This window comes from Trachinotus anak, unplaced genomic scaffold (genome assembly GCF_046630095.1).
Source record: "Trachinotus anak isolate AG129_WGS33_773 ecotype Australia unplaced genomic scaffold, CSIRO_AGI_Tana_v1 ptg000033l, whole genome shotgun sequence".
Classification (NCBI taxonomy): domain Eukaryota; kingdom Metazoa; phylum Chordata; class Actinopteri; order Carangiformes; family Carangidae; genus Trachinotus; species Trachinotus anak.
Window position 1 is genome coordinate 5,716,109 of NW_027273884.1, and position 140,131 is coordinate 5,856,239.

General features: G+C 41.2%; 1 protein-coding gene and 62 non-coding genes across 64 annotated transcripts; 1 reads left to right on the top strand and 62 right to left on the bottom strand.

Annotated features, from left to right (window-relative positions):
- Positions 1-16,721: 16,721 nt before the first annotated feature.
- LOC139614282 (U4 spliceosomal RNA) lies at positions 16,722-16,862 on the bottom strand. The gene has a single exon (XR_011686972.1). It is a non-coding gene; the product is annotated as a U4 spliceosomal RNA (small nuclear RNA).
- Positions 16,863-17,773: 911 nt separating this feature from the next.
- On the bottom strand, positions 17,774-17,914 carry LOC139614288 (U4 spliceosomal RNA). Its single transcript, XR_011686978.1, has one exon. It is a non-coding gene; the product is annotated as a U4 spliceosomal RNA (small nuclear RNA).
- A 911-nt stretch (positions 17,915-18,825) lies between these two features.
- On the bottom strand, positions 18,826-18,966 carry LOC139614269 (U4 spliceosomal RNA). The gene has a single exon (XR_011686959.1). It is a non-coding gene; the product is annotated as a U4 spliceosomal RNA (small nuclear RNA).
- A 912-nt stretch (positions 18,967-19,878) lies between these two features.
- On the bottom strand, positions 19,879-20,019 carry LOC139614293 (U4 spliceosomal RNA). The gene has a single exon (XR_011686982.1). It is a non-coding gene; the product is annotated as a U4 spliceosomal RNA (small nuclear RNA).
- Positions 20,020-20,930: 911 nt separating this feature from the next.
- LOC139614304 (U4 spliceosomal RNA) lies at positions 20,931-21,071 on the bottom strand. The gene has a single exon (XR_011686993.1). It is a non-coding gene; the product is annotated as a U4 spliceosomal RNA (small nuclear RNA).
- Positions 21,072-21,982: 911 nt separating this feature from the next.
- LOC139614289 (U4 spliceosomal RNA) lies at positions 21,983-22,123 on the bottom strand. Its single transcript, XR_011686979.1, has one exon. It is a non-coding gene; the product is annotated as a U4 spliceosomal RNA (small nuclear RNA).
- Positions 22,124-23,034: 911 nt separating this feature from the next.
- On the bottom strand, positions 23,035-23,175 carry LOC139614280 (U4 spliceosomal RNA). The gene has a single exon (XR_011686970.1). It is a non-coding gene; the product is annotated as a U4 spliceosomal RNA (small nuclear RNA).
- Positions 23,176-24,087: 912 nt separating this feature from the next.
- Positions 24,088-24,228, bottom strand: LOC139614277 (U4 spliceosomal RNA). The gene has a single exon (XR_011686967.1). It is a non-coding gene; the product is annotated as a U4 spliceosomal RNA (small nuclear RNA).
- A 911-nt stretch (positions 24,229-25,139) lies between these two features.
- On the bottom strand, positions 25,140-25,280 carry LOC139614278 (U4 spliceosomal RNA). The gene has a single exon (XR_011686968.1). It is a non-coding gene; the product is annotated as a U4 spliceosomal RNA (small nuclear RNA).
- A 911-nt stretch (positions 25,281-26,191) lies between these two features.
- LOC139614313 (U4 spliceosomal RNA) lies at positions 26,192-26,332 on the bottom strand. The gene has a single exon (XR_011687002.1). It is a non-coding gene; the product is annotated as a U4 spliceosomal RNA (small nuclear RNA).
- A 912-nt stretch (positions 26,333-27,244) lies between these two features.
- LOC139614314 (U4 spliceosomal RNA) lies at positions 27,245-27,385 on the bottom strand. Its single transcript, XR_011687003.1, has one exon. It is a non-coding gene; the product is annotated as a U4 spliceosomal RNA (small nuclear RNA).
- Positions 27,386-28,297: 912 nt separating this feature from the next.
- Positions 28,298-28,438, bottom strand: LOC139614316 (U4 spliceosomal RNA). Its single transcript, XR_011687005.1, has one exon. It is a non-coding gene; the product is annotated as a U4 spliceosomal RNA (small nuclear RNA).
- A 912-nt stretch (positions 28,439-29,350) lies between these two features.
- LOC139614317 (U4 spliceosomal RNA) lies at positions 29,351-29,491 on the bottom strand. Its single transcript, XR_011687006.1, has one exon. It is a non-coding gene; the product is annotated as a U4 spliceosomal RNA (small nuclear RNA).
- A 912-nt stretch (positions 29,492-30,403) lies between these two features.
- LOC139614318 (U4 spliceosomal RNA) lies at positions 30,404-30,544 on the bottom strand. Its single transcript, XR_011687007.1, has one exon. It is a non-coding gene; the product is annotated as a U4 spliceosomal RNA (small nuclear RNA).
- A 912-nt stretch (positions 30,545-31,456) lies between these two features.
- LOC139614270 (U4 spliceosomal RNA) lies at positions 31,457-31,597 on the bottom strand. Its single transcript, XR_011686960.1, has one exon. It is a non-coding gene; the product is annotated as a U4 spliceosomal RNA (small nuclear RNA).
- A 912-nt stretch (positions 31,598-32,509) lies between these two features.
- On the bottom strand, positions 32,510-32,650 carry LOC139614319 (U4 spliceosomal RNA). Its single transcript, XR_011687008.1, has one exon. It is a non-coding gene; the product is annotated as a U4 spliceosomal RNA (small nuclear RNA).
- A 912-nt stretch (positions 32,651-33,562) lies between these two features.
- Positions 33,563-33,703, bottom strand: LOC139614315 (U4 spliceosomal RNA). The gene has a single exon (XR_011687004.1). It is a non-coding gene; the product is annotated as a U4 spliceosomal RNA (small nuclear RNA).
- A 911-nt stretch (positions 33,704-34,614) lies between these two features.
- Positions 34,615-34,755, bottom strand: LOC139614302 (U4 spliceosomal RNA). Its single transcript, XR_011686991.1, has one exon. It is a non-coding gene; the product is annotated as a U4 spliceosomal RNA (small nuclear RNA).
- Positions 34,756-35,666: 911 nt separating this feature from the next.
- Positions 35,667-35,807, bottom strand: LOC139614320 (U4 spliceosomal RNA). The gene has a single exon (XR_011687009.1). It is a non-coding gene; the product is annotated as a U4 spliceosomal RNA (small nuclear RNA).
- A 911-nt stretch (positions 35,808-36,718) lies between these two features.
- Positions 36,719-36,859, bottom strand: LOC139614279 (U4 spliceosomal RNA). The gene has a single exon (XR_011686969.1). It is a non-coding gene; the product is annotated as a U4 spliceosomal RNA (small nuclear RNA).
- Positions 36,860-37,770: 911 nt separating this feature from the next.
- Positions 37,771-37,911, bottom strand: LOC139614323 (U4 spliceosomal RNA). Its single transcript, XR_011687012.1, has one exon. It is a non-coding gene; the product is annotated as a U4 spliceosomal RNA (small nuclear RNA).
- A 912-nt stretch (positions 37,912-38,823) lies between these two features.
- On the bottom strand, positions 38,824-38,964 carry LOC139614330 (U4 spliceosomal RNA). The gene has a single exon (XR_011687019.1). It is a non-coding gene; the product is annotated as a U4 spliceosomal RNA (small nuclear RNA).
- A 912-nt stretch (positions 38,965-39,876) lies between these two features.
- Positions 39,877-40,017, bottom strand: LOC139614291 (U4 spliceosomal RNA). Its single transcript, XR_011686980.1, has one exon. It is a non-coding gene; the product is annotated as a U4 spliceosomal RNA (small nuclear RNA).
- Positions 40,018-40,928: 911 nt separating this feature from the next.
- Positions 40,929-41,069, bottom strand: LOC139614292 (U4 spliceosomal RNA). Its single transcript, XR_011686981.1, has one exon. It is a non-coding gene; the product is annotated as a U4 spliceosomal RNA (small nuclear RNA).
- Positions 41,070-41,980: 911 nt separating this feature from the next.
- On the bottom strand, positions 41,981-42,121 carry LOC139614271 (U4 spliceosomal RNA). The gene has a single exon (XR_011686961.1). It is a non-coding gene; the product is annotated as a U4 spliceosomal RNA (small nuclear RNA).
- A 911-nt stretch (positions 42,122-43,032) lies between these two features.
- LOC139614307 (U4 spliceosomal RNA) lies at positions 43,033-43,173 on the bottom strand. The gene has a single exon (XR_011686996.1). It is a non-coding gene; the product is annotated as a U4 spliceosomal RNA (small nuclear RNA).
- A 911-nt stretch (positions 43,174-44,084) lies between these two features.
- LOC139614272 (U4 spliceosomal RNA) lies at positions 44,085-44,225 on the bottom strand. The gene has a single exon (XR_011686962.1). It is a non-coding gene; the product is annotated as a U4 spliceosomal RNA (small nuclear RNA).
- Positions 44,226-45,136: 911 nt separating this feature from the next.
- LOC139614308 (U4 spliceosomal RNA) lies at positions 45,137-45,277 on the bottom strand. Its single transcript, XR_011686997.1, has one exon. It is a non-coding gene; the product is annotated as a U4 spliceosomal RNA (small nuclear RNA).
- Positions 45,278-46,188: 911 nt separating this feature from the next.
- LOC139614285 (U4 spliceosomal RNA) lies at positions 46,189-46,329 on the bottom strand. Its single transcript, XR_011686975.1, has one exon. It is a non-coding gene; the product is annotated as a U4 spliceosomal RNA (small nuclear RNA).
- A 912-nt stretch (positions 46,330-47,241) lies between these two features.
- Positions 47,242-47,382, bottom strand: LOC139614294 (U4 spliceosomal RNA). Its single transcript, XR_011686983.1, has one exon. It is a non-coding gene; the product is annotated as a U4 spliceosomal RNA (small nuclear RNA).
- Positions 47,383-48,293: 911 nt separating this feature from the next.
- Positions 48,294-48,434, bottom strand: LOC139614321 (U4 spliceosomal RNA). Its single transcript, XR_011687010.1, has one exon. It is a non-coding gene; the product is annotated as a U4 spliceosomal RNA (small nuclear RNA).
- A 912-nt stretch (positions 48,435-49,346) lies between these two features.
- Positions 49,347-49,487, bottom strand: LOC139614327 (U4 spliceosomal RNA). The gene has a single exon (XR_011687016.1). It is a non-coding gene; the product is annotated as a U4 spliceosomal RNA (small nuclear RNA).
- A 911-nt stretch (positions 49,488-50,398) lies between these two features.
- On the bottom strand, positions 50,399-50,539 carry LOC139614326 (U4 spliceosomal RNA). Its single transcript, XR_011687015.1, has one exon. It is a non-coding gene; the product is annotated as a U4 spliceosomal RNA (small nuclear RNA).
- A 912-nt stretch (positions 50,540-51,451) lies between these two features.
- LOC139614305 (U4 spliceosomal RNA) lies at positions 51,452-51,592 on the bottom strand. Its single transcript, XR_011686994.1, has one exon. It is a non-coding gene; the product is annotated as a U4 spliceosomal RNA (small nuclear RNA).
- Positions 51,593-52,503: 911 nt separating this feature from the next.
- On the bottom strand, positions 52,504-52,644 carry LOC139614295 (U4 spliceosomal RNA). Its single transcript, XR_011686984.1, has one exon. It is a non-coding gene; the product is annotated as a U4 spliceosomal RNA (small nuclear RNA).
- A 911-nt stretch (positions 52,645-53,555) lies between these two features.
- LOC139614331 (U4 spliceosomal RNA) lies at positions 53,556-53,696 on the bottom strand. Its single transcript, XR_011687020.1, has one exon. It is a non-coding gene; the product is annotated as a U4 spliceosomal RNA (small nuclear RNA).
- A 912-nt stretch (positions 53,697-54,608) lies between these two features.
- On the bottom strand, positions 54,609-54,749 carry LOC139614296 (U4 spliceosomal RNA). The gene has a single exon (XR_011686985.1). It is a non-coding gene; the product is annotated as a U4 spliceosomal RNA (small nuclear RNA).
- A 911-nt stretch (positions 54,750-55,660) lies between these two features.
- LOC139614297 (U4 spliceosomal RNA) lies at positions 55,661-55,801 on the bottom strand. Its single transcript, XR_011686986.1, has one exon. It is a non-coding gene; the product is annotated as a U4 spliceosomal RNA (small nuclear RNA).
- A 911-nt stretch (positions 55,802-56,712) lies between these two features.
- Positions 56,713-56,853, bottom strand: LOC139614273 (U4 spliceosomal RNA). The gene has a single exon (XR_011686963.1). It is a non-coding gene; the product is annotated as a U4 spliceosomal RNA (small nuclear RNA).
- A 911-nt stretch (positions 56,854-57,764) lies between these two features.
- LOC139614309 (U4 spliceosomal RNA) lies at positions 57,765-57,905 on the bottom strand. The gene has a single exon (XR_011686998.1). It is a non-coding gene; the product is annotated as a U4 spliceosomal RNA (small nuclear RNA).
- Positions 57,906-58,816: 911 nt separating this feature from the next.
- On the bottom strand, positions 58,817-58,957 carry LOC139614281 (U4 spliceosomal RNA). The gene has a single exon (XR_011686971.1). It is a non-coding gene; the product is annotated as a U4 spliceosomal RNA (small nuclear RNA).
- Positions 58,958-59,868: 911 nt separating this feature from the next.
- Positions 59,869-60,009, bottom strand: LOC139614310 (U4 spliceosomal RNA). The gene has a single exon (XR_011686999.1). It is a non-coding gene; the product is annotated as a U4 spliceosomal RNA (small nuclear RNA).
- A 911-nt stretch (positions 60,010-60,920) lies between these two features.
- LOC139614286 (U4 spliceosomal RNA) lies at positions 60,921-61,061 on the bottom strand. The gene has a single exon (XR_011686976.1). It is a non-coding gene; the product is annotated as a U4 spliceosomal RNA (small nuclear RNA).
- Positions 61,062-61,972: 911 nt separating this feature from the next.
- On the bottom strand, positions 61,973-62,113 carry LOC139614324 (U4 spliceosomal RNA). The gene has a single exon (XR_011687013.1). It is a non-coding gene; the product is annotated as a U4 spliceosomal RNA (small nuclear RNA).
- A 912-nt stretch (positions 62,114-63,025) lies between these two features.
- On the bottom strand, positions 63,026-63,166 carry LOC139614298 (U4 spliceosomal RNA). The gene has a single exon (XR_011686987.1). It is a non-coding gene; the product is annotated as a U4 spliceosomal RNA (small nuclear RNA).
- Positions 63,167-64,077: 911 nt separating this feature from the next.
- On the bottom strand, positions 64,078-64,218 carry LOC139614325 (U4 spliceosomal RNA). Its single transcript, XR_011687014.1, has one exon. It is a non-coding gene; the product is annotated as a U4 spliceosomal RNA (small nuclear RNA).
- A 912-nt stretch (positions 64,219-65,130) lies between these two features.
- Positions 65,131-65,271, bottom strand: LOC139614299 (U4 spliceosomal RNA). Its single transcript, XR_011686988.1, has one exon. It is a non-coding gene; the product is annotated as a U4 spliceosomal RNA (small nuclear RNA).
- Positions 65,272-66,182: 911 nt separating this feature from the next.
- Positions 66,183-66,323, bottom strand: LOC139614274 (U4 spliceosomal RNA). The gene has a single exon (XR_011686964.1). It is a non-coding gene; the product is annotated as a U4 spliceosomal RNA (small nuclear RNA).
- A 911-nt stretch (positions 66,324-67,234) lies between these two features.
- LOC139614311 (U4 spliceosomal RNA) lies at positions 67,235-67,375 on the bottom strand. The gene has a single exon (XR_011687000.1). It is a non-coding gene; the product is annotated as a U4 spliceosomal RNA (small nuclear RNA).
- Positions 67,376-68,286: 911 nt separating this feature from the next.
- LOC139614276 (U4 spliceosomal RNA) lies at positions 68,287-68,427 on the bottom strand. The gene has a single exon (XR_011686966.1). It is a non-coding gene; the product is annotated as a U4 spliceosomal RNA (small nuclear RNA).
- A 911-nt stretch (positions 68,428-69,338) lies between these two features.
- Positions 69,339-69,479, bottom strand: LOC139614312 (U4 spliceosomal RNA). The gene has a single exon (XR_011687001.1). It is a non-coding gene; the product is annotated as a U4 spliceosomal RNA (small nuclear RNA).
- Positions 69,480-70,390: 911 nt separating this feature from the next.
- On the bottom strand, positions 70,391-70,531 carry LOC139614287 (U4 spliceosomal RNA). The gene has a single exon (XR_011686977.1). It is a non-coding gene; the product is annotated as a U4 spliceosomal RNA (small nuclear RNA).
- A 912-nt stretch (positions 70,532-71,443) lies between these two features.
- On the bottom strand, positions 71,444-71,584 carry LOC139614300 (U4 spliceosomal RNA). The gene has a single exon (XR_011686989.1). It is a non-coding gene; the product is annotated as a U4 spliceosomal RNA (small nuclear RNA).
- Positions 71,585-72,495: 911 nt separating this feature from the next.
- LOC139614322 (U4 spliceosomal RNA) lies at positions 72,496-72,636 on the bottom strand. The gene has a single exon (XR_011687011.1). It is a non-coding gene; the product is annotated as a U4 spliceosomal RNA (small nuclear RNA).
- A 912-nt stretch (positions 72,637-73,548) lies between these two features.
- LOC139614328 (U4 spliceosomal RNA) lies at positions 73,549-73,689 on the bottom strand. The gene has a single exon (XR_011687017.1). It is a non-coding gene; the product is annotated as a U4 spliceosomal RNA (small nuclear RNA).
- Positions 73,690-74,600: 911 nt separating this feature from the next.
- Positions 74,601-74,741, bottom strand: LOC139614275 (U4 spliceosomal RNA). Its single transcript, XR_011686965.1, has one exon. It is a non-coding gene; the product is annotated as a U4 spliceosomal RNA (small nuclear RNA).
- Positions 74,742-75,653: 912 nt separating this feature from the next.
- On the bottom strand, positions 75,654-75,794 carry LOC139614306 (U4 spliceosomal RNA). The gene has a single exon (XR_011686995.1). It is a non-coding gene; the product is annotated as a U4 spliceosomal RNA (small nuclear RNA).
- A 911-nt stretch (positions 75,795-76,705) lies between these two features.
- LOC139614303 (U4 spliceosomal RNA) lies at positions 76,706-76,846 on the bottom strand. Its single transcript, XR_011686992.1, has one exon. It is a non-coding gene; the product is annotated as a U4 spliceosomal RNA (small nuclear RNA).
- A 911-nt stretch (positions 76,847-77,757) lies between these two features.
- Positions 77,758-77,898, bottom strand: LOC139614329 (U4 spliceosomal RNA). The gene has a single exon (XR_011687018.1). It is a non-coding gene; the product is annotated as a U4 spliceosomal RNA (small nuclear RNA).
- A 911-nt stretch (positions 77,899-78,809) lies between these two features.
- LOC139614283 (U4 spliceosomal RNA) lies at positions 78,810-78,950 on the bottom strand. The gene has a single exon (XR_011686973.1). It is a non-coding gene; the product is annotated as a U4 spliceosomal RNA (small nuclear RNA).
- A 911-nt stretch (positions 78,951-79,861) lies between these two features.
- LOC139614301 (U4 spliceosomal RNA) lies at positions 79,862-80,002 on the bottom strand. Its single transcript, XR_011686990.1, has one exon. It is a non-coding gene; the product is annotated as a U4 spliceosomal RNA (small nuclear RNA).
- A 911-nt stretch (positions 80,003-80,913) lies between these two features.
- On the bottom strand, positions 80,914-81,054 carry LOC139614284 (U4 spliceosomal RNA). Its single transcript, XR_011686974.1, has one exon. It is a non-coding gene; the product is annotated as a U4 spliceosomal RNA (small nuclear RNA).
- Positions 81,055-95,471: 14,417 nt separating this feature from the next.
- ism2a (isthmin 2a) lies at positions 95,472-120,787 on the top strand. Of its 2 annotated transcripts, XM_071471347.1 has the most exons (7): positions 95,913-96,051; positions 103,092-103,345; positions 109,356-109,601; positions 112,964-113,264; positions 117,192-117,326; positions 118,514-118,582; positions 119,680-120,787. In XM_071471347.1, the coding sequence occupies exons 3-7, from the start codon at positions 109,575-109,577 to the stop codon at positions 120,195-120,197; spliced, it is 1,050 nt and encodes a 349-aa protein (XP_071327448.1). In that variant the 5' UTR covers positions 95,913-96,051; positions 103,092-103,345; positions 109,356-109,574; the 3' UTR covers positions 120,198-120,787. The 2 variants fall into 2 exon arrangements, with proteins under 2 accessions (XP_071327447.1, XP_071327448.1); XM_071471346.1 differs by lacking the exon at positions 103,092-103,345 and having other exon boundaries at positions 95,472-96,051.
- Positions 120,788-140,131: the final 19,344 nt, after the last annotated feature.

Here is a 140,131-nt window from a genome sequence, read left to right on the forward strand (position 1 = left end):
AGGTTTAAGGGATATACCCTACTGAACTCAGTGTTTTGTGATGGCTCAATATTTTCTCCTTTTAAGAGAAGAAGTATTGCTCAAGAAAATGAGCAATACTAGAGCTACTATGGAGCAATATGTGAGGCTACATGGGAAAGTGGTCTCAGACTGTTGGACACCACTGTATATAAACTAACCATAATGATAGGTTTTCCTAATATTTTGTCCATCCCATTTTTATGAATTATCGATCCATCCATTTTCTTCCGTTTATCCGGGGTGAAGTCGTGGTGGCAGCAGGCTAAGCAGGGAATTCCAGACATCCCTCTCTCCAGCAACACTTTCCAGCTCCTCCTGTGGGAACCCAAGGCGTTCCCAGGCCAGATGGGATATGTAATCCCTCTAGCAAGTTCTGGGTCTACCCCAGGATCTCATCCCAGTTTTATATGCCTGGAAAACCTCCAGAGGAAGGCACCACGAGGCATAGGCTTATCGGATGCCTGATCCACCTCAACTGGCTCCTTTTGATGTGAAGGAGCAGCGACTCTTCTCTGAGCTCCCTCTGGATGTCTGAGCTTCTCATCCTATCTCTAAGGCCAGCCACCCAATGGAGGAAACCCATTTCAGCCAATTGTATCTGTAATCTCATTCTTTCAGTCACTACCCAGAGCTCATGACCATAGGTGAGGGGTGGAATGAAGATTGACTAGTAAATCAAGAGCTTTTCCTTCTGGCTTGGCTCCCTCTTCACCACAACGGTCCAGTACAAGGTCTGCATTACTGCTGACACTGCACTGTCAATCCCTCACTCCATCTTACCCTCACTCATGAATAAGGCCCTGGACTACTTGAACTCCTTCACTTGGGGCAGTAACTTACCTCCAACCCGGAGGGAGCAGTCCACAGTTCTCTGGCTGAGAACCATAGCCTCAGACTTGGAGGTGGTGACTCTCATCACAGCCACTTCACACTTGGCTGAAAAACATTCCAGTGAACAGTGGAGGACACTTTTACAAATGCTAAACCAAATCAGCCCTTTATTAATATGGCCAAGTTTACCAAACACACAGCAACATTTATTAAAATGCATTCATTTTGAACAGAATCGTACTGGGGCTAAGCTTTTGACATTTTGGCAATGGTGATCTCTTCAGAAATAAGTGACTGCAGATTGCCTTCAAGTTACATTCTGTAAATGGTACTAGCTAACCTCGATAGTAATGTTTGTCAAGAGGCTATAGTGAGTCACTGAAGAGCAATAGAGCTGTGTCTCTAACAGAGAGCTGCTCTTGTAATGTATTAATATAACTGGAGGTACAGTTGTAACTAATGATCTCAATCCAGAGCTCCTCACCTCTCCTCATTAGGTGTTTATGCCTTCGATATACTTTGACTAGAAATTAGACATATACAGTCAGGTCCATAAATATTGGGACATTGACACAATTCTCATCTTTTTGGCTCTTAACACCACCACAATGGATTTGAAATGAAACAAACAAGATGTGCTTTAACTGTAGACTTTCAGCTTTAATTTGAAGGTATTTACATCCAAATCAGGTGAACAGTGTAGGAATTACAACAGTTTGTATATGTGCCCCCCACTTTTTAAGGGACCAAAAGTAATGGGACAATTGGCTGCTCAGCTGTTCCATGTCCAGGTGTGTGTTATTCCCTCATTATCCCATTTACAAGGAGCAGATAAAAGGTCTAGAGTTCATTTCAAGTGTGCTATTTGCATTTGGAATCTGTTGCTGTCAACTCTCAATATGAGATCCAAAGAGCTGTCACTATCAGTGAAGCAAGCCATCAGTAGGCTGAAAAATCAAAACAAACCCATCAGTGAGATAGCAAAAACATTAGGTGTGGCCAAATCAACTGTTCAATCAACTGAATATTCTTAAAAAGAAAGAACGCACTGGTGAGCTCAGCAACACCAAAAGACCCGGAAGACCACGGAAAACAACTGTGGTGGATGACCAAAGAATTCTTTCCCTGGTGAAGAAAGACCCCTTCACAACAGTTGGCCAGATCAAGAACACTCTCCAGGAGGTAGGTGTATGTGTGTCAAAGTCAACAATCAAGATATGAATACAGAGGGTTCACCACAAGATGTAAACCATTTGTGAGCCTCAAAAACAGGAAGGCCAGATTAGAGTTTACCAAACAACATCTAAAAAAGCCTTTACAGTTCTGGAACAACATCCTATGGACAGATGAGACAGAGATCAACTTGTACCAGAGTGATGGAAAGAGAAGAGTATGGCGAAGGAAAGGAACTGCTCATGATCCAAAACATACCACCTCATCAGTGAAGCATGGTGGTGGTAGTGTCATGGCGTGGGCATGTATGGCTGCCAATGGAACTGGTTCCCTTGTATTTATTGATAATGTTACTGCTGACAAAAGCAGCAGGATGAATTCCGAAGTGTTTCGGGCAATATTCAGCCAAATGCTTCAGAATTCATTGGATGGCGCTTCACAGTGCAGATGGACAATGACCCGAAGCATACTGCGAAAGCAACCGAAGAGTTTTTTACGGCAAAGAAGTGGAATGTTATGCAATGGCCAAGTCAATCACCTGACGTGAATCCGATTGAGCATGCATTTCACTTGCTGAAGACAAAACTGAAGGGAAAATGCCCCAAGAACAAGCAGGAACTGAAGACAGTTGCAGTAGAGGCCTGGCAGAGCATCACCAGGGATGAAACCCAGTTTCTGGTGATGTCTATGCGTTCCAGACTTCAGGCTGTAATTGACTGCAAAGGATTTGCAACCAAGTATTGGTTTGATTTATGATTGTTAATTTGTCCCATTACTTTTGGTCCCTTAAAAAGTGGGAGGCAAATATACAAACTGTTGTAATTCCTACACTGTTCACCTGATTTGGTTGTAAATACCTTCAAATTAAAACTGAAAGTCTGCAGTTAAAGCACATCTTGTTCGTTTCATTTCAAATCCATTGTGGTGGTGTTTAGATCCAAAAAGATGAGAATTGTGTCAATGTCCCAATATTTATGGACCTGACTGTAATTTTGATTGGTGAATTTTTTTCAGTGTAGTGTGGCTTCCTAATGGTTTGGAGTGTGGAATATGAGGTACTAGCTTGTTCAAATTAATCCAAATTGTACCTTTAACAAACTGACCAATTACTATAGAATATTTCAGCTACCTGGGTAATATAAGATTAAAAAATGTACAACAGTTATACCTAATCTGCTGTATTCATCATTTAGAAAATATGCATTATAAATGTATCTCTTCTCAGTAGGACTATGGTTTTACAACAGTGCCTGTAAGAGTGCAACAGCACAACAATGCACAACATTCAACAACTTACAATTACAACATTTTTGATCACTGTCTCAACAAATGTCTATCCTCTAGTGTGTCACATTTAAGAATTTATATTCTTTGTTACCCTTGTTGGGCATCGGTAGTTCTCAATTAGCTATCAAAAAATTTAATAAAATATGAACATTTAAAACATTAATATTAAATAATAACTCTAAAACTAATTAGAATTATCCTCAGGGGCACCAGTCTTAAGGGCAGAAGATCGCTAATATTGTGCAGTCTCAAGCTGATTACTGTTGATTTGAAATTTTGATTAATAATTAAATAATTTCAAACAAAATTACCACATCAAGAGTAAGTAAAGTTGAAGGATGTGAGTTCTGCTGACAAGAGGTTGGCAAGATTCTTCTTTGTGCAACATTAAAGACACCAGCAGATATACTCAAAGACATTTACTGTATTTACAGGGTTGTAAACAAGAACATTCAATGTCTAATCTATTAAGTATCTAAAGGTGTATGTGGGTGTTTCTGTGGGTGTGGGTGTCTGTGTGTGTGGACACAAACAAAGGTAAGATGGCCGAATCAAAATGGTCGCTGTGACCACACTACCTAAACAAGACAACCACAAGATGGTGGCATACAAAGAAGCTACTCAAGATGGCCGAATGGCTGCTGAGACCACATGGCATGTGGGAGAGGGAGAGTAAGGTTTTTTGTTCAAAGCCAGTTCCGGTAGTCTAAAAGCATGCCAGGTTAAAAGGAGGGTTAGCTGCATGCAAGTTCTTCTACTGAGCTAAATGTATGTGTGTGGACATACAAGTGTCAGTTAAAAGCAGATGTGGGTAGTAACGAGTTACATTTACACCGTTACATTTACTTGAGTAAGTTTTTGAAAAAAAAAATACTTCTAGGAGTACCGTATTTTCCGGACTATAAGGCGCACTTAAAAGCCTTTAATTTTCTCAAAAAACGACAGTGTGCCTTATAATCCGGAGCGCCTTATATATGGATTAATTCTGGTTGTGCTTACCGACCTCAAAGCGATTTTGTGTGGTACATGGCGCTCACAGCGCTCTGTCAAAATGTTTTAGTACGACTTTGGTAAACTACAAAGCCGCACCGCTTGCAGCATTACGGCTATCGTAGTCAGGAGCGTCGCGGAGTAATACATACTGTGCTTTACCATAATATTACAGTGTGCGTGTATAAGGACCTATAAGGAGTTATTGTGAATACGCTAACGTTTGATTTAGCAGTATCAAACTGTGTTTTTTTTTACGTGTTACAACTGAACAAGGTTGGGAGTTATTGTGAACGCGTTTAATAAAGTTTGACTTATCTGACTGTTTTGTTTCGCTTAATGCGCCTTATAGTCCGGTGCGCTTTATATATGAAAAAAGTTCGAAAATAGACCATTCATTGACAATGCGCCTTATAATCCAGTGCGCCCTATAGTGCGGAAAATACGGTAGTTTTAAATCACTATACTTTTTACTTTTACTTGAGTAGATTTATGAGGAAGAAACAGTACTCTTACTTCGCTACATTAGGATATACTGAGCTCGTTACTTTTATCAGAGATGATAAAGCTTTATCTCTACTTTTATTTTGTCAGAGACAGACTTCCGCTCAAAGATCTACTGCGTGACTGTGTTCAACCAATGAAACGTAGCCCTAGCCGTGCAGTCTTGTCACGTGACTATACTCAATATCAGTGGCGGGACGGGTTAACTTTGCGGCTACTGCAGTCGATATCCACCATGGCAAAAAAAAATGGCAGAATCAACGGTTGGCAATGCAGACGAGGACAAGGAGGAACACCCCTGGCCTCATATTGAAAGCATGTTTAGTTTACAGACAATGCGAAACAGCAGTTACATTATGCGGTGTCTTCTGTGTCTCCCAAAACAAATGTATATTTCAGCATTCAAAAACTCAACGTCTGACTTGAGGAAACATGTTCCTATAACCTAAATTGTTTTTTTTTTTTTTTTTTTTTTTTTGCTATGAATAGGCAAATGTTTGTCTTGTTAGGTTACATGAGTCTATTCTGTGCTGAGCTTGATCTGCCTGTAGCCTCATAGATATGTTTTTATCCACAGAGGGTTCACCCCAACAGACTCTCCAAGTACACAGACTTACTAGAGGCCCACAGGAAACGCAAGTCCTCCTCTTCCAGTGATACTCCTGTGAAAAATGCAAAATTAACAGCCTTCACTGCCCCACGGTGGGTAACACAAGCAACGCTTGACAAGCTGGTGCTAAATTTTGTGTGTGAGGCCAACCAACCATTTTCTGTGGTTGAGACACCATCCTTCAAGACTATGATAGAAACCTTGCAACCTCATACAGTAATGACAAGGAAAACGTTATCCACAAGAATACAGGAAGCTGCAAAACACAAGAAGAGCATAATCATCAAAAAGCTGAGTGCTGTGAACTATGTTGCTACCACAACAGACTGCTGGTCTGCCAAACAACGTAGCTACTTAGGTGTCACCTGTCACTGGATAGACAACACCTCACTAGAGAGGCACTCTGCTGCATTGGCTTGTAGACGTCTAAAAGGCTCGCACACGTTTGACATCCTCACTGCCGCATTACAGGAAATACATTCTGAGTACCACATCAGGGAAAAAGTGACCAGGACGACAACAGACAGTGGCTCAAACTTCTTGAAGGCCTTTCGATTATATGGCGAGGAGAAAGAGGAGGAGGCCACCAATGTTCAAGAGGAGAGTGACTCCACCCTTGATGATGCAACAGAAGATGAGAGTGAGTCAGAGGTGGATTCTCAGAATCAGAATCAGAATCAGTTTTATTGCCAAGTATGTTTTCACATACAAGGAATTTTTTCTGGTGATTGGTGCAATTGATCAGCAACAGTGGGGCTCTCTAGCCTTGTTGATGAGGCTAATAGCAGATGGGAAGAAGCTATTTTTGTGGCGAGAGGTTTTGGTCCTGAAGGACCGCAGCCTCCTGCCAGAGGGGAGTGTCTCAAAGAGTTTGTGTCCAGGGTGGGAGGAGTCAGCTACAATCTTCCCTGCACACCTCAGAGTCCTTGAGGCGTACAGGTCCTGGAGGGACGGAAGATTGCAGCCAATCACCTTCTCAGCAGAGTGGATGATACGCTGCAGTCTGTTATTGTCCCTCTCCGTGGCAGCAGCGTACCAGATGGTGATGGAGGAGGTGAGGATGGACTCAATGATGGAGGTGTAGAAGTTCACCATCATAGTCCTTGGCAGGTTGAACTTCTTCAATTGCCTCAGGAAATACATCCTCTGCTGAGCTTTTTTGATGAGGGAGCTGATGTTTAGCTCCCATTTGAGATCCTGTGTGATGGTGGTTCCCAAGAAGCGAAAATGCTCCACGGTAGCCACGGGGGAGTCACACAGGGAGATGGGGGTGGGTGGGGCTGGGCTCTTCCTGAAGTCCACTATCATTTCCACTGTCTTCAGAGCGTTTAGCTCTAGGTTGTTCTGCCTGCACCAGGTCACCAGACGCTCAGTCTCCCACCTGTAGGCAGACTCATCGCCATCAGAGATGAGTCCAATGAGAGTGGTGTCGTCTGCAAACTTCAGGAGCTTGACAGACTGATGGCTGGAGGTGCAGGTGTTGGTGTACAGGGAGAAGAGCAGAGGAGAAAGAACGCAGCCTTGCGGGGATCCAGTGCTGATGGTCTGGGAGTCAGACACGTGCTTTCCTAGCTTCACGTGCTGCCTCCTGTCAGACAGGAAGTCGGTGATCCACCTGCAGGTGGAGTCAGGCACGCTCAGCTGGGAGAGCTTGTCCTGCAGCAGAGCCGGGATGATGGTGTTGAAGGCAGAGCTGAAGTCCACAAACAGGATCCTGGCATAGGTCCCTGAGGAGTCCAGGTGCTGGAGGATGAAGTGGAGAGCCATGTTGACGGCGTCGTCTACAGACCTGTTGGCTCTGTAGGCGAACTGCAGGGGGTCCAGGAGTGGGTCAGTGATGGATTTGAGATGGGACAGGACAAGGCACTCAAATGATTTCATGACCACAGAGGTCAGGGCAATGGGTCTGTAGTCATTTAGTCCTGTGGGCCTTGGTTTTTTGGGGACAGGGATGATGGTGGAGGATTTTAAGCAGGCTGGCACGTGGCAGGTCTCCAGTGAGGTGTTGAAGATGTCCGTGAACACTGGAGACAGCTGATCAGCACAGTGCTTCAGGGATGATGGAGAGACAGAGTCAGGACCGGCTGCTTTGCGGGGGTTCTGCTTCTTAAAAAGCCTGTTGACATCTCTCTCCAGGATAGAGAGAGACGTTCCTTTGGTAGGGGAGGAGGAGGGGGGTTCTGATGTGGCTCTGATGTGGAGGTTAGTGTCAGGCTTGTCCCACTGTCTTTCAAAGCGGCAGTAGAACTCATTCAGATCGTTGGCCAGACGGAAGTCATTAATGGAGTGGGGGGGTTTAGGTTTGTAGTTTGTGATCTTTCTGAGCCCTTTCCAGACAGAAGCAGAGTCATTGGCTGAGAACTGGAGCTGAAGTTTCTCAGAGTACAGTCGTTTAGCTTCTCTCACCGCCTTGCTAAACCTGTACTTGGACTCTTTAAACTTGTCCCTGTCCCCACTCCTGAAAGCTTCCTCCTTTTGCCTCCTGAGCTGACTGAGCTTAGCTGTGAACCAGGGTTTGTCATTGTTATAACTCACCCTGGTGCGTGATGGGATACAGCAGTCCTCACAGAAGCTGATGTATGACGTCACAGCCTCTGTGAACTCATCCAGACTGTTGGAAGCAGTCCTGAACACCTCCCAGTCAGTGCAGTCCAAACATGCCCGCAGATCCTCTATGGCTTCACTGCTCCACTGCTTTGATGTCTTCGCAACAGGTTTACACAGTTTTAGTTTCTGCCTGTATGTGGGAATCAGGTGGACCATGACATGGTCAGAGTGGCCCAGTGCAGCCCGGGGGACGGCGTGATAAGCACCACTGAATGTGGTGTAACAGTGGTCCAGAGTGTTCCCCAGAGTGTTTATTATTTAATTGATTTTATTTTTATTGAGATACTTGAATTTACGTATAGATTATTTTATTTTAAGGTATTATTTTATGATTTATTAATTTAATTAATTTATTTTATTTTATTATTTTATTGATGGAATAACCTTACTGTACTCTCTGTAATTTTGTCTGATTGAATGCTCATTAGCAAATAAATCAGATGTTACTCAACAGTTACCCAGTACTTGAGTAGTTTTTTCACCAAGTACTTTTTTACTCTTACTGAAGTAATTATTTGGATGACTACTTTTTACTTTTACTTGAGTAATATTATTCTGAAGTAACAGTACTTTTACTTGAGTACAATTTTTGACTACTCTACCCACCTCTGGTTAAAAGGCTAACAAACATCCTAAACAGATATAACAACAATGCTCAGATACATTTAACTAGATCAGTACATGTACATCAACAAAGTTAACAATCTTGCGCTTAGCTGTGCTGTGCTAATATAGGTTATGCATAGTAAACTTTACCTTGTCCTTGGAACTAACACAAAAGGTCCTTTCCAGTGTGGTGCTCACAGAGTCCACTGAATCTGTGTGACTTCCTGGTGGAGTGAAGTTCTGTCCGGCTGTTTGGCTTTGGTGTTGCAGAGGAGGCCGCTGGTCGCTCCTTTGTTTTTATTGCAGAGTTAGCTGTTGTGGGGCGGCTGTGGCTCAGGAGGCAGAGCAGGTTGTCCAGTCCGCATGTCGAAGTGTCCTTGGGCACCCCAAATTGCCTCTGATGGCTGTTCCATCAGTGTATGTGTGTGAATGGTAGAAGTGATTCATGTATAGATGTAAGGGCCATATGACTGTGTGTGTGAATGGGTGAATGTGGTTCTCATTGTAAAGCACTTTGAGTGGTCAATAAGACTCACACTAACTCTGCTGTTGTTCCTGTTGCTTGGGATTCCGCTGGTAGACCTTGTGTCGTAGCAGGTGGCACTGAATTACTTGTTCACTCTTGGTTTCTTAAGCAGGCACTCGTGTCACTGCTGTTCAGAAAGATTGAAATGGAGCAGTCTGCTGTGAACAGGCCTGCAGGAGAGCTATTGTTCAAGGTAGTAGTCTTGTGCTAATCTGGTGCTGGGAGCTTTGTTGCTCCTGGAAGGAGGTCCAAGAGGAGAGAGGCTTGTGGCCTCTTGGAAAGAAGAGAGGAGAAAAGAGAGAAAAAAGGGCAACAGCTGGTTTTATTGACTGGTGATACCTTGGGTCACATGTCACACAGTGACCAACACTTACTGACCAGTAGGAGTTTGTAGGGGAGGTCCTCCACAGGTGAGAAAAGTGGAGAATTTTGGTGTATGACGTTCACAGGGCCCTTCTTTTGTCTGTAGAACAAAGGAACATGTGGTTTCACCCTACCTGAATGATCTGACTCCCAACCTCATGCAGCATGTTTTTATTGACTTAGTTTTCTCATCCAGTGTCAATACATCCAGTGCACCGCAGCACATGATGTAAACTGCAAGACTAAAAGAAAGCAGAAATTGCTTACTTAATTGCAACTAAATTCTTCCATATAGTAACAGTGTTACGCCTGCTGGAAACGATTAAAATTTTTACCAGGGAAACAGTCAATGTTCAGTCTTTACACTGCACTCATTTTAACTTTCAATCTAGCTGTTGTAGAGGTGCGTGTTTTCTGACTACTACATGATGCTGATAGCACACAAAGCCACTCCTCCTCCCCTTTCCGTATACCAGTAAATCACTTGTGGAAACAGAGAATTTTGAAAAAAACAGTGTTTTTTGTTGGAAATTATGGAAACATTTTAGCCTGGCAATACTGCTGTTTGATTATATTGTCTCTGAACTTCATATCCAAACTATGAGGAAATTGCAGGCTCTTGGCAACAAGGTTATGTTTGAAGTAACTGTTGCTGCCACGACATTGCTAACTGTGAGGCTTTTGCTTGTCTATTCACTGGTGTGATTGATCTTAAATGTTTATTTGAAAAACCTGCAGTTTCAAGGAAGCTTTGGATGAAGTTGATATAGATGAGATATAGATTTCCACAAGAATAGGATGGATTGATGGACGGTCAGACAGACAGACAGACAGACAGATAGCCAAACTGAAAACAGAATGCCTCTGGCCCCGGGTATTGCTGGCGGGGAGGCATAAACAAGAATACTTTTGATAAAGATAATGAATTATTCTGGTTCCTTCTATCTCAATGTACACTGTAAAAATCAAGACGTGCTCACAATTGTATTTCTAATAAACTCAAAGCATATCCGCCCTCTACAAATCATGATGCAGCAACAAATCAGTCAATCAACAACCAACCAGAAAAAAACTACAAAGTAATTCGAATATGCCTACAAAACACCCCTATGGAATAGAGCTACAACTAAACATATTCTAACTGGTTGGATCGTAGCCACATATCACATAAGCCTGTTCTCATGTTTGTTCTATGACTGTTACTCGTGTAATTTTTTCCACACTTTCATCACAATTAAATGCAGGAACAAACTTGAGATTTATGTCCGTGAATACATATCCCCCAAGGTACACAGGACAAGTTCCCAACACAACTATTCACCTCAGTTCTACCCTCCACTAGCACTTTTTCCTCACTAGAGGTCAATGATGCTACAGAGTCTCTCTGCTCTGATTTGAGCTCATGTCTGGATACTTTGTTTCCTGTATCCACCAAACCTGCCCACTCTAGCCTGCCTCACCCATGGCTAACTTGTACCATTTGAAAACTGCGTACCAATCTCAGAGCTGATGAAAGAAAATGGTGCAAAACCAGTGACCCTGCTGACCTTATGAGCTATCATTCACTACTATTCTCTTTCTTATTCAACATCAGAGCTGCCAAAACTGCCTTCTACAATGATAAGATCAGCAGTACCACAGACACATTGAAACTATTTTCCACCTTTCAAACATTACTCAAACCTCCACCACCCCCACCAGACACAAAGGTTTCAGCCGATATCTTTGCATCCTTCTTCACTGAAAAGGTGGCAGCCATCAGTACCCAGTTCTCTGAACTTCCCCAAGACAACCAGCTTCTGCTGATTAAGTGCATATCACTCTCCTCATTGCTCTCATGCCCTTCTTTGCCTCCTCCGGTCAGTACCTCACCACCCTCCTAACTCAGCCATCTAACAGCGTGCAAGACTCCAAAAAGTGCATTATGTAGTAGTCCCACTACGTATCCATCCAGGTCTCCTCAGGCAAAAGACTCATTCATTCCTCTGTCTCCCTTGATCTGTCCACATTCTGCAGGTATCTCTGTTTCTGGAGCAGTGGGATCCAGATATACCACTACTCATCATAACTATTTATTGCTGTGCACAAGTAGGGACAATTTGGTTCAATTCAATTCAATTTTATTTGTATAGCGCCAAATCATAATATACATTATCTCAAGGCACTTTACAGGGTAAGGTCAAGACCTTACTTTGTTAAAGAGAAAAACCCAACAGTTCCCACAAAGAGCAAGCACTTGGCGACAGGGGGGAGGAAAAACTCCCTTTTAACAGGAAGAAATCTCCAACAGAACCGGGCTCAGGGTGGGCAGCCGTCTGCCTCGACTGGTTGGGTTTAGGAGAAGATAAAAAGAGGGGGTGGGGGGAGGAGAGAGGAGAGAAAGAGAGAGAGAGACCAGGAACAGCTGTGTAGGTAATGGTGTTATCAATAATAATGACAGGTAACTGGTTAATAGTAAAGATGAGTAGTGGTGGATCTGGATCCTGCTGCTCCCGAGGCAGAGATACCTGCAGAATGAGGACAGAGAGAGGAGAAGCACAAACTACGGGAGAGAAAAAAGATACAAAGTTAATGGCATGAAGTCATCAAGAGAGAGAGAGGGAGAGAGACAGAAATAGAGAGAGAGCGCCCAGTGAATCATGGGAATCCCCCAGCAGTCTAGCTCTATAGCAGCATAACTAAGGGATGGGTCAGGACATACCTGAGCCAGCCCTAACTATAAGCTTTACTAAACAGGACAGTTTTAAGCCTGATCTTAAAGGTGTTGATAGCTGAAGGCTCTGCTGAAGGTTCTGCCCCCCATTCTACTCTTACAAACTCTGGGAACCACAAGTTGACCTGCATTTAGAGAGCAAAGTGTTTTATTGGGAAAATAGGGAACTATAAGCTCTCCAAGGTACAATGGTGCCTGACCATTAATGACTTTGTAGGTGAGGAGGAGGATTTTAAATTCTATCCTGGAGTTTACAGGGAGCCATTGCAGAGAAGCTAACACATGAGAGATGTGATCTTGTTTCCTAGTTCCTGTCAGTACTCATGCTGCCGCATTTTGGATCAATTGGAGGCTTTTTACTGAATTTTTGGGACATCCTGACAATAAAGAGTTACAGTAGTCCAGTCTTGAGGTAACAAATGCATGAACTAGTTTTTCAGCATCCTTTAGACACAGAATGGGTCTGATTTTTGCAATATTGCGCAGGTGGAAGAAGGCTGTCCTAGAGACTTGCTTTATATGTGAAGTAAAGGACAAGTCCTGGTCAAAAATGACACCAAGGTTTCTGACTGTAGCACTGGAGGCCAAGGTAATGTCATCCAGAGTCAGTATATTATCACATAGTGTATCTCTGAGGTGTTTTGGGCCAATTACAATAACTTCAGTTTTGTCTGAATTTGAGAGTAAGAAATTACTGGTCATCCAGGTTTTTATGTCCTTAAGACACACCTGAAGCTTGGCTACCTGGTTAGTCTCACCTGGCTTCATGGATAAGTACAACTGGGTGTCATCTGCGTAACAATGGAAATTTATCTGGTGCCTCCTAATAATGTTTCCTAGAGGAAGCATATATAGCATATATAGAGTATTGGTCCTAGCACCGAACCTTGTGGAACTCCATGACTGACTTTTGTGATGATAGAGGAGTCATTATTAACATGAACAAACTGGAGTCTATCTGACAAATATGACTTAAACCAGCTTAGTGTGGTTCCTTTGATGCCGACCATATGTTCTAGTCTCTGTAATAAAATCTTATGATCGATGGTGTCAAATGCGGCACTAAGATCTAGTAGGACAAGTATAGAGACAAGTCCATTGTCTGAGGCTATGAGGAGATCATTGGTAACCTTAACCAGAGCTGTTTCTGTGCTATGATGGACTCTAAAACCTGACTGAAAATCTTTAAACAAACCATTTCTGTGCAAATAATCACATAACTGGTTTGCAACAACCTTCTCATGGATTTTGGAAACAAAGGGGAGGTTGGATATAGGTCTATAATTGGCTAAAACATCAGGATCAAGAGTAGGCTTTTTAAGTAGAGGTTTAATTACTGCAACTTTAAAAGCCTGCGGTACATAACCAGTTGATAAAGATAAGTTAATCAGACTTAATATAGAGTTGTCGATTAAAGGAAAAACTTCTTTGAACAGCCTTGTTGGAACGGGGTCTAGAAGACAAGTCGATGGTTTAGATGAAGAAACTGTTGAAGCGAGCTCAGAGAGATCTACAGGAGAAAAACAGTCAAAATATAAGCCAGTTACAGTGGACTCTGAGGCTGCTGAACTGGACAGTACATCTGAGCCAGCTGTGGGGAGGAGATGGTGAATTTTTTGTCTAACAGAGAAAATTTTATTTGTTATTGGCGTATAATATTAATGATTATCAGGGATAATCACCAATATATATATATATATATATATATATATATATATATATATATATATATATATATATATACACATATATGTTTACTACAAGTAGTAACCTTGGGGAACCACCCTGTCACCAGGGACCAATGACCAAATTGATAGCTCAAAATGCAGTCTCAGAAGGTTAATTGAAGGGTAAATTCAAGCACTGACTGTCCTGAATCCAGCTGTTATCACAAATATACCCACAATAATCACAGACAACGACGAGTTAAATTATAACAGGATTTATTAACAAGAGTAATAATTATTCAAAATAACATTACTTGATATCAAACACTATTATAACTCAACTATAACTAAAACAGACATTGGTTACTAACTAGATCATCACAGGCAAACACATGTAACAACCGTGTGTGTGTGTGTGTGTGTGAGAGAGAGAGAGAGAGAGAGAGAGAGAGAGAGAGAGAGAGAGAGAGAAAGGAAAGATGCCGGTGGAGTCACGTGAGTGATGTACTCACTAGAGCCAAGATGGCGGCTGGCCGCAGAGTGTGAATGGCGTGAACAACAAGAGCAAAGGGAGGGACCCTTGAGCTTTACGTGTTATGACACGATCACACCCTAGGGCAGCTTTAATGTGAGTGAGATGTGTATGTAGATAAGGTGGGAGAATAGAGGTGAAGAGAGGAAAGAGTCAACAAGAGATCGTCAGCACAGTTAATAATCACCACAATATCACTACACAATAACGGAGCCAGCGAACCGGAGTTCGTCTAGTCTAGTTGCTCCTTTAACTAGTGATGTTTAGCTTATTAAGCTGATCACGGTGAACGATACAAAATACAATACGGCATACTAATTGTGTCTCTGCTCAGACATAAGCCTCTTACTTTGAGTTACTCCGATCCTTCGGACTTAGAAAAAGAAAATCAGCTTTGATTATCCACAGCTCAGTCCTTGGCTGTGTGCTTGGCGGTTCATTATCTCACTCTTCTGGCGATGGCGATGTGATGAGTTCCTCTGTGGCAGCGGGAAGATCACAGATGAGGGACGGTGTACTTTGTTTTGTCTTTAACAAAGTCGGCACTCGTCCTCACAGAATGTAAAATCAGCTGATTGCACAGTGATCTACGTTTGATCCGAAAAAAAAAAAAAAAAAAAAAAAGGGAAACCAAATAACGGGGCAGAGTCCCTGCTGAGAGTGCCTGGCCTCGGCCAATGCCGATGCCGAGTTTACATTCAATCTCCGATTCAGACCTAGGTGTGAATTGTGGGGGGGGGTCATGGCGCCATTGTTCAAATGGTCGACCAACTCTGGCTCAGGCTTTTGGAGGGACATGTAGGCCTCTCCATTGTTCTTTTCAGAACACATGGCTTGAGATCCCAACATTATCTATCGTTATTATTGATAACACCATTACCTATACAGCTGTTCCTGGTCTCCCCCAACCCCTCTTTCTCCTCTTAAACCCAACTGGTCGAGGCAGACAGCCAACCATCCTAAGCCCAGTTCTGTTGGAGGTTTCCTCCTGTTAAAAGGGAGTTTTTCCTCTCCCCTGTAGCCAAGTGCTGCTATTTGTGGGAACTGCTGGGTTTTTCTCTATAACAAAGTAAAGTCTTGGCCTTACCCTGTAAAGTGCCTTGAGATAATGTGCTACATATGTGATAAACAAAACAACCACTGCATAAATGCATGGCCCAACACAGGAGAGCTAACTCCTCAGGCTTGGACTCTGCTGTCCATTTACATCTCAAGGAGAAAGCCCACTCCTTTGAGGACAGCAAGGTTCACATCCTGGACAGAGGACAGGTGATTTGAAAGAGTAGTGAAAGAAGCCATCTATGTAAAAATAGAGAACCCATCCCTCAACAGGGGAGGAGGTCTCAGACACCAACTATCTCCAATTTACAATGCCCTTTCATCCCTTCCCTGGAGATTCAACAACTTCACCTCTAAGAAAAACAACTGTTCACAAGTGGCATGTGACTTCAACGACTGTCGTTATAACACGATAGAGCACTAACGAAGTCGAAACCAGCTCTAGACCAAAACAGTCACTCCAACGACTGTCGTTGGCACATTAAGCACAAAGGAAACCAGTGACATCATCAGCCTTGTTAAACCACCCCAGAGGTTAAAAATACCTGGGTTTCCACACCAGATAGTTTGACCAGTCCCAGCCTGGTAAAGTGCAAGCAAAAACTGATGAAGCCTCTTGAATGAGAGATGAAATGTCTGGCGAGACAAATAACCAAGTCTAGCTGCTTTGAATTTCAAATTCCTTTGAGATACTACGACCTGGACAAATGAGAAATTTCACAAGCCCATATTATCTTGTGAAAGTGAAAATTATGTCAAAGGGTAATAAAGATTTTGAAATCACTTTTAGGCTCATCCAATACGAAATCATGATCATGTCAACATCCTTTCATAACATCTCTACCGTAGCAAGCCATTTGTATCTGAAAATGACATCTCGTATGGAATTCACTCTAAAATGTTTGCTCATGATCCCGCTAAGTGACAATCAGCTTGCTCGTTGGAAAATTTCACTTCAAGACCTTGCTGTTCTAGCAACAGCTCCAGATGAATTTTAAACCAGCGGTGAAGAACTTAACGATCCAGGCTCGTATCATGTCATCAACAATCTAGTCTGAACGGCTCATTTATCCACATATGAAAAACAGGCCGCAGCTCACATAGGCTCTTTGAATGTAGTTACAACCTTTGCTAGAAGTTTGAAGAAAGCGTGTCTGTATGTTATACTGGAAGATTAAGGAGCAATACGTTACATGTGAACTCATGATTTTTCATTGAAACATAACATACAGTCTCTCTAGAGACTAACAAAAATTGCCATATCTTACTGTATTTCAAATCATCCAGGGGGGGTATTGGGTTAAGTTTTCAACCAGCAATAATCACGTCTCAACTGTACTTCACAGACTATGAAATCGCCTCTGCGAAAGAATGCGGAAAGTAACTACAACTTTACAGTGGACTTGGTGCAACATTCACGAAGCACACGGTGCCATTCAAATCCCTTCCTGAATGTACACTCCTGTCAGCACAACGATATGATGATCTTGCATGTGATTGGCTTGTTGACAACAAACCCCGCCTTTTCCGGGCAACAGTCATCATGGGTGGAGCCTTGTGAGAACCTACGATGTGAGACAAGTAACCCATTGCTACACTGGTTAGACTCATTCATTCCAGGGCCTTGTCCTTCATGTTTAGCTTCAACAATTGAGGCCAACATGTTGATATCAGGCTCAAATAAGCCTGTTAATTCTGATCCATAAAATCTGGTTTAGGACATTTTGAACGCAGATTGATCAGTACGTTTTTGGGGTCTAAACTTTCATTTAGCTTGATATATTATCTTGTGAAAGTGAAAATTACGTCAAAGGGTCATCAAGATTTTGAAATCACTTTTAGGCTCATCCAATACGAAATCATGATCATGTCAACATCCTTTCATAACATCTCTACCGTAGCAAGCCATTTGTATCTGAAAATGACATCTCGTATGGAATTCACTCTAAAATGTTTGCTCATGATCCCGCTAAGTGACAATCAGCTTGCTCGTTGGAAAATTTCACTTCAAGACCTTGCTGTTCTAGCAACAGCTCCAGATGAATTTTAAACCAGCGGTGAAGAACTTAACGATCCAGGCTCGTATCATGTCATCAACAATCTAGTCTGAGCGGCTCATTTATCCACATATGAAAAACAGGCCGCAGCTCACATAGGCTCTTTGAATGTAGTTACAACCTTTGCTGGAAGTTTGAAGAAAGCGTGTCTGTATGTTATACTGGAAGATCAAGGAGCAATACGTTACATGTGAACTCATGATTTTTCATTGAAACATAACATACAGTCTCTCTAGAGACTAACAAAAATTGCCATAGCTGACTGTATTTCAAATCATCCTGGCGGGGTATTGGGTTAAGTTTTCAACCAGCAATAATCACGTCTCAGCTGTACTTCACAGACTATGAAATTGCCTCTGCGAAAGAATGCAGAAAGTAACTACAACTTTACAGTGGACTTGGTGCAACATTCACGAAGCACACGGTGCCATTCAAATCCCTTCCTGAATGTACACTTCTGTCAGTACAACGATATGATGATCTTGCATGTGATTAGCTTGTTGACAACAAACCCCGCCTTTTCCGGGCAACAGTCATCATGGGTGGAGCCTTGTGAGAACCTACGATGTGAGACAAGTAACCCATTGCTACACTGGTTAGACTCATTCATTCCAGGGCCTTGTCCTTCATGTTTAGCTTCAACAATTGAGGCCAACATGTTGATATCAGGCTCAAATAAGCCTGTTAATTCTGATCCATAAAATCTGGTTTAGGACATTTTGAACGCAGATTGATCAGTACGTTTTTGGGGTCTAAACTTTCATTTAGCTTGATATATTATCTTGTGAAAGTGAAAATTACGTCAAAGGGTCATCAAGATTTTGAAATCACTTTTAGGCTCATCCAATACGAAATCATGATCATGTCAACATCCTTTCATAACATCTCTACCGTAGCAAGCCATTTGTATCTGAAAATGACATCTCGTATGGAATTCAATCTAAAATGTTTGCTCATGATCCCGCTAAGTGACAATCAGCTTGCTCGTTGGAAAATTTCACTTCAAGACCTTGCTGTTCTAGCAACAGCTCCAGATGAATTTTAAACCAGCGGTGAAGAACTTAACGATCCAGGCTCGTATCATGTCATCAACAATCTAGTCTGAACGGCTCATTTATCCACATATGAAAAACAGGCCGCAGCTCACATAGGCTCTTTGAATGTAGTTACAACCTTTGCTGGAAGTTTGAAGAAAGCGTGTCTGTATGTTATACTGGAAGACCAAGGAGCAATACGTTACATGTGAACTTATTATTTTTCATTGAAACATAACATACAGTCTCTCTAGAGACTAACAAAAATTGCCATAGCTGACTGTATTTCAAGTCATCCTGGCGGGGTATTGGGTTAAGTTTTCAACCAGCAATAATCACGTCTCAGCTGTACTTCACAGACTATGAAATTGCCTCTGCGAAAGAATGCAGAAAAGTAACTACAACTTTACAGTGGACTTGGTGCAACATTCACGAAGAACACGGTGCCATTCAAATCCCTTCCTGAATGTACACTCCTGTCAGTACAACGATATGATGATCTTGCATGTGATTGGCTTGTTTACAACAAACCCCGCCTTTTCCGGGCAACAGTCATCATGGGTGGAGCCTTGTGAGAACCTACGATGTGAGACAAGTAACCCATTGCTACACTGGTTAGACTCATTCATTCCAGGGCCTTGTCCTTCATGTTTAGCTTCAACAATTGAGGCCAACATGTTGATATCAGGCTCAAATAAGCCTGTTAATTCTGATCCATAAAATCTGGTTTAGGACATTTTGAACGCAGATTGATCAGTACGTTTTTGGGGTCTAAACTTTCATTTAGCTTGATATATTATCTTGTGAAAGTGAAAATTACGTCAAAGGGTCATCAAGATTTTGAAATCACTTTTAGGCTCATCCAATACGAAATCATGATCATGTCAACATCCTTTCATAACATCTCTACCGTAGCAAGCCATTTGTATCTGAAAATGACATCTCGTATGGAATTCACTCTAAAATGTTTGCTCATGATCCCGCTAAGTGACAATCAGCTTGCTCGTTGGAAAATTTCACTTCAAGACCTTGCTGTTCTAGCAACAGCTCCAGATGAATTTTAAACCAGCGGTGAAGAACTTAACGATCCAGGCTCGTATCATGTCATCAACAATCTAGCCTGAGCGGCTCATTTATCCACATATGAAAAACAGGCCGCAGCTCACATAGGCTCTTTGAATGTAGTTACAACCTTTGCTGGAAGTTTGAAGAAAGCGTGTCTGTATGTTATACTGGAAGACCAAGGAGCAATACGTTACATGGGAACTCATGATTTTTCATTGAAACATAACATACAGTCTCTCTAGAGACTAACAAAAATTGCCATAGCTGACTGTATTTCAAGTCATCCTGGCGGGGTATTGGGTTAAGTTTTCAACCAGCAATAATCACGTCTCAGCTGTACTTCACAGACTATGAAATTGCCTCTGCGAAAGAATGCAGAAAGTAACTACAACTTTACAGTGGACTTGGTGCAACATTCACGAAGAACACGGTGCCATTCAAATCCCTTCCTGAATGTACACTCCTGTCAGTACAACGATATGATGATCTTGCATGTGATTGGCTTGTTGACAACAAACCCCGCCTTTTCCGGGCAACAGTCATCATGGGTGGAGCCTTGTGAGAACCTACGATGTGAGACAAGTAACCCATTGCTACACTGGTTAGACTCATTCATTCCAGGGCCTTGTCCTTCATGTTTAGCTTCAACAATTGAGGCCAACATGTTGATATCAGGCTCAAATAAGCCTGTTAATTCTGATCCATAAAATCTGGTTTAGGACATTTTGAACGCAGATTGATCAGTACGTTTTTGGGGTCTAAACTTTCATTTAGCTTGATATATTATCTTGTGAAAGTGAAAATTACGTCAAAGGGTCATAAAGATTTTGAAATCACTTTTAGGCTCATCCAATACGAAATCATGATCATGTCAACATCCTTTCATAACATCTCTACCGTAGCAAGCCATTTGTATCTGAAAATGACATCTCGTATGGAATTCACTCTAAAATGTTTGCTCATGATCCCGCTAAGTGACAATCAGCTTGCTCGTTGGAAAATTTCACTTCAAGACCTTGCTGTTCTAGCAACAGCTCCAGATGAATTTTAAACCAGCGGTGAAGAACTTAACGATCCAGGCTCGTATCATGTCATCAACAATCTAGTCTGAGCGGCTCATTTATCCACATATGAAAAACAGGCCGCAGCTCACATAGGCTCTTTGAATGTAGTTACAACCTTTGCTGGAAGTTTGAAGAAAGCGTGTCTGTATGTTATACTGGAAGATCAAGGAGCAATACGTTACATGTGAACTCATGATTTTTCATTGAAACATAACATACAGTCTCTCTAGAGACTAACAAAAATTGCCATAGCTGACTGTATTTCAAGTCATCCTGGCGGGGTATTGGGTTAAGTTTTCAACCAGCAATAATCACGTCTCAGCTGTACTTCACAGACTATGAAATTGCCTCTGCGAAAGAATGCAGAAAGTAACTACAACTTTACAGTGGACTTGGTGCAACATTCACGAAGAACACGGTGCCATTCAAATCCCTTCCTGAATGTACACTCCTGTCAGTACAACGATATGATGATTTTGCATGTGATTGGCTTGTTTACAACAAACCCCGCCTTTTCCGGGCAACAGTCATCATGGGTGGAGCCTTGTGAGAACCTTCGATGTGAGACAAGTAACCCATTGCTACACTGGTTAGACTCATTCATTCCAGGGCCTTGTCCTTCATGTTTAGCTTCAACAATTGAGGCCAACATGTTGATATCAGGCTCAAATAAGCCTGTTAATTCTGATCCATAAAATCTGGTTTAGGACATTTTGAACGCAGATTGATCAGTACGTTTTTGGGGTCTAAACTTTCATTTAGCTTGATATATTATCTTGTGAAAGTGAAAATTACGTCAAAGGGTCATCAAGATTTTGAAATCACTTTTAGGCTCATCCAATACGAAATCATGATCATGTCAACATCCTTTCATAACATCTCTACCGTAGCAAGCCATTTGTATCTGAAAATGACATCTCGTATGGAATTCACTCTAAAATGTTTGCTCATGATCCCGCTAAGTGACAATCAGCTTGCTCGTTGGAAAATTTCACTTCAAGACCTTGCTGTTCTAGCAACAGCTCCAGATGAATTTTAAACCAGCGGTGAAGAACTTAACGATCCAGGCTCGTATCATGTCATCAACAATCTAGTCTGAACGGCTCATTTATCCACATATGAAAAACAGGGCGCAGCTCACATAGGCTCTTTGAATGTAGTTACAACCTTTGCTGGAAGTTTGAAGAAAGCGTGTCTGTATGTTATACTGGAAGATCAAGGAGCAATACGTTACATGTGAACTCATGATTTTTCATTGAAACATAACATACAGTCTCTCTAGAGACTAACAAAAATTGCCATAGCTGACTGTATTTCAAATCATCCTGGCGGGGTATTGGGTTAAGTTTTCAACCAGCAATAATCACGTCTCAGCTGTACTTCACAGACTATGAAATTGCCTCTGCGAAAGAATGCAGAAAGTAACTACAACTTTACAGTGGACTTGGTGCAACATTCACGAAGCACACGGTGCCATTCAAATCCCTTCCTGAATGTACACTCCTGTCAGTACAACGATATGATGATCTTGCATGTGATTGGCTTGTTTACAACAAACCCCGCCTTTTCCGGGCAACAGTCATCATGGGTGGAGCCTTGTGAGAACCTACGATGTGAGACAAGTAACCCATTGCTACACTGGTTAGACTCATTCATTCCAGGGCCTTGTCCTTCATGTTTAGCTTCAACAATTGAGGCCAACATGTTGATATCAGGCTCAAATAAGCCTGTTAATTCTGATCCATAAAATCTGGTTTAGGACATTTTGAACGCAGATTGATCAGTACGTTTTTGGGGTCTAAACTTTCATTTAGCTTGATATATTATCTTGTGAAAGTGAAAATTACGTCAAAGGGTCATCAAGATTTTGAAATCACTTTTAGGCTCATCCAATACGAAATCATGATCATGTCAACATCCTTTCATAACATCTCTACCGTAGCAAGCCATTTGTATCTGAAAATGACATCTCGTATGGAATTCACTCTAAAATGTTTGCTCATGATCCCGCTAAGTGACAATCAGCTTGCTCGTTGGAAAATTTCACTTCAAGACCTTGCTGTTCTAGCAACAGCTCCAGATGAATTTTAAACCAGCGGTGAAGAACTTAACGATCCAGGCTCGTATCATGTCATCAACAATCTAGTCTGAGCGGCTCATTTATCCACATATGAAAAACAGGCCGCAGCTCACATAGGCTCTTTGAATGTAGTTACAACCTTTGCTGGAAGTTTGAAGAAAGCGTGTCTGTATGTTATACTGGAAGATCAAGGAGCAATACGTTACATGTGAACTCATTATTTTTCATTGAAACATAACATACAGTCTCTCTAGAGACTAACAAAAATTGCCATAGCTGACTGTATTTCAAGTCATCCTGGCGGGGTATTGGGTTAAGTTTTCAACCAGCAATAATTACGTCTCACCTGTACTTCACAGACTATGAAATTGCCCCTGCGAAAGAATGCGGAAAAGTAACTACAACTTTACAGTGGACTTGGTGCAACATTCACGAAGAACACGGTGCCATTCAAATCCCTTCCTGAATGTACACTCCTGTCAGTACAACGATATGATGATCTTGCATGTGATTGGCTTGTTTACAACAAACCCCGCCTTTTCCGGGCAACAGTCATCATGGGTGGAGCCTTGTGAGAACCTACGATGTGAGACAAGTAACCCATTGCTACACTGGTTAGACTCATTCATTCCAGGGCCTTGTCCTTCATGTTTAGCTTCAACAATTGAGGCCAACATGTTGATATCAGGCTCAAATAAGCCTGTTAATTCTGATCCATAAAATCTGGTTTAGGACATTTTGAACGCAGATTGATCAGTACGTTTTTGGGGTCTAAACTTTCATTTAGCTTGATATATTATCTTGTGAAAGTGAAAATTACGTCAAAGGGTCATCAAGATTTTGAAATCACTTTTAGGCTCATCCAATACGAAATCATGATCATGTCAACATCCTTTCATAACATCTCTACCGTAGCAAGCCATTTGTATCTGAAAATGACATCTCGTATGGAATTCACTCTAAAATGTTTGCTCATGATCCCGCTAAGTGACAATCAGCTTGCTCGTTGGAAAATTTCACTTCAAGACCTTGCTGTTCTAGCAACAGCTCCAGATGAATTTTAAACCAGCGGTGAAGAACTTAACGATCCAGGCTCGTATCATGTCATCAACAATCTAGTCTGAACGGCTCATTTATCCACATATGAAAAACAGGCCGCAGCTCACATAGGCTCTTTGAATGTAGTTACAACCTTTGCTTGAAGTTTGAAGAAAGCGTGTCTGTATGTTATACTGGAAGATCAAGGAGCAATACGTTACATGTGAACTCATGATTTTTCATTGAAACATAACATACAGTCTCTCTAGAGACTAACAAAAATTGCCATAGCTGACTGTATTTCAAATCATCCTGGCGGGGTATTGGGTTAAGTTTTCAACCAGCAATAATCACGTCTCACCTGTACTTCACAGACTATGAAATTGCCTCTGCGAAAGAATGCAGAAAGTAACTACAACTTTACAGTGGACTTGGTGCAACATTCACGAAGCACACGGTGCCATTCAAATCCCTTCCTGAATGTACACTCCTGTCAGTACAACGATATGATGATCTTGCATGTGATTGGCTTGTTTACAACAAACCCCGCCTTTTCCGGGCAACAGTCATCATGGGTGGAGCCTTGTGAGAACCTACGATGTGAGACAAGTAACCCATTGCTACACTGGTTAGACTCATTCATTCCAGGGCCTTGTCCTTCATGTTTAGCTTCAACAATTGAGGCCAACATGTTGATATCAGGCTCAAATAAGCCTGTTAATTCTGATCCATAAAATCTGGTTTAGGACATTTTGAACGCAGATTGATCAGTACGTTTTTGGGGTCTAAACTTTCATTTAGCTTGATATATTATCTTGTGAAAGTGAAAATTACGTCAAAGGGTCATCAAGATTTTGAAATCACTTTTAGGCTCATCCAATACGAAATCATGATCATGTCAACATCCTTTCATAACATCTCTACCGTAGCAAGCCATTTGTATCTGAAAATGACATCTCGTATGGAATTCACTCTAAAATGTTTGCTCATGATCCCGCTAAGTGACAATCAGCTTGCTCGTTGGAAAATTTCACTTCAAGACCTTGCTGTTCTAGCAACAGTTCCAGATGAATTTTAAACCAGCGGTGAAGAACTTAACGATCCAGGCTCGTATCATGTCATCAACAATCTAGTCTGAACGGCTCATTTATCCACATATGAAAAACAGGCCGCAGCTCACATAGGCTCTTTGAATGTAGTTACAACCTTTGCTGGAAGTTTGAAGAAAGCGTGTCTGTATGTTATACTGGAAGATCAAGGAGCAATACGTTACATGTGAACTCATGATTTTTCATTGAAACATAACATACAGTCTCTCTAGAGACTAACAAAAATTGCCATAGCTGACTGTATTTCAAATCGTCCTGGCGGGGTATTGGGTTAAGTTTTCAACCAGCAATAATCACGTCGCAGCTGTACTTCACAGACTATGAAATTGCCTCTGCGAAAGAATGCAGAAAGTAACTACAACTTTACAGTGGACTTGGTGCAACATTCACGAAGCACACGGTGCCATTCAAATCCCTTCCTGAATGTACACTCCTGTCAGTACAACGATATGATGATCTTGCATGTGATTGGCTTGTTGACAACAAACCCCGCCTTTTCCGGGCAACAGTCATCATGGGTGGAGCCTTGTGAGAATCTACGATGTGAGACAAGTAACCCATTGCTACACTGGTTAGACTCATTCATTCCAGGGCCTTGTCCTTCATGTTTAGCTTCAACAATTGAGGCCAACATGTTGATATCAGGCTCAAATAAGCCTGTTAATTCTGATCCATAAAATCTGGTTTAGGACATTTTGAACGCAGATTGATCAGTACGTTTTTGGGGTCTAAACTTTCATTTAGCTTGATATATTATCTTGTGAAAGTGAAAATTACGTCAAAGGGTCATAAAGATTTTGAAATCACTTTTAGGCTCATCCAATACGAAATCATGATCATGTCAACATCCTTTCATAACATCTCTACCGTAGCAAGCCATTTGTATCTGAAAATGACATCTCGTATGGAATTCACTCTAAAATGTTTGCTCATGATCCCGCTAAGTGACAATCAGCTTGCTCGTTGGAAAATTTCACTTCAAGACCTTGCTGTTCTAGCAACAGCTCCAGATGAATTTTAAACCAGCGGTGAAGAACTTAACGATACAGGCTCGTATCATGTCATCAACAATCTAGCCTGAGCGGCTCATTTATCCACATATGAAAAACAGGCCGCAGCTCACATAGGCTCTTTGAATGTAGTTACAAACTTTGCTGGAAGTTTGAAGAAAGCGTGTCTGTATGTTATACTGGAAGACCAAGGAGCAATACGTTACATGGGAACTCATGATTTTTCATTGAAACATAACATACAGTCTCTCTAGAGACTAACAAAAATTGCCATAGCTGACTGTATTTCAAATCGTCCTGGCGGGGTATTGGGTTAAGTTTTCAACCAGCAATAATCACGTCTCAGCTGTACTTCACAGACTATGAAATTGCCTCTGCGAAAGAATGCGGAAAAGTAACTACAACTTTACAGTGGACTTGGTGCAACATTCACGAAGAACACGGTGCCATTCAAATCCCTTCCTGAATGTACACTCCTGTCAGTACAACGATATGATGATCTTGCATGTGATTGGCTTGTTTACAACAAACCCCGCCTTTTCCGGGCAACAGTCATCATGGGTGGAGCCTTGTGAGAACCTACGATGTGAGACAAGTAACCCATTGCTACACTGGTTAGACTCATTCATTCCAGGGCCTTGTCCTTCATGTTTAGCTTCAACAATTGAGGCCAACATGTTGATATCAGGCTCAAATAAGCCTGTTAATTCTGATCCATAAAATCTGGTTTAGGACATTTTGAACGCAGATTGATCAGTACGTTTTTGGGGTCTAAACTTTCATTTAGCTTGATATATTATCTTGTGAAAGTGAAAATTACGTCAAAGGGTCATCAAGATTTTGAAATCACTTTTAGGCTCATCCAATACGAAATCATGATCATGTCAATATCCTTTCATAACATCTCTACCGTAGCAAGCCATTTGTATCTGAAAATGACATCTCGTATGGAATTCACTCTAAAATGTTTGCTCATGATCCCGCTAAGTGACAATCAGCTTGCTCGTTGGAAAATTTCACTTCAAGACCTTGCTGTTCTAGCAACAGCTCCAGATGAATTTTAAACCAGCGGTGAAGAACTTAACGATCCAGGCTCGTATCATGTCATCAACAATCTAGTCTGAGCGGCTCATTTATCCACATATGAAAAACAGGCCGCAGCTCACATAGGCTCTTTGAATGTAGTTACAACCTTTGCTGGAAGTTTGAAGAAAGCGTGTCTGTATGTTATACTGGAAGACCAAGGAGCAATACGTTACACGTGAACTCATGATTTTTCATTGAAACATAACATACAGTCTCTCTAGAGACTAACAAAAATTGCCATAGCTGACTGTATTTCAAATCGTCCTGGCGGGGTATTGGGTTAAGTTTTCAACCAGCAATAATCACGTCTCAGCTGTACTTCACAGACTATGAAATTGCCTCTGCGAAAGAATGCGGAAAAGTAACTACAACTTTACAGTGGACTTGGTGCAACATTCACGAAGAACACGGTGCCATTCAAATCCCTTCCTGAATGTACACTCCTGTCAGTACAACGATATGATGATCTTGCATGTGATTGGCTTGTTTACAACAAACCCCGCCTTTTCCGGGCAACAGTCATCATGGGTGGAGCCTTGTGAGAACCTACGATGTGAGACAAGTAACCCATTGCTACACTGGTTAGACTCATTCATTCCAGGGCCTTGTCCTTCATGTTTAGCTTCAACAATTGAGGCCAACATGTTGATATCAGGCTCAAATAAGCCTGTTAATTCTGATCCATAAAATCTGGTTTAGGACATTTTGAACGCAGATTGATCAGTACGTTTTTGGGGTCTAAACTTTCATTTAGCTTGATATATTATCTTGTGAAAGTGAAAATTACGTCAAAGGGTCATCAAGATTTTGAAATCACTTTTAGGCTCATCCAATACGAAATCATGATCATGTCAATATCCTTTCATAACATCTCTACCGTAGCAAGCCATTTGTATCTGAAAATGACATCTCGTATGGAATTCACTCTAAAATGTTTGCTCATGATCCCGCTAAGTGACAATCAGCTTGCTCGTTGGAAAATTTCACTTCAAGACCTTGCTGTTCTAGCAACAGCTCCAGATGAATTTTAAACCAGCGGTGAAGAACTTAACGATCCAGGCTCGTATCATGTCATCAACAATCTAGTCTGAGCGGCTCATTTATCCACATATGAAAAACAGGCCGCAGCTCACATAGGCTCTTTGAATGTAGTTACAACCTTTGCTGGAAGTTTGAAGAAAGCGTGTCTGTATGTTATACTGGAAGACCAAGGAGCAATACGTTACACGTGAACTCATGATTTTTCATTGAAACATAACATACAGTCTCTCTAGAGACTAACAAAAATTGCCATAGCTGACTGTATTTCAAATCGTCCTGGCGGGGTATTGGGTTAAGTTTTCAACCAGCAATAATCACGTCTCAGCTGTACTTCACAGACTATGAAATTGCCTCTGCGAAAGAATGCGGAAAAGTAACTACAACTTTACAGTGGACTTGGTGCAACATTCACGAAGAACACGGTGCCATTCAAATCCCTTCCTGAATGTACACTCCTGTCAGTACAACGATATGATGATCTTGCATGTGATTGGCTTGTTTACAACAAACCCCGCCTTTTCCGGGCAACAGTCATCATGGGTGGAGCCTTGTGAGAACCTACGATGTGAGACAAGTAACCCATTGCTACACTGGTTAGACTCATTCATTCCAGGGCCTTGTCCTTCATGTTTAGCTTCAACAATTGAGGCCAACATGTTGATATCAGGCTCAAATAAGCCTGTTAATTCTGATCCATAAAATCTGGTTTAGGACATTTTGAACGCAGATTGATCAGTACGTTTTTGGGGTCTAAACTTTCATTTAGCTTGATATATTATCTTGTGAAAGTGAAAATTACGTCAAAGGGTCATCAAGATTTTGAAATCACTTTTAGGCTCATCCAATACGAAATCATGATCATGTCAATATCCTTTCATAACATCTCTACCGTAGCAAGCCATTTGTATCTGAAAATGACATCTCGTATGGAATTCACTCTAAAATGTTTGCTCATGATCCCGCTAAGTGACAATCAGCTTGCTCGTTGGAAAATTTCACTTCAAGACCTTGCTGTTCTAGCAACAGCTCCAGATGAATTTTAAACCAGCGGTGAAGAACTTAACGATCCAGGCTCGTATCATGTCATCAACAATCTAGTCTGAGCGGCTCATTTATCCACATATGAAAAACAGGCCGCAGCTCACATAGGCTCTTTGAATGTAGTTACAACCTTTGCTGGAAGTTTGAAGAAAGCGTGTCTGTATGTTATACTGGAAGACCAAGGAGCAATACGTTACACGTGAACTCATGATTTTTCATTGAAACATAACATACAGTCTCTCTAGAGACTAACAAAAATTGCCATAGCTGACTGTATTTCAAATCGTCCTGGCGGGGTATTGGGTTAAGTTTTCAACCAGCAATAATCACGTCTCAGCTGTACTTCACAGACTATGAAATTGCCTCTGCGAAAGAATGCGGAAAAGTAACTACAACTTTACAGTGGACTTGGTGCAACATTCACGAAGAACACGGTGCCATTCAAATCCCTTCCTGAATGTACACTCCTGTCAGTACAACGATATGATGATCTTGCATGTGATTGGCTTGTTTACAACAAACCCCGCCTTTTCCGGGCAACAGTCATCATGGGTGGAGCCTTGTGAGAACCTACGATGTGAGACAAGTAACCCATTGCTACACTGGTTAGACTCATTCATTCCAGGGCCTTGTCCTTCATGTTTAGCTTCAACAATTGAGGCCAACATGTTGATATCAGGCTCAAATAAGCCTGTTAATTCTGATCCATAAAATCTGGTTTAGGACATTTTGAACGCAGATTGATCAGTACGTTTTTGGGGTCTAAACTTTCATTTAGCTTGATATATTATCTTGTGAAAGTGAAAATTACGTCAAAGGGTCATCAAGATTTTGAAATCACTTTTAGGCTCATCCAATACGAAATCATGATCATGTCAATATCCTTTCATAACATCTCTACCGTAGCAAGCCATTTGTATCTGAAAATGACATCTCGTATGGAATTCACTCTAAAATGTTTGCTCATGATCCCGCTAAGTGACAATCAGCTTGCTCGTTGGAAAATTTCACTTCAAGACCTTGCTGTTCTAGCAACAGCTCCAGATGAATTTTAAACCAGCGGTGAAGAACTTAACGATCCAGGCTCGTATCATGTCATCAACAATCTAGTCTGAGCGGCTCATTTATCCACATATGAAAAACAGGCCGCAGCTCACATAGGCTCTTTGAATGTAGTTACAACCTTTGCTGGAAGTTTGAAGAAAGCGTGTCTGTATGTTATACTGGAAGACCAAGGAGCAACACGTTACACGTGAACTCATGATTTTTCATTGAAACATAACATACAGTCTCTCTAGAGACTAACAAAAATTGCCATAGCTGACTGTATTTCAAATCGTCCTGGCGGGGTATTGGGTTAAGTTTTCAACCAGCAATAATCACGTCTCAGCTGTACTTCACAGACTATGAAATTGCCTCTGCGAAAGAATGCGGAAAAGTAACTACAACTTTACAGTGGACTTGGTGCAACATTCACGAAGAACACGGTGCCATTCAAATCCCTTCCTGAATGTACACTCCTGTCAGTACAACGATATGATGATCTTGCATGTGATTGGCTTGTTTACAACAAACCCCGCCTTTTCCGGGCAACAGTCATCATGGGTGGAGCCTTGTGAGAACCTACGATGTGAGACAAGTAACCCATTGCTACACTGGTTAGACTCATTCATTCCAGGGCCTTGTCCTTCATGTTTAGCTTCAACAATTGAGGCCAACATGTTGATATCAGGCTCAAATAAGCCTGTTAATTCTGATCCATAAAATCTGGTTTAGGACATTTTGAACGCAGATTGATCAGTACGTTTTTGGGGTCTAAACTTTCATTTAGCTTGATATATTATCTTGTGAAAGTGAAAATTACGTCAAAGGGTCATCAAGATTTTGAAATCACTTTTAGGCTCATCCAATACGAAATCATGATCATGTCAATATCCTTTCATAACATCTCTACCGTAGCAAGCCATTTGTATCTGAAAATGACATCTCGTATGGAATTCACTCTAAAATGTTTGCTCATGATCCCGCTAAGTGACAATCAGCTTGCTCGTTGGAAAATTTCACTTCAAGACCTTGCTGTTCTAGCAACAGCTCCAGATGAATTTTAAACCAGCGGTGAAGAACTTAACGATCCAGGCTCGTATCATGTCATCAACAATCTAGTCTGAGCGGCTCATTTATCCACATATGAAAAACAGGCCGCAGCTCACATAGGCTCTTTGAATGTAGTTACAACCTTTGCTGGAAGTTTGAAGAAAGCGTGTCTGTATGTTATACTGGAAGACCAAGGAGCAATACGTTACACGTGAACTCATGATTTTTCATTGAAACATAACATACAGTCTCTCTAGAGACTAACAAAAATTGCCATAGCTGACTGTATTTCAAATCGTCCTGGCAGGGTATTGGGTTAAGTTTTCAACCAGCAATAATCACGTCTCAGCTGTACTTCACAGACTATGAAATTGCCTCTGCGAAAGAATGCGGAAAAGTAACTACAACTTTACAGTGGACTTGGTGCAACATTCACGAAGAACACGGTGCCATTCAAATCCCTTCCTGAATGTACACTCCTGTCAGTACAACGATATGATGATCTTGCATGTGATTGGCTTGTTTACAACAAACCCCGCCTTTTCCGGGCAACAGTCATCATGGGTGGAGCCTTGTGAGAACCTACGATGTGAGACAAGTAACCCATTGCTACACTGGTTAGACTCATTCATTCCAGGGCCTTGTCCTTCATGTTTAGCTTCAACAATTGAGGCCAACATGTTGATATCAGGCTCAAATAAGCCTGTTAATTCTGATCCATAAAATCTGGTTTAGGACATTTTGAACGCAGATTGATCAGTACGTTTTTGGGGTCTAAACTTTCATTTAGCTTGATATATTATCTTGTGAAAGTGAAAATTACGTCAAAGGGTCATCAAGATTTTGAAATCACTTTTAGGCTCATCCAATACGAAATCATGATCATGTCAATATCCTTTCATAACATCTCTACCGTAGCAAGCCATTTGTATCTGAAAATGACATCTCGTATGGAATTCACTCTAAAATGTTTGCTCATGATCCCGCTAAGTGACAATCAGCTTGCTCGTTGGAAAATTTCACTTCAAGACCTTGCTGTTCTAGCAACAGCTCCAGATGAATTTTAAACCAGCGGTGAAGAACTTAACGATCCAGGCTCGTATCATGTCATCAACAATCTAGTCTGAGCGGCTCATTTATCCACATATGAAAAACAGGCCGCAGCTCACATAGGCTCTTTGAATGTAGTTACAACCTTTGCTGGAAGTTTGAAGAAAGCGTGTCTGTATGTTATACTGGAAGACCAAGGAGCAACACGTTACACGTGAACTCATGATTTTTCATTGAAACATAACATACAGTCTCTCTAGAGACTAACAAAAATTGCCATAGCTGACTGTATTTCAAATCGTCCTGGCGGGGTATTGGGTTAAGTTTTCAACCAGCAATAATCACGTCTCAGCTGTACTTCACAGACTATGAAATTGCCTCTGCGAAAGAATGCGGAAAAGTAACTACAACTTTACAGTGGACTTGGTGCAACATTCACGAAGAACACGGTGCCATTCAAATCCCTTCCTGAATGTACACTCCTGTCAGTACAACGATATGATGATCTTGCATGTGATTGGCTTGTTTACAACAAACCCCGCCTTTTCCGGGCAACAGTCATCATGGGTGGAGCCTTGTGAGAACCTACGATGTGAGACAAGTAACCCATTGCTACACTGGTTAGACTCATTCATTCCAGGGCCTTGTCCTTCATGTTTAGCTTCAACAATTGAGGCCAACATGTTGATATCAGGCTCAAATAAGCCTGTTAATTCTGATCCATAAAATCTGGTTTAGGACATTTTGAACGCAGATTGATCAGTACGTTTTTGGGGTCTAAACTTTCATTTAGCTTGATATATTATCTTGTGAAAGTGAAAATTACGTCAAAGGGTCATCAAGATTTTGAAATCACTTTTAGGCTCATCCAATACGAAATCATGATCATGTCAATATCCTTTCATAACATCTCTACCGTAGCAAGCCATTTGTATCTGAAAATGACATCTCGTATGGAATTCACTCTAAAATGTTTGCTCATGATCCCGCTAAGTGACAATCAGCTTGCTCGTTGGAAAATTTCACTTCAAGACCTTGCTGTTCTAGCAACAGCTCCAGATGAATTTTAAACCAGCGGTGAAGAACTTAACGATCCAGGCTCGTATCATGTCATCAACAATCTAGCCTGAGCGGCTCATTTATCCACATATGAAAAACAGGCCGCAGCTCACATAGGCTCTTTGAATGTAGTTACAACCTTTGCTGGAAGTTTGAAGAAAGCGTGTCTGTATGTTATACTGGAAGACCAAGGAGCAATACGTTACATGTGAACTCATGATTTTTCATTGAAACATAACATACAGTCTCTCTAGAGACTAACAAAAATTGCCATAGCTGACTGTATTTCAAGTCATCCTGGCGGGGTATTGGGTTAAGTTTTCAACCAGCAATAATCACGTCTCAGCTGTACTTCACAGACTATGAAATTGCCTCTGCGAAAGAATGCAGAAAGTAACTACAACTTTACAGTGGACTTGGTGCAACATTCACGAAGAACACGGTGCCATTCAAATCCCTTCCTGAATGTACACTCCTGTCAGTACAACGATATGATGATCTTGCATGTGATTGGCTTGTTTACAACAAACCCCGCCTTTTCCGGGCAACAGTCATCATGGGTGGAGCCTTGTGAGAACCTTCGATGTGAGACAAGTAACCCATTGCTACACTGGTTAGACTCATTCATTCCAGGGCCTTGTCCTTCATGTTTAGCTTCAACAATTGAGGCCAACATGTTGATATCAGGCTCAAATAAGCCTGTTAATTCTGATCCATAAATTCTGGTTTAGGACATTTTGAACGCAGATTGATCAGTACGTTTTTGGGGTCTAAACTTTCATTTAGCTTGATATATTATCTTGTGAAAGTGAAAATTACGTCAAAGGGTCATCAAGATTTTGAAATCACTTTTAGGCTCATCCAATACGAAATCATGATCATGTCAACATCCTTTCATAACATCTCTACCGTAGCAAGCCATTTGTATCTGAAAATGACATCTCGTATGGAATTCACTCTAAAATGTTTGCTCATGATCCCGCTAAGTGACAATCAGCTTGCTCGTTGGAAAATTTCACTTCAAGACCTTGCTGTTCTAGCAACAGCTCCAGATGAATTTTAAACCAGCGGTGAAGAACTTAACGATCCAGGCTCGTATCATGTCATCAACAATCTAGCCTGAGCGGCTCATTTATCCACATATGAAAAACAGGCCGCAGCTCACATAGGCTCTTTGAATGTAGTTACAAACTTTGCTAGAAGTTTGAAGAAAGCGTGTCTGTATGTTATACTGGAAGACCAAGGAGCAATACGTTACATGTGAACTCATGATTTTTCATTGAAACATAACATACAGTCTCTCTAGAGACTAACAAAAATTGCCATAGCTGACTGTATTTCAAGTCATCCTGGCAGGGTATTGGGTTAAGTTTTCAACCAGCAATAATCACGTCTCAGCTGTACTTCACAGACTATGAAATTGCCTCTGCGAAAGAATGCAGAAAGTAACTACAACTTTACAGTGGACTTGGTGCAACATTCACAAAGCACACGGTGCCATTCAAATCCCTTCCTGAATGTACACTCCTGTCAGTACAACGATATGATGATCTTGCATGTGATTGGCTTGTTTACAACAAACCCCGCCTTTTCCGGGCAACAGTCATCATGGGTGGAGCCTTGTGAGAACCTACGATGTGAGACAAGTAACCCATTGCTACACTGGTTAGACTCATTCATTCCAGGGCCTTGTCCTTCATGTTTAGCTTCAACAATTGAGGCCAACATGTTGATATCAGGCTCAAATAAGCCTGTTAATTCTGATCCATAAAATCTGGTTTAGGACATTTTGAACGCAGATTGATCAGTACGTTTTTGGGGTCTAAACTTTCATTTAGCTTGATATATTATCTTGTGAAAGTGAAAATTACGTCAAAGGGTCATCAAGATTTTGAAATCACTTTTAGGCTCATCCAATACGAAATCATGATCATGTCAACATCCTTTCATAACATCTCTACCGTAGCAAGCCATTTGTATCTGAAAATGACATCTCGTATGGAATTCACTCTAAAATGTTTGCTCATGATCCCGCTAAGTGACAATCAGCTTGCTCGTTGGAAAATTTCACTTCAAGACCTTGCTGTTCTAGCAACAGCTCCAGATGAATTTTAAACCAGCGGTGAAGAACTTAACGATCCAGGCTCGTATCATGTCATCAACAATCTAGTCTGAGCGGCTCATTTATCCACATATGAAAAACAGGCCGCAGCTCACATAGGCTCTTTGAATGTAGTTACAACCTTTGCTTGAAGTTTGAAGAAAGCGTGTCTGTATGTTATACTGGAAGATCAAGGAGCAATACGTTACATGTGAACTCATGATTTTTCATTGAAACATAAAATACAGTCTCTCTAGAGACTAACAAAAATTGCCATAGCTGACTGTATTTCAAATCGTCCTGGCGGGGTATTGGGTTAAGTTTTCAACCAGCAATAATCACGTCTCAGCTGTACTTCACAGACTATGAAATTGCCTCTGCGAAAGAATGCAGAAAGTAACTACAACTTTACAGTGGACTTGGTGCAACATTCACGAAGCACACGGTGCCATTCAAATCCCTTCCTGAATGTACACTCCTGTCAGTACAACGATATGATGATCTTGCATGTGATTGGCTTGTTTACAACAAACCCCGCCTTTTCCGGGCAACAGTCATCATGGGTGGAGCCTTGTGAGAACCTTCGATGTGAGACAAGTAACCCATTGCTACACTGGTTAGACTCATTCATTCCAGGGCCTTGTCCTTCATGTTTAGCTTCAACAATTGAGGCCAACATGTTGATATCAGGCTCAAATAAGCCTGTTAATTCTGATCCATAAAATCTGGTTTAGGACATTTTGAACGCAGATTGATCAGTACGTTTTTGGGGTCTAAACTTTCATTTAGCTTGATATATTATCTTGTGAAAGTGAAAATTACGTCAAAGGGTCATAAAGATTTTGAAATCACTTTTAGGCTCATCCAATACGAAATCATGATCATGTCAACATCCTTTCATAACATCTCTACCGTAGCAAGCCATTTGTATCTGAAAATGACATCTCGTATGGAATTCACTCTAAAATGTTTGCTCATGATCCCGCTAAGTGACAATCAGCTTGCTCGTTGGAAAATTTCACTTCAAGACCTTGCTGTTCTAGCAACAGTTCCAGATGAATTTTAAACCAGCGGTGAAGAACTTAACGATCCAGGCTCGTATCATGTCATCAACAATCTAGTCTGAACGGCTCATTTATCCACATATGAAAAACAGGCCGCAGCTCACATAGGCTCTTTGAATGTAGTTACAACCTTTGCTGGAAGTTTGAAGAAAGCGTGTCTGTATGTTATACTGGAAGATCAAGGAGCAATACGTTACATGTGAACTCATGATTTTTCATTGAAACATAACATACAGTCTCTCTAGAGACTAACAAAAATTGCCATAGCTGACTGTATTTCAAATCGTCCTGGCGGGGTATTGGGTTAAGTTTTCAACCAGCAATAATCACGTCGCAGCTGTACTTCACAGACTATGAAATTGCCTCTGCGAAAGAATGCGGAAAGTAACTACAACTTTACAGTGGACTTGGTGCAACATTCACGAAGCACACGGTGCCATTCAAATCCCTTCCTGAATGTACACTCCTGTCAGTACAACGATATGATGATCTTGCATGTGATTGGCTTGTTGACAACAAACCCCGCGTTTTCCGGGCAACAGTCATCATGGGTGGAGCCTTGTGAGAATCTACGATGTGAGACAAGTAACCCATTGCTACACTGGTTAGACTCATTCATTCCAGGGCCTTGTCCTTCATGTTTAGCTTCAACAATTGAGGCCAACATGTTGATATCAGGCTCAAATAAGCCTGTTAATTCTGATCCATAAAATCTGGTTTAGGACATTTTGAACGCAGATTGATCAGTACGTTTTTGGGGTCTAAACTTTCATTTAGCTTGATATATTATCTTGTGAAAGTGAAAATTACGTCAAAGGGTCATCAAGATTTTGAAATCACTTTTAGGCTCATCCAATACGAAATCATGATCATGTCAACATCCTTTCATAACATCTCTACCGTAGCAAGCCATTTGTATCTGAAAATGACATCTCGTATGGAATTCACTCTAAAATGTTTGCTCATGATCCCGCTAAGTGACAATCAGCTTGCTCGTTGGAAAATTTCACTTCAAGACCTTGCTGTTCTAGCAACAGCTCCAGATGAATTTTAAACCAGCGGTGAAGAACTTAACGATCCAGGCTCGTATCATGTCATCAACAATCTAGTCTGAACGGCTCATTTATCCACATATGAAAAACAGGCCGCAGCTCACATAGGCTCTTTGAATGTAGTTACAACCTTTGCTGGAAGTTTGAAGAAAGCGTGTCTGTATGTTATACTGGAAGATCAAGGAGCAATACGTTACATGTGAACTCATGATTTTTCATTGAAACATAACATACAGTCTCTCTAGAGACTAACAAAAATTGCCATAGCTGACTGTACTTCAAATCATCCTGGCAGGGTATTGGGTTAAGTTTTCAACCAGCAATAATCACGTCTCAGCTGTACTTCACAGACTATGAAATTGCCTCTGCGAAAGAATGTGGAAAAGTAACTACAACTTTACAGTGGACTTGGTGCAACATTCACGAAGAACACGGTGCCATTCAAATCCCTTCCTGAATGTACACTCCTGTCAGTACAACGATATGATGATCTTGCATGTGATTGGCTTGTTTACAACAAACCCCGCCTTTTCCGGGCAACAGTCATCATGGGTGGAGCCTTGTGAGAACCTACGATGTGAGACAAGTAACCCATTGCTACACTGGTTAGACTCATTCATTCCAGGGCCTTGTCCTTCATGTTTAGCTTCAACAATTGAGGCCAACATGTTGATATCAGGCTCAAATAAGCCTGTTAATTCTGATCCATAAAATCTGGTTTAGGACATTTTGAACGCAGATTGATCAGTACGTTTTTGGGGTCTAAACTTTCATTTAGCTTGATATATTATCTTGTGAAAGTGAAAATTACGTCAAAGGGTCATCAAGATTTTGAAATCACTTTTAGGCTCATCCAATACGAAATCATGATCATGTCAACATCCTTTCATAACATCTCTACCGTAGCAAGCCATTTGTATCTGAAAATGACATCTCGTATGGAATTCACTCTAAAATGTTTGCTCATGATCCCGCTAAGTGACAATCAGCTTGCTCGTTGGAAAATTTCACTTCAAGACCTTGCTGTTCTAGCAACAGCTCCAGATGAATTTTAAACCAGCGGTGAAGAACTTAACGATCCAGGCTCGTATCATGTCATCAACAATCTAGCCTGAGCGGCTCATTTATCCACATATGAAAAACAGGCCGCAGCTCACATAGGCTCTTTGAATGTAGTTACAAACTTTGCTAGAAGTTTGAAGAAAGCGTGTCTGTATGTTATACTGGAAGACCAAGGAGCAATACGTTACATGTGAACTCATGATTTTTCATTGAAACATAACATTCAGTCTCTCTAGATACTAACAAAAATTGCCATAGCTGACTGTATTTCAAGTCATCCTGGCAGGGTATTGGGTTAAGTTTTCAACCAGCAATAATCACGTCTCAGCTGTACTTCACAGACTATGAAATTGCCTCTGCGAAAGAATGCAGAAAGTAACTACAACTTTACAGTGGACTTGGTGCAACATTCACGAAGCACACGGTGCCATTCAAATCCCTTCCTGAATGTACACTCCTGTCAGTACAACGATATGATGATCTTGCATGTGATTGGCTTGTTTACAACAAACCCCGCCTTTTCCGGGCAACAGTCATCATGGGTGGAGCCTTGTGAGAACCTACGATGTGAGACAAGTAACCCATTGCTACACTGGTTAGACTCATTCATTCCAGGGCCTTGTCCTTCATGTTTAGCTTCAACAATTGAGGCCAACATGTTGATATCAGGCTCAAATAAGCCTGTTAATTCTGATCCATAAAATCTGGTTTAGGACATTTTGAACGCAGATTGATCAGTACGTTTTTGGGGTCTAAACTTTCATTTAGCTTGATATATTATCTTGTGAAAGTAAAAAATTACGTCAAAGGGTCATCAAGATTTTGAAATCACTTTTAGGCTCATCCAATACGAAATCATGATCATGTCAACATCCTTTCATAACATCTCTACCGTAGCAAGCCATTTGTATCTGAAAATGACATCTCGTATGGAATTCACTCTAAAATGTTTGCTCATGATCCCGCTAAGTGACAATCAGCTTGCTCGTTGGAAAATTTCACTTCAAGACCTTGCTGTTCTAGCAACAGCTCCAGATGAATTTTAAACCAGCGGTGAAGAACTTAACGATCCAGGCTCGTATCATGTCATCAACAATCTAGTCTGAGCGGCTCATTTATCCACATATGAAAAACAGGCCGCAGCTCACATAGGCTCTTTGAATGTAGTTACAACCTTTGCTGGAAGTTTGAAGAAAGCGTGTCTGTATGTTATACTGGAAGATCAAGGAGCAATACGTTACATGTGAACTCATGATTTTTCATTGAAACATAACATACAGTCTCTCTAGAGACTAACAAAAATTGCCATAGCTGACTGTATTTCAAATCATCCTGGCGGGGTATTGGGTTAAGTTTTCAACCAGCAATAATCACGTCTCAGCTGTACTTCACAGACTATGAAATTGCCTCTGCGAAAGAATGCAGAAAGTAACTACAACTTTACAGTGGACTTGGTGCAACATTCACGAAGAACACGGTGCCATTCAAATCCCTTCCTGAATGTACACTCCTGTCAGTACAACTATATGATGATCTTGCATGTGATTGGCTTGTTTACAACAAACCCCGCCTTTTCCGGGCAACAGTCATCATGGGTGGAGCCTTGTGAGAACCTACGATGTGAGACAAGTAACCCATTGCTACACTGGTTAGACTCATTCATTCCAGGGCCTTGTCCTTCATGTTTAGCTTCAACAATTGAGGCCAACATGTTGATATCAGGCTCAAATAAGCCTGTTAATTCTGATCCATAAAATCTGGTTTAGGACATTTTGAACGCAGATTGATCAGTACGTTTTTGGGGTCTAAACTTTAATTTAGCTTGATATATTATCTTGTGAAAGTGAAAATTACGTCAAAGGGTCATAAAGATTTTGAAATCACTTTTAGGCTCATCCAATACGAAATCATGATCATGTCAACATCCTTTCATAACATCTCTACCGTAGCAAGCCATTTGTATCTGAAAATGACATCTCGTATGGAATTCACTCTAAAATGTTTGCTCATGATCCCGCTAAGTGACAATCAGCTTGCTCGTTGGAAAATTTCACTTCAAGACCTTGCTGTTCTAGCAACAGCTCCAGATGAATTTTAAACCAGCAGTGAAGAACTTAACGATCCAGGCTCGTATCATGTCATCAACAATCTAGTCTGAACGGCTCATTTATCCACATATGAAAAACAGGCCGCAGCTCACATAGGCTCTTTGAATGTAGTTACAACCTTTGCTGGAAGTTTGAAGAAAGCGTGTCTGTATGTTATACTGGAAGATCAAGGAGCAATACGTTACATGGGAACTCATGATTTTTCATTGAAACATAACATACAGTCTCTCTAGAGACTAACAAAAATTGCCATAGCTGACTGTATTTCAAATCATCCTGGCGGGGTATTGGGTTAAGTTTTCAACCAGCAATAATCACGTCTCAGCTGTACTTCACAGACTATGAAATTGCCTCTGCGAAAGAATGCAGAAAGTAACTACAACTTTACAGTGGACTTGGTGCAACATTCACGAAGAACACGGTGCCATTCAAATCCCTTCCTGAATGTACACTCCTGTCAGTACAACGATATGATGATCTTGCATGTGATTGGCTTGTTTACAACAAACCCCGCCTTTTCCGGGCAACAGTCATCATGGGTGGAGCCTTGTGAGAACCTACGATGTGAGACAAGTAACCCATTGCTACACTGGTTAGACTCATTCATTCCAGGGCCTTGTCCTTCATGTTTAGCTTCAACAATTGAGGCCAACATGTTGATATCAGGCTCAAATAAGCCTGTTAATTCTGATCCATAAAATCTGGTTTAGGACATTTTGAACGCAGATTGATCAGTACGTTTTTGGGGTCTAAACTTTCATTTAGCTTGATATATTATCTTGTGAAAGTGAAAATTACGTCAAAGGGTCATCAAGATTTTGAAATCACTTTTAGGCTCATCCAATACGAAATCATGATCATGTCAACATCCTTTCATAACATCTCTACCGTAGCAAGCCATTTGTATCTGAAAATGACATCTCGTATGGAATTCACTCTAAAATGTTTGCTCATGATCCCGCTAAGTGACAATCAGCTTGCTCGTTGGAAAATTTCACTTCAAGACCTTGCTGTTCTAGCAACAGCTCCAGATGAATTTTAAACCAGCGGTTAAGAACTTAACGATCCAGGCTCGTATCATGTCATCAACAATCTAGCCTGAGCGGCTCATTTATCCACATATGAAAAACAGGCCGCAGCTCACATAGGCTCTTTGAATGTAGTTACAAACTTTGCTAGAAGTTTGAAGAAAGCGTGTCTGTATGTTATACTGGAAGACCAAGGAGCAATACGTTACATGTGAACTCATGATTTTTCATTGAAACATAACATACAGTCTCTCTAGATACTAACAAAAATTGCCATAGCTGACTATATTTCAAGTCATCCTGGCAGGGTATTGGGTTAAGTTTTCAACCAGCAATAATCACATCTCAGCTGTACTTCACAGACTATGAAATTGCCTCTGCGAAAGAATGCAGAAAGTAACTACAACTTTACAGTGGACTTGGTGCAACATTCACGAAGCACACGGTGCCATTCAAATCCCTTCCTGAATGTACACTCCTGTCAGTACAACGATATGATGATCTTGCATGTGATTGGCTTGTTTACAACAAACCCCGCCTTTTCCGGGCAACAGTCATCATGGGTGGAGCCTTGTGAGAACCTACGATGTGAGACAAGTAACCCATTGCTACACTGGTTAGACTCATTCATTCCAGGGCCTTGTCCTTCATGTTTAGCTTCAACAATTGAGGCCAACATGTTGATATCAGGCTCAAATAAGCCTGTTAATTCTGATCCATAAAATCTGGTTTAGGACATTTTGAACGCAGATTGATCAGTACGTTTTTGGGGTCTAAACTTTCATTTAGCTTGATATATTATCTTGTGAAAGTGAAAATTACGTCAAAGGGTCATCAAGATTTTGAAATCACTTTTAGGCTCATCCAATACGAAATCATGATCATGTCAACATCCTTTCATAACATCTCTACCGTAGCAAGCCATTTGTATCTGAAAATGACATCTCGTATGGAATTCACTCTAAAATGTTTGCTCATGATCCCGCTAAGTGACAATCAGCTTGCTCGTTGGAAAATTTCACTTCAAGACCTTGCTGTTCTAGCAACAGCTCCAGATGAATTTTAAACCAGCGGTGAAGAACTTAACGATCCAGGCTCGTATCATGTCATCAACAATCTAGTCTGAGCGGCTCATTTATCCACATATGAAAAACAGGCCGCAGCTCACATAGGCTCTTTGAATGTAGTTACAACCTTTGCTTGAAGTTTGAAGAAAGCGTGTCTGTATGTTATACTGGAAGATCAAGGAGCAATACGTTACATGTGAACTCATGATTTTTTATTGAAACATAAAATACAGTCTCTCTAGAGACTAACAAAAATTGCCATAGCTGACTGTATTTCAAATCATCCTGACGGGGTATTGGGTTAAGTTTTCAACCAGCAATAATCACGTCTCAGCTGTACTTCACAGACTATGAAATTGCCTCTGCAAAAGAATGCAGAAAGTAACTACAACTTTACAGTGGACTTGGTGCAACATTCACGAAGCACACGGTGCCATTCAAATCCCTTCCTGAATGTACACTCCTGTCAGTACAACGATATGATGATCTTGCATGTGATTGGCTTGTTGACAACAAACCCCGCCTTTTCCGGGCAACAGTCATCATGGGTGGAGCCTTGTGAGAACCTTCGATGTGAGACAAGTAACCCATTGCTACACTGGTTAGACTCATTCATTCCAGGGCCTTGTCCTTCATGTTTAGCTTCAACAATTGAGGCCAACATGTTGATATCAGGCTCAAATAAGCCTGTTAATTCTGATCCATAAAATCTGGTTTAGGACATTTTGAACGCAGATTGATCAGTACGTTTTTGGGGTCTAAACTTTCATTTAGCTTGATATATTATCTTGTGAAAGTGAAAATTACGTCAAAGGGTCATAAAGATTTTGAAATCACTTTTAGGCTCATCCAATACGAAATCATGATCATGTCAACATCCTTTCATAACATCTCTACCGTAGCAAGCCATTTGTATCTGAAAATGACATCTCGTATGGAATTCACTCTAAAATGTTTGCTCATGATCCCGCTAAGTGACAATCAGCTTGCTCGTTGGAAAATTTCACTTCAAGACCTTGCTGTTCTAGCAACAGTTCCAGATGAATTTTAAACCAGCGGTTAAGAACTTAACGATCCAGGCTCGTATCATGTCATCAACAATCTAGCCTGAGCGGCTCATTTATCCACATATGAAAAACAGGCCGCAGCTCACATAGGCTCTTTGAATGTAGTTACAAACTTTGCTAGAAGTTTGAAGAAAGCGTGTCTGTATGTTATACTGGAAGACCAAGGAGCAATACGTTACATGTGAACTCATGATTTTTCATTGAAACATAACATACAGTCTCTCTAGATACTAACAAAAATTGCCATAGCTGACTATATTTCAAGTCATCCTGGCAGGGTATTGGGTTAAGTTTTCAACCAGCAATAATCACATCTCAGCTGTACTTCACAGACTATGAAATTGCCTCTGCGAAAGAATGCAGAAAGTAACTACAACTTTACAGTGGACTTGGTGCAACATTCACGAAGCACACGGTGCCATTCAAATCCCTTCCTGAATGTACACTCCTGTCAGTACAACGATATGATGATCTTGCATGTGATTGGCTTGTTTACAACAAACCCCGCCTTTTCCGGGCAACAGTCATCATGGGTGGAGCCTTGTGAGAACCTACGATGTGAGACAAGTAACCCATTGCTACACTGGTTAGACTCATTCATTCCAGGGCCTTGTCCTTCATGTTTAGCTTCAACAATTGAGGCCAACATGTTGATATCAGGCTCAAATAAGCCTGTTAATTCTGATCCATAAAATCTGGTTTAGGACATTTTGAACGCAGATTGATCAGTACGTTTTTGGGGTCTAAACTTTCATTTAGCTTGATATATTATCTTGTGAAAGTGAAAATTACGTCAAAGGGTCATCAAGATTTTGAAATCACTTTTAGGCTCATCCAATACGAAATCATGATCATGTCAACATCCTTTCATAACATCTCTACCGTAGCAAGCCATTTGTATCTGAAAATGACATCTCGTATGGAATTCACTCTAAAATGTTTGCTCATGATCCCGCTAAGTGACAATCAGCTTGCTCGTTGGAAAATTTCACTTCAAGACCTTGCTGTTCTAGCAACAGCTCCAGATGAATTTTAAACCAGCGGTGAAGAACTTAACGATCCAGGCTCGTATCATGTCATCAACAATCTAGTCTGAGCGGCTCATTTATCCACATATGAAAAACAGGCCGCAGCTCACATAGGCTCTTTGAATGTAGTTACAACCTTTGCTTGAAGTTTGAAGAAAGCGTGTCTGTATGTTATACTGGAAGATCAAGGAGCAATACGTTACATGTGAACTCATGATTTTTTATTGAAACATAAAATACAGTCTCTCTAGAGACTAACAAAAATTGCCATAGCTGACTGTATTTCAAATCATCCTGACGGGGTATTGGGTTAAGTTTTCAACCAGCAATAATCACGTCTCAGCTGTACTTCACAGACTATGAAATTGCCTCTGCAAAAGAATGCAGAAAGTAACTACAACTTTACAGTGGACTTGGTGCAACATTCACGAAGCACACGGTGCCATTCAAATCCCTTCCTGAATGTACACTCCTGTCAGTACAACGATATGATGATCTTGCATGTGATTGGCTTGTTGACAACAAACCCCGCCTTTTCCGGGCAACAGTCATCATGGGTGGAGCCTTGTGAGAACCTTCGATGTGAGACAAGTAACCCATTGCTACACTGGTTAGACTCATTCATTCCAGGGCCTTGTCCTTCATGTTTAGCTTCAACAATTGAGGCCAACATGTTGATATCAGGCTCAAATAAGCCTGTTAATTCTGATCCATAAAATCTGGTTTAGGACATTTTGAACGCAGATTGATCAGTACGTTTTTGGGGTCTAAACTTTCATTTAGCTTGATATATTATCTTGTGAAAGTGAAAATTACGTCAAAGGGTCATAAAGATTTTGAAATCACTTTTAGGCTCATCCAATACGAAATCATGATCATGTCAACATCCTTTCATAACATCTCTACCGTAGCAAGCCATTTGTATCTGAAAATGACATCTCGTATGGAATTCACTCTAAAATGTTTGCTCATGATCCCGCTAAGTGACAATCAGCTTGCTCGTTGGAAAATTTCACTTCAAGACCTTGCTGTTCTAGCAACAGTTCCAGATGAATTTTAAACCAGCGGTGAAGAACTTAACGATCCAGGCTCGTATCATGTCATCAACAATCTAGTCTGAACGGCTCATTTATCCACATATGAAAAACAGGCCGCAGCTCACATAGGCTCTTTGAATGTAGTTACAACCTTTGCTGGAAGTTTGAAGAAAGCGTGTCTATATGTTATACTGGAAGATCAAGGAGCAATACGTTACATGTGAACTCATGATTTTTCATTGAAACATAACATACAGTCTCTCTAGAGACTAACAAAAATTGCCATAGCTGACTGTATTTCCAATCATCCTGGCGGGGTATTGGGTTAAGTTTTCAACCAGCAATAATCACGTCTCAGCTGTACTTCACAGACTATGAAATTGCCTCTGCGAAAGAATGTGGAAAAGTAACTACAACTTTACAGTGGACTTGGTGCAACATTCACGAAGAACACGGTGCCATTCAAATCCCTTCCTGAATGTACACTCCTGTCAGTACAACGATATGATGATCTTGCATGTGATTGGCTTGTTTACAACAAACCCCGCCTTTTCCGGGCAACAGTCATCATGGGTGGAGCCTTGTGAGAACCTACGATGTGAGACAAGTAACCCATTGCTACACTGGTTAGACTCATTCATTCCAGGGCCTTGTCCTTCATGTTTAGCTTCAACAATTGAGGCCAACATGTTGATATCAGGCTCAAATAAGCCTGTTAATTCTGATCCATAAAATCTGGTTTAGGACATTTTGAACGCAGATTGATCAGTACGTTTTTGGGGTCTAAACTTTCATTTAGCTTGATATATTATCTTGTGAAAGTGAAAATTACGTCAAAGGGTCATCAAGATTTTGAAATCACTTTTAGGCTCATCCAATACGAAATCATGATCATGTCAACATCCTTTCATAACATCTCTACCGTAGCAAGCCATTTGTATCTGAAAATGACATCTCGTATGGAATTCACTCTAAAATGTTTGCTCATGATCCCGCTAAGTGACAATCAGCTTGCTCGTTGGAAAATTTCACTTCAAGACCTTGCTGTTCTAGCAACAGCTCCAGATGAATTTTAAACCAGCGGTGAAGAACTTAACGATCCAGGCTCGTATCATGTCATCAACAATCTAGTCTGAACGGCTCATTTATCCACATATGAAAAACAGGCCGCAGCTCACATAGGCTCTTTGAATGTAGTTACAACCTTTGCTGGAAGTTTGAAGAAAGCGTGTCTGTATGTTATACTGGAAGATCAAGGAGCAATACGTTACATGTGAACTCATGATTTTTCATTGAAACATAACATACAGTCTCTCTAGAGACTAACAAAAATTGCCATAGCTGACTGTATTTCAAATCATCCTGGCGGGGTATTGGGTTAAGTTTTCAACCAGCAATAATCACGTCTCAGCTGTACTTCACAGACTATGAAATTGCCTCTGCGAAAGAATGCAGAAAGTAACTACAACTTTACAGTGGACTTGGTGCAACATTCACGAAGAACACGGTGCCATTCAAATCCCTTCCTGAATGTACACTCCTGTCAGTACAACGATATGATGATCTTGCATGTGATTGGCTTGTTTACAACAAACCCCGCCTTTTCCGGGCAACAGTCATCATGGGTGGAGCCTTGTGAGAACCTACGATGTGAGACAAGTAACCCATTGCTACACTGGTTAGACTCATTCATTCCAGGGCCTTGTCCTTCATGTTTAGCTTCAACAATTGAGGCCAACATGTTGATATCAGGCTCAAATAAGCCTGTTAATTCTGATCCATAAAATCTGGTTTAGGACATTTTGAACGCAGATTGATCAGTACGTTTTTGGGGTCTAAACTTTCATTTAGCTTGATATATTATCTTGTGAAAGTGAAAATTACGTCAAAGGGTCATCAAGATTTTGAAATCACTTTTAGGCTCATCCAATACGAAATCATGATCATGTCAACATCCTTTCATAACATCTCTACCGTAGCAAGCCATTTGTATCTGAAAATGACATCTCGTATGGAATTCACTCTAAAATGTTTGCTCATGATCCCGCTAAGTGACAATCAGCTTGCTCGTTGGAAAATTTCACTTCAAGACCTTGCTGTTCTAGCAACAGCTCCAGATGAATTTTAAACCAGCGGTGAAGAACTTAACGATCCAGGCTCGTATCATGTCATCAACAATCTAGCCTGAGCGGCTCATTTATCCACATATGAAAAACAGGCCGCAGCTCACATAGGCTCTTTGAATGTAGTTACAAACTTTGCTGGAAGTTTGAAGAAAGCGTGTCTGTATGTTATACTGGAAGACCAAGGAGCAATACGTTACATGGGAACTCATGATTTTTCATTGAAACATAACATACAGTCTCTCTAGAGACTAACAAAAATTGCCATAGCTGACTGTATTTCAAATCGTCCTGGCGGGGTATTGGGTTAAGTTTTCAACCAGCAATAATCACGTCTCAGCTGTACTTCACAGACTATGAAATTGCCTCTGCGAAAGAATGCGGAAAAGTAACTACAACTTTACAGTGGACTTGGTGCAACATTCACGAAGAACACGGTGCCATTCAAATCCCTTCCTGAATGTACACTCCTGTCAGTACAACGATATGATGATCTTGCATGTGATTGGCTTGTTTACAACAAACCCCGCCTTTTCCGGGCAACAGTCATCATGGGTGGAGCCTTGTGAGAACCTACGATGTGAGACAAGTAACCCATTGCTACACTGGTTAGACTCATTCATTCCAGGGCCTTGTCCTTCATGTTTAGCTTCAACAATTGAGGCCAACATGTTGATATCAGGCTCAAATAAGCCTGTTAATTCTGATCCATAAAATCTGGTTTAGGACATTTTGAACGCAGATTGATCAGTACGTTTTTGGGGTCTAAACTTTCATTTAGCTTGATATATTATCTTGTGAAAGTGAAAATTACGTCAAAGGGTCATCAAGATTTTGAAATCACTTTTAGGCTCATCCAATACGAAATCATGATCATGTCAATATCCTTTCATAACATCTCTACCGTAGCAAGCCATTTGTATCTGAAAATGACATCTCGTATGGAATTCACTCTAAAATGTTTGCTCATGATCCCGCTAAGTGACAATCAGCTTGCTCGTTGGAAAATTTCACTTCAAGACCTTGCTGTTCTAGCAACAGCTCCAGATGAATTTTAAACCAGCGGTGAAGAACTTAACGATCCAGGCTCGTATCATGTCATCAACAATCTAGTCTGAGCGGCTCATTTATCCACATATGAAAAACAGGCCGCAGCTCACATAGGCTCTTTGAATGTAGTTACAACCTTTGCTGGAAGTTTGAAGAAAGCGTGTCTGTATGTTATACTGGAAGACCAAGGAGCAATACGTTACACGTGAACTCATGATTTTTCATTGAAACATAACATACAGTCTCTCTAGAGACTAACAAAAATTGCCATAGCTGACTGTATTTCAAATCGTCCTGGCGGGGTATTGGGTTAAGTTTTCAACCAGCAATAATCACGTCTCAGCTGAACTTCACAGACTATGAAATCGCCTCTGCGAAAGAATGCAGAAAGTAACTACAACTTTACAGTGGACTTGGTGCAACATTCACGAAGAACACGGTGCCATTCAAATCCCTTCCTGAATGTACACTCCTGTCAGTACAACGATATGATGATCTTGCATGTGATTGGCTTGTTTACAACAAACCCCGCCTTTTCCGGGCAACAGTCATCATGGGTGGAGCCTTGTGAGAACCTACGATGTGAGACAAGTAACCCATTGCTACACTGGTTAGACTCATTCATTCCAGGGCCTTGTCCTTCATGTTTAGCTTCAACAATTGAGGCCAACATGTTGATATCAGGCTCAAATAAGCCTGTTAATTCTGATCCATAAAATCTGGTTTAGGACATTTTGAACGCAGATTGATCAGTACGTTTTTGGGGTCTAAACTTTCATTTAGCTTGATATATTATCTTGTGAAAGTGAAAATTACGTCAAAGGGTCATCAAGATTTTGAAATCACTTTTAGGCTCATCCAATACGAAATCATGATCATGTCAATATCCTTTCATAACATCTCTACCGTAGCAAGCCATTTGTATCTGAAAATGACATCTCGTATGGAATTCACTCTAAAATGTTTGCTCATGATCCCGCTAAGTGACAATCAGCTTGCTCGTTGGAAAATTTCACTTCAAGACCTTGCTGTTCTAGCAACAGCTCCAGATGAATTTTAAACCAGCGGTGAAGAACTTAACGATCCAGGCTCGTATCATGTCATCAACAATCTAGCCTGAGCGGCTCATTTATCCACATATGAAAAACAGGCCGCAGCTCACATAGGCTCTTTGAATGTAGTTACAACCTTTGCTGGAAGTTTGAAGAAAGCGTGTCTGTATGTTATACTGGAAGACCAAGGAGCAATACGTTACATGGGAACTCATGATTTTTCATTGAAACATAACATACAGTCTCTCTAGAGACTAACAAAAATTGCCATAGCTGACTGTATTTCAAGTCATCCTGGCGGGGTATTGGGTTAAGTTTTCAACCAGCAATAATCACGTCTCAGCTGTACTTCACAGACTATGAAATTGCCTCTGCGAAAGAATGTGGAAAAGTAACTACAACTTTACAGTGGACTTGGTGCAACATTCACGAAGAACACGGTGCCATTCAAATCCCTTCCTGAATGTACACTCCTGTCAGTACAACGATATGATGATCTTGCATGTGATTGGCTTGTTTACAACAAACCCCGCCTTTTCCGGGCAACAGTCATCATGGGTGGAGCCTTGTGAGAACCTACGATGTGAGACAAGTAACCCATTGCTACACTGGTTAGACTCATTCATTCCAGGGCCTTGTCCTTCATGTTTAGCTTCAACAATTGAGGCCAACATGTTGATATCAGGCTCAAATAAGCCTGTTAATTCTGATCCATAAAATCTGGTTTAGGACATTTTGAACGCAGATTGATCAGTACGTTTTTGGGGTCTAAACTTTCATTTAGCTTGATATATTATCTTGTGAAAGTGAAAATTACGTCAAAGGGTCATCAAGATTTTGAAATCACTTTTAGGCTCATCCAATACGAAATCATGATCATGTCAACATCCTTTCATAACATCTCTACCGTAGCAAGCCATTTGTATCTGAAAATGACATCTCGTATGGAATTCACTCTAAAATGTTTGCTCATGATCCCGCTAAGTGACAATCAGCTTGCTCGTTGGAAAATTTCACTTCAAGACCTTGCTGTTCTAGCAACAGCTCCAGATGAATTTTAAACCAGCGGTGAAGAACTTAACGATCCAGGCTCGTATCATGTCATCAACAATCTAGCCTGAGCGGCTCATTTATCCACATATGAAAAACAGGCCGCAGCTCACATAGGCTCTTTGAATGTAGTTACAACCTTTGCTGGAAGTTTGAAGAAAGCGTGTCTGTATGTTATACTGGAAGACCAAGGAGCAATACGTTACATGGGAACTCATGATTTTTCATTGAAACATAACATACAGTCTCTCTAGAGACTAACAAAAATTGCCATAGCTGACTGTATTTCAAGTCATCCTGGTGGGGTATTGGGTTAAGTTTTCAACCAGCAATAATCACGTCTCAGCTGTACTTCACAGACTATGAAATTGCCTCTGCGAAAGAATGCAGAAAGTAACTACAACTTTACAGTGGACTTGGTGCAACATTCACGAAGAACACGGTGCCATTCAAATCCCTTCCTGAATGTACACTCCTGTCAGTACAACGATATGATGATCTTGCATGTGATTGGCTTGTTTACAACAAACCCCGCCTTTTCCGGGCAACAGTCATCATGGGTGGAGCCTTGTGAGAACCTACGATGTGAGACAAGTAACCCATTGCTACACTGGTTAGACTCATTCATTCCAGGGCCTTGTCCTTCATGTTTAGCTTCAACAATTGAGGCCAACATGTTGATATCAGGCTCAAATAAGCCTGTTAATTCTGATCCATAAAATCTGGTTTAGGACATTTTGAACGCAGATTGATCAGTACGTTTTTGGGGTCTAAACTTTCATTTAGCTTGATATATTATCTTGTGAAAGTGAAAATTACGTCAAAGGGTCATAAAGATTTTGAAATCACTTTTAGGCTCATCCAATACGAAATCATGATCATGTCAACATCCTTTCATAACATCTCTACCGTAGCAAGCCATTTGTATCTGAAAATGACATCTCGTATGGAATTCACTCTAAAATGTTTGCTCATGATCCCGCTAAGTGACAATCAGCTTGCTCGTTGGAAAATTTCACTTCAAGACCTTGCTGTTCTAGCAACAGCTCCAGATGAATTTTAAACCAGCGGTGAAGAACTTAACGATCCAGGCTCGTATCATGTCATCAACAATCTAGTCTGAACGGCTCATTTATCCACATATGAAAAACAGGCCGCAGCTCACATAGGCTCTTTGAATGTAGTTACAACCTTTGCTGGAAGTTTGAAGAAAGCGTGTCTGTATGTTATACTGGAAGATCAAGGAGCAATACGTTACATGGGAACTCATGATTTTTCATTGAAACATAACATACAGTCTCTCTAGAGACTAACAAAAATTGCCATAGCTGACTGTATTTCAAATCATCCTGGCGGGGTATTGGGTTAAGTTTTCAACCAGCAATAATCACGTCTCAGCTGTACTTCACAGACTATGAAATTGCCTCTGCGAAAGAATGCAGAAAGTAACTACAACTTTACAGTGGACTTGGTGCAACATTCACGAAGAACACGGTGCCATTCAAATCCCTTCCTGAATGTACACTCCTGTCAGTACAACGATATGATGATCTTGCATGTGATTGGCTTGTTTACAACAAACCCCGCCTTTTCCGGGCAACAGTCATCATGGGTGGAGCCTTGTGAGAACCTACGATGTGAGACAAGTAACCCATTGCTACACTGGTTAGACTCATTCATTCCAGGGCCTTGTCCTTCATGTTTAGCTTCAACAATTGAGGCCAACATGTTGATATCAGGCTCAAATAAGCCTGTTAATTCTGATCCATAAAATCTGGTTTAGGACATTTTGAACGCAGATTGATCAGTACGTTTTTGGGGTCTAAACTTTCATTTAGCTTGATATATTATCTTGTGAAAGTGAAAATTACGTCAAAGGGTCATCAAGATTTTGAAATCACTTTTAGGCTCATCCAATACGAAATCATGATCATGTCAACATCCTTTCATAACATCTCTACCGTAGCAAGCCATTTGTATCTGAAAATGACATCTCGTATGGAATTCACTCTAAAATGTTTGCTCATGATCCCGCTAAGTGACAATCAGCTTGCTCGTTGGAAAATTTCACTTCAAGACCTTGCTGTTCTAGCAACAGCTCCAGATGAATTTTAAACCAGCGGTGAAGAACTTAACGATCCAGGCTCGTATCATGTCATCAACAATCTAGCCTGAGCGGCTCATTTATCCACATATGAAAAACAGGCCGCAGCTCACATAGGCTCTTTGAATGTAGTTACAAACTTTGCTAGAAGTTTGAAGAAAGCGTGTCTGTATGTTATACTGGAAGACCAAGGAGCAATACGTTACATGTGAACTCATGATTTTTCATTGAAACATAACATTCAGTCTCTCTAGATACTAACAAAAATTGCCATAGCTGACTGTATTTCAAGTCATCCTGGCAGGGTATTGGGTTAAGTTTTCAACCAGCAATAATCACGTCTCAGCTGTACTTCACAGACTATGAAATTGCCTCTGCGAAAGAATGCAGAAAGTAACTACAACTTTACAGTGGACTTGGTGCAACATTCACGAAGCACACGGTGCCATTCAAATCCCTTCCTGAATGTACACTCCTGTCAGTACAACGATATGATGATCTTGCATGTGATTGGCTTGTTTACAACAAACCCCGCCTTTTCCGGGCAACAGTCATCATGGGTGGAGCCTTGTGAGAACCTACGATGTGAGACAAGTAACCCATTGCTACACTGGTTAGACTCATTCATTCCAGGGCCTTGTCCTTCATGTTTAGCTTCAACAATTGAGGCCAACATGTTGATATCAGGCTCAAATAAGCCTGTTAATTCTGATCCATAAAATCTGGTTTAGGACATTTTGAACGCAGATTGATCAGTACGTTTTTGGGGTCTAAACTTTCATTTAGCTTGATATATTATCTTGTGAAAGTAAAAAATTACGTCAAAGGGTCATCAAGATTTTGAAATCACTTTTAGGCTCATCCAATACGAAATCATGATCATGTCAACATCCTTTCATAACATCTCTACCGTAGCAAGCCATTTGTATCTGAAAATGACATCTCGTATGGAATTCACTCTAAAATGTTTGCTCATGATCCCGCTAAGTGACAATCAGCTTGCTCGTTGGAAAATTTCACTTCAAGACCTTGCTGTTCTAGCAACAGCTCCAGATGAATTTTAAACCAGCGGTGAAGAACTTAACGATCCAGGCTCGTATCATGTCATCAACAATCTAGTCTGAGCGGCTCATTTATCCACATATGAAAAACAGGCCGCAGCTCACATAGGCTCTTTGAATGTAGTTACAACCTTTGCTGGAAGTTTGAAGAAAGCGTGTCTGTATGTTATACTGGAAGATCAAGGAGCAATACGTTACATGTGAACTCATGATTTTTCATTGAAACATAACATACAGTCTCTCTAGAGACTAACAAAAATTGCCATAGCTGACTGTATTTCAAATCATCCTGGCGGGGTATTGGGTTAAGTTTTCAACCAGCAATAATCACGTCTCAGCTGTACTTCACAGACTATGAAATTGCCTCTGCGAAAGAATGCAGAAAGTAACTACAACTTTACAGTGGACTTGGTGCAACATTCACGAAGAACACGGTGCCATTCAAATCCCTTCCTGAATGTACACTCCTGTCAGTACAACTATATGATGATCTTGCATGTGATTGGCTTGTTTACAACAAACCCCGCCTTTTCCGGGCAACAGTCATCATGGGTGGAGCCTTGTGAGAACCTACGATGTGAGACAAGTAACCCATTGCTACACTGGTTAGACTCATTCATTCCAGGGCCTTGTCCTTCATGTTTAGCTTCAACAATTGAGGCCAACATGTTGATATCAGGCTCAAATAAGCCTGTTAATTCTGATCCATAAAATCTGGTTTAGGACATTTTGAACGCAGATTGATCAGTACGTTTTTGGGGTCTAAACTTTAATTTAGCTTGATATATTATCTTGTGAAAGTGAAAATTACGTCAAAGGGTCATAAAGATTTTGAAATCACTTTTAGGCTCATCCAATACGAAATCATGATCATGTCAACATCCTTTCATAACATCTCTACCGTAGCAAGCCATTTGTATCTGAAAATGACATCTCGTATGGAATTCACTCTAAAATGTTTGCTCATGATCCCGCTAAGTGACAATCAGCTTGCTCGTTGGAAAATTTCACTTCAAGACCTTGCTGTTCTAGCAACAGCTCCAGATGAATTTTAAACCAGCAGTGAAGAACTTAACGATCCAGGCTCGTATCATGTCATCAACAATCTAGTCTGAACGGCTCATTTATCCACATATGAAAAACAGGCCGCAGCTCACATAGGCTCTTTGAATGTAGTTACAACCTTTGCTGGAAGTTTGAAGAAAGCGTGTCTGTATGTTATACTGGAAGATCAAGGAGCAATACGTTACATGGGAACTCATGATTTTTCATTGAAACATAACATACAGTCTCTCTAGAGACTAACAAAAATTGCCATAGCTGACTGTATTTCAAATCATCCTGGCGGGGTATTGGGTTAAGTTTTCAACCAGCAATAATCACGTCTCAGCTGTACTTCACAGACTATGAAATTGCCTCTGCGAAAGAATGCAGAAAGTAACTACAACTTTACAGTGGACTTGGTGCAACATTCACGAAGAACACGGTGCCATTCAAATCCCTTCCTGAATGTACACTCCTGTCAGTACAACGATATGATGATCTTGCATGTGATTGGCTTGTTTACAACAAACCCCGCCTTTTCCGGGCAACAGTCATCATGGGTGGAGCCTTGTGAGAACCTACGATGTGAGACAAGTAACCCATTGCTACACTGGTTAGACTCATTCATTCCAGGGCCTTGTCCTTCATGTTTAGCTTCAACAATTGAGGCCAACATGTTGATATCAGGCTCAAATAAGCCTGTTAATTCTGATCCATAAAATCTGGTTTAGGACATTTTGAACGCAGATTGATCAGTACGTTTTTGGGGTCTAAACTTTCATTTAGCTTGATATATTATCTTGTGAAAGTGAAAATTACGTCAAAGGGTCATCAAGATTTTGAAATCACTTTTAGGCTCATCCAATACGAAATCATGATCATGTCAACATCCTTTCATAACATCTCTACCGTAGCAAGCCATTTGTATCTGAAAATGACATCTCGTATGGAATTCACTCTAAAATGTTTGCTCATGATCCCGCTAAGTGACAATCAGCTTGCTCGTTGGAAAATTTCACTTCAAGACCTTGCTGTTCTAGCAACAGCTCCAGATGAATTTTAAACCAGCGGTTAAGAACTTAACGATCCAGGCTCGTATCATGTCATCAACAATCTAGCCTGAGCGGCTCATTTATCCACATATGAAAAACAGGCCGCAGCTCACATAGGCTCTTTGAATGTAGTTACAAACTTTGCTAGAAGTTTGAAGAAAGCGTGTCTGTATGTTATACTGGAAGACCAAGGAGCAATACGTTACATGTGAACTCATGATTTTTCATTGAAACATAACATACAGTCTCTCTAGATACTAACAAAAATTGCCATAGCTGACTATATTTCAAGTCATCCTGGCAGGGTATTGGGTTAAGTTTTCAACCAGCAATAATCACATCTCAGCTGTACTTCACAGACTATGAAATTGCCTCTGCGAAAGAATGCAGAAAGTAACTACAACTTTACAGTGGACTTGGTGCAACATTCACGAAGCACACGGTGCCATTCAAATCCCTTCCTGAATGTACACTCCTGTCAGTACAACGATATGATGATCTTGCATGTGATTGGCTTGTTTACAACAAACCCCGCCTTTTCCGGGCAACAGTCATCATGGGTGGAGCCTTGTGAGAACCTACGATGTGAGACAAGTAACCCATTGCTACACTGGTTAGACTCATTCATTCCAGGGCCTTGTCCTTCATGTTTAGCTTCAACAATTGAGGCCAACATGTTGATATCAGGCTCAAATAAGCCTGTTAATTCTGATCCATAAAATCTGGTTTAGGACATTTTGAACGCAGATTGATCAGTACGTTTTTGGGGTCTAAACTTTCATTTAGCTTGATATATTATCTTGTGAAAGTGAAAATTACGTCAAAGGGTCATCAAGATTTTGAAATCACTTTTAGGCTCATCCAATACGAAATCATGATCATGTCAACATCCTTTCATAACATCTCTACCGTAGCAAGCCATTTGTATCTGAAAATGACATCTCGTATGGAATTCACTCTAAAATGTTTGCTCATGATCCCGCTAAGTGACAATCAGCTTGCTCGTTGGAAAATTTCACTTCAAGACCTTGCTGTTCTAGCAACAGCTCCAGATGAATTTTAAACCAGCGGTGAAGAACTTAACGATCCAGGCTCGTATCATGTCATCAACAATCTAGTCTGAGCGGCTCATTTATCCACATATGAAAAACAGGCCGCAGCTCACATAGGCTCTTTGAATGTAGTTACAACCTTTGCTTGAAGTTTGAAGAAAGCGTGTCTGTATGTTATACTGGAAGATCAAGGAGCAATACGTTACATGTGAACTCATGATTTTTTATTGAAACATAAAATACAGTCTCTCTAGAGACTAACAAAAATTGCCATAGCTGACTGTATTTCAAATCATCCTGACGGGGTATTGGGTTAAGTTTTCAACCAGCAATAATCACGTCTCAGCTGTACTTCACAGACTATGAAATTGCCTCTGCAAAAGAATGCAGAAAGTAACTACAACTTTACAGTGGACTTGGTGCAACATTCACGAAGCACACGGTGCCATTCAAATCCCTTCCTGAATGTACACTCCTGTCAGTACAACGATATGATGATCTTGCATGTGATTGGCTTGTTGACAACAAACCCCGCCTTTTCCGGGCAACAGTCATCATGGGTGGAGCCTTGTGAGAACCTTCGATGTGAGACAAGTAACCCATTGCTACACTGGTTAGACTCATTCATTCCAGGGCCTTGTCCTTCATGTTTAGCTTCAACAATTGAGGCCAACATGTTGATATCAGGCTCAAATAAGCCTGTTAATTCTGATCCATAAAATCTGGTTTAGGACATTTTGAACGCAGATTGATCAGTACGTTTTTGGGGTCTAAACTTTCATTTAGCTTGATATATTATCTTGTGAAAGTGAAAATTACGTCAAAGGGTCATAAAGATTTTGAAATCACTTTTAGGCTCATCCAATACGAAATCATGATCATGTCAACATCCTTTCATAACATCTCTACCGTAGCAAGCCATTTGTATCTGAAAATGACATCTCGTATGGAATTCACTCTAAAATGTTTGCTCATGATCCCGCTAAGTGACAATCAGCTTGCTCGTTGGAAAATTTCACTTCAAGACCTTGCTGTTCTAGCAACAGTTCCAGATGAATTTTAAACCAGCGGTTAAGAACTTAACGATCCAGGCTCGTATCATGTCATCAACAATCTAGCCTGAGCGGCTCATTTATCCACATATGAAAAACAGGCCGCAGCTCACATAGGCTCTTTGAATGTAGTTACAAACTTTGCTAGAAGTTTGAAGAAAGCGTGTCTGTATGTTATACTGGAAGACCAAGGAGCAATACGTTACATGTGAACTCATGATTTTTCATTGAAACATAACATACAGTCTCTCTAGATACTAACAAAAATTGCCATAGCTGACTATATTTCAAGTCATCCTGGCAGGGTATTGGGTTAAGTTTTCAACCAGCAATAATCACATCTCAGCTGTACTTCACAAACTATGAAATTGCCTCTGCGAAAGAATGCAGAAAGTAACTACAACTTTACAGTGGACTTGGTGCAACATTCACGAAGCACACGGTGCCATTCAAATCCCTTCCTGAATGTACACTCCTGTCAGTACAACGATATGATGATCTTGCATGTGATTGGCTTGTTTACAACAAACCCCGCCTTTTCCGGGCAACAGTCATCATGGGTGGAGCCTTGTGAGAACCTACGATGTGAGACAAGTAACCCATTGCTACACTGGTTAGACTCATTCATTCCAGGGCCTTGTCCTTCATGTTTAGCTTCAACAATTGAGGCCAACATGTTGATATCAGGCTCAAATAAGCCTGTTAATTCTGATCCATAAAATCTGGTTTAGGACATTTTGAACGCAGATTGATCAGTACGTTTTTGGGGTCTAAACTTTCATTTAGCTTGATATATTATCTTGTGAAAGTGAAAATTACGTCAAAGGGTCATCAAGATTTTGAAATCACTTTTAGGCTCATCCAATACGAAATCATGATCATGTCAACATCCTTTCATAACATCTCTACCGTAGCAAGCCATTTGTATCTGAAAATGACATCTCGTATGGAATTCACTCTAAAATGTTTGCTCATGATCCCGCTAAGTGACAATCAGCTTGCTCGTTGGAAAATTTCACTTCAAGACCTTGCTGTTCTAGCAACAGCTCCAGATGAATTTTAAACCAGCGGTGAAGAACTTAACGATCCAGGCTCGTATCATGTCATCAACAATCTAGTCTGAGCGGCTCATTTATCCACATATGAAAAACAGGCCGCAGCTCACATAGGCTCTTTGAATGTAGTTACAACCTTTGCTTGAAGTTTGAAGAAAGCGTGTCTGTATGTTATACTGGAAGATCAAGGAGCAATACGTTACATGTGAACTCATGATTTTTTATTGAAACATAAAATACAGTCTCTCTAGAGACTAACAAAAATTGCCATAGCTGACTGTATTTCAAATCATCCTGACGGGGTATTGGGTTAAGTTTTCAACCAGCAATAATCACGTCTCAGCTGTACTTCACAGACTATGAAATTGCCTCTGCAAAAGAATGCAGAAAGTAACTACAACTTTACAGTGGACTTGGTGCAACATTCACGAAGCACACGGTGCCATTCAAATCCCTTCCTGAATGTACACTCCTGTCAGTACAACGATATGATGATCTTGCATGTGATTGGCTTGTTGACAACAAACCCCGCCTTTTCCGGGCAACAGTCATCATGGGTGGAGCCTTGTGAGAACCTTCGATGTGAGACAAGTAACCCATTGCTACACTGGTTAGACTCATTCATTCCAGGGCCTTGTCCTTCATGTTTAGCTTCAACAATTGAGGCCAACATGTTGATATCAGGCTCAAATAAGCCTGTTAATTCTGATCCATAAAATCTGGTTTAGGACATTTTGAACGCAGATTGATCAGTACGTTTTTGGGGTCTAAACTTTCATTTAGCTTGATATATTATCTTGTGAAAGTGAAAATTACGTCAAAGGGTCATAAAGATTTTGAAATCACTTTTAGGCTCATCCAATACGAAATCATGATCATGTCAACATCCTTTCATAACATCTCTACCGTAGCAAGCCATTTGTATCTGAAAATGACATCTCGTATGGAATTCACTCTAAAATGTTTGCTCATGATCCCGCTAAGTGACAATCAGCTTGCTCGTTGGAAAATTTCACTTCAAGACCTTGCTGTTCTAGCAACAGTTCCAGATGAATTTTAAACCAGCGGTGAAGAACTTAACGATCCAGGCTCGTATCATGTCATCAACAATCTAGTCTGAACGGCTCATTTATCCACATATGAAAAACAGGCCGCAGCTCACATAGGCTCTTTGAATGTAGTTACAACCTTTGCTGGAAGTTTGAAGAAAGCGTGTCTATATGTTATACTGGAAGATCAAGGAGCAATACGTTACATGTGAACTCATGATTTTTCATTGAAACATAACATACAGTCTCTCTAGAGACTAACAAAAATTGCCATAGCTGACTGTATTTCCAATCATCCTGGCGGGGTATTGGGTTAAGTTTTCAACCAGCAATAATCACGTCTCAGCTGTACTTCACAGACTATGAAATTGCCTCTGCGAAAGAATGTGGAAAAGTAACTACAACTTTACAGTGGACTTGGTGCAACATTCACGAAGAACACGGTGCCATTCAAATCCCTTCCTGAATGTACACTCCTGTCAGTACAACGATATGATGATCTTGCATGTGATTGGCTTGTTTACAACAAACCCCGCCTTTTCCGGGCAACAGTCATCATGGGTGGAGCCTTGTGAGAACCTACGATGTGAGACAAGTAACCCATTGCTACACTGGTTAGACTCATTCATTCCAGGGCCTTGTCCTTCATGTTTAGCTTCAACAATTGAGGCCAACATGTTGATATCAGGCTCAAATAAGCCTGTTAATTCTGATCCATAAAATCTGGTTTAGGACATTTTGAACGCAGATTGATCAGTACGTTTTTGGGGTCTAAACTTTCATTTAGCTTGATATATTATCTTGTGAAAGTGAAAATTACGTCAAAGGGTCATCAAGATTTTGAAATCACTTTTAGGCTCATCCAATACGAAATCATGATCATGTCAACATCCTTTCATAACATCTCTACCGTAGCAAGCCATTTGTATCTGAAAATGACATCTCGTATGGAATTCACTCTAAAATGTTTGCTCATGATCCCGCTAAGTGACAATCAGCTTGCTCGTTGGAAAATTTCACTTCAAGACCTTGCTGTTCTAGCAACAGCTCCAGATGAATTTTAAACCAGCGGTGAAGAACTTAACGATCCAGGCTCGTATCATGTCATCAACAATCTAGTCTGAACGGCTCATTTATCCACATATGAAAAACAGGCCGCAGCTCACATAGGCTCTTTGAATGTAGTTACAACCTTTGCTGGAAGTTTGAAGAAAGCGTGTCTGTATGTTATACTGGAAGATCAAGGAGCAATACGTTTATGTGAACTCATGATTTTTCATTGAAACATAACATACAGTCTCTCTAGAGACTAACAAAAATTGCCATAGCTGACTGTACTTCAAATCATCCTGGCAGGGTATTGGGTTAAGTTTTCAACCAGCAATAATCACGTCTCAGCTGTACTTCACAGACTATGAAATTGCCTCTGCGAAAGAATGTGGAAAAGTAACTACAACTTTACAGTGGACTTGGTGCAACATTCACGAAGAACACGGTGCCATTCAAATCCCTTCCTGAATGTACACTCCTGTCAGTACAACGATATGATGATCTTGCATGTGATTGGCTTGTTTACAACAAACCCCGCCTTTTCCGGGCAACAGTCATCATGGGTGGAGCCTTGTGAGAACCTACGATGTGAGACAAGTAACCCATTGCTACACTGGTTAGACTCATTCATTCCAGGGCCTTGTCCTTCATGTTTAGCTTCAACAATTGAGGCCAACATGTTGATATCAGGCTCAAATAAGCCTGTTAATTCTGATCCATAAAATCTGGTTTAGGACATTTTGAACGCAGATTGATCAGTACGTTTTTGGGGTCTAAACTTTCATTTAGCTTGATATATTATCTTGTGAAAGTGAAAATTACGTCAAAGGGTCATAAAGATTTTGAAATCACTTTTAGGCTCATCCAATACGAAATCATGATCATGTCAACATCCTTTCATAACATCTCTACCGTAGCAAGCCATTTGTATCTGAAAATGACATCTCGTATGGAATTCACTCTAAAATGTTTGCTCATGATCCCGCTAAGTGACAATCAGCTTGCTCGTTGGAAAATTTCACTTCAAGACCTTGCTGTTCTAGCAACAGCTCCAGATGAATTTTAAACCAGCGGTGAAGAACTTAACGATCCAGGCTCGTATCATGTCATCAACAATCTAGTCTGAACGGCTCATTTATCCACATATGAAAAACAGGCCGCAGCTCACATAGGCTCTTTGAATGTAGTTACAACCTTTGCTGGAAGTTTGAAGAAAGCGTGTCTGTATGTTATACTGGAAGATCAAGGAGCAATACGTTACATGGGAACTCATGATTTTTCATTGAAACATAACATACAGTCTCTCTAGAGACTAACAAAAATTGCCATAGCTGACTGTATTTCAAATCATCCTGGCGGGGTATTGGGTTAAGTTTTCAACCAGCAATAATCACGTCTCAGCTGTACTTCACAGACTATGAAATTGCCTCTGCGAAAGAATGCAGAAAGTAACTACAACTTTACAGTGGACTTGGTGCAACATTCACGAAGAACACGGTGCCATTCAAATCCCTTCCTGAATGTACACTCCTGTCAGTACAACGATATGATGATCTTGCATGTGATTGGCTTGTTTACAACAAACCCCGCCTTTTCCGGGCAACAGTCATCATGGGTGGAGCCTTGTGAGAACCTACGATGTGAGACAAGTAACCCATTGCTACACTGGTTAGACTCATTCATTCCAGGGCCTTGTCCTTCATGTTTAGCTTCAACAATTGAGGCCAACATGTTGATATCAGGCTCAAATAAGCCTGTTAATTCTGATCCATAAAATCTGGTTTAGGACATTTTGAACGCAGATTGATCAGTACGTTTTTGGGGTCTAAACTTTCATTTAGCTTGATATATTATCTTGTGAAAGTGAAAATTACGTCAAAGGGTCATCAAGATTTTGAAATCACTTTTAGGCTCATCCAATACGAAATCATGATCATGTCAACATCCTTTCATAACATCTCTACCGTAGCAAGCCATTTGTATCTGAAAATGACATCTCGTATGGAATTCACTCTAAAATGTTTGCTCATGATCCCGCTAAGTGACAATCAGCTTGCTCGTTGGAAAATTTCACTTCAAGACCTTGCTGTTCTAGCAACAGCTCCAGATGAATTTTAAACCAGCGGTGAAGAACTTAACGATCCAGGCTCGTATCATGTCATCAACAATCTAGCCTGAGCGGCTCATTTATCCACATATGAAAAACAGGCCGCAGCTCACATAGGCTCTTTGAATGTAGTTACAACCTTTGCTGGAAGTTTGAAGAAAGCGTGTCTGTATGTTATACTGGAAGATCAAGGAGCAATACGTTACATGTGAACTCATGATTTTTCATTGAAACATAACATACAGTCTCTCTAGAGACTAACAAAAATTGCCATAGCTGACTGTACTTCAAATCATCCTGGCAGGGTATTGGGTTAAGTTTTCAACCAGCAATAATCACGTCTCAGCTGTACTTCACAGACTATGAAATTGCCTCTGCGAAAGAATGTGGAAAAGTAACTACAACTTTACAGTGGACTTGGTGCAACATTCACGAAGAACACGGTGCCATTCAAATCCCTTCCTGAATGTACACTCCTGTCAGTACAACGATATGATGATCTTGCATGTGATTGGCTTGTTTACAACAAACCCCGCCTTTTCCGGGCAACAGTCATCATGGGTGGAGCCTTGTGAGAACCTACGATGTGAGACAAGTAACCCATTGCTACACTGGTTAGACTCATTCATTCCAGGGCCTTGTCCTTCATGTTTAGCTTCAACAATTGAGGCCAACATGTTGATATCAGGCTCAAATAAGCCTGTTAATTCTGATCCATAAAATCTGGTTTAGGACATTTTGAACGCAGATTGATCAGTACGTTTTTGGGGTCTAAACTTTCATTTAGCTTGATATATTATCTTGTGAAAGTGAAAATTACGTCAAAGGGTCATAAAGATTTTGAAATCACTTTTAGGCTCATCCAATACGAAATCATGATCATGTCAACATCCTTTCATAACATCTCTACCGTAGCAAGCCATTTGTATCTGAAAATGACATCTCGTATGGAATTCACTCTAAAATGTTTGCTCATGATCCCGCTAAGTGACAATCAGCTTGCTCGTTGGAAAATTTCACTTCAAGACCTTGCTGTTCTAGCAACAGCTCCAGATGAATTTTAAACCAGCGGTGAAGAACTTAACGATCCAGGCTCGTATCATGTCATCAACAATCTAGTCTGAACGGCTCATTTATCCACATATGAAAAACAGGCCGCAGCTCACATAGGCTCTTTGAATGTAGTTACAACCTTTGCTGGAAGTTTGAAGAAAGCGTGTCTGTATGTTATACTGGAAGATCAAGGAGCAATACGTTACATGGGAACTCATGATTTTTCATTGAAACATAACATACAGTCTCTCTAGAGACTAACAAAAATTGCCATAGCTGACTGTATTTCAAATCATCCTGGCGGGGTATTGGGTTAAGTTTTCAACCAGCAATAATCACGTCTCAGCTGTACTTCACAGACTATGAAATTGCCTCTGCGAAAGAATGCAGAAAGTAACTACAACTTTACAGTGGACTTGGTGCAACATTCACGAAGAACACGGTGCCATTCAAATCCCTTCCTGAATGTACACTCCTGTCAGTACAACGATATGATGATCTTGCATGTGATTGGCTTGTTTACAACAAACCCCGCCTTTTCCGGGCAACAGTCATCATGGGTGGAGCCTTGTGAGAACCTACGATGTGAGACAAGTAACCCATTGCTACACTGGTTAGACTCATTCATTCCAGGGCCTTGTCCTTCATGTTTAGCTTCAACAATTGAGGCCAACATGTTGATATCAGGCTCAAATAAGCCTGTTAATTCTGATCCATAAAATCTGGTTTAGGACATTTTGAACGCAGATTGATCAGTACGTTTTTGGGGTCTAAACTTTCATTTAGCTTGATATATTATCTTGTGAAAGTGAAAATTACGTCAAAGGGTCATCAAGATTTTGAAATCACTTTTAGGCTCATCCAATACGAAATCATGATCATGTCAACATCCTTTCATAACATCTCTACCGTAGCAAGCCATTTGTATCTGAAAATGACATCTCGTATGGAATTCACTCTAAAATGTTTGCTCATGATCCCGCTAAGTGACAATCAGCTTGCTCGTTGGAAAATTTCACTTCAAGACCTTGCTGTTCTAGCAACAGCTCCAGATGAATTTTAAACCAGCGGTTAAGAACTTAACGATCCAGGCTCGTATCATGTCATCAACAATCTAGCCTGAGCGGCTCATTTATCCACATATGAAAAACAGGCCGCAGCTCACATAGGCTCTTTGAATGTAGTTACAAACTTTGCTAGAAGTTTGAAGAAAGCGTGTCTGTATGTTATACTGGAAGACCAAGGAGCAATACGTTACATGTGAACTCATGATTTTTCATTGAAACATAACATACAGTCTCTCTAGATACTAACAAAAATTGCCATAGCTGACTATATTTCAAGTCATCCTGGCAGGGTATTGGGTTAAGTTTTCAACCAGCAATAATCACATCTCAGCTGTACTTCACAGACTATGAAATTGCCTCTGCGAAAGAATGCAGAAAGTAACTACAACTTTACAGTGGACTTGGTGCAACATTCACGAAGCACACGGTGCCATTCAAATCCCTTCCTGAATGTACACTCCTGTCAGTACAACGATATGATGATCTTGCATGTGATTGGCTTGTTTACAACAAACCCCGCCTTTTCCGGGCAACAGTCATCATGGGTGGAGCCTTGTGAGAACCTACGATGTGAGACAAGTAACCCATTGCTACACTGGTTAGACTCATTCATTCCAGGGCCTTGTCCTTCATGTTTAGCTTCAACAATTGAGGCCAACATGTTGATATCAGGCTCAAATAAGCCTGTTAATTCTGATCCATAAAATCTGGTTTAGGACATTTTGAACGCAGATTGATCAGTACGTTTTTGGGGTCTAAACTTTCATTTAGCTTGATATATTATCTTGTGAAAGTGAAAATTACGTCAAAGGGTCATCAAGATTTTGAAATCACTTTTAGGCTCATCCAATACGAAATCATGATCATGTCAACATCCTTTCATAACATCTCTACCGTAGCAAGCCATTTGTATCTGAAAATGACATCTCGTATGGAATTCACTCTAAAATGTTTGCTCATGATCCCGCTAAGTGACAATCAGCTTGCTCGTTGGAAAATTTCACTTCAAGACCTTGCTGTTCTAGCAACAGCTCCAGATGAATTTTAAACCAGCGGTGAAGAACTTAACGATCCAGGCTCGTATCATGTCATCAACAATCTAGTCTGAGCGGCTCATTTATCCACATATGAAAAACAGGCCGCAGCTCACATAGGCTCTTTGAATGTAGTTACAACCTTTGCTTGAAGTTTGAAGAAAGCGTGTCTGTATGTTATACTGGAAGATCAAGGAGCAATACGTTACATGTGAACTCATGATTTTTTATTGAAACATAAAATACAGTCTCTCTAGAGACTAACAAAAATTGCCATAGCTGACTGTATTTCAAATCATCCTGACGGGGTATTGGGTTAAGTTTTCAACCAGCAATAATCACGTCTCAGCTGTACTTCACAGACTATGAAATTGCCTCTGCAAAAGAATGCAGAAAGTAACTACAACTTTACAGTGGACTTGGTGCAACATTCACGAAGCACACGGTGCCATTCAAATCCCTTCCTGAATGTACACTCCTGTCAGTACAACGATATGATGATCTTGCATGTGATTGGCTTGTTGACAACAAACCCCGCCTTTTCCGGGCAACAGTCATCATGGGTGGAGCCTTGTGAGAACCTTCGATGTGAGACAAGTAACCCATTGCTACACTGGTTAGACTCATTCATTCCAGGGCCTTGTCCTTCATGTTTAGCTTCAACAATTGAGGCCAACATGTTGATATCAGGCTCAAATAAGCCTGTTAATTCTGATCCATAAAATCTGGTTTAGGACATTTTGAACGCAGATTGATCAGTACGTTTTTGGGGTCTAAACTTTCATTTAGCTTGATATATTATCTTGTGAAAGTGAAAATTACGTCAAAGGGTCATAAAGATTTTGAAATCACTTTTAGGCTCATCCAATACGAAATCATGATCATGTCAACATCCTTTCATAACATCTCTACCGTAGCAAGCCATTTGTATCTGAAAATGACATCTCGTATGGAATTCACTCTAAAATGTTTGCTCATGATCCCGCTAAGTGACAATCAGCTTGCTCGTTGGAAAATTTCACTTCAAGACCTTGCTGTTCTAGCAACAGTTCCAGATGAATTTTAAACCAGCGGTTAAGAACTTAACGATCCAGGCTCGTATCATGTCATCAACAATCTAGCCTGAGCGGCTCATTTATCCACATATGAAAAACAGGCCGCAGCTCACATAGGCTCTTTGAATGTAGTTACAAACTTTGCTAGAAGTTTGAAGAAAGCGTGTCTGTATGTTATACTGGAAGACCAAGGAGCAATACGTTACATGTGAACTCATGATTTTTCATTGAAACATAACATACAGTCTCTCTAGATACTAACAAAAATTGCCATAGCTGACTATATTTCAAGTCATCCTGGCAGGGTATTGGGTTAAGTTTTCAACCAGCAATAATCACATCTCAGCTGTACTTCACAGACTATGAAATTGCCTCTGCGAAAGAATGCAGAAAGTAACTACAACTTTACAGTGGACTTGGTGCAACATTCACGAAGCACACGGTGCCATTCAAATCCCTTCCTGAATGTACACTCCTGTCAGTACAACGATATGATGATCTTGCATGTGATTGGCTTGTTTACAACAAACCCCGCCTTTTCCGGGCAACAGTCATCATGGGTGGAGCCTTGTGAGAACCTACGATGTGAGACAAGTAACCCATTGCTACACTGGTTAGACTCATTCATTCCAGGGCCTTGTCCTTCATGTTTAGCTTCAACAATTGAGGCCAACATGTTGATATCAGGCTCAAATAAGCCTGTTAATTCTGATCCATAAAATCTGGTTTAGGACATTTTGAACGCAGATTGATCAGTACGTTTTTGGGGTCTAAACTTTCATTTAGCTTGATATATTATCTTGTGAAAGTGAAAATTACGTCAAAGGGTCATCAAGATTTTGAAATCACTTTTAGGCTCATCCAATACGAAATCATGATCATGTCAACATCCTTTCATAACATCTCTACCGTAGCAAGCCATTTGTATCTGAAAATGACATCTCGTATGGAATTCACTCTAAAATGTTTGCTCATGATCCCGCTAAGTGACAATCAGCTTGCTCGTTGGAAAATTTCACTTCAAGACCTTGCTGTTCTAGCAACAGCTCCAGATGAATTTTAAACCAGCGGTGAAGAACTTAACGATCCAGGCTCGTATCATGTCATCAACAATCTAGTCTGAGCGGCTCATTTATCCACATATGAAAAACAGGCCGCAGCTCACATAGGCTCTTTGAATGTAGTTACAACCTTTGCTTGAAGTTTGAAGAAAGCGTGTCTGTATGTTATACTGGAAGATCAAGGAGCAATACGTTACATGTGAACTCATGATTTTTTATTGAAACATAAAATACAGTCTCTCTAGAGACTAACAAAAATTGCCATAGCTGACTGTATTTCAAATCATCCTGACGGGGTATTGGGTTAAGTTTTCAACCAGCAATAATCACGTCTCAGCTGTACTTCACAGACTATGAAATTGCCTCTGCAAAAGAATGCAGAAAGTAACTACAACTTTACAGTGGACTTGGTGCAACATTCACGAAGCACACGGTGCCATTCAAATCCCTTCCTGAATGTACACTCCTGTCAGTACAACGATATGATGATCTTGCATGTGATTGGCTTGTTGACAACAAACCCCGCCTTTTCCGGGCAACAGTCATCATGGGTGGAGCCTTGTGAGAACCTTCGATGTGAGACAAGTAACCCATTGCTACACTGGTTAGACTCATTCATTCCAGGGCCTTGTCCTTCATGTTTAGCTTCAACAATTGAGGCCAACATGTTGATATCAGGCTCAAATAAGCCTGTTAATTCTGATCCATAAAATCTGGTTTAGGACATTTTGAACGCAGATTGATCAGTACGTTTTTGGGGTCTAAACTTTCATTTAGCTTGATATATTATCTTGTGAAAGTGAAAATTACGTCAAAGGGTCATAAAGATTTTGAAATCACTTTTAGGCTCATCCAATACGAAATCATGATCATGTCAACATCCTTTCATAACATCTCTACCGTAGCAAGCCATTTGTATCTGAAAATGACATCTCGTATGGAATTCACTCTAAAATGTTTGCTCATGATCCCGCTAAGTGACAATCAGCTTGCTCGTTGGAAAATTTCACTTCAAGACCTTGCTGTTCTAGCAACAGTTCCAGATGAATTTTAAACCAGCGGTGAAGAACTTAACGATCCAGGCTCGTATCATGTCATCAACAATCTAGTCTGAACGGCTCATTTATCCACATATGAAAAACAGGCCGCAGCTCACATAGGCTCTTTGAATGTAGTTACAACCTTTGCTGGAAGTTTGAAGAAAGCGTGTCTATATGTTATACTGGAAGATCAAGGAGCAATACGTTACATGTGAACTCATGATTTTTCATTGAAACATAACATACAGTCTCTCTAGAGACTAACAAAAATTGCCATAGCTGACTGTATTTCCAATCATCCTGGCGGGGTATTGGGTTAAGTTTTCAACCAGCAATAATCACGTCTCAGCTGTACTTCACAGACTATGAAATTGCCTCTGCGAAAGAATGTGGAAAAGTAACTACAACTTTACAGTGGACTTGGTGCAACATTCACGAAGAACACGGTGCCATTCAAATCCCTTCCTGAATGTACACTCCTGTCAGTACAACGATATGATGATCTTGCATGTGATTGGCTTGTTTACAACAAACCCCGCCTTTTCCGGGCAACAGTCATCATGGGTGGAGCCTTGTGAGAACCTACGATGTGAGACAAGTAACCCATTGCTACACTGGTTAGACTCATTCATTCCAGGGCCTTGTCCTTCATGTTTAGCTTCAACAATTGAGGCCAACATGTTGATATCAGGCTCAAATAAGCCTGTTAATTCTGATCCATAAAATCTGGTTTAGGACATTTTGAACGCAGATTGATCAGTACGTTTTTGGGGTCTAAACTTTCATTTAGCTTGATATATTATCTTGTGAAAGTGAAAATTACGTCAAAGGGTCATCAAGATTTTGAAATCACTTTTAGGCTCATCCAATACGAAATCATGATCATGTCAACATCCTTTCATAACATCTCTACCGTAGCAAGCCATTTGTATCTGAAAATGACATCTCGTATGGAATTCACTCTAAAATGTTTGCTCATGATCCCGCTAAGTGACAATCAGCTTGCTCGTTGGAAAATTTCACTTCAAGACCTTGCTGTTCTAGCAACAGCTCCAGATGAATTTTAAACCAGCGGTGAAGAACTTAACGATCCAGGCTCGTATCATGTCATCAACAATCTAGTCTGAACGGCTCATTTATCCACATATGAAAAACAGGCCGCAGCTCACATAGGCTCTTTGAATGTAGTTACAACCTTTGCTGGAAGTTTGAAGAAAGCGTGTCTGTATGTTATACTGGAAGATCAAGGAGCAATACGTTACATGTGAACTCATGATTTTTCATTGAAACATAACATACAGTCTCTCTAGAGACTAACAAAAATTGCCATAGCTGACTGTATTTCAAATCATCCTGGCGGGGTATTGGGTTAAGTTTTCAACCAGCAATAATCACGTCTCAGCTGTACTTCACAGACTATGAAATTGCCTCTGCGAAAGAATGCAGAAAGTAACTACAACTTTACAGTGGACTTGGTGCAACATTCACGAAGAACACGGTGCCATTCAAATCCCTTCCTGAATGTACACTCCTGTCAGTACAACGATATGATGATCTTGCATGTGATTGGCTTGTTTACAACAAACCCCGCCTTTTCCGGGCAACAGTCATCATGGGTGGAGCCTTGTGAGAACCTACGATGTGAGACAAGTAACCCATTGCTACACTGGTTAGACTCATTCATTCCAGGGCCTTGTCCTTCATGTTTAGCTTCAACAATTGAGGCCAACATGTTGATATCAGGCTCAAATAAGCCTGTTAATTCTGATCCATAAAATCTGGTTTAGGACATTTTGAACGCAGATTGATCAGTACGTTTTTGGGGTCTAAACTTTCATTTAGCTTGATATATTATCTTGTGAAAGTGAAAATTACGTCAAAGGGTCATCAAGATTTTGAAATCACTTTTAGGCTCATCCAATACGAAATCATGATCATGTCAACATCCTTTCATAACATCTCTACCGTAGCAAGCCATTTGTATCTGAAAATGACATCTCGTATGGAATTCACTCTAAAATGTTTGCTCATGATCCCGCTAAGTGACAATCAGCTTGCTCGTTGGAAAATTTCACTTCAAGACCTTGCTGTTCTAGCAACAGCTCCAGATGAATTTTAAACCAGCGGTGAAGAACTTAACGATCCAGGCTCGTATCATGTCATCAACAATCTAGCCTGAGCGGCTCATTTATCCACATATGAAAAACAGGCCGCAGCTCACATAGGCTCTTTGAATGTAGTTACAAACTTTGCTGGAAGTTTGAAGAAAGCGTGTCTGTATGTTATACTGGAAGACCAAGGAGCAATACGTTACATGGGAACTCATGATTTTTCATTGAAACATAACATACAGTCTCTCTAGAGACTAACAAAAATTGCCATAGCTGACTGTATTTCAAATCGTCCTGGCGGGGTATTGGGTTAAGTTTTCAACCAGCAATAATCACGTCTCAGCTGTACTTCACAGACTATGAAATTGCCTCTGCGAAAGAATGCGGAAAAGTAACTACAACTTTACAGTGGACTTGGTGCAACATTCACGAAGAACACGGTGCCATTCAAATCCCTTCCTGAATGTACACTCCTGTCAGTACAACGATATGATGATCTTGCATGTGATTGGCTTGTTTACAACAAACCCCGCCTTTTCCGGGCAACAGTCATCATGGGTGGAGCCTTGTGAGAACCTACGATGTGAGACAAGTAACCCATTGCTACACTGGTTAGACTCATTCATTCCAGGGCCTTGTCCTTCATGTTTAGCTTCAACAATTGAGGCCAACATGTTGATATCAGGCTCAAATAAGCCTGTTAATTCTGATCCATAAAATCTGGTTTAGGACATTTTGAACGCAGATTGATCAGTACGTTTTTGGGGTCTAAACTTTCATTTAGCTTGATATATTATCTTGTGAAAGTGAAAATTACGTCAAAGGGTCATCAAGATTTTGAAATCACTTTTAGGCTCATCCAATACGAAATCATGATCATGTCAATATCCTTTCATAACATCTCTACCGTAGCAAGCCATTTGTATCTGAAAATGACATCTCGTATGGAATTCACTCTAAAATGTTTGCTCATGATCCCGCTAAGTGACAATCAGCTTGCTCGTTGGAAAATTTCACTTCAAGACCTTGCTGTTCTAGCAACAGCTCCAGATGAATTTTAAACCAGCGGTGAAGAACTTAACGATCCAGGCTCGTATCATGTCATCAACAATCTAGTCTGAGCGGCTCATTTATCCACATATGAAAAACAGGCCGCAGCTCACATAGGCTCTTTGAATGTAGTTACAACCTTTGCTGGAAGTTTGAAGAAAGCGTGTCTGTATGTTATACTGGAAGACCAAGGAGCAATACGTTACACGTGAACTCATGATTTTTCATTGAAACATAACATACAGTCTCTCTAGAGACTAACAAAAATTGCCATAGCTGACTGTATTTCAAATCGTCCTGGCGGGGTATTGGGTTAAGTTTTCAACCAGCAATAATCACGTCTCAGCTGAACTTCACAGACTATGAAATCGCCTCTGCGAAAGAATGCAGAAAGTAACTACAACTTTACAGTGGACTTGGTGCAACATTCACGAAGAACACGGTGCCATTCAAATCCCTTCCTGAATGTACACTCCTGTCAGTACAACGATATGATGATCTTGCATGTGATTGGCTTGTTTACAACAAACCCCGCCTTTTCCGGGCAACAGTCATCATGGGTGGAGCCTTGTGAGAACCTACGATGTGAGACAAGTAACCCATTGCTACACTGGTTAGACTCATTCATTCCAGGGCCTTGTCCTTCATGTTTAGCTTCAACAATTGAGGCCAACATGTTGATATCAGGCTCAAATAAGCCTGTTAATTCTGATCCATAAAATCTGGTTTAGGACATTTTGAACGCAGATTGATCAGTACGTTTTTGGGGTCTAAACTTTCATTTAGCTTGATATATTATCTTGTGAAAGTGAAAATTACGTCAAAGGGTCATCAAGATTTTGAAATCACTTTTAGGCTCATCCAATACGAAATCATGATCATGTCAATATCCTTTCATAACATCTCTACCGTAGCAAGCCATTTGTATCTGAAAATGACATCTCGTATGGAATTCACTCTAAAATGTTTGCTCATGATCCCGCTAAGTGACAATCAGCTTGCTCGTTGGAAAATTTCACTTCAAGACCTTGCTGTTCTAGCAACAGCTCCAGATGAATTTTAAACCAGCGGTGAAGAACTTAACGATCCAGGCTCGTATCATGTCATCAACAATCTAGCCTGAGCGGCTCATTTATCCACATATGAAAAACAGGCCGCAGCTCACATAGGCTCTTTGAATGTAGTTACAACCTTTGCTGGAAGTTTGAAGAAAGCGTGTCTGTATGTTATACTGGAAGACCAAGGAGCAATACGTTACATGGGAACTCATGATTTTTCATTGAAACATAACATACAGTCTCTCTAGAGACTAACAAAAATTGCCATAGCTGACTGTATTTCAAGTCATCCTGGCGGGGTATTGGGTTAAGTTTTCAACCAGCAATAATCACGTCTCAGCTGTACTTCACAGACTATGAAATTGCCTCTGCGAAAGAATGTGGAAAAGTAACTACAACTTTACAGTGGACTTGGTGCAACATTCACGAAGAACACGGTGCCATTCAAATCCCTTCCTGAATGTACACTCCTGTCAGTACAACGATATGATGATCTTGCATGTGATTGGCTTGTTTACAACAAACCCCGCCTTTTCCGGGCAACAGTCATCATGGGTGGAGCCTTGTGAGAACCTACGATGTGAGACAAGTAACCCATTGCTACACTGGTTAGACTCATTCATTCCAGGGCCTTGTCCTTCATGTTTAGCTTCAACAATTGAGGCCAACATGTTGATATCAGGCTCAAATAAGCCTGTTAATTCTGATCCATAAAATCTGGTTTAGGACATTTTGAACGCAGATTGATCAGTACGTTTTTGGGGTCTAAACTTTCATTTAGCTTGATATATTATCTTGTGAAAGTGAAAATTACGTCAAAGGGTCATCAAGATTTTGAAATCACTTTTAGGCTCATCCAATACGAAATCATGATCATGTCAACATCCTTTCATAACATCTCTACCGTAGCAAGCCATTTGTATCTGAAAATGACATCTCGTATGGAATTCACTCTAAAATGTTTGCTCATGATCCCGCTAAGTGACAATCAGCTTGCTCGTTGGAAAATTTCACTTCAAGACCTTGCTGTTCTAGCAACAGCTCCAGATGAATTTTAAACCAGCGGTGAAGAACTTAACGATCCAGGCTCGTATCATGTCATCAACAATCTAGCCTGAGCGGCTCATTTATCCACATATGAAAAACAGGCCGCAGCTCACATAGGCTCTTTGAATGTAGTTACAACCTTTGCTGGAAGTTTGAAGAAAGCGTGTCTGTATGTTATACTGGAAGACCAAGGAGCAATACGTTACATGGGAACTCATGATTTTTCATTGAAACATAACATACAGTCTCTCTAGAGACTAACAAAAATTGCCATAGCTGACTGTATTTCAAGTCATCCTGGTGGGGTATTGGGTTAAGTTTTCAACCAGCAATAATCACGTCTCAGCTGTACTTCACAGACTATGAAATTGCCTCTGCGAAAGAATGCAGAAAGTAACTACAACTTTACAGTGGACTTGGTGCAACATTCACGAAGAACACGGTGCCATTCAAATCCCTTCCTGAATGTACACTCCTGTCAGTACAACGATATGATGATCTTGCATGTGATTGGCTTGTTTACAACAAACCCCGCCTTTTCCGGGCAACAGTCATCATGGGTGGAGCCTTGTGAGAACCTACGATGTGAGACAAGTAACCCATTGCTACACTGGTTAGACTCATTCATTCCAGGGCCTTGTCCTTCATGTTTAGCTTCAACAATTGAGGCCAACATGTTGATATCAGGCTCAAATAAGCCTGTTAATTCTGATCCATAAAATCTGGTTTAGGACATTTTGAACGCAGATTGATCAGTACGTTTTTGGGGTCTAAACTTTCATTTAGCTTGATATATTATCTTGTGAAAGTGAAAATTACGTCAAAGGGTCATCAAGATTTTGAAATCACTTTTAGGCTCATCCAATACGAAATCATGATCATGTCAATATCCTTTCATAACATCTCTACCGTAGCAAGCCATTTGTATCTGAAAATGACATCTCGTATGGAATTCACTCTAAAATGTTTGCTCATGATCCCGCTAAGTGACAATCAGCTTGCTCGTTGGAAAATTTCACTTCAAGACCTTGCTGTTCTAGCAACAGCTCCAGATGAATTTTAAACCAGCGGTGAAGAACTTAACGATCCAGGCTCGTATCATGTCATCAACAATCTAGCCTGAGCGGCTCATTTATCCACATATGAAAAACAGGCCGCAGCTCACATAGGCTCTTTGAATGTAGTTACAAACTTTGCTGGAAGTTTGAAGAAAGCGTGTCTGTATGTTATACTGGAAGACCAAGGAGCAATACGTTACATGGGAACTCATGATTTTTCATTGAAACATAACATACAGTCTCTCTAGAGACTAACAAAAATTGCCATAGCTGACTGTATTTCAAGTCATTCTGGCGGGGTATTGGGTTAAGTTTTCAACCAGCAATAATCACGTCTCAGCTGTACTTCACAGACTATGAAATTGCCTCTGCGAAAGAATGCAGAAAGTAACTACAACTTTACAGTGGACTTGGTGCAACATTCACGAAGAACACGGTGCCATTCAAATCCCTTCCTGAATGTACACTCCTGTCAGTACAACGATATGATGATTTTGCATGTGATTGGCTTGTTTACAACAAACCCCGCCTTTTCCGGGCAACAGTCATCATGGGTGGAGCCTTGTGAGAACCTTCGATGTGAGACAAGTAACCCATTGCTACACTGGTTAGACTCATTCATTCCAGGGCCTTGTCCTTCATGTTTAGCTTCAACAATTGAGGCCAACATGTTGATATCAGGCTCAAATAAGCCTGTTAATTCTGATCCATAAAATCTGGTTTAGGACATTTTGAACGCAGATTGATCAGTACGTTTTTGGGGTCTAAACTTTCATTTAGCTTGATATATTATCTTGTGAAAGTGAAAATTACGTCAAAGGGTCATCAAGATTTTGAAATCACTTTTGGGCTCATCCAATACGAAATCATGATCATGTCAACATCCTTTCATAACATCTCTACCGTAGCAAGCCATTTGTATCTGAAAATGACATCTCGTATGGAATTCACTCTAAAATGTTTGCTCATGATCCCGCTAAGTGACAATCAGCTTGCCCGTTGGAAAATTTCACTTCAAGACCTTGCTGTTCTAGCAACAGCTCCAGATGAATTTTAAACCAGCGGTGAAGAACTTAACGATCCAGGCTCGTATCATGTCATCAACAATCTAGTCTGAACGGCTCATTTATCCACATATGAAAAACAGGCCGCAGCTCACATAGGCTCTTTGAATGTAGTTACAACCTTTGCTGGAAGTTTGAAGAAAGCGTGTCTGTATGTTATACTGGAAGATCAAGGAGCAATACGTTACACGTGAACTCATGATTTTTCATTGAAACATAACATACAGTCTCTCTAGAGACTAACAAAAATTGCCATAGGTGACTGTATTTCAAATCGTCCTGGCGGGGTATTGGGTTAAGTTTTCAACCAGCAATAATCACGTCTCAGCTGTACTTCACAGACTATGAAATTGCCTCTGCGAAAGAATGCAGAAAGTAACTACAACTTTACAGTGGACTTGGTGCAACATTCACGAAGCACACGGTGCCATTCAAATCCCTTCCTGAATGTACACTCCTGTCAGTACAACGATATGATGATCTTGCATGTGATTGGCTTGTTTACAACAAACCCCGCCTTTTCCGGGCAACAGTCATCATGGGTGGAGCCTTGTGAGAACCTTCGATGTGAGACAAGTAACCCATTGCTACACTGGTTAGACTCATTCATTCCAGGGCCTTGTCCTTCATGTTTAGCTTCAACAATTGAGGCCAACATGTTGATATCAGGCTCAAATAAGCCTGTTAATTCTGATCCATAAAATCTGGTTTAGGACATTTTGAACGCAGATTGATCAGTACGTTTTTGGGGTCTAAACTTTCATTTAGCTTGATATATTATCTTGTGAAAGTGAAAATTACGTCAAAGGGTCATCAAGATTTTGAAATCACTTTTAGGCTCATCCAATACGAAATCATGATCATGTCAACATCCTTTCATAACATCTCTACCGTAGCAAGCCATTTGTATCTGAAAATGACATCTCGTATGGAATTCACTCTAAAATGTTTGCTCATGATCCCGCTAAGTGACAATCAGCTTGCTCGTTGGAAAATTTCACTTCAAGACCTTGCTGTTCTAGCAACAGCTCCAGATGAATTTTAAACCAGCGGTGAAGAACTTAACGATCCAGGCTCGTATCATGTCATCAACAATCTAGTCTGAGCGGCTCATTTATCCACATATGAAAAACAGGCCGCAGCTCACATAGGCTCTTTGAATGTAGTTACAACCTTTGCTGGAAGTTTGAAGAAAGCGTGTCTGTATGTTATACTGGAAGATCAAGGAGCAATACGTTACATGTGAACTCATGATTTTTCATTGAAACATAACATACAGTCTCTCTAGAGACTAACAAAAATTGCCATAGCTGACTGTATTTCAAGTCATCCTGGCGGGGTATTGGGTTAAGTTTTCAACCAGCAATAATCACGTCTCAGCTGTACTTCACAGACTATGAAATTGCCTCTGCGAAAGAATGCAGAAAGTAACTACAACTTTACAGTGGACTTGGTGCAACATTCACGAAGCACACGGTGCCATTCAAATCCCTTCCTGAATGTACACTCCTGTCAGTACAACGATATGATGATCTTGCATGTGATTGGCTTGTTTACAACAAACCCCGCCTTTTCCGGGCAACAGTCATCATGGGTGGAGCCTTGTGAGAACCTACGATGTGAGACAAGTAACCCATTGCTACACTGGTTAGACTCATTCATTCCAGGGCCTTGTCCTTCATGTTTAGCTTCAACAATTGAGGCCAACATGTTGATATCAGGCTCAAATAAGCCTGTTAATTCTGATCCATAAAATCTGGTTTAGGACATTTTGAACGCAGATTGATCAGTACGTTTTTGGGGTCTAAACTTTCATTTAGCTTGATATATTATCTTGTGAAAGTGAAAATTACGTCAAAGGGTCATCAAGATTTTGAAATCACTTTTAGGCTCATCCAATACGAAATCATGATCATGTCAATATCCTTTCATAACATCTCTACCGTAGCAAGCCATTTGTATCTGAAAATGACATCTCGTATGGAATTCACTCTAAAATGTTTGCTCATGATCCCGCTAAGTGACAATCAGCTTGCTCGTTGGAAAATTTCACTTCAAGACCTTGCTGTTCTAGCAACAGCTCCAGATGAATTTTAAACCAGCGGTGAAGAACTTAACGATCCAGGCTCGTATCATGTCATCAACAATCTAGTCTGAGCGGCTCATTTATCCACATATGAAAAACAGGCCGCAGCTCACATAGGCTCTTTGAATGTAGTTACAACCTTTGCTTGAAGTTTGAAGAAAGCGTGTCTGTATGTTATACTGGAAGATCAAGGAGCAATACGTTACATGTGAACTCATGATTTTTCATTGAAACATAAAATACAGTCTCTCTAGAGACTAACAAAAATTGCCATAGCTGACTGTATTTCAAATCATCCTGGCGGGGTATTGGGTTAAGTTTTCAACCAGCAATAATCACGTCTCAGCTGTACTTCACAGACTATGAAATTGCCTCTGCGAAAGAATGCAGAAAGTAACTACAACTTTACAGTGGACTTGGTGCAACATTCACGAAGCACACGGTGCCATTCAAATCCCTTCCTGAATGTACACTCCTGTCAGTACAACGATATGATGATCTTGCATGTGATTGGCTTGTTGACAACAAACCCCGCCTTTTCCGGGCAACAGTCATCATGGGTGGAGCCTTGTGAGAACCTTCGATGTGAGACAAGTAACCCATTGCTACACTGGTTAGACTCATTCATTCCAGGGCCTTGTCCTTCATGTTTAGCTTCAACAATTGAGGCCAACATGTTGATATCAGGCTCAAATAAGCCTGTTAATTCTGATCCATAAAATCTGGTTTAGGACATTTTGAACGCAGATTGATCAGTACGTTTTTGGGGTCTAAACTTTCATTTAGCTTGATATATTATCTTGTGAAAGTGAAAATTACGTCAAAGGGTCATAAAGATTTTGAAATCACTTTTAGGCTCATCCAATACGAAATCATGATCATGTCAACATCCTTTCATAACATCTCTACCGTAGCAAGCCATTTGTATCTGAAAATGACATCTCGTATGGAATTCACTCTAAAATGTTTGCTCATGATCCCGCTAAGTGACAATCAGCTTGCTCGTTGGAAAATTTCACTTCAAGACCTTGCTGTTCTAGCAACAGCTCCAGATGAATTTTAAACCAGCGGTGAAGAACTTAACGATCCAGGCTCGTATCATGTCATCAACAATCTAGTCTGAGCGGCTCATTTATCCACATATGAAAAACAGGCCGCAGCTCACATAGGCTCTTTGAATGTAGTTACAACCTTTGCTGGAAGTTTGAAGAAAGCGTGTCTGTATGTTATACTGGAAGACCAAGGAGCAATACGTTACATGGGAACTCATGATTTTTCATTGAAACATAACATACAGTCTCTCTAGAGACTAACAAAAATTGCCATAGCTGACTGTATTTCAAGTCATCCTGGCGGGGTATTGGGTTAAGTTTTCAACCAGCAATAATCACGTCTCAGCTGTACTTCACAGACTATGAAATTGCCTCTGCGAAAGAATGCAGAAAGTAACTACAACTTTACAGTGGACTTGGTGCAACATTCACGAAGAACACGGTGCCATTCAAATCCCTTCCTGAATGTACACTCCTGTCAGTACAACGATATGATGATCTTGCATGTGATTGGCTTGTTTACAACAAACCCCGCCTTTTCCGGGCAACAGTCATCATGGGTGGAGCCTTGTGAGAACCTACGATGTGAGACAAGTAACCCATTGCTACACTGGTTAGACTCATTCATTCCAGGGCCTTGTCCTTCATGTTTAGCTTCAACAATTGAGGCCAACATGTTGATATCAGGCTCAAATAAGCCTGTTAATTCTGATCCATAAAATCTGGTTTAGGACATTTTGAACACAGATTGATCAGTACGTTTTTGGGGTCTAAACTTTCATTTAGCTTGATATATTATCTTGTGAAAGTGAAAATTACGTCAAAGGGTCATCAAGATTTTGAAATCACTTTTAGGCTCATCCAATACGAAATCATGATCATGTCAACATCCTTTCATAACATCTCTACCGTAGCAAGCCATTTGTATCTGAAAATGACATCTCGTATGGAATTCACTTTAAAATGTTTGCTCATGATCCCGCTAAGTGACAATCAGCTTGCTCGTTGGAAAATTTCACTTCAAGACCTTGCTGTTCTAGCAACAGTTCCAGATGAATTTTAAACCAGCGGTGAAGAACTTAATGATACAGGTTGATTCAGGCAGGGTATTGGGTCAATTACATCTTAGCTCAATTACACAGACTATTCAATTTTCTATGCACAATATTATAGCTCTTAACTACAACTTTAAAATTGACCTAATGCAACGTTCACAACACACATGGTGCAATTCAAGTCCTTTCCTCAATTTACAGTTATGTCACTTCAATTTTATTTTGATGTTGTATGTGATTGGCTTGTAAACAACAAATCCTGCCCTATCTGGGAAACAGTCTTCATGTGTGAAGGCTTTTGATCACCTCATATGTGAGATAACTAACTAATTACTACATTTTTTAGGCCCTGTTCAGATCTGATATCAGCATCTTTCCTGAGAGATCAGAAGTGGACAGTTGTAAGTACAGGTGTGAACTCACCCAGGGCACATTCAGCATGCAATTGAGATCCATTCACTCAGACCACATTCGGAGGTGGTCTGGACCACATTCGGCCACATTCTTTTTGCAGTTTGAACGCAAATGGGTCTTGGTCATATTGAAGGACCGTCTACTCTACTGATGTCCTCTGCCACAGTTTTATGAGTCCTGTCACAGGTTCATAATAAACAGAAAATATTTTACTATTTCTAATGGATAAAACCTTATTTCACTATTGATCTGTGACCAACACATATCTATAGTTTGCTGCTCAACCTTTCATTACCGCTACTCTCTTGCTCACTCTCTCTCACTTACACACGCACACACGGATGCGCAGAAGCACATTGACAACAGACTGTCTGATTGGCTAAAAGCACCACTGCATACCTGTTTATTTGTATATGAAGATGGACATGTGGAGACACATTTTAAAGACAGGTGTGAGAAGATGTATTTACAGTAGAGCTGATCATCACTCAGGACACAATACCAAGTCTGAACAGGGTCTTAGACTCATTCAATCCAGGGCCTTATTCTTCATGTATAGCTTCTATAATTGTGGCTAACATGTTGATATCAGGATCAATCACATCACAAGTGCTGTTGGACTGCAATGAACTGTGCCACCAAAAACCTAACTCTCTGCTTCTTGAGAGTGAGATGATTTTAATCTTCAAATCCCACTGTACCCTCAAAGGATTGATTCGTGTGGAGCCTCATGGTGCAAAAACCTTTTTTGGAGGACTGTGTGCCTGTGGATGTAGACTGTGTGGTCCACATTCCTGCCTTCGTCTCCAAGAAAGCACAGCTGTCTGAGCCAGAAGTCAGGGAGATGCAGTCAATTGCAAGACAGAGTCCATATGGCGCATGGAGCACAAGATATTCAGTGCAGTGATCTCTCTCTCACTCACAGACAGCATCAATCAACTTTGCACAGCAGCATGATTCTTGGTTAACTACCAAAATGGGTCCTTGGTGAAAGCCTGGGCAAACAAGTCCTAACACTGTACAGACACACCCTCACCTACTGCCAAGATACAAGAAAGAGTTCTTAAGAGATCCAAACTCCAGCAACACTTGTAATATAGTAAAACTTTGTTAGACATAACAGATTTTGAAATTTCATTTAAGTCCACAACGGTCCAGTGTAATGTGTAACCTGAATGTTAATTGTTGGGAAATATATACTTGAATGCAATCACAATCAACTGAAAAAAATAAATCAAACTATGAACAAATGAATATAAATTCATTTCCTCAGCAATGTGACTTGTCAGTTACTGGTGCATAAAGAGATACTTTGGCAGACACATATTAAAGGAAAATAAATGACACATCTGTTTCAGGGTGTTTAACACATTGTGTCTCCGTAAATGACAAACATGTCATCATGGGCACAGATAACAAAATCACACCAATCCATGCCTGTAAGCAGCAACTGCCCATGCACCTGCTAATAATAAGGATGGCTCCCCTTTAATTTGTAGGTGCCATGGTCAACTCTGGGGTACCTACAGTCAGTATAGTTTAGGGCATTTGGACATTTCATTTTAACTAAACCAAATGACCAACTGATCTCTCAAGTGGGTCATAGACCAGCCCATCAGGTGACACACCCAGCCAAGGTTAATCTGGATGAATCACTAGTCCACTGTTTTTTTTTTTGGTAGTTTCACATTCCTTGAATGCACCTGTCTTCAGATCCAAACCTCTCTTCATGAGTGGGGTTTTCTGATTAACTTGGTTTTCTGTCATTGCTTACCTCCCTGAAAGTTGAAGCTGTCACCCTCTTCTTCTACAGTGAATGCCACTCATGTGCCACACTTTTGTATCTCATTGTTTCCTCAATTTTGTGTGACTGACAAAGTCACAGATAGTGATTTCAGATGCAGCTGTTCTTGGTTTGTTAGTCTTTTCGCTTTAATTGGTAGCCCTCTAGTGGAATTTTTGGGAATGTGGGTGCATCTTTGTGGATGGCAACACTGTGAGATGTCAGGTGTGGAAGATATGAGAAAATGCTACCAGACTGTACTTTACCAAAGATGGGGACACAAGTTGTTTGTCAGGAAATGACATATTAGCAGAGTCTGGTTTGAAGCAAGCATAGGGAGCTTTAGGGTCAAGGGTTGCCAGATCTGAAAGGTCACCCCTGTAGCCTCTGTATAATCTAAATCTGCAAAGACATTATGAGGCAATAACTATTTATGAAATACAGTGTGGTCTAGTGTGCTTGGTTATACTGACTTTGCATGCCAAGTTCCACTTGCTCAAGTAGCACCTGGTTTTGGCCTCACCACCACCGCTACCTCACTCCATGTGTAATTAGATGGTATTAATACAGAGATTACAGTAATAAAACTTCATGCCAGATACTTAAATAATACAAACCATTGTTTGGGGTTTATGTAATTTTTGTTCTGTCTCAGTGCTAGACAGTACAGGAGGGACAACCAACATGCCACTGCCAGAGGAATGGGATGTCTCTTACAGCAGAGCCATCAACTGGTTGCAAACCCAACTTCGAGCCACACAGTTAACCAGCACAAATGGATCTGAATCACGTAAAGTTATCTGAAACAAACACAAAAAAATCCTGTAAATGAAATTCATAAAGTGCATCTGCTATTTAACAAGAAAACTTGAAAGATGACAGGGCAGTTATTCATGGAACAAAGGCAGTTTAAAAGATAGCTGAGTATGCTGAAATGTCACAGTTTCTGCATTTGCAAACCATCATATCTTGGGTAAAATATAATTTCATCAAAATGTATATCTTATAAATATGATGCTCACTCAGTTTGCTATTTTATTACAGTTTTGAAGACTAAAAACCATTATAGCTTCCACATTCAGCTATCCTGTCACAGCATTAACACTGTTTCTGCTGAAATTTTGTTTTAGCATTATTGATGTCCCTGATATAGGAAGCCCCGACCCCAGATCATGGAAAGAATAGCCGAGCATGGCCCAGCTAGCTGATGATAGCTAGCATTAGCGACTTTCATAATTGCAGAGATGGGAAGACACATAAAACTTGAAACCTTTTGTAAGTTTGCTCTCTGGCATTTTACTGCACATCTGGACAATTATCTGCACATTGTTGATATTTACTTTCAGCAATTCCAGCAAACAGCAAGCATTCTATTATTTTGATGTCTTCCTCTGCTATAAGTGCGGACACAGCCTTATGTCAAACCGAAGTGTTGTGTGCATAGAACAGTTGATTGAAAGCTTGGCCCTTCAAATAGTAAAAGTAATATGGTAAAAGCAAAAACAATAAAGTAAAAGCAATTAAGCAATAGGTAAAAGCAAAAGCAATGAGGTAAAAGCAAAAATAACAGGTACATGCAAAAGCAATAGGTAAGTACTTTCTACTGTTTTATTCAATCCTATTTATATTTCTACATTTATTTTCTTATTCTTTTACAGATTTATTCTTTTTTATGGCTTTTTCATTTAAATAGAAATATAACATATTCAATGATAGTGGTACATTGAGGTGTTTCATTGACCTTGGTAAAGAAAAGTGTAAAGGGCAAAGACACTTTAAAATTCTTTTTTTTTTGACAGTAAGAGACACAGGTTAATTTACTGTTCGCCCTTTTCATTTGAAGTATAATAGCTTTAAAGACAGCTGTAATGCTTGTTCAGATAATTTGTCATGGTTATTCACAAGGTGCCAGCAGGTGGCAGTGCAAGCTAATTTTAATCACTAACTCCTAAAGTGCTGTTATAGTTAACTGTTTGAAAGACACTGAATTTATATGTCAAAGATGTGTTAAATATCAAATACTTTATTTGAATCCTGTTCTTAATCCTGTTCTTGCTAAAGTGTACACTTGTTGACATTTTTTTGTAATCCTAAATTTTTTTTCCTTGCTTCTTTTTTTTATGAAGATGTGTACTGTGTGTAGATAAGTGGTTCCTTACGTTTTTGGCCTCTGACTCCTGAATATGGATCAATGTCTTTACAGGTCTAATAGTATCCTCTAATCCCGGGTTGGCTTTTGTGACATGAGTTATGAACAGGTAAACCAAAACTAAATTTTTCAATTTTCCATTTCAAACTGTTTCATTTGAAGAATTGTAAGAGACCCGTAAAGATCTTTGATGAGAGTTTTTTGTTTACGCTTTTTCTTTCTTATCTCTTCAAGGGACCCTTTCAGTAATCTCAAGCTCCAGGTTCAGTAAACTACAAACTTAGTAGCATTATGATAATACAATATGTGGAGGTGCAATCCAATGATGTGTAGTCTGTGATGAACACAATATTTTTAGGTTCAACCTCCACCACACACATACAGTTGACATAGGTCTGACCTTGAATCATCACTGTTTGATGGCTCATACTCCAGCTTTTCCAGGAAGGAAAAAATGTTAAGTAGGACATTTCTTTTCTTCCTACTCTCTCCATTTTAACCACTCACTACAGAAGAGTGATGCATTTCCTCAGACTAGCACACAGACGAGCACACGGATGAGCACACACGCACACACACACACACACACATACCAGGTACAACAGTTAACCCAGACCGCAAACATGGCAAATATGGAAGTAATTATCTAGAGGCCACAGGGATTGACTGTTTGGTGAAGTCCCCTGAACATATACACATACTATAGCTATACTTAAAGGGTGCAACAAACTCACTCTCTCTTTCTCACACACACACGCATGCACACACACGCATGCACACACAAACATACCATGGTAGTATGCATGGGGAAATTCTGGCACTGTCCAGAAAGTTATATCACTGCTGTTGTACATCCACCCTCCCAAGTGTTCATCATTCTCGTCTCTAGACTTCTGACTGATCAAAGAGCTGCTTGCTCAAAACAGAACATCACAATCCAACTACTTGAACCATTCATATCCAATATACACTCAGTGAGTACTTTAATAGGAACACAATCCTAACATTGGCTAGTTCCTCCCTTTGCTCTCAAACAGCCTCAGTTCTTCATGTCATGGATTCCACAAGATGTTGATAACTTTCCTCTGAGACTCCATATGATGCTCCATGTTGACATGACTGCATCACATCATTTCTGCAGATTTGTAAACTGCACATTCATGCTGCCAATCTTCAGTTCTGCCACATTCCAAAGGTGTTCTACTGGATTCAGATCTGGAGACTGGGGAAGCCACTGAAGTTCACTGAACTCACTGTCACATTAATCAAACCAATTTGAGATGACTTTTGCTTTGAGACATGGAGCATTATCCGTCTGGAAGTAGCCATTAGAAGATGAGAAACTGTGGCCATAAAGGGATGCAAATGGTCAGCAGCAATACTCAGACTGTGGCATTCAAACCATGATTGACTGGGATTAAGGGCCCAAATTGCATCAAGAAAATTCAAGAAAAATTGCCAAATTTTGACCCTACCATCAGCTGGTTTAGCAGAAATCAAGATTCATCAGACCATCCATCCATCTAGCCATCTATCCGAGGTCAGGTCGCGGTGGCAGCAGGCTATGCAGGGAATTCCAGACATCCCCTATTCCAGCAATGCTTACCAGCTCCTCCTGGGGCATCCCAAGGTGTTCCCAGGCAAGATGGATAGATGGGATATAATCCCTCCAGCGAGTTCTGGGTCTGCCAGAGGGCCTCTTCCCAGTTGGACATGCCAGGAAAACCCCCAAAGTAAGGTGCCCAGGAGGCAACCTTACCAGATGCCTGAACCACCTCAACTGGCTCCTTTTGATGTGACGGAGCAGTGACTCTACTCTGAGCTCCTTTCCAGATGTCTGAGCTCCTCACCTCTCTCTAAGGCTGAGCCCAGCCACCCTACAGAGGAAGCCCATTTCAGCCACTTGTGTCTGCAATCTGTTTTTTCAGTCACTACCCAGAGCTCATGACCATAGGTGAGATTTGGAATGAAGATTGACTGGTAAATCGAGAGCTTTGCCTTCTGGCTCAGCTCCCTCTTCACCACAACAGTCTGGTTGTTGTGGTCACCGATCCACCTGTTGATCTCCTGCTCCATCTTATCCCCCTCTGAGAATCGCCACCTAAATGTGCTGGATGGGTTTGTGTGTCCTGGTGAGCTCTGTTGTCAGGGGCAATAGCCCCTGCTAGGGTCTCCCAAGGCAAATTGGTCCCAAAGAAGGGGCCAAACCAAGAGCGATTCACAAAACCCTTAATGAAGATGCTATGTAAGAGCTGTAGCACCTCGCCCGATAGGTGGCAAGCAGCTGGTGGCTGGCCGAAAAAGCAACTTGGAGCTACTGCCCTGTGAAGCCATCACCTGCTGGGATAGAATTTGGGGTCAGGTGCGATGCCAACCGGGTGGTGGACGCAGGAAGGGTAGACTTAGGCATGCTGATTTGTGGTACTGTAGCCTGGTCCTAGTGACATGGAATGTCATCGGACTATGCTACATTTTTCCAGTCTTTATTCTGTCCAGTGTTGGTGTGTCTGAGCCCACTGAGGCCTCAGGTTTCTGTTCTTGGCTGACAGGAGTGGAACCTGACATGGTCTTCTGCTGTTGTAGTCCAGCCACCTCAAGGTTGGACCTGTTAATGCTTTTCTGCTCACCACAGTTGTAAAGAGTAGTTATCTGAGTGACCATAGACTTTCTGTCAGCTCCAACCAGTCTGTCCATTCTCCTCTGATGTCTCTCATCAACGAGGTGTTTCTTTCCACAGAGCTGCTGCACACTGGATGATTTTGGTTTTAGCTCCATTCTGAGACTGTTGTTTTTCTCAGAAATTCTCAGACCAACTCGTATGGCACCAACTATCATACCACAGTCAAAGTCACTGAGATCACATTTTTCCCCATTCTGATGTTTGATGTGAACATTAACGGAAACACCTGACCTGTATCTGCAGCATTTTATACACTGCACTGCTACCATGTGATTGACTGACTGGATAATGGCAATATCCTAATTGTGTCCACACCACGTGAACATGTCACTGCACTCCAAAGGAATGGTGTATTTTGTTTATTCAGATATGAAAGTTGACTTATCAACTTTCTGTTGTGTTCCCTGTTTTATTTTGAAGTACTCAAATGTCTTGTCGTTTCAGTTCTTTGATCATCCCCACCTGCTTCCAATTACTCACCTGCACCTCATTTTGCTATCAACCAATTGTATATACATCCCTGGTTTCTCTATTTGTCTGCCAGATTGTCTTGTTCATCTTTGTGTGTTTATCACTTTTCAGCATTTTCCCTAGTGTTAGTCTCTGGCTTTACTCCCTGCTTGGATTTGTTAGTTTGATTTGATCTGATTACCTTTGTATGACTCCCTGGCATTCCAGTAAAAGACTGCCCTTTTGAACTTGACATTGTGTTTGAGTCTGTGATCTGCCAGGAAATGTTAGAGAGAGAGAGACTCTATGCAGTGAGATGACTCATCATATTTTCAGAAAAAAAGCATGTCTATGTGGCATCAAAATTGTGTCCGAAGTGACCTGATAATAATCGAACTGATGTTAATGAGGGAACCGTTAAAAGCAGTTTGAAGATTTGTGCTTGAGAAACATATACACACATGCAGGTACACACACATGTTCTCAGTCAATAAAGGAAGTGAGGAGGAACTTTCATTTGAAAAAGAAACAGTCTCAACATCTGGAAGCTCTTTCACCCCTTGACCCCATTCCCTGCTCCATTCCTTCTCCCTGCCTTCTCCACCTCACCCCAGGTCTTCTAGATCTGTGTCTGGAAGGAGTTAAGTGTATACACCAGCATATGTGTATGTGCTGATGTGTGTAGGTATGCTCAGATGTGTACATGCAAATGAACACACAGACACACACAAAATAGCTCAGCACCCACATGGGCAAACTTTGGGCCGCAGTTTTGTCAAACCATGTTGGAGTTTTCTTCACAAAGTATGCAAAATATTTAACTGATGTTTACACTAAGTTTTTTTTGTCTTGGTATTGATCCTATCTTATATATTTTAAACAAATATCGTGACAGATATTTTTTCCTATCTGTTTATGGATACAGCTGTTATACGCTTCTTTACAGGACTGGCGTAGAGAGGTCCAGGTTCTGTCTGTGCACAATAACAGAGTCCAGAGTTCTTGAACAGGTAATAATGTTAATCTAAAATCTTTCTGCAATTTTACATATTTTTCAAGATATCTTCTTTAGTTGACTTGAACATTATCTACGGGATAGAAAGGAATGTCCTATTTGTTGTGGCTGTTTTCCGTCAGATGAGGTTGCTCTACATGCAAGCCTGTGCCTATATTACATTTTATTTCACAAAGGTTCAGTATTCCCCCTACATATTGTCTTCATTAAAGCTTTAATTTGATAAATTTAGCACCATAGTCATGCTTTTTTAAGGGCAACCCAGTAGTTGAATGGCTAGAGCATACATACGATGTGGGGACTAGTGCTCTGAGCAGGCAGGTACCCGGTGTGACTCCTGGCCGAGCAGATTCTTTCCTGCACATCATTCCCCTACTTGCTGTCACTCTCCACTATCCTATAAATAAAGGCTTATAAGTGCCCAAAAATAACTTACCATGTTATTTCCAATTATACAATTAGCTTAATGAGGCACTATAAATCCCTCTAAGGAGTAAATACGAATATAAATGTTTTTGGTGCAATGGACGGGAAACCTGTCCCCTGTTTCCCTGTTTTTTTATTTTGTACTTGCTAGAATAGGCTCCAGTTCCCCTTTTAAGGTCACTAGTTATTCAGTGCTCAACAAGGGTGACAGATACAAATTAAGGTTCAAATTAAACTCAAAAGTAGAATGCAAAAATAAGTAAATCAATGTCATTCAACATTTTTTCCGGTGAGCTGAAACCTAAATATTGATACATTTTACTGACAAATTGAATGTTTTAATGTTGGATCATTCTAAGTCTACAGGACGTTTTTAACTACAGTTCCAACCTCTCTCCCAATTGTGACCCTAAGAGTAGTGCACTACATGAGGATGGCATACCTAAGGCTGATATAGCTTTTTTTTTGGGGGGGGGGGGGGGGGGGGGGGGGTTCTTGTATTTTTTCATTCATTCATCTGCACAGTACATTTGTCAGGGTAAATTTTAATCACATTTAATACAATTTTACTCTGAAAAAGATAATATTTGGTCCCAGTCCAAACAGTAAATTTTACTCTCTCTATTTAGTGTTTATATATAACTCTACATGATGACCTTATGTAGTATAACATGAAAAGAACTCTACAGACATTTCACTTAATATAGAGTAATATTTCCTTCAATATAGAGCTTTATTTCACTCAATATAGAGTAGCATTTCACTTAATATAGAGTGTTATTTCACTCAATATAAATATAGTTTTGATTTCGCTCAACAGAGTAGTATTTCACTCAACACAGAGTTTTATTTCACTGAATATAGTTTTATTCATTGTACTCTCAGATTGATTTCACCATAGTTTTTAACAAAAAAAAAAAGAAAATAAAATCCATTAAAAATCAACTTACTGTGGGCGGCTATCTTTAAACTCAACAAATCAGCAATCAGTATTTAACAAAGCACACTTTATTTTTAGAATGTAATATGTGCAATACATCAGACCACAGATAACCTATCGTGTTCTGCGATTCAGTGTTTCAGAGAGATAGGAATACCCTTTGAGAACACTGGAGAAAAAAATGTTTACTATTTGAAGCAACAGCAGTAGCAAATACAAGTGTCAGTGACTTGAAGGTCCTACACACACACACACACACACACACACACACACATACTCTTACTTACTTGTATGTATGACATCCAAAACAAAAGTATTGCTGTGTAAAGGTCGCCTTCTGCAAAAGGAGGCATGTTGCATTGAACTGTGTCAAGCCAAAAATTTTCATTTGGTGCATTGGTATGATTATATTATACCATACCCATGCTCACTTGTCATATGTGCAACCAATATCTTGACCAATATCTTGACCAATATCTTGACCATATTACGTCTTCTGCTATCTTTTTGCACGCACATACTCATTTATGATCCTCTCTCCTCAAGGTTTGTTCTTCAGAATGTCTTCAATCGTCTTAGTGGGAGCAATGAAAAAATAAACAGACTGAATTGTTTAAGATAGTAGTAAAATATCAAGTATTGTATAATACACCGTGGTCCATATCACAACTTTCATTCATCTGTCATTTATCACTCCACTCAGTCAAGTTTGGCACTTTTTTTAAACCTTCTGAAAGGGTGTAAGGAAATCTGTAGCGCTTACCTGAGCTAGACAAGTAGACTCAGCTCTCTTTCTTTTTGCAGGACTGTGCTGCAATGTGATGGTGTCATCAGAGTCCCCCTCATTATCTCCACTGGAGCTTGCAAAGGAGCTGTTTGTAGAGGAGCCCTGTGAATCATGTTGACATTTAACTGGTGGGATTAACACCATATATCACTATAACACAATTTAAATGGAAACATTTAAGCAGACTTTTTGTTGATGACAAATGGAATGCGAAAATGGATTTGGCCCACATTTCAAGAAGGGGTGGGAGAGAGGAACACAGGAAAAAAAAGATAATTTAAAAATGTTAAAATGAGACTCAGCAGATGTATTTACTTTTCTCACATATTCAGTTGTTAGGCTAGCCAGGACTGTATGGATGAATATGGGGCTCTAAGATAATAAGCAACTCACTGGGATCTTGGCCCTTAAACAAAACTCCAGCACACCAATGTCTTGTTTCTTTAGAAGAAACTCAAACTCAACTTCAGTCTTCAATTCATCATAGACTTTTAAGTCCAAGGTTGGAATGTTAAATTTTTTGACAACTGTGAAGACAAAACAAGATTGCACAATGTTATTGATTAATCTGTTTGTAGAGAAAAAAAACAGAACAAGACAAAAATCACATATCACATAACCATCCTGAAGAGAATGAACACAGAGAACAGCTGATGTTTATACAGATAAGATTAATTAAAATTAGAAGGTCAAATTGTTTAAGTGGGATGTCACAGTTTCTGTACGTTTCTCAGATCAAGGTTACTTGAAGAGCTGTCTTCCACAGATGCATTATTTTCAATATTTGTACTGCAAATTCCATATTACTATTCATAGAGTCCTTTGCTAGTATATTCATATTAAATGGTCAACAAGATTGAATTGGTTGATTTATCATAACAAGGTCTTACATCTTCTGCTCAACTTGCCAATCATAATGGGATAGATAAATAAAGGATTTGAATGATGGCCAGAGAGTATCTAAGGGGCTGTTTTGAGTGCACAGATTGGAATGTACTGTTGGAGTCACAGGAAAATGATAACAGCAAGGACAGGGATCTTGATAGAATGGTTGCATGCACTGTAAGATGCAGCCATCTTAGACAACACCAACCACCCTCTCCACAACATCCTTGCAGGCCAGAGAAGCAGCTACAGCAGCAGCCAACATCTCATCTCACTGCGCTGCAGGACTGAGAGGTTCAGGAAATCCTTTGTTCTCACTGCCATCAGACTGCTATCTATCTATCTATCTATCTATCTATCTATCTATCTATCTATCTATCTATCTATCTATCTAATGTGATCTTTTTCTTTGTGAATATGAAGTACAATGTAAGTTAATATGGTCCATAGGCAAGTAGACAACTAACAGTTAATATGCTGTATCAGGGTGTCTCATTTGTTTTAAAGGTCTTTGCTTATTTGTAACACCCTATACAGCACTGCACATTTTAACATTCAAAATCAAACAAGTTCTTACTCTTCAATCAATGTATTTGTCATTCATTGAAAGGGCACGACAGAGCTGTTTTACTTGAGCATGTGTGCAGGCATGTTATTCCAAACATATTTTAGAATTAAAGTGGAGTTAATGTGCTGTCACTAAAACTGTATACTTAGAGCCCTACCCAAATTTGGGTGTGTAAGTGCAGATGCACATTATACAGCATGTTCAAATCCATATATCTTTATGTTAATTCAAATTACATATAACAGACAGATATCAGATATTATCACATTTTACAATTACAGTAAATGAATAGAATTAAAACCTTGCAACCCTTCAAGCAAAATGTAATAAACTGACAGGTTGTCAGTGATGTGTTTACTAGGACTTCTGATGCTCCATGTAGTGAAAAAAAGAAAACCACTTAATGCAACTTTAAAGTTTGGTTCCCTGTCAGTTATCAGTACACAGAGTGAGATGTGCCCCTTTACGGTAAATGATGTTTTACAAAGCATTCTTTCATAACAATAATTATTAAATTGGCAAATAGCCTGTCATTAAAATGACCACACATCAAAATTGTTTTATTCAATTGTTTTGAAAGATCATATAGGACTACTATAACAATTATTGTTTAGGTTATATTCTCTGACTCTAACGTAGGTCTGCATAATGAACTGTGTGCGCTCCAAGCAGTACAGCTAAAGCTATTGTCACATGTGCAATTCTAGCTGTTGTTGTTCTTAACTGATATAAACAATGTTATCATTAATATCAGTTTGCATATGCTGCGTGCAGATTTGCAGGTTTCTGGACATGTAGGGGAAGTTTCTGTAAAATTTAATGAAAATGCAAAATCATGCAAACGGTTCATTGTCCTACAGCAGCAATGAAATTCATCAAATATCTCATCTGCCCTGAGTCTGCTTATGTCTGATTAAACTGCATGTTTTTTTATGCTGTATTAGATGTGTTTTGGGGGGAATTAAACCACATGCTTGTTAGATTATATTCTATGTTATTATTATTAGATATTATAGTATTAGTAAATTACATGTTTTTTTAAATTAAACTACATGTTTTTTTATTAAACATGTTTTTGTTTTTTTGTTTTTTTTGTTTTTTTGTTTTTTACCTAAATTCAATGATTACAGCACATTTTGTCTTGATATTAACATGCTTTTTTGTGAATTTAACTAGGCTACATATATTTTTTTAAATTAAAATAGCCTACATTAATTACTTGAACTACATTTTCTTTGACTATATGTTTTTATTGATTTTATGCATTTTTCTTTGATTAAACTAAGCTTTTGTTGATTAAACTCCATTATTTATTTACTAACAAGCATTTTGTTGATTAAAGTAAATTTTTATTATGTGTTATTATAAACATTTTTTTACTAAGCATGTTTTTGGTTTTTTTTGTTTTATATATATGTAAACTGCATACTTTTTTTTTGAAATTGCAGTTTTCTTGGATTGAGAACTAGCGTCTACTTTCTTTCTTTCTTTTTATTGAACTACAGTCCTGTGTTTTTTTGTTTGTTTTTATTAAGCTATATGTATTTTGGATTGTTTATTTGTTTTATCTTTTTTTTTTTTTTTTGAACTAGCCCACAAGTTTGATGTTTGTTCGTTTGTTCAATTAAACCAAATGTTTGTTTTTCTTCCTCCCTCCGTTGCGTCATCCAGGGCAGAGGGGAGGGCCAGTGGGCTACTACAAACCGGAGCGCAACCACAGGAGTGACTGACTCGATGACACTTCGCGAGAGGAGGACCTGAGAACCTTGTGGACGTGGTTCTATTTTCGCTCCGCGGGTTGGAAGTTGCAAAGGACGAATGAGAATTTTTTTTTCACCCCGACATCTGAACATGAACATGAAATGAACATACTAACAGTAGGGATCGGATGCCGGGGACTTGATGTTAAGGGAGCGAGCGACGCGGCACGGAGCTGCTGCGCTGTGGAAGCGCACGTAGAAGACGCACATGTGCTGCTTTTGTGTTTTATTTTCCTCCCTGCGCGCTGGAATGGTGTGAACGCTGCTCTTGCGGTTGAGGGCACAGGCTGAAGCTCTGCATCCCGTCGCTTTGTAGATCAGCACAGAGGTCTGGTGAAGATGCAGCGGAGGGAAGTGTCGCATCTGTGGCCGCTGATCCTCACTGTGGTGTCGTTGTCGGTCAGCGGATTTCCCACCAATTTAAAGAGGACTTCAGTCAGAGGCAGAACCACTTCAGCGTCTCTTACTGAGGTAAACCGATCTACTAGCCTCCCTGCTGCCCACATTATAACAGTAAAGAGTGGCGGTTTTGTAAGCAGACACAAGTTGTGAAAATGTAGCTGTACATGTTAATTTAGATTTAATCTTGACAAATAACCAGCTTTGCTGTTATTTGGTCTTTGACGTTAAATATATCAGAACTACATTTGACTTAACATTGAACCTCATAAGCTTTCAAATTTTTTGTCTGTTCAAAGTACTAAACCTTTTCACAAACTAAACTGCGATTACATTAAACAAAATTAAAAACTCCTCTGAGGGTGGTTATCTCTCTTCTTCCAGTAATCATAGACTGTGCCATCTCATCAGATTGGTAAACTAATAATGAAACCAGTCACATCTCTTGTTTGGCATCCCATTATTCACACTCATGTCTGTCTGAAAAAACCTCTCCTCTTTCTGTCTGTCTTTGGGTCTGTTTGTCTGTCTTTCCTGCACTTACTTACATCAGTATTGTTTCAAACTTAATGTTCCTCATGAGGTGTGTGGCTAAACTTTTGGACAGCTGTGCTGTGTTGGCAGGACTTTATTTTCAGGTAAAGGGATCAAGGTTCTCACAGCTCAGAGGCTATGTGGAGTCCTGTAGATTTGTAGATTTTGACCACAATAATCCAGCATATACTGAGGGCTAAAAGTAAGCAGGACTCACTCCCCTGTGCTCCTTGATTTTGTGAATGCTCCCCACTCAAATCAATTATATGTTAACTAGAGGTCGACTGATGGTGGATTTAAAATTTTTTTGTTAATAATGAAAGTCCGGAGCTGAAAAAGCCAATGGCGGATTAATTGGCCAGTATCACCAACACCCACGCAAAATACATTTCAACACTGTTTGCACTTTACTTCCTACATTTGACATTTTCTGGTAAGTAACAAGAAAAAATTTCAATAAATTCTGTATAGCTAATAGCTTAAATATATTGAAAATATGGCTGTTAACTCTATTTTAAATTTTAACTTTTATGTATTTAATATTAAAATTGAAATGAATGATTTAATGTGCACTTTAGTATGAGGGAAATTATACCACGGTTGTTTTCTTAAAGAGGACTTTTCTGAGTTTTTCCTCTCTTATAGAGCGTTTTCACACCTAAGTTCGGTTGCGGTGGTCTGATTCATTTGATGAGTTTGTAAAGTTGTAGCATTTTCCCCTTGGTTCGATTCAATTTTACACAGAGCAAAATTCAAGTCAACCAAAATGCATCACTACAAACCATGAGAGAACATGCCCTCCTCTTATTGGTCAGATTGTCTGGCAGGAGCAGGAAAGTAAACACAAAGAAGGTCCTGCACTCTGGACTGAGACATCCTATGCAACATAAATTAGCGTCAAAAATTGGCATTTCTTTGCAGCTCTAAGATGTATCTGGGCAGTTGACCTACATACTATCCAACACCACAACGCTGATTCGCTTCAGAAGATCGTCACAATGCTGTACAGATTCTGACTCTGGGAGGACGCAGTAAGATGTTTGAGAAGATTGGAGCTAATGTTTGCGGATGCACAATGACATGGTGAACCCACAAGTTTGAACCGGACAGCTAGACATGATGTCCAGCATATCTAGCTGTCCAGCCCAAACTTGTAAGTTCACCTGCTAGTGGGGTCGGAAGAACTCTGTAACACCAAAAACAAACTGCTCCAGTTTTTGTTTGGGGCTGGACCAAGGCCACCTCTTCGAAAGGGTCTTGGTGCGATTGTTTCGGTCCACACCCAAGTGCGATTACTGTTTTCACACCTGCCCAAACTAATCACAAGGGGGACAAAGAACCAGGGTCCGATTTAACCGGGCTAAAAAGTGCAGGTGTGAAAGCACCCATAGTGTGTTCTAGCTTTATGTGCGTGTAAATGGTCAACAGAGTGGCAAGGCTCAAAGGTCCCACCAAAGTAAGTAACTCTTTCAGGGCAAAATCCAATTTTCTCATTTGTATGAAGTGCCTCGTTGGAGATCCAGACCTTACTTCCTGGACCTATTGACCTCAATATGTCTCTTGGTGCTGCCCGCCTGCAAGCTTGGTACACCCCTACACAAGGCACAGCACATAAATACTTAAAATGAATAGTTTTCTTTAGTTTTGTAGCCATGCCGGAAAACTCTGTGTTCTCAAATGCCTGGAGAAATCTACTTCATTTTTTTCATGGTTCCCTCCACTGCTCCAAACATTTTACTGTGAGCCAATGAGGACCGCTTCAGAAACCATGCACAGTTAAGACGCTTTATTGTCGCAAGGGCTATTTCTGTCATTCTCACTTAATGTGGCCAAACAGGGGATTCTGCATTATTATTGCCATGGTTAAGAGGATAAGCTGACCAATCAGAGCGCACTGGACTCTGGTTGGTCAACATCAGAGGGGGGAGGGGGGCCTTAAAGAGGCCAGAGCTCGAACAGGGTGTTTCATACAGAGGGTGAATGTCTTTTTGGAACACTGAATCATGTAAAGCTATTTTAGCAGACACCAAGAATAAAATGATGAAGACTAAAAATAGTCATTACAGGTCATCTTTAATATTAATGTTGGAATAAAATATTTCAGATAAATACAGTTTTCTGAAGTTAGAAACAAATGTCAGAAACAAATCTTCACAAAAGCTTTCTCTGTAGTTAGGCTTGTATTCGGGGAAAAATGCAAAAACACCATATGATTCAGCAGACACAACTCAAGTAGCATCAAAGACGTTACCATTACCTTATTAAAAAGTGAATTACTCCTTTATCACCATGAAATCAGTTGAGTTTGTGTCATCATGATGAGCTCTGCTTCTACAGTAGCCTAGCCATATACATTTCATAAGCCATACTAAACAATAAATAAACCGTTTCTTTTTGATTCTGAATTTCATTATTACCAAGAGAATATCCTGAAATGTGATTTCCTGGATTACATCGATGGTAACAAACCATCCTGAACTGGGATTTGGGGGCTTAAATGATTGGAATATGTTGTATTTACAATGGGCGATGTGCTGTTCTGCGCTGGCGTCTGCTGCTGTGCGTCCCGTTTCATTGTTAAATGCCACTCTAAAGAGTGCGATTTTATTTCATGAATGGAAGATTAAGATGCTGGATCATTTGGAAAAGACAAACAAATCTGGTAAGTAAAGCAACACTTGAATAGTTTCTCCTCCTCCCTGTCTGCCAACTCATGGACGATGAGCTGCATTATATATTCCTCAAACATGGACATAGACATGAATGCCACTTGTCAGCCTTGTTCCAGCATTTACTCCCGGCTGCAAAGGTTTTTTTTTTTTTTTTTTTGTTCATGGAGTGGAGAATTGCTTTCTGAAAAAGAAGGTAATTTAAAGTGTTTGTGCACTTACAGCAGTGCACTGATGAGTGCTTTCCCCTCACCCGGTCTCATAAAGTACGAGTTGCCCTCAGATGATCAGATGTGGCCATTGGTCCATACTTGCTCTAGGCTTGCACTGGTTAGCCAGATTCTACCGACTTTGCTTAGCAGAACACAGACAGCATGTGTTCAGCAGAGCAGTCATTATTTTCAGTCGTCAATCTTGTCTAATGTATTAATGATCATACTATAACCAACAACCTTGTCATGCTTATAATATTTGAATAAAGCTGACTTAAATGCACAACATGCATCCCTTTGTGACTGATGGAGGCAGAGCAGCCTCTGATTCCAATTATAAAAAACATCCTGTCGCCGATTAGTCGGTCTAACTGATTAACCAGCCGAACTGTACTGTAAACTTATCCGTAAACCTTAGTTTATTCATTTAAACACTACAGAGAGGTTTCCTCCCATTGTCCTCCATATCACAGATCTTCATGATACCAGATTAAAGATGAGAATTGTGTCATTAAACATTGTTGTGTTCACTATTCATGTTAGCAATGCTAACATTAACATGAAAACTGCATAAATCAATATTTTATTTGAACAGTGGGCTAAATTACTATCTAAGTGGAAGGTGTTGCTTGTAGTTACAAACCCATATGATTCTAGAGTTCCCCTCAGCTCTGTACAGTGATTTAGCGTCTTTCTTTATTGTTTTGGTTCACTCTAAGTGCTCTCATCAAGCTTGTTACTAGTAGCAGTAGGAAACTGTTTTCTGTGATGAAACCAATGTCACTACCTGCTCAGCAACAAACTGCAGCCAGACGCAGTTAGAGACCAGTTTGTGAACATAGATGAGCATTTAGCAGCTAATGAGCCAGGAGTTGGTGGAGACCAAAAACAGGGTTAAGAGAGAGGGAATATAAAAAAAAAAAAACGTATAATGCAGCACCTACAACACCTGCCTTATATGAAGGTAAATGATATCAATTTAAAGGACTGCCTGGTGATGTTAGTTCACCAGCCTTCCTAGAGTTAACTGTGGCCAGGCAGCATCAGTTAGTAGGCACCATGAAGCAACTTTTCATTGTCTGACCTGTATTTGACTCCAGATGTCTCTTGTCATGGGGAGAAAAAACAATTCATTCTGAAATAGGTTTCTCTGTTTTTCATTATTGACTCTGAAAGTGTCACATCATTTCTATTTTCTGCAGTCTATCTGTTAGGTCTTGCACAGTTGCAGTTGGTAAGATTAATTGTACAGCATTTTGTCATCATAAATTACTCATAGCAATTTGACTAGACAAAATACATTAACGTCCACCATGCTGCTTTGTAGGAATAGATGCTTCCATGTGGTTGTGGTGGTGGTTTTGAATGACTGCTAAAAAAACCCTTAGCTCTTTATTTAGTGTTGTGAAGTGTCCATGTGGCAGCCTCAGCCAACATGCAATTGTCAGATGTAAGTAACCTTCTCACAAACAAGAGACTCTCAGTCAAGTTTTCTGAATGGACAAATTGCTGGCTGCGTTTTTGACTCTTGGCAGAAAGCGTGGCTTTACACAGTTTATGAAGATGTGAAAGAACATTTTTGTGAGTGGCCTTTTTTATCTAAAAATCAGCTTTACACTCCACTAGCTCAGTTGCAAGATAACAGTTGTTGGGGGGAATTGCCCCTCTACTTGCTTCTGAAGGTGACTTCTGTCCATCTAGTTCTGCTTTGTTAAAGCTACAAGATGCAATTTATAGCAATTCAAAATAAATACTTTAAAAGGTTATCCTGCATCTTGCATCTGTGATTGTGTTCAGCTCTATTTTGATTTGCATAATTCCTTTTTCATAACAAGCTACCTTACGTAGCGGTGCAAATAATGATGTATGCATGCAGCACAGTGGGAAATAAAAGGGAAAACAAACTCAGGGCAGAGGTACAGGTACCCACCACTTATATAATTTGGTTAATTCTCAAAAGTTACGAAGTAAGGCCTCCTGGGAAATCCTAATTTGTCCAATGACCTCGCTCCCTGTCATTTCTGATAACTTGTGTCAGTTGATGTCAGTTTTTTTCTCAACCTTTTTGCAAAAAGCAAGTTCTTCAAATGGATGGGCCAGTTTGCAGCATATGTTTAACAAACCCAAATAAAAAGGAGACTCTCAAAAGAGGAAGGATGGTAGAGAACAGGAGGAGTCATCAAATGCTAGCATTGTTTAGGTGCAGCCGGAGGCTAATGTTAGCTGGATTGGCTATACTCTCAATTGAGAACAGCAGAGCAGGAATTTGGGCTTGAGTAGTGTTGTTAATGACAGCAGAGCACGAGGCCTGGTGAATGAACTTCTAATGGGTAAGTACAGGTTTCTCCGTTTATGGAGTGGGATCAGGGATTTAAATCTTTAGCTATGTAATTTTTACCTCTCATATGTTGGAAAATGCATAGCTACATAATCTGTGTGATAATGTGGCCGTAAGTATTTGTAAGTAATGCTACTGTCCAATGTGCTGAAACAGGCTAGTTTGCAGAATGGGAGTAACATGATGAGTATCTCCATGGTGACGTTGTCTGCAATGGCTGTGTGCACGAGCATGTGCTTATGTTCGGGGGGGTCGGGGCACAAGAAACATATTGGTGCAAGGGCCAATGACAATTATATTTAGCTACTGGCTCCAAGTATTGCATTAGTCTTGTTTATTTCAGATTTCATTCACTGTCTGTTCCCATAATACCCTCAGAGGCATCACAGAGCTGAGTGCCTCAGTGTCTCAATAAATATACTCTATATAAATATACTCAATGTAGTAGAATATAACAGAGGTTGCTCAGAGGGTGATCTCAAAAAAAATAAAAAATAAGCATTTAAGGTTCCCAAGAGCTCAGTGACCTCCATGATTCTTAAATGGAAGAAGTTTGGAACAACATGGACTCTAGCTAGAGCTGGAGCTGGCTGGCCAAACTGAGCAGTCAGGGGAGAAGGGCCTTGGTAAGAGAGGTGACCAAGAACCCGATGGTCACTCTGGCTGGAGTTCCAGAGATCCTGTGTGGAGATCTTTGGAGAAACTTTGAGGAGAATAGCTGAGGCAAGGAGGCAGTTCCTTCCTCCTCATGGTTTGGTTCTTGCTCTGATATGCATTGTCAGCTGTGAGACTTTACATTGACAGGTGTGTGCCATTCCAAATCATGGCTAATCAGTTGAATTTAGTAGAGGTGGATTTCAGTCAAGGTGTAGAAACATCTCAAAGATGATCAAGAGAAATGGGAGGCACAGTCTTAATACTTAAGTCAATGTGATATTTCACGATTGAGCTTGATTGAGGACTTGAAGCATAAGACAGTAGAGTGAGTTTGGTCATATGGGCCAGTCCAGCATAGATGTTATATAGGGTGGCGAATGTCCAATCAAGGCTTTAGGAACAGCTCTATACTTGTCCTCCAATTTGAAGGGAAGCTGGATCTTATTAATGGATCTATACACACACACACACACTCTCTCTCCACTCTGGCCTCACAGCTCCACTCTCTCTCTCTCTCTCTCTCTCTCTCTCTCTCTCTCTCTCTCTCCCCCTTCGCTCTAAACTCTGTGTTTTTATTAAAGTGAGCAGTTGGGTTCATGTTGCTCACAGAGAGCCTTGAAGCCTGACTTGGTTCAAGGTTGCAATATGAACTTGGTGTTTCACACACAAGCAGCTACTTTACTTATCCAAACTCTGGAACAGGAATGTGAACAAGGCGTTACTGAATGTGGTCTGGAGGGGGCACGTTCATTGAAGAGTCACCGGGGACGTGAAGGAAGAGGTGCCACTGCTTTAACCAACTAATCCAGGATGGAAAGTCCACTCCCCACCAGGAGGCATGCTGAAGCTGATGTCACATTTTTCAGAGGGCGTCAAATTCTTGAGCCAGTTCAAGTTTAAGTTTTGTGCTTTATTGTGGAATATGATGGACCTTTCTCAAATGTCTGGCACCTCAGGTGAGGTAAAGATGAAACTGTATATTATATATTCCATGTAACAGAATGTATGCTTTATGTGACGATTGTGTGTAAGTGTTGGATTCTTAACCTCTGTGGGTTTTTAATGAAGAAACAAGCCAGTGTTTTCACTGCACAAATTTGTGCTCAGCAAAAGAGCTTGTACACTTCAACAATTCACCATACATGCAGTACATGCAGTGTGCAGATCCCACATCCTTAATGCAGACATATAAAATCCTGCATCTCATCTGAACTCTGTCAGTGTTTCTCAGGTTTCCGGTCCTCTTATGATCCTAAAGACGATGAGCTTGGCAACATTGTGTGACTTTCATGTGCCACAAATGTGACTCATGTAACTTGTTTGGGGTTTGATAGCATTTTCCATTGTGATAGCACTTTATTAAATCCATTTTGAGTCTACTTTTTGGCTCTTTTTGAATTGGCTACAAGCAAAGTTTTAAATAACTGAAACTCCAGTAACTGTAACATTTTGTTATCTGACGATGCAGAAGCACTCAGTTTTTGGTAGTGGTCAAATTAACAGCGTTGTCTATGAAATATTAAGTAAATGTATCTGACACTTTGAAACAACAGATATAACTGATTTTCATACCTTGTTTTTCACAAGCCACTTCAGTTGATTTGTTTGAAATAATATGATCTGTGCTCTGACAATAGAATTAGGCAGCTAATAGTCATCATTGACTATAGTCAGGTACCTGACTTCACCCTTAACGGCATTGTGCTTATTTTTCCATAATTCTTTTATATCTCTAATTGCTGGTTACTGTACCACAGACTTAGATGGAACACTTACATTTTCAAATAGGTTATTGTAGGAAGTTACCACATCAGTGTATTCCTCAAAATCATGACAGGACTCTCTGAGAACAGACCAATCAGTGATCTGTTCCATCAGTGTATGAGTGTGTGTGTGTGGGTGTAATGTATGAATGTGTGAGTGAATGGGTGAATGTGGCAAGTACTGTAAAGCATTAACACTAGCGCCATATAAGTGCAGTCCATTTACTATCCATATTGTCCAGACAATCACTTAGTCTACCCATTGCTTTGGAAGATTGTTTTACTGCCTCTGTCACTGGTTCAACAGATTTCAGTATCTGGCAGTAAACAGGGATGGGAAGGACCAGATTATGTTCTGACTGCCCAAGCTACAGTATGAAGAGTATCAGCGAACTCACTGTAGCAGTGATCCAGTATGTCATACCTGGTGGGCACATGGTTCTGCTGTTTAATTCTTGGCAATGTCATCTTCAAGTTAACATGGTTAAAATCCCAGAGCACCTGCAACATTGAGTCTGGGTAGGTTTTCCATTTTCATGATGTGAGCTGATAGCTGCAGGGATGCCTCTACTGTTTGCAGAGGTATGTAAATGGCCATTAATATGACGGAAGTGTAGTAGAATTGTCTGCATTTAATAGTGAGTGTCTCCACCACAGAGCTAATGCTCACAACATGCTGACATTCAGCATGTAATATTTACCATATCCACCATCTCCAGTTAGTGTATTAACCTGAACCAGAAGTTCAGCCCACACCATCATGTTGAGATATTTCTTTAGTTGCTAAGTTAACGTTTCAACAGGTTGGTGATGCTAAATGAATGAGTCAGGTGGTCTCCAAAGTCATTACTATTTATCCTCTCACCACCATGGATATTTCATGGTTATCCATCAAATAGTTGTCACAACATTTCCCTAAAAAACCAAAAAATGTCCATCATGGTGGCAATAAGGGAAAAGTCAGGGGATTACTGAAAATATAAGGATTAATTTGGGGAATTATGGTGCAAAATTTGATGCCAATCACTTTAATAGTTGTTGCTCTCTCTCTCTCTCTCTCTCTCTCTATATATATATATATATATATATATATATATATATATATATATATATATATATATATATATATTTTTTTTTTTTTTTTTTGGTTTGTTTTGTTTTGTTTTTTTGTTTACACACACACACACAAAGCATCACTCTTCAGTTTTCTGTGGGAGAGGTCAGGAAGAAGGGAAAACAATTTATCACTCTCTCAACCACTCTTAACTTTTAATCTTATCCCATCTCCACACACTAACATTTTCTGAAAGGCAAATTTCTTCTGTAATAACATCTATTTTCATGTGCCTGTTGAAAGCATGTTTAACCTACGTATGCATTGTTTTTCATCACTTAGTCTCATGCTTTAGTTCATAACTCACAGAGGGGGGGAAAACAAAGCACAGTCATCATTGTATGTCTGAAAGTTTGCTCATGCTGCTACTCAGCGTTGGAAACAAGGTGCTGAATCCCAGTTGCCTCTGATGGTTAGGCCTGTGTCAAACCTCTGTGTGTGTTTTTTGTGGGTACATTGTTCTATATCAATACAGTCCATGCTTTACGTCTTTTGAGGAGTAATTTGTACTGGCAGAGAATAATCACAGTATGAGACACATTATATGACACCCTTCAGTTCTCTGTGTCTTCAAAGGTGTATAGATGCGTCAGCTGTCAGCATGTGACAGGGATTTCATTTCATTTCATTTATTTCATTTAGTCATTTAGCAGACGCTTTTATCCAAAGCGACTTACAGAAAGGGGAACAATCAAGGTTAAGTGCAATAAGAAGTGTTAGCCCAGCAATAAGTGCTAGTGACGATTCTTTAAGTGTAGATTTGTAGATTTGTCATGTAGTGCTAGGAGAGAAGGTGCTCTCTGAAGAGCTGGGTCTTCAGGAGTCTTATAAAGGTAGAGAGGGACGCCCCTGCTCTGGTAGGAAGTGGCAGTGTGTTCCACCAACAGGGGACAACGTGAGAGAAGAGTTTGGATTGCCTTGAACGAATGGGTGGCAGAGCCAGGCGTCGTTCATTAGAGGAGCGCAACGGTCGTGAGGAAGCATATGTCTGTACCAGGGCGTTCAAGTAGGTAGGTGCAGTACCAGAGACAACTTTGTAGGCAAGCATTAGAGATTTGAACTTAATGCGGGCTGCAACAGGTAGCCAGTGGAGCTCGATGAGCAGCGGGGTGACGTGACCTTTTGGGTTGGTTGTAGACCAGGTGCGCCGCCGCGTTCTGGATCATCCGAAGTGGTTGCACTGTGCGGGCTGGGAGGCCCGTCAGGAGGGCATTACAGTAGTCTAGTTTTGAGATGACCACAGTTTGTGTCAGGAGTTGAGTAGTATGTTGAGTTAGGTAAGGTCTGATTTTTCTGAAGTTGTAAAGTGCATAGCGGCATGACCGGGCAACTGAGGCGACATGATTGGAAAAGGTTAGTTGGTCATCAATCATAACCCCTAAGTTTCTCACCACCCTGGTGGGGGCGAGCCATAGGGAATCAGTTTTGATGTTGATGTCATGGTGTATTGTAGGTTTAGCTGGGAGAACCAGCAGTTCAGTTTTTGAAAGATTCAGCTGGAGGTGATGTGCCTTCATCCATGTGGCGATGTCTGAGAGGCAATCAGAGACCCTTGCAGAGATCGAGGGGTCATCAGGAGGAAATGACAGATACAGCTGAGTGTCATCTGCGTAGCAGTGATAGGAAAAGCCATGTGAGCGAATGATCGGACCCAGGGAGGTGGTGTAGATAGCAAATAGTAGGGGCCCCAGCACTGAGCCCTGGGGGACCCCTGTGGTGAGGTGATGCGAGGTGGACGACCGTCCAAGCCAGGATACGCTGAATGAGCGCCCTGTCAGGTAGGATTCAAACCAGGAAAGAGCCAAGCCAGAGATGCCCATGTTAGAGAGAGTAGAGAGGAGGATGCGATGGTTAACTGTGTCAAAGGCAGCTGATAAGTCAAGTAGAATGAGGACAGAGGACTTTGCAGCTGCTCTTGCTTCTTTTAAGGCTTCCGTCACAGACAACAGGGCAGTTTCAGTTGAATGACCGCTCTTGAAACCAGATTGATTTGGATCAAGAAGATTGTTCTGTAGGAGGAATTCTGAGAGTTGTTTAGCCGCTGCCCGTTCAATAGTTTTGGATAGGAATGGAAGAAGCGAGACAGGGCGATAATTCTCGACCTCAGCAGGGTTGAGAGAGGGTTTCTTGAGTAGAGGTGTTACCCAAGCTGCTTTGAATGCAGTGGGAAAAGTGCCGGAGGTCAGTGATTCATTTATCACATGTGTGATAGCTGGCGTGATGGTTGGGCTAATGGTTTGGAGGAGGTTTGTTGGTATAGGGTCCAACGAGCATGTAGTAGGACGGCTACATGTCAACAGTTTGGATACCATACTCTCAGAGAGGGGTGTAAAACCAGAAAAGGAGGTGCTAGCAACTGTACTTGGTTGCGAAAGTGCAGTAGCTGATTCAGTGCCACCCAGCTGAGGTACAGAGAGACATGTAGTAGGACTGCTACATGTTACAGTGCTAGGAGTTGGGTGGAGAGCAGGCTGGACTGAGAATTGGCTGCTGATTGCTGCCACTTTGCCTGTAAAGAATGATGCAAATGTATTGGCAGTAAGGCAGGTAGGACGAGGAGGAGGTTGAGGGTGGAGTAGTGATTTGAAGGTGGAGAAAAGTTTCCGGGTGTCAGTGACACTGTTGACTTTGTCGTTGTAAAAAGCAGTCTTTGCAGCAGAAACACTGGTTGAGAAGGAGGATAAGAGTGTCTGGTAGCTTTTGAGATCATCGGCTAGTTTGGATTTGAGCCATTTTCTTTCAGCAGCTCTGAGTTTGGTGCGCTGTGAACGGAGGGTGTCATTCACCCATGGGTGGGATTGGTTGGATCGAGCAGGCCTCGTAGATAAAGGACACAGTCTGTTCAGGCATGAGTTCAGAGTAGAGCTGAGTGAATCAGTGGCATCATTAACCTTCAGAGAGGAGAATGTGCTGAGTGGAGGTAAAGCAGAGGCAACAGTAGAGGAGAAGTGGGTTGGTGATAGGTTACGGAGGTTACGGCGGAACATAACCATAGATGGAGGAGCAGGGGGTTGCTCTGATAGAGTGACATTAAACTGGATAAAAAAGTGATCTGATAGGTGGAGAGGCGTTACCACCACTTTGCCTCTGTGAGTGAATCCTGTGATTGCAGCGGTTCCACTGAAATGAATTTATTTCACGGAGAAATGTTGTTGTTCTTCAGGCCTTCGTGACAGCCTGAAGCCAGGGTAGAGCTGAACCTGGACAATCACTCAGCAGACAAAATAGCTGAGACTCAAATACTCCTCAAATCAGCCTTTTCTTTAGCCCCACCGCCAACAGTTTAGCTGTGGTAAAAACTGATTGATTTTGTATATTGAAAGAGGGAAGAAGGCACTTTTGGAATAGACTTCTGTGGAGTTGGAAACTTTGCAAGGTCAGCCCTGAGTGGCCTTTACCATTCCTGCATATTGAGTATGTGCGCATGGGTAAAGTTAGCCTCTTTCTGCATGAATGTTACATTACAGCCTGGCTCATATGATATTTATGAGTTTTTAAAAAATTCCATAATGATGTATGCAATAGCTATGGCCAATAGTATTATTTAGTTAGATTGTTTGTTCTTTAATTGTGACATGATACACACTGAGCAGGGCATGTTACAGTAAAAACTCCAACTTGTCACTGTAGAGGACATACTCTGTAATGTGATTCTTCAATTTCTCCTTACTGTGTACAGCACTCGTCAGAATAAATAAAATGTTAAGTAATTTCAAATCTTGGCCATTTAATACAATTTCATGTGTTTTCAGCCAAAACCCAAGAAGAAAGAAACATTTCACTAATTAAACTATAATGAAAAGATTCATATTAATTATAAATTATTCTGTTGGATTCAAGTATGAGCTGTATCATTATCATCTGATATATGTATACAGTACATTTATATTATTAATTTATATTACTCAGTACTTTTCTCAGGACTTGTACTTTGTGCAATGACAAAAGCAATGACAAAGTTGAATTTAATCTAATATGGGAAAATGTTTATTATGACATTATTGTACAAGCTTTAACACATCCCCTTTTAGGAAGTCCTCCATTTCCTCATATCTCACCCAGTGTTTCTCTGTGTTTTTCCTGTCCCAGGTTATAGCAAAGCATGGCCAACACAACAATCATCAGACTCTCCAGGAGCTGCAGCAGGAGAACCTGCTCCAGACTCTGCCATCTAGTCCTTCCCTTAGGTCTAGACACCGCTGGTCCCAGCACCGTCACCATGGTGTCCTCCCCCCTCCTGAACCTGAGGAAGACCCTGAGCCCTTCATCCTGGATCTGAAGAACTTACCAGAGCTGGCCAATGCAGACATGGGCTCACAGAACCCAAACATCCAGGTAGGCAATACGGGGAGAACCTAGGCTGCATTAGGAAGGGCATCCAGCATAAAAGCAATGCCAAATCAAAGCAGCCCTTCACAGCTGAAAGACAACAACACCGTAGTATCATCAGAAGGCACTGTTCTGAAAGCATGAAGGGTTCAAAATCATCGCTGAAGTTCTGTTTTTCCAGATTTAGAAACTTGTCACAGGCAGTGGGTGTGAATGAGCCCTCAATCACTCTCTCCACTGTCTAACTCTCTCAGTACAGCTGGTTTGAGTCAGAACAGCGTCTTCAGTTACCATACACAGGACCCTTAACAGTGGGGTGCTCCAACTTGTCTGTGAAGCTCAGACATCTACACGGTTTCAGAAGTTAAAAAAAAAAAACACGAAAAAGTGAAAATATAAAACATATGACAGCTGAATATCAGAGGTCAAAGGAACTTTTCCGCTGTGACTGAGGCCTTAAAAATAAAGGACTAAGAAACTTGACTTGTGGATTTAAACTACAATTTGCAGAATGTGTTGGATAAGATGAGGAATTCCATGTCACTTATCCAGTTATCAAACTTGCCTTACTTACCATGTCTACAGTTCTTCTATTGTTTTGTGTCATAGAACTCGCTCTTCCTTTGGTATAACGTATAAGAGACAAACTAATTCTATGCATCATTATTTTAACTATTATTCACTGATTGTGATTCACTGGTATCATCCTGAATTCAGCTGAGACAGAGCATAGAACTGACTCATAATACAGAAGCTACACATTTGCCAAGGGCCAGTTATTGCTGAACTTTATATTACTCAATGCCATTGTACTTCAAACCTATATTGAAGGACACAACTAAGCGTCTGCAGCCATGCGCTGTGAGGCAACTACAATGTTTACCATGTTCACCACTTTTGTTAAGCGACTTAGCATACTAGGATTTGCTAATTAGTTCTAAACAATTAGCATAGCAGAGGCTGATGGGAATGTCATTCATTTTGCGAGTATTTGGTCATAAACCAAAATACTGGATAAATTAAAACTTTTACCTAATGATGGTGTGAGAGGAAAAGTCAGCATATCATCAAAGTGGTTAAGATTCATCATCTAAGGACCATGAATATCTGGACCAAATTTGTGCCAAGCCATCAAAAGGTTCCTGAGATGTTTCAGCGTGGACCAAAGTTGTGGACGGACTGACACTGCTATCCCTACACCCACACTACCAGCATGACTAAAAGCGGATTATCAATAAGAGTAAAACAAATGTGAGATAACATAAACCTTCATACTGTAGCATGTTTGAGATTGAATGTGAGGCATGAAAAGCGTGAGGAGAAGTAGAAATTCTAGCATTGCTGGTATGTGAAAAATAATTATTTAATATGTAGATATATCACTTTTATGTTTGTGGATGTACATGTGAACAGAAAGTGGATAGCTGACCGATGTTGACATGTATTATGAGGCTACTCATCTAATTTCAGAAAGCCAGTGATTTTTCCATGCTAAGTTAAGTGACTTTCAACAAATACCCAAATTCTTTTTTAAAATACGTTCTGGGCATATTTTTTTGCATTTGACAGAGAGTAGAGAGAGAACTGGAAATGTGGCGATATACTGGTACATAATACAGGTATCAGCTATGAACCTCCACAGAGTCTCTGTCTTCAGCAGCTGCTTTGTCTCTATAAACAGTTGAAGTTAGAAACATGAACACAAAACGTGGATTTTGTCTCGACCTGTGTGTGTTTACACCTGTGTCTGCATCTCTGCTTGTTTGCGGCTGTGCAAGGGAGAAACAGAGAGATAGTCAGAACCCGCTATCACTTCATCTGTCCATCCCGCCACATTTTTCATCCATTTATCCATTGCACAAAGCCCTCTTTCATAAAAGGAGAGAACACCTTTAATCTGATCTTCAAATAAACACACGTCTCCTGCAGGAGTGTCATCACTCCCTCATCGTGTCTGGGAGCTTGTACCAACATGTCAATTTGTAATTTTGTCTTTGTCTTCTAAAATACACCTTTAGTTTTTATAGACCTTTTATAATCAGCAAGGTGATAAGCTGTTATTGTGTCAGGGCTGGTTCTCTAGTGTAAATGCAGCTTTAATGCGCTGAAACCCAAACATTCTCAATCTATGTGTAGTCCTCTGTCCTCCTCCCTCGTTCCTCTCCTCTGTGGGTGAGTATTTGGATGCGGCTGCAGTCAAACAGGAACCCTTACCAGTGGAAACAGCCCTCGCAGGAATCATGTGGGTCATAATCAGAGCCAGCAGTCAGATACTATTGTTCTGTGGGGATCAGGGTAGAGCTGTTTACTGTTGCCACTGTGGATTTAGTACAGACTGTGGTCACTTTACTGAATGTGTGACAAGCGGATTAGCACCAAAATGATCTCTTTGACATAATAGTTCTATACAGTATGTACCATAGGTTAAATGTCTTTTTTTTTTCAAGGAGGTAAGGCAACACGTATGCTGACACCAATCAAACTGTAACTTTAGAGTGACATGGAGTTTTGCAGTTGTGAGTCATTCTGAACAGCCCAGCATACTGTGCAACTTTGACAGATGATGAGAATAGCGATATTAATTAGTATTAATTAATACAAATGATCTCAGTTAGTTTCATTAGACACTGTCAATAACAGTCAGATATAGACGTAAATGGGCAAATTTTCACAAACCTTTGAAATGTGATGCAGTTTAGCACTTTGTGTAGCCTGCATTTGCTTCACGGAGTCGATCGAGTTAAAGGTCAACAAGTCAAACTATTCTGAAAACAGAGTGGAGGAAAGTATCATTTCTGTCGGCCAGCTCAGACTTAAAATAAACTTCATGAGACAAATGTTGCTTTGAAAGTATAAACTGGAAGATTTGTGTTTACAGTCAAATCATCACTGGTGCAGCTCACTAGTTTTAGAAGTCACATAATTAGTTAAATGGTGATCATCTGTGTGTACAAGGGCCCTCAGTGGATTGTGTATAGACACCTGAATCTGGAAGGGACAGCTTTGAGTGAATCAGTAACGTGGCAAGATTTCCACCATGAGGACAAAGAGAAAAACTGATTGAACTAAACAAATAAGAGGATGGATACGAGAACATTTCCAAGTCACTGAACATCTGCCGGAGTTCAGTTAAATCCATGATTAGGTAAAGTTAAGGTAGAAAGAGTGGCACACCCAGGTGTAAACGGGGTGCAAGAGACCTGAATGAGTTCAGATTTCGGAGGTTTGGACTGGAGGGACCGTTCATACAGCAACAGTTAGGCATGTGCTTCACTGGAGAAAGGCTATTTGATGTTATATCACAGTAGCTGTATTCTGCACACAGAAACTGTATAGACAGTACAATAAGTATTTTGTGTATATTCCAGGTGACCATTGAGGTGGTGGACGACACCCTGACAGAGACGGAGGTGGAGATGGACCTCGCCAAGGAGAGTCAGCGTAATGACTGGTCAGTGTCGTCCTCAGAGTGGGCCAGCAGCCACAAGAAGCTGTTCTGGCCGCTGTTCTGGGAGTACCCGGAGCAATCGGAGAACGGGTTGGGAAGAGCCAGTTTGGAGGAGCAGTCAGAGGATTACAACTATGACCCAGAGGAGCTTGTCCTCAGTGGAGTGGAGGGAGACTGGGGGGGGCACTGGAACAAAGACTGGCATGCCAAGGATAACTATGGTGAGAATACACCAGAAAAAAAAAAAAGAAAAAATATATAATATATTTACACATATTTGCATTAGGCTGGAACCCATATGCAAATGTAAGAAATGTACATATATTGAATTTCTTTTTTTTTCTTTTTATATTTTTATGATCTATATAAGATAAAGATAAGATAAGATGGCCTTTATTAGTCCCACAGTGTTCACAATTCACAGTGTTACAGCAGCAAAGTGGCAGTGCAGAGAACAGGAAAGCTGCAAGAAACTGCAATAACAATATACACAATATACAATGTAATATACAAATATGTACATTTGAATAAAAACATACAGTGCATCTAAAAATTATAAATGAAACATATAAGAAATTTGAACAATTTCATATATTGACATACATCTAGTATGTATATGTCATGTGTGTGTGTGTATATATATATATATATATATATATATATATATATAGCGGTCATTCAACTGAAACTGCCCTGTTGTCTGTGACGGAAGCCTTAAAAGAAGCAAGAGCAGCTGCAAAGTCCTCTGTCCTCATTCTACTTGACTTATCAGCTGCCTTTGACACAGTTAACCATCGCATCCTCCTCTCTACTCTCTCTAACATGGGCATCTCTGGCTTGGCTCTTTCCTGGTTTGAATCCTACCTAATTCCTAATTTCCTCCTGATGACCCCTCGATCTCTGCAAGGGTCTCTGATTGCCTCTCAGACATCGCCACATGGATGAAGGCACATCACCTCCAGCTGAATCTTTCAAAAACTGAACTGCTGGTTCTCCCAGCTAAACCTACAATACACCATGACATCAACATCAAAACTGATTCCCTATGGCTCGCCCCCACCAGGGTGGTGAGAAACTTAGGGGTTATGATTGATGACCAACTAACCTTTTCCAATCATGTCGCCTCAGTTGCCCGGTCATGCCGCTATGCACTTTACAACATCAGAAAAATAAGACCTTACCTAACTCAACATACTACTCAACTCCTGACACAAGCTGTGGTCATCTCAAAACTAGACTACTGTAATGCCCTCCTGATGGGCCTCCCAGCCCGCACAGTGCAACCACTTCGGATGATCCAGAACGCGGCGGCGCACCTGGTCTACAACCAACCCAAAAGGTCACATGTCACCCTGCTGCTCATCAAGCTCCACTGGCTACCTGTTGCAGCCCGCATTAAGTTCAAATCTCTAATGCTTGCCTACAAAGTTGTCTCTGGTACTGCACCTACCTACTTGAACGCCCTGGTACAGGAATATGCCTCCTCACGACCGTTGCGCTCCTCTAACGAACGACACCTGGCTCTGCCACCCATTCGTTCAAGGCAATCCAAACTCTTCTCTCACGTTGTCCCCCGTTGGTGGAACGCACTACCACTTCCTACCAGAGCAGGGGCACTCCTCTCTACCTTTGAAAGACTCCTGAAGACCCAGCTCTTCAGAGAGCACCTTCTCTCCTAGCACTACATGACAAATCTACAAATCTACACTTAAAGAATCGTCACTAGCACTTATTGCTGGGCTAACACTTCTTATCGCACTTAACCTTGATTGTTCCCCTTTCTGTAAGTCGCTTTGGATAAAAGCGTCTGCTAAATGACTAAATGAAATGACTAAATGATATATATATATATATATCTCGTTAACATATATGGTTGCAATCCTCATATATTACATTTCTGTATGGGACAGTATGAGTAAAATTTGATTTTACTTATTAAACCCAATGGATGTTAAAAGTCCCATATTTAACTTATACCTGTACAGTTGATGTGTACACACCTGTAATGGTGGTGACAAAAAATAGTGTTGATTTGAGCCTCTTTCTGTCCCAGCCACACATGGTCATGTTTTTCTGCCAGGCGGAAGTAACCATCCACTGTTCATCATCAGACACTCTGATTGGCCACGCATAGATCAACTCACAAGAGCAAGCCGTCTGAAGTTTTTGTTTTTGTTGACTTGGCCATTTGAGTGAGACGTCTGCACTCCATGTTCCTCACATACACACACGCACAAACACATGCACAAGGATCCACATTCATACACAGACAGGCACACACTCTGCCTGTCCAGCAGATTTATGACGGGCTCTGCTTTTCCAAGGCCCACTACGTAAATATGTCAAACACCACATGCACACGGACACACGTGCACACACACAGGATACCTCTCTTAGAGCTGGCTGAATGTGCTGGTTTTGTTCAGTGGCGTACCTGCACAATGAGCAGAGAAACTGAACAGCCTGAGTGATGCATAGTGTGCATATTAATAAAGAAACACTGTGTCAGATTCCCAACACAGTCTGACCACAGAGCTGGAGACTTGGACTCGAGTCAGACTTGTAGATGCTGGAATAACCTACCTGCCAATTAAAAACTGGAAAACTGCTTACATGTGTAGCAAGGAGAGCTAAGAAGATAAGAATTAAATAAGATAAAAAATACTCTATTTATCCCTATAGGGAAATTCACAGAACTGGTGCTATGTTAAAGGCAAAATACTTATGACACTCCCATCAGCCTCTGGGAAAGGTACAAAAGGTGCTGATTTTTAATGAGCAGCATCAGACCTGACAGACATCCATCTTGATTTATTTATGATGACATCTGGCTTGGACCAGAAAATCCTTGAAACAGCTCTGAAAACCACTCCTTTTATCCTTTTGATGACAGCGATGCTTTCAGTCTGTAGCTGGATGAGTCGTTTCTTGGTACTGATGCAGGACGCCGACCTGGCTCAAAACAACAAAACATGGGTGTTCATTTGCATACAGAGTGGGGAACTGAGATCCGATCGCAAGGGGTCACACGAGATGCATGAAGAGACGCATTTTAATGCCAGGTGTAAAGTGACGTACTTAGAGCTGTTCACTTGTGATTGGATCACCAGAGACGTGTGTTAATGACACGTCTGAGAAGGGCCTCGGTGGAGGATATTTCCCCCAGGAGTTGGTGGAGACCAAAAGCAGAGCTAGAAGAGAGGGAACGAAGAGTGAATATTGGAAATTAATGCTGTTGCTTCATGTCTGCTAACAGCGTGCCACTTCATTAGGTGATAATATGACAATGTCGTGTCAGCTTGTACTGCTGCACCCAGGTGGACACAAAAGAGGCTTTTCACAGCCGTGCTGACTGTTTGTATTGGTGCACACCTCACCATTCAACTCTTTTAACTCTCATACACTTTTGCAGTGTGATTATGACTTCCCTCAGATGTATGCAATATTCACTTAGTCTGAGAGGAACAGTTCCAGATCTTTGAGTCTAGCCTAAACGCACTGCTATGCATTTCTGCAGTGATTAGGTCAGAACAGGTAGGAAAGCTTAAAGCAGCATCACTGACTGTTTTCAAAAGACTTCACTTTACTCTCCACAAATTTTTACAAGGGAAAGATTATTGCATTTCCCATTCATATGTGATCTAACTATATTATTTTCAGCATTTTCTTTCAGGACTCTCTTAAACATACAGTTTGATTTTAACCTAAAGAGGGACATATGCATTCAGCTGCAGCATTCAGCTCCAGCTGTTGATAAAAAGTTGGCACATAATTCAGTTTGGACTCTTCTGAGAGCTGAGTAAAGAGTTTTGCCAACACACAGCCGTCATCACTCTCACTGCGAGAAGACTTTCACTCCTACTTCCCCCCCACCCCTGCCCCCACCCACATCTTTTGAAGTTCTCTCCCTCTTTCTACCCCCCTACAAGCGTTGTTTAAATACAGAGGAGCATGTCTCAGAGGTCCCACGCTGTCGTTACCGGCTCTTTTCAGCCGCTCCTTAATTGCATAACACACATACACCAGCTGGGCGAGGAATTCACAAGGCTAACTTCAAAGCCTGCTCTTAATATATTACTCCATAGTTTTGCTTTTCTCCCCTCTGTGCTGTCTCCCCTTCATCCATCTTTTCCCCCCTGTGTTTTCAGAGTACGAGGAGGAGTGGAGCCCCTGGGCTCCCTGCAGTGTTACCTGTGGACACGGCAGCCAGAAACGCACCCGTCCCTGTGGCTACGCATGCACTGCGACTGAGTCACGTACCTGTGACCTGGAGAGATGTGCCGGTATGAAGCAGAAACTCTGTGATGTGGTAACTCAGACATGTTGAACAGCTATTAACCACTTTAATAGCAAAAGTTGCATAAAACTTTGCCCCATCAGTCTGAAACCTAAAAAATTTCTCTCTAATATTCCCAGATCTGACTTGAAGTGGGATAAGTTAGATTTTCTAGTTGAGCTGCCAAGTCACTGGATCATGTGTAGACTGTGTTAATATTTGAAGTTGTTAAAATCGTCTGAATGTGTCACTAGTGAGTTAATATCACACCAGGCCTGGGTGTCAACCACACCACTCTTATGTTGAGGCCAAACTTTTTTTCTTTTTTAAACACTTAGCAGCTTCTGCATAAAACAGACCAGTTACAAATAAACCACAGCCTTCCTTAGTGCAGCCTCAGTGGCACTGACCCAAAAAATGGAATTAAACAAAAAAGACAAAGAGAGTAGAAGGAACAATAAGTGCAACGTGCATAAATAGGCTTCATGATAGGCTGTATAAATAAAATAGCATGTTTATGATGTGTGCAGTCAATATAAGAATGAAGCCAGGCCAAATGCACTGTCATGCATTTCTGCAAAGATTCAGTTTGTACCCTTCTAAAAGCCGAGCGAAGAGTTTTGCCAACACACAGCCGTCATCACTCTCATTAGCCTCAATTATCCCTTTAAGGCAAGAAAAAGAGCATGCACACTCCATAGTTTAATTCATTTTAATTAAGTCTAAGTAGATGCAGCCTTTTTACTTACATATACCTAATATTGTAACCTTAACCATAACCCGTACTGCTGTCAACTTCAATTTTATTGCATTGCTTTATGGAGCTGAGCTGAAAAAAACGATATGTCCACATTACTACTTTTTGTTTTAAAACGAAACGAAAAGTATCTCTAGGCCCAGATGAACATTTTAGTTTCATATCTGCAAGGCAACCCTTGTGTTTTTAAACTAAAACAGGTCCAGCAGCGTTTTCAAAAGTCTCTGGAATAGCATGGAAGGCAAGAGTAAACAGAGCAAAAGAGATGAGTTTTAAAACTAAAACATAGCTGTGTGGATGTAGCCTTAGTCTGCTTACTTTCATATACATAGTGTTCCTATTTCCTCCATTAATGTGTATGTAAAATGCCAGTATGTGAGTCTTTGTGTTCATGCTTGTGAAGACCACATTAAGACAAGTCACTCTCTGTCATATAGACACTTTGATTCCAGTGACTGTGCTGACACCCATCCAGACCACCAACAGCACTGACTTCCTGGACACGAGTAAGTATTGTGTTTGTGCGTTTGTGTATCATGTATATTAATCCAAGCATCCACACAACACTCATCAGGCTCCATGTTTTGGACGGGTGTTGGCCTGTATATGAAACATGTCTGTTTTATTCAGTGCTGGGTTACAGACTCGGTCAGTCACACTGTAAAAAGCCTGGTTTTGAAATTAAGAATTCTCCCTTCCCAACATACTGAGAGCTGCCGCACCAAGTCTGTCAAAGACGCAATGAAACACAGAGATGGCCTCCCACAAATGTTTAAATTGCTTTTTACTTTCCGTTTTATTGCTCTCCTGCCACTAAGCACCAGCCAGAGAATGTGATAGTTCTTTTTACTGAAGCAAAGGATACAGCAGGAGAGGAGAACACGCTCCGGTGTCTGACCTTTTCTCTCTCAACCCACAGTCCACCACACACAGCAACACTCTGTCAGTCATCCTTTCATGTTTTAGAACAGGACTGTGGGTTTCAAATAACTTTAATTTTTTTTTCTCAAATTGACACTCTTTTTTTTTTTTTAATCAAAACAATGCAGAGAAAGGGGGAGGGAGCCCTGAGCTGGGAGATGCTGCCTGTAGAAGAGCGCTGAGCTTGAAACACGTTGCATTCCAGAGTAGCTGCTGATCCAGGCCTTTTCTGTGCTCTACGTGCCATTCAGTGCCTGTATTCATGCACATGTTGAGCAGACTAAAATCACTTTTGCATCTCACACCCTTCATCCCTCCCCTTCTTTTCTGAATACTTTGACTGACCCATCTGGGAAGACTTGACCTCCACTGTTTTTTTTTTTTCTTTAATCTAAACAAGACAGGATTTCATGGGTTGCTCCTGTTCCTGTTTTTGGGGTGTGAATATTTAAGTCTTGGCACAGGTCTGTATGCAGAGTGATAGTGAGGCGTGTCAGGTTATAGCAGCCACAGTGTACCTGCTAAAATGTTATTGGATGTTTGATAGTCAGTAATTTTGAAACTGTGGTTCCCTAACTTAAGCTGTAACAATATGTTCAGGTGTAGGATGAAGATCTAGACAAAGGTACGCTGATAGTACTGATACTTTTTGCTGATACTTTTTAACCCCCCTCCCTTCCAGATGTAGACAGCTGTGAGAAGTGGCTAAGCTGTAAGAATGACTTCCTCCAGAAGTACCTGCACCAGGTGCTCACAGAGCTCCCCAGCTGCCCCTGCTCCTACCCCTCTGAGGCTGTTTATAGTGCCATCAACATCCAGGACGCCAAACTTCACAAGACCTACCGCTGGAGGGATGCAAGCGGACCCAAAGAACGTCTGGACATCTACAAGCCTTCAGCCAGGTTCTGCATCCGCTCGATGCTGTCTTATGACAGCACAACTTTAGCAGCGCAGCACTGCTGCTACGATGATCAGATGAGACTGATAACACGAGGAAAAGGAGCCGGAGCACCAAATTTAATCAGTACAGAGTTTTCACCGGAGTTGCATTACAAGGTGGACGTCCTGCCATGGATCCTGTGCAAAGGGGACTGGAGTCGGTTTCACTCAGTAAGGCCGCCCAATAATGGGCTGGAGTGTGCAGATAACCCCCCTGAACAAGTGTTTGAGATGGAACTTAAAGAAGCCAGGGAGTACTGACACTGTGGCAGTGTGGAGTCACAACAAGAGGGGAGAATGACAGCAGATGGAAGCTGTGGTTTGTAATTCAAAGCATCGTTTCTCCTGTCTGTGGCAGCATCCTGCACAAGCACAAAAAAAAAAAACTGAAGTGGATTGTTAATACAATGTTTCTGTGGTTCATTCACCTTCAGTGAACCTGCTCCTGCTCCAGACTGAGTAACTCTGGCTCAAATAAAAGGACATAACAAATCATATGAAAATATGAATGGAAGACATAATACAACAGGTGAAGCTTTTTTATACTTATGTAGAGTATTTGTTTAGGAATGAAATAACACTGGTGTGACACAATGAAAATCAGTGATAAATGTGTTGTGTTTTCAGCTAATCCTCATCCCTGTGTGTTGCTGCTACTCTGTTGGGATATGTTGAGCTGAATGTCTGATGGCACGTGTGTGTGTATGTGTGTGTATGTGTGTGTATGCGTATGTGTGTGGAGGATAAGCTTATTTATTGGCCCCTGAGTATTTTAATCAGATCTAGTTTCCCATGAAAGAATTCCTGTCAAGCTGCTGGGAATAAAGTCAAATGGACTAATGAACTATAAATGTCTTCGTGTTCATCTTTACAAACAGCAACAGCAAAAACACAGCCTGTTTTATGTTACACAAAATTCAAAGTAAAACCTTGAAGTGAAAGTAACTGCATCTGATTTCACATCAATGTTAGCAAATTCTACGTTAGCACTGATGTTTATATAGGAGTGGTGTGGACGGGGAGGTGTAAACATAGCAAAAGTGAAAACGTAGTAGTGGGGACGTAGCCTCAGACTATGCAAGTGTAGGGAGCTGAACTGGAAATGGAACAGAAATTTAAAAAGGCCTAATTAACATTTGTAATAATGCAAATGATTTTAAATCCAGTTATCCTCTCATTGATGTGCACACACTCACGCACACTTGCACACAAACACACACACATGCACTGATGGCAGTGAGTTACCATGAACAAACCCAGTTTTGGTCCTAGTGTGAATTTTTTTTTTTAAACTTGCAGTCTTGCTGTACTTTTTTGCTGTTCAAGTACCTCAGATGAGTTATGATAACTGAAGAAATCTACGTTCCTTTATTTCATCAACATCACATTTCATTATGTCCTGTGTAGTGTGAATTTTTCTTTTCATTTTTAGTCAATATTTAGTCAACTAAAACTGTTAAAAATATTTGAATGCTGAACATTTGGTTCTAGTTTTAGTCAAGACCAAGAATGAGCATTTCAAATTTCAGCGAAATGCTTTTACATAAGATTTCAACCAACTGATTTCAGGCAAAATGAAAGTAAGCCTGAAAATGAGAGGTAGTGTGATTAAGAATGCAGCTTGCAGAGAGGGTGTCTGGTCCGGTCTAACTGTAACTGGAGGAATCTCTGTATTTTACTTCTTAACACTCGCTCGTCTGATCAACTTCAGACTTGGGTCGGTGTGTCGCTGAGGACCAGAGGAAGCGCAGTGTCAGCTGTGAAGTTTTTTTTTCAATGAGCGGCTCTTGAGAAAACTTCAAACACTGTGTTTCTACATGTTACTTGACATCAAGAAGAAGGCAGAACTTCACTTTGACAGCTCCTTCTACTCCAACATTAACAAACAAGACACACACACACACTCTGCAGTGTGGAAAGGATTCCTTGGTATTGTAGCAATCATCCCTATCAACACACACATTTTGAACTGGCAGTGTGTGAGTGTGACTGATTTAAACAATACACACCGACATGAAAGAGGATAAAATATTGAACTCTGGAAAGATGGAACATTAGCAACCCTGAGGCAATTTAACTCTTGTAATATGAGTCAGTCATTGCTGTGAAAGAAAACCCCACACAATCACAAAGGTCTCTATCTGACAGCCCTGTCAGAAATCCAACCTTTCTAATGTTTTCTCCTACTGGATTGTGTTATGTTGTAAGTGTTTATGCACTAATATTAAAATCACTACACAGCTACACAGCTACGGCCCAACAAACTGTATGCAGCCCTCTACATCTTCTACATAATGTGCTGCATTTTAATAACCGGTTAGATCTTCCTAGTGACAACAAGTGACAATTACCCCACAACTTTATATTTGAATGTCAACCTGTGTTGTTCAGCCCCACTGCTGCAGTGGTTGTTGAGGTATACAGTATCTTAGTGTAAATCACAGTTATTCTTTCTCTGTACAACAACTTGCTCTTTCCAAGTAGAAAACACACACACACACACACACACACACACACACACTGTTCACAGTTTGATCCTCTGAATGAGTTGGTTTAAATACTGTGCAGTCAGTGCATCCTGATACCTGATTGCACCACAGTTTCCCAACTCCTTTGAAACTATTATCTGTAATCTGTCATCCCCACTGTGTGAAGCAGCCTTTGGATCAACATAACCTAATAAGGTTACTGTGTTGATTTAAACTCATCCTCGGTGCTTGTTTGCCCTTAGTTGCTCTGCAGAAGACCGACCTGTGTTGAAATATTTCACCTTCAGAGTTGGACCTGGAGTGCTCTGAGAGAGAAGCTCTGACAGACCGGGCTGTGAAAGAGAAGGTGAAAAGTGAGACAGTGTTGATGGAGGAAAATTACGCTGATTGGTGTGTGTTTGTGTGTGTGTGTGTGTGTGTGTGTGAGTGTGAGAGAGAGAGAGAGAGAGAGAGAGAGAGAGAGAGAGAGAGAGATTTGAACTGTAATAACAGACACATGCAGTTTCCCTCTTAGTTTCACTGTTGTATGTTTTCTTTGACAGCGAATGGAAAATGAAATAGTGAAGAGGAATGTGTGAGGAGGAGCCACAGGAAGTTGTCACACCTAAATTGATAGATAGATCCACCTCCCCAGCTTGTCCTTGTGTAAGTGTGTGTGTATGTGGTACTCAACATTGGAGGGGAAACAGAAACTCTCAGTAAACATACAGAGCTTTTGAAGTCTCCTCCTCCCTCCTTCCCTCCTGCTGTTCTGAGGCCTGTTGGGTTCAGACACTGACAGTGTGTTGTTTTAAGAACTCCATCCTGTTGGAGGTTATCAGGGTCTTGATTGATATTGAGGGCCTGTTCGAGACAAATGAACACAGCGAGCTTTGGTGGAGAGGATGATCTTTACAGGAAGTTTGCATGTCTGTCCACAGTCACACGAACACGTTGGGTTGGTTCGCTTTCTGTCTTTCTGTCTGTTCATCTGTCAGTTTGTCTCAACAACGACATGCCAGGGCACAGCAGTCAGTGGCTGTCAATGTCTTTGATTACCACGTTACATTAAATGCTAAACAAACACACAAGAACATGATCAAACATGACTCATACAAACATTATTTCCATCTCTCACATGTACATATGGCAGACATGCAGGCACACAAAGCACTCACAGGGTGACGTCACAGGTTCCAGTTCATCAGGACACCAACCACATCTCAGCAACAATGAATGAACAACTCTGCTTTTCAATTTAAACACAACTAAACACAACAACTTCAGTTGTTCAGTGTGGGTTCATGAGACAGTTTCAGCCTCAAATTGTTGGACTGGTGAGCTCAGTTTCCACTCTGTAGCTTTAGTCTGATAACATCCAGTGAGTCAGTTCAGCCTGATCAGTTGCTGATGTTGGACCATCAGTGAAATGTGGGAACTATTACGCTGATAGCATGGCTCTCAAATCACTGCCAGCTCACTGCAGCGGCAGGAGCCAAAGCTACAGGTCACTAAAGCTTCTCTGGGCAGTTAGCAAGGAGCAGCCAGTGTTAGCGGCAGGCTAGCAGCTGAACAACCTGGAATTAGCTCCATCATATTATAATAATACTGTTAGCTTATCACATTCATAACATTTGTTCTTGTTCCCTTAAAAGTGGTGCCAGATGTTCAAATAAGTTCAAATAATAAATAAAAATAATAAGTAAATAAGAACAATGATTAGGGACATGATTAGCGACCTGCTGCATTTTTACATAAATCTGCAATAACCAGGTGACTGAAGTGCCCATAATCAATCAATTAAACTTTATTTGTATGACACCTTTCATATAGGTTAATACAGGTTAGGTTCACAGATGACTGACAAGCCAAAAAGAAAAAGATCAAATAAAAATGCTGACAATGAAGTAAAGTGTAATAACAATAATATTAAGATAGAATTAAATGAAAACTGGACCAAAGATTGGTTAAGAATTATCTTTGAAACATCAATAAAAGGGATGAAAAAAACATGTTATTATAACATAACTCACCAAAGGCTTTAGTCCTGGAACAACTGATCAATTTACTAACAATAAAATAACAGCAGTAGAATAGTGTGAAAGCATCAGTGTGTCTCACGTCACCCACACGTGCGACCAGAGGTCAGAACCTCCACAGGGAAATTTGTTGCCTATGAGTCATCGCAGTGATGAAGCTCTTCTCTGGATTTGTGTGTGTGTTTTCTTCCCTTGCAGTGTGGTGAGCCCTGTCAGCCACCCTGGACATCAACTTAACATTAAAGTAAAGGTGCAGAGATAGGGCATGACGGAAGTCATTCTTGTCCTTTTCACTTTTCAAAATAAAATGACCACATTTTCTGTGGTTATATTTTGTCCCACCTCCTCACAATGACTGCTCATTAACGCAAACGGTGGTTTGGTTTGGTTTGGAAATCTGGAAAATGAAATCTGGAAAATTATCTAAAGCAGAGGTCTTCAACTTTGTCACAACCTCATCAGTTAAAACCAGGGCACAAGATTTTCTTCGATCAGAGCATGAGCTTTGTCACAGTTTTATCAGCAGCACAAACTCTCCTCTTCATGCATCTGATAACATCTCAGGTTGTTCTGGAATAAATTTCTTACAAGATATGAATCACACTGAATACAATTGAGCAGACAGTGAAGGATAATAGTGTATCTGTTGATAAAGTCATGTCAGTAATATCAGACATCCCTTGGTGAATGCTGTTTTCTTTCTTTCAGAAGGCGCCGCCCAACATTACCGACAAACTTTATCTTGAGATCCAATAATCTGTGAGAGTAAACATGAAGTCTGCGCTTGTGTTTGTCATAGTTCATGTTTTATTTATATGTCGCTGTGCCAAGTTCTGTGTTGTCATGTCAGTGCTGCGTTCTGCATTGCTCAGCCACCTGTCAATCACCTGACACCCACAGGCTCCAAATCTCCTCCAGAATGCCACCCCTGAAAACATGCTGCCATTCAAACATCTGCATCACATCCATGTCTTCTTCATAATCTTTACTCTCTAGGACAAGTCCGTGTCAAATAAGCGTGTGATGCTCACATTTATATTTTCCAGATGACAAAGATCAAGTTAATGTTTAAAAATCTCATCAGTGTGCGTGGCAGCACGTTAGGAAATGTAACCTCAAGGAATAAAGGGATGAAACTAATTTGAAGTGGAACCTAACAGTTTCTGGTTCAATGCCTTGCTGTTTGGCAGTGATTTAGTACCATAGATATAATACCTGCCTTCCTAACAGCTGGAATTGATCCTCTTTTCAGTGCCAGGAATCAAAACACACAGCTTTTAATTAATACTCAGCCTTTTGACCTCCATGAGCTGGCACCACGCAGCAACCGGCTTGCAGCTAACAGTCTGTATCTTATTGGTTGGATTGGTGATGGGGATGAAGGTTGGAGTAATGGATATCTGTGTTAGTGCAGGTCATCTTCCAGCTGCTCCAGCTGAATAAACCCTGGGATTTCTGCAAATTAGCAGGTCCAGGACCCAGTGGATCCTCCTCTCGGCCTCAGGTTTCATGCAGTAACCCGACACATTGGGCGGGACAGGAGACGCTCTGAACGAACTCAATGTTTGTTCATAGGTGCACTGATGAGGTGAATCCAGGTGTAAGCCATGATCCCATATTAACTTCCCTCAGTGCACTGACATGTTTTAAATAGGGCTGTCAGCGTTAACGCTCTAATCGCAATGAGATTAAGGACCGAGCATAACGTGTAATTTTTTTTAAATCACGTGCCACCAAAGATTCTTTATTTTACACCATAACTGGTGCTGTATCTGGCGGAGCAGGATACTTCATGGCAAGTCATGTCTATGGGGGCAAAAGGGGGACGGTTCCAGTGTGCATAAAGGGGCTTGTTGGGAGACCTAAAGTGTTTTGAATCGTCGTAGGTGAAGATCGAATGAGCTGGAAAATAAAAATATAATTTACCCAGAGCTCGTCTACGGATAAATAAATTATTAGACATCTTCATAATTACACGTCAGACATGAACGTTACCTTCTAGTACAGACAGACTGACGGTTATGTGTTGTCAAGCAAGACAAAACAGTTTTGAAATGCAAAATAATAGAATTTTAATCATGTGATAAAAAAAAGCGATTAATTGCGATTAACTATTGAAACTCAGCGATTAATCACAATTAAGTAAAAAAGTTGACAGGCCTACTTTTAATCAATTTACTACAAATACACTAAGGAACTGGTCAAAGGATGCTGTTCTTTAGCTCTGTTACAATGAAAAGGTCCTTTTTAAATCAATCATAAATGCAGTATGCATGAAGATGAAATATGAACAGTGAGGTCCTGTTTGAAGGATTATCAGAAACAAGGACAAACTCTACCAGGTAAAAATTCCATTCACACAAAGCCACAGAGAGCACACTACATGCTGTTCTACCAGGAATGTGTGAATGTGTAGATTTAATGGATGAAGCTGGACTGTGTAGAGCCTGTATCAACAACTTACTGCGCAGAGCCTGGTTGAAAAGCAAGAGGAGCTGAGTGTTTGATAACGTACAACTCTCTTCAGACAGAACCAACAAGAGAATCCAACTTGTGTTATTTACACAAAGTAGACCATTGGATTTATTCTCCCTAAACAGCCAATGACTAGACAGATCTAAGCTGTAAATTAGCTTGCAATGCACATGCACTCTGTGTATGTGTGTATGTGTGTATGTGTGTGTGTGTGTGTGTGTGTGAGTGATTGTGTTTATTCACATCCTCGTGTGTCTTTTGTGTTTGCTTTACATGCAGTCACGGCGCATGAGATTTGTCCTGCGTTCCATGTGAACACACAACAGTCCCGACAGCTGCCACAGTGGACATCACTTTCCTAACTTGCCTGGCAGCTAACTGGCTATTGGCAGCACATACTCAGAGATTTGGATCTGAACTGGAGGCTGGATTTGGCTTCTGAATCAAAGCTTCTGATTCAGGAATTAACAGGAAATATTTCCTGACTCTTATTAGTCCACGTTCACTTGTCAAACAGGTATAATTAAAGCCTAAAGACTCTTTCTAAAGTTGTTAGAAATTTGTAAATCCTTACAAGCTTATCAACAACAAATCTTCAATGTGGTTCAAAAACACTATTTTAGCTCTTGTGTTAATCTAGTCTAGAGATCTGTACACAAATGACTCCAAATTCTGAAGCAGGTACAGTCAAGCTGCAACTGAACGAAGGGAGGAAGTTATCACTGCAGACACATGAGGAGTTTAGGTGGTTGATCTGTGCAGAGGGTGGGGAGCTGCTGCAGGCCAGTGCTCAGGGGGCAATAGTTAGGAATGTGTCTTTTCACTTGCCCAGTAGTGAGTGTGAGTAATCCAATCTGTGTATAAAGAGCGATACAAAACCAGAGCAAAGCACCTAAATGAGACAAACAAAAGTTATTGTTGCTCTGATACCAGATGTGCGTTAAAAAACATCTGTTTTCGAGTTCACTTGTTTGCACTGGTATGTGTTTTCTGTTTAAGTGCTGGCACAGTATTTCATTGCCAATTTAGGCTTGGCAATAACTTCAATTCTGTTTCTCAGTTACAAGCTTTGTGAGTGTTTACCTTCCAAACCCTTAAAACACACAACCATCAGGATTTTGGCCTCTAAGAAAAGTTTGTTGTTTTTGAGGGACTTTTACAGAGAAACACTTTTTTTACGCAAATATATATAAAACATAAAATGTGATATGTGGAGAAATATTTTGCTGAAAACATCAATAAAGATTTGGTTTGTTCAAGATGAAGAGCAGGAATTTATGATGCATCCTGCATTAATTCATGCAGTATATGATCAGGATCCATGTATTACTACTACAAAACAAATGCATCAGTATTGTTTTTATTTTTATATGCAAATCACTGAGATATGGTTGTAACTAGTGTCTAATCCATCTCACTTTATTATTAAATGATTGCGTGAAGGAGTTCTGGCCCTGAGGTTATGAAGCCATCCTTTGCAGAGCGTATTTGTCAGTTTCATGTGAATTACAGTATTGTTCACCCCCAAAGCGACATAACTGAGCTGTTTCAAAGAACGCACTACATCAACTCCCAGGTCCTCTCACAAATAAACACAGCAGAGGTGACATCCACCACTGGGTTTACAAAGAGGAGAACCACGGTGTCAGTGGTTTACACCTCTGACACTGACTTCAAAGCCTGCAGTGGGGAGGACATGGACTTAAGTTCAAGATACCTGGATGGTCATCTGTTTGGATTCAAAATAAGGCATTGTGGGAACACAAGCAGGGGCGGAGTTTGAAGCATTTGCTTTACCTCCTGCCGGGAGATAAAATGAAAGCACAGTAGTGAGAGTCAGTCAGGAGGGTTAAGAAAGAGGAGATCTGCTCCTGCAAACAGAAAAACAAAGAGAGGCATTAGCAGGCAGTTTCATGGCTGTTTGTGTGTTCTGATAAAGATGAATTACTGCTGTGCTGGTGCTCAGGGTCACCAGCACAGGCTCAGAACATGTGCACAGAATCATCTGTGATTTAAAGCCAGTTTGCAGACTGAAATATGTTGAGAGTAACTGTTTGAAATCTGGTGGAAGGGGCGATGGGTGTTGCAGATCTCAGAACCATTAATTGGCCCCTTGAAAACCTGACACTTAACATTTTGGGGTTGTCTCAAAAAGGAGGGTGGTTATTTTCTGTTTATCTGTACAACAGAGTTTATTTTTGTGTTGACATGTTGGAAGTCTGTGGCCCTGTCCACACCTGGTATTAACCTCCGTCCTGAGTGATCCGATCACAAGTGGACAGCTCTAAGTTCAGGCGTGAACGCACCCAGGACACATTTGAGATCTGATCACTGGACCACATGTGGCCACGTTCTTTTAGCAGTGTGAACGCAAATGGGTCCTGACCACATTGAAGGACGGCCTCCTCTCCTGATGTCCTCTTTCTAATGGATAAACCCTCATTTCACTGTAGAGCTCTGTGCAACCCTCAGGGTATGATTTGTTGAACCTTTCATTACCATTAGCTCTCACATACACACCACTGGATTGGCTAAAAACAACACCTTATACCTGTTTATTTGCATATGAAGCAGGGAAGTGAGATCCAATCACAAGTGGTCACTGGAGAAACATTTTAAAGGTGTGAACAGATGAACTTAGGGCTGACCACTTGTTTTACCAGTTTGCACGGCGACTAGCAGCTCACCCTCTCACCACTGTGTCTGTGCCCTGTAAGTCCATGTGATGACATCACTCCTTGTGGTGTGCGTCTTCAGCCCAAACAGAAAAACAAACGAGAGTGGCAAATTCGCTGATGGGAAAAAGCACTTGTTCATGTCCTCTACTGTGAGTTTGCTCAAGAAAAATATTTTGAAAAAAACAAAATAAAAACTCAGCTACTGAAAGGGGTTTCTGAATATTTCACAAAGAAAGAAAACGAATATTTGCCAAAATGTCAAACTATGTCTTTAAAATGTTTTCAGTAACACTGATTTTTGATGGATTAGGGTTAGTTTACTTAGATGTTTGATTTTTGGTGTTGTTGTGTGCAGCCTGGATGGAGAGGCTGATGTTTATATAAGGTAGATATCAGCTGATCTGGAATAACAGATATTTGGAGGACAAAAGGTTAAAATTCATTGTCTGAGCACTGAGCTCAATGGACGCTTCAGTGATGAGACAGGCTGAAACAGACAGGGGCTAGCTGGTTAGCATGCTAACTTCAGTAAAAGCAAAAAGCAAAAGAGTCAACATTGACATTGCTTTCCACCTCTGGAGACAGCTGTGGGTGAGTAAAGGCATGAAGTTTGATGCTGAACTCACAACGTGTCTTCTAGACTGGTAAGTAAACAGTTGTAAATGCTAACGTTGGCTATGTAGCAACAGCAAAACTTAAGACAGAAAAATTTAAACGGAAGATAACACACTTTTAGAGTGAGTTGAAAGGTCACTCAGCACAGTGGTTCTCTCTCAGGGAACTCTCTGGAGACAGATGTTCAGAGAGCAAATGGGAGTGAGGAGAAAGACAGAGAGGGTGATTAAAGAGAGAGAAAAGGCAAATAGAAGTTCTCCATTTTCTCCACTGATAAATGCTTTTGAACTTTGGCTGTGGAGACACACAGAGGGGAAAAGTAAAAAGAAGAGACGGCAGGAAGGGAAGAGCTGAATACACTCATACACTGTGTGATGTCATCTGTATCAATTAAACAATTAAACCCTTTATGATTCAGATCCATAGGAACAGAGCACAGAATCCAACACCTGACCAAAAGCTTTGCATGGTAGACTGATTGACTTCAGTGATACATCTTGTTCCATTAGTTTCACACAATAAGAGAACAGCACATTTCAAAAATGTGCTTCATCACCCTTTTCTATAGATGTGGATCCTGAAAAGAAAAAGTTAAATTCTGCACCTCCTACTCTGGACGTGCACTAGTGCTCTCTAATTGAACTGATGCCATCTCCAGCTGTATTTGTATGTGTAAGCAGATGCCTAACATCTGGCAGATGAGATGGAGGGAGAGGGCGAAGAAGAGGAAGAGGCATCAGTGGGCCCCGGAGAGTATGGAGGAGGCAGAGGTCAGAGCAGGCGAGCAGCCAAGGTGTTCAATGTTAGGAAGTAATGTAAGAGCACGGCTTCCCCAAATCAAGTTTGAACAAATTAAATGTACAAGAATTTGTTCAACTATTTCAAACTTTTATGCCTCCATTATCCATACCGTTTATCCTTGAAGGGCACACCCTGGACAGGTCACCAGGTCTATTACAGGGATGACATATGGAGACAAGCAACTGCCCCCATTCATACCTATGGGCACTTTAGAATCAGCAGTTAACCTAATGTCCATGTCTTTGGACTTTGGGAGAAAGCTGGAGTACCTGGAGGGAACCCATGCAGGCACAGGGAGAACATGCAAACTCCACACAGACAGGCTGTGAGGTGACTGTGCTAACCACTGCACCATCACGCTGCCGCGAATGCAGATATTTCTGTTCCACTGCAATGTGTATGCATGACCCAGTAATAAGACACCAATGTATCAAATTTTTGTTGATGTATTGTTCTCAGTACATAGGAACTGTTTTGCACTTAACAACCATCTTAAAGATCATACATGCTGGTCAGTTTATCATGCAGAATTAGGGGCTGAAAGGTGTTAACTGCACTTGAGAAGTCAAAGAATAGAATCCTCACAGCACAGCGGTCAAGGTAAGAGAGAGCCCAGTGGAGGAGGTAGAGGATGGTGTCCTCAACCTCCACCCTTTCCCAATATGCAAACTGGAGAGGATCCTGGGCCTGTTGCACCTGGGGTCCGATGAGATGGAGAATCAGTCTCTCCATGGCCTTCATCACATGGGAGGTGAGTGCCACCGGCCTTTGTTCATTGGGTTCACAGAGGATGCATGATGTCTTCCACAGTGTAGGTACCCTCCCCAGATGTAAACTGTGTAGACTCATAACAAAACAAATCCCTCTCGTTGATCACTTATGATCTGCTCGAAGTGAGTGGCTGTGCGTTTGTCTGCAGACACTCTGCCCTCTGCCTGTCATGTGTTATATTCTTATTACTCTGCTGTGGTCGGGACATTTGTGCAGTGGCTGTGTAGCCAGAGCTAATAACAGCTTGAGGTCAGCGTTGTAGCGTGGCGACTTCTCAAAACATAATTGAGGACATAACAGACACTGTAAGAAGTGCAGGGACAACCAGAGGTCTACACAGAGGTGGCTGGACTGTGTGCAGCACCGGCCCCTTTTAAGGTCCCTGCAGCACAGGATCCAGATCTGACACAACACTCATCATCATCATCGTCATTATTCATTTGATTATTGTCATTAATTAGTGCTGCTATCATTGCTGCTGTTATTATTAATTCTATCATTACACCTGTAAGTATCACCATTATTGTCATCATTATAACAACCAGTCTGACTGTGTTTAAATACAACAGCATGCACAGCTGTTCCTGATCTCTCTCCCCCCTCTCCCTCCCATTTTTCACCTCTCAATCCAACTGGTCTTAACTTATTTTTTTAAATGTACTTTTTTCATTGTATTTTAAACTGACACACACAGACAAACAGACACACCTACACACAGACACAAACACAGACACAGACACATACACTGTACACACACTCTCACAAGTTTCAGCTTTTCTATTCCTCATCAAGCCTGTAAATACAGTAGATGTGTGTTTGTTGTTTGTGTGAGCTGCCAGCAACCAGCACTCATCCTGAACACAGCTCCCTCTCATTCAGGCCCAGGTCTGGCCGTGAGTTATGCCATTAGCGAGGCTGAGATGTGTTTACCCCTGAGCCACTTCCCAGAACTTATCTAATTTATTCCCCGACCCGCCACACTGTGGCCAGAGTGAGCTCTCGTGCATGAAACCAGAGCTTTGAACAACACTATGTCTGTGCGTTTGGCTCCGACATGAAGGCCTTGACAGATTCGTGTAAGCAAATATTTCAAAGGTAAACAGAGCTCCCCATGCACAGTCAGTGTTAGTGCTCAGGTGCAGGTTGGTCTCAGGAACATCTTAAGTGAAGGTCAAAATGAACCACTGCACACTGAAATGACTTCCCTGTGACTTGATGACGAGCAAATGTGTTTCACTCGTGGCTTCCACAGGTTCACATTACAAGAGTGTTCACAGGTAAGATGAAGGTACATATGGGTCACAAGACCAATTATCACAATCTGCATTTTTTCATTTTTTTTTAAAGCGTTTCATGCATAAGCCCTGAAACACAAGTGAATTGTTTTTGGTATTTTGCCAGGATCTTTTTTTTTTTTTGATTGAAATGGTCCTAGCAAAAAAAAACAAAAAACACTTGCCTTTCAAGGCTTCTGTAGTTTGAACATATTTTCAAAGGTAAAAATTTATCAAAAAACATGACATTGTTGACATTACAAGAATAACACAATTTTTACACATTTTTAACATAATAAGAAAACTTATTTACTACATTTCTTTAGAAAGATAGACTATTGCTCCTACAGCTATCCCTGTGATATGTCATCTCTCCCTAAGGGCCCAAATTACATGTGGAGAGAGATGTAAGTGAATGTCTTCACATCACAGAAAGGAACTCAAACCCTGTGTTTCATCAGGTCCATAAGGTTCCGTTGTTGACAGTGGTGGACTGGCCATTGAGACTACTGGGACAAATGCCGGTGGGCTGCTGCATTGATGGGACAGCAGACTGTCAATAAAGCAAGCCCTAGTAAAAACTTTTTCTCTGACGCTGTCCATGAACCTGTCTATCTGCCATTCTGTACGCACTGACATATATAATTAAGCCTCACCAACTTGACCTGAGCGCCTCCCCTTAGTGTGAGAAGAGCAAACTACAGTGCATTCAGACCCATTCACTTTTGTCACATTTTGTTATTTTGCAGCCTTCTGCTAGAATGAAATATTTTCCCCTCATTAATCTACTGTCAATACCTTAAAATGACAAAGTGAAAACAGTTTTAGTATCTGCAGTCTTTGGTGAAGGTGCAGGAGACGGCTGGGATTAACTGTGCATTAAGGCCAAGCTGAGGTCAGTTTACAGATGTTGTCAGTTTTAAAGTTGCAATATCTCAGCTTTCAGAATGTCCCGTTGAGTGTCTCTAGACCAGATGTCTGTACAACCCTCTCCCTAGTCTGTTTCTTACAATATCATGAGTCTCCAGTGTGAATAATGTAAGCAAAAAAAGCTCTTTAGTCGAGGTTAGGATGGGGAAATATTGTGGCTTTGTTTGCCTCATGCTTCAAGTGACTGCTGACTTTTTCAATATTTGTCACAGTCACTGGAGCCGACAAAGGAGAACCCAGAAGCACGACAAAGAGACAGGCGAGTAGCAGGGGAAGATCAGTTTACTAGTTCCAGAAAACAGGCAGAGTCAAAACCAGGAGATCAGATTTAGGCAAACAAATCCGACAAGCAGCAGGCAGGTATTCGGAGTCCAAGAAAGGCAAAACTGGGTCAGAACAGGAAGGCAGTACTGGGAAATGCTGGAAAGCTTGGCAACGAAGAACACAAGACAATCTGGCAGGGAACAAATGAAAATGGACTGGTATATATACACTGAGGAACTAATGAGCAAATGGACTGCAGGTGAGGAGGAGATGGGCGGGGAAAACCAGGTGAGGGAAATGAGTAGATTGTATGGCAGGGAGGGAAGGCAGGATCTGAAATGACAGGAGAGTTAGTGACGTAATATGGAACCAAAATAAAAACAAACTAAAGAGTTAGCGTAGCTATGTTACAGAACCCCCCCCCCCCCCTCTAGGGACGGCTCCTGCCGTCCCACCCGGTTGATCAGGATGAGCCTGGTGGAAGTCCGTGATGAGAGCTGGATCCAGGATGCTGCGAGCAGGGATCCACGAGCGTTCCTCAGGGCCGTAACCCTCCCAGTCAACCAGGTACTGCACTCCCCTGCCACGTCGCCGGGATTTGATGAGCCGTCTGACAGTGTATGCCGGTGCCCCATCAATGAGCCGGGGGGGAGGTGGGGGTTTGGAGGGGGGAAGAAGTGGGCTCTCATTAACAGGTTTGACCTTGGAAACATGGAATGTGGGGTTAATCCTCATGGATGATGGTAGACGGAGACGGACAGCCACAGGATTGATTTTAGAGATCAGGAACGGGCCCACAAAACGGGGAGCCAACTTCTTGGAGTCCACTCGGAGAGGAAGATCCTGTGTCGACAGCCAGACACGTTGTCCTGGGGTGTACCGGGGTGCAGGATTGCGATGTCGATTGACTGATCGTTGGTAACGGTCGGAAGAGCGCAGGAGTGTGGAGCGGGCCTGCATCCAAGTGCGCCGACACCGTCGGATGAATGCCTGAACAGAGGGAACGCTGGCTTCACGTTCTTGTTCTGGAAAGAGCGGTGGTTGGTAGCCCCGGGAGCATTGGAAGGGTGAAAGACCAGTGGCTGAACTGGGCAGAGTATTATGAGCATACTCAATCCACAGGAGCTGCTCAGACCAGGAGGAGGGATTGCGGGAAGCAAGGCAGCGCAGAGCTGTCTCCATCTCTTGATTCATGCGTTCCGCTTGACCATTGGATTGTGGGTGAAAACCAGATGACAAACTGACAGTAGCCCCCAGCATCCTGCAAAACTCGGACCAAAAGTGAGAGGTGAATTGAGGTCCCCGGTCAGAGACCACATCAGATGGGAGACCATGTAGCCGGAACACATGCTGTAACAAAATTTCAGCCATTTCCTTGGCAGTGGGTAATTTGGGTAATGGTATGAGCCGGGCAGCTTTGGAAAAACGATCAATAACAGTGAGTATAACTGTGTTACCGTTAGAAGGTGGTAGGCCGGTGACAAAGTCCAAAGAAACGTGAGACCAGGGACGGCGAGGGACTGGCAGAGGATTAAGGAGACCGGATGGAGCTTGATGAGAGATCTTATATTGAGAGCAGATATGGCAAGCAGCAACAAACTCCCTGGTGTCCCTTTCCATGGAAGGCCACCAGAAGCGCTGTCGAAGAAGGGCCAAAGTGCGTTTCACCCCAGGATGGCAAGCCAGACGAGAAGAGTGCCCCCACTGGAGAACTTCCGAACGGAGACTGTCTGGAACAAACAATTGGTTCTCTGGACAAGCACTAGGAACAGGGTGTTCAGTGTGGGAGCGTTTAACCCTCTCCTCCACTTCCCAGGTTACCACCCCGATGGCGCATGCAGAGGAGAGTATACCTTCAGGCTGGGATGGGGAATCTTCTGACTGGAACTGACGGGACAGGGCATCATGCTTGACGTTCTTGGAACCCGGTCTGTACGAGAGAGAGAAGTCAAAACGGTTAAAGAAGAGAGCCCACCCTGCTTGACGAGAGTTAAGTCTCTTGGCTGATCGGATGTACTCAAGGTTTTTGTGGTCAGTCCAAACCACAAATGGTTGCTCCGCCCCCTCCAACCACTGTCTCCATTCCTCCAGTGCAAGCTTGACTGCCAACAGCTCCCGGTTCCCAATGTCATAATTCTTCTCCGCTGGGGCCAGTTTCCGGGAGAAGAAAGCACATGGGTGAACCTTCTGGTCCTCAGCCGACCGCTGAGAAAGAACAGCCCCGACACCGGTGTCCGAGGCATCCACCTCCACTATAAACTGGCGAGCAGGGTCTGGAAAGATGAGAATAGGAGCAGAGGTGAAGCGTGACTTCAACTCACCAAAAGCCGCTTCAGCCACGGAGGACCACCGGAAGGGCTCAGTGAGGGAAGTGAGAGCGGTGAGGGGAGCTGCCACTGAACTGTAGTTACGAATGAACCTTCGATAGAAGTTGGCAAATCCCAGGAAGCGTTGAAGCTCCTTGCGTGTGGATGGATTTGGCCAGTCAGTGACTGCCTTGATCTTGGCCGGGTCCATCCGGATGTTGCCAGCGTTGATGATGAAACCCAGGAAGGATACCTCTGAAGCGTGAAATTCACACTTCTCTGCCTTGACAAAGAGCTGGTTCTCCAAGAGCCTCTGGAGGACTTGACGTACATGCACCACGTGCTCTTCCCTGGACTTAGAGAAAATGAGAATATCATCCAAGTACACAAAAACAGATATGTTGAGCAGATCCCGCAGAACATCATTGACTAATCCCTGGAAGACTGCAGGAGCGTTAGTGAGCCCAAATGGCATGACCAAATACTCATAATGACCACTAGGAGTATTAAAGGTGGTCTTCCACTCATCGCCCTCCCTGATTCTCACCAAATGATAAGCGTTGCAGAGGTCAAGTTTAGAGAAAATGGTAGCCCCTTGTAGTAGTTCAAAAGCAGAGGAGATTAATGGAAAAGGGTACCTGTTTTTTACAGTAATGTCATTAAGCCCCCTTAAGTCAATGCAAGGTCGTAGGGTCTTGTCCTTTTTTTCCACAAAGAAAAACCCTGCTCCAGCGGGAGACGATGATGGTCGTATGATCCCTGCCGCCAGGGAGTCATTGATGTATTTCTCCATAGTCTTTGTCTCAGGAACTGATAAGGAGAAGAGTCGCCCCCTAGGGGGAGATGTACCTGGGAGGAGGTCAATGGCACAATCATAAGGGCGATGCGGTGGCAAAGAGGTGGCCCGGGCCTTGTTGAAAACCTCCTTCAAATCCAGGTAATCAATAGGAACTCCTGACAGGTCTGGAAACTCAGAGGGGACAGTCAAACCAGAGGCAGTTGACAGGGCAGACTTCAAACAGACAGCATGACAATGAGTACTCCACTGCAGTATAGTTCCAGAAGACCAGTCAATGTGTGGATTATGTCTCCTAAGCCAAGGAAACCCCAAAATGACAGGTTGTTGTGGAGCGTTGATCAGGTGAAAAGAAAGAGTCTCCGTGTGATTACCTGAAATGGTCATTTGAAGGGGAGTAGATCGATGTGTAACCCGGAAGAGGAGACGACCATCCAAGGCTGAGGCGTCGATAGGTTTCTCCAGATCCACACGACCAAGACCCAGCTGGGAGGCAAGAGTCATATCCAACAGGCTTTCATCCGCACCAGAGTCAATGAGGGCTGGAACAGTCTGATAATCCCCAGAACAGAGCGGCTTGACCTGAACCAAAGGCCGAGAGGGCATTTTAGAGTTCACAAACCAGCTCACCAGCGCCCTCGGGATGACTGGTGAGCCATGTCTTTTACTGGACACGAAGAGGTGAAATGGCCGTCCTGACCACAGTACAGACACCTGTTCTCCCTTAGGCGGCGCTGTTGTTCTGCAGTGGACAGCTGTGTCCTGCCCAGCTGCATAGGCTCAGGAGCGTCACCAGGAACATTAGTGCGCTGCTCAGAAGGACGCCCCGGAGTGCCAGGGGAAGCAGCAGACCGGACTCTCTCCCTGTGCCGCTCCCGCAGACGACTGTCTATGCGGATAGACAGAGACACAAGTGTGTCCAAATCAGCAGGAAGATCGCGGGCCGCCAGCTCATCTTTGATGTCATCAGAGAGGCCGTTGTAGAAGGCATCGAAGAGCGAAGCAGCGTTCCAGTTACTCTCAGCTGCTACCGTACGGAACTCAATAGAGTAATCGGATACAGACCTTCCCTCCTGCACCAGGTTAAACAAACCCCGAGCGACCTCTCTTCCGGGTGTGACATGGTCGAAAACTTTCCGCAGCTCATCGGAGAACAGCTTGACAGATGAGCAAATGGCCGATTTCTTCTCCCACTCTGCGGTTCCCCAGTCTCTAGCTCTGCCGGCAAGCAGAGAGACAATATACGCCACCCGAGACCTTTCAGTGGGGAAGGCGGAAGGCTGGAGTTCAAAGGCAAGGGAACACTGCACAAGGAACGGCCTGCAGCTACCCGGTTAGAGGACAGGAGACCTTTGTTGGAGGAGGCTACTCAGGTAAGTGTTCTCTACGCTGTGGTTAAAATGTTTGTTGCCTGAGAGGCTAGGGGACGTCATAAACTCCCATTGGTTTCCAGCCAGTTACCCAGTCAGTTAGGCTACGTCCACACTACTACATTTTCGTTTAAAATGCATTACTTTCGTTATGTTTACACCTGGCCTCCTACTCCAGAGTTTTCAAGCCCTGAAAACGGAGACTGGTAGATCCAAAAACTGAGACCTTTGGCAATGATGACATAGACACCCACGGACCCTAGCTGATTGGGTCTTATCAGCCTCAACTACCAGTGGTGAAAGCACCATGGATAATGAAATACAAGTGTTACTGAGCTTGTTGTCTTTGATAGCAGCAGTTGTGCAGTTAAATTCTAAATTTTAACACTACAGCTGTCTTTGCTGTTCCTCGTTTGCAGTTTAAATTTTGCGCACCTAAACAACTGCAGAGTAGACAGCGTACGTGAATGGTTAAGTACGTATGCATTCCCAGGTGTGAGTGTATGGACAGATATCGCTTATGATACAGAGCTAAAACAGTCCTCTGGATGGAGACTGTTTTTGTATTAAAACGCATAAAACATAAACGTGTGGACGTACCCTTAACCTTCGGCCTGCTTCCAAGTTGGGTAGCCTCAGGCCTGCTAGTCACCAGCATGCTAGCCTTCAGCCTACATCTCAGGCAGTTTACTACCTTCCTGTTAGCTCCAGACCCTGATGAGTCCCCTTTCCTTGGGGCACACCTTGCTTTTGGTGGGAAGTAGCCTATAGGGGTCAGAGCCTCTAGAACTCAAACTTTTTCAAATCAAGGGCCACTCAGCCATCAAAATAAATCTCACAGACCCCCTTACTCCCCAGACAACCCCCAAAACCGATAGGGCCTGCTACAACTTCAATAGTATTTTGGCGAGCTAGACTGTCAGCTGGGACAGAGTTTTATGGACAACCCCTGTGCTTCACACACTGCACAGCAGCAGGTGATGTTGTTAATGTAGCATCAAAATTGTCACACACACACTGTATATACAAACACTAGTCGGATGTCATCAAACGCACTACAAGTCTCAGTCCGGGTGACTTCATTACTAGTTAAACTTAACACTTAACACTGTCTTTACACTCAACACTTACCTGTTGTGTCCATTGTGTTGTAGGTTTCATTTGATTTTCTTTTTAACTGACCTGGTCTTAAGCCAGCAGTCCATTGTCTGTGTTTGATAGTTAATAGGCTGCTGATAACTGAAGAAATTTAACACCACCAGGCTTTGTGGTCACTTGCAGACAGTTTGAGTCACACTTCAAAAACATGATATTTTAACAAATCTAGTCAGCAACCACAAGGAACCACAGACCACTCTTTGAGACAGGCTCCTCTAGAAGAAAGTGTGGGTCTTGGAGATTTCAATCC

Excerpts from the sequence above, each read along its gene's own strand:
- ism2a (XM_071471346.1), top strand. The coding sequence starts at position 95,920 with ATGCAGCGGAGGGAAGTGTCGCATCTGTGGCCGCTGATCCTCACTGTG. Across the intron at positions 117,327-118,513 it reads TGACCTGGAGAGATGTGCCG|ACACTTTGATTCCAGTGACT; the intron begins GTATGAAGCAGA and ends TCTGTCATATAG. Across the intron at positions 118,583-119,679 it reads CACTGACTTCCTGGACACGA|ATGTAGACAGCTGTGAGAAG; the intron begins GTAAGTATTGTG and ends CCTCCCTTCCAG.